This window comes from Salarias fasciatus, chromosome 18 (genome assembly GCF_902148845.1).
Source record: "Salarias fasciatus chromosome 18, fSalaFa1.1, whole genome shotgun sequence".
NCBI classification, from domain to species: Eukaryota; Metazoa; Chordata; class Actinopteri; order Blenniiformes; family Blenniidae; genus Salarias; species Salarias fasciatus.
In genome coordinates this window covers 31,028,553-31,165,296 of record NC_043762.1, presented here as the reverse complement: position 1 = coordinate 31,165,296, position 136,744 = coordinate 31,028,553, and the positions used below count along the sequence as shown (strand labels likewise).

At 48.3% G+C, this 136,744-nt stretch overlaps 2 protein-coding genes across 5 annotated transcripts; both read right to left on the bottom strand.

Moving 5' to 3' along the window:
* Window positions 1–16,937: 16,937 nt before the first annotated feature.
* On the bottom strand, window positions 16,938–52,665 carry LOC115405511 (signal transducing adapter molecule 1-like). Of its 3 annotated transcripts, none has more exons than XR_003933434.1 (15): window positions 52,441–52,665; window positions 46,767–46,851; window positions 46,610–46,685; window positions 46,047–46,142; window positions 37,161–37,307; window positions 37,004–37,094; window positions 35,481–35,676; window positions 33,499–33,593; window positions 24,589–24,677; window positions 22,846–22,933; window positions 22,717–22,771; window positions 21,748–21,901; window positions 20,789–20,919; window positions 19,184–20,640; window positions 16,938–18,661 (listed from the first exon to the last, which is right to left on the bottom strand). XR_003933434.1 is itself a non-coding variant. In XM_030115108.1 (14 exons), exons 1-14 carry the CDS (start codon window positions 52,478–52,480, stop codon window positions 20,403–20,405), a joined length of 1,581 nt encoding a protein of 526 aa, XP_029970968.1. In that variant the 5' UTR covers window positions 52,481–52,665; the 3' UTR covers window positions 19,111–20,402. The 3 variants fall into 3 exon arrangements, 1 of the variants encoding a protein (XP_029970968.1); XR_003933435.1 differs by lacking the exon at window positions 16,938–18,661 and adding an exon at window positions 19,135–19,183 and having other exon boundaries at window positions 19,224–20,640; XM_030115108.1 differs by lacking the exon at window positions 16,938–18,661 and having other exon boundaries at window positions 19,111–20,640.
* Window positions 39,222–122,774, bottom strand: colec12 (collectin sub-family member 12). 2 transcript variants are annotated; one of them, XR_003933433.1, is made up of 11 exons: window positions 122,456–122,774; window positions 119,929–119,979; window positions 79,432–79,554; window positions 68,149–68,235; window positions 65,568–66,611; window positions 64,889–65,452; window positions 64,675–64,817; window positions 64,478–64,587; window positions 64,246–64,388; window positions 53,917–54,251; window positions 39,222–39,233 (listed from the first exon to the last, which is right to left on the bottom strand). XR_003933433.1 is itself a non-coding variant. In XM_030115107.1 (10 exons), exons 1-10 carry the CDS (start codon window positions 122,460–122,462, stop codon window positions 54,235–54,237), a joined length of 2,289 nt encoding a protein of 762 aa, XP_029970967.1. In that variant the 5' UTR covers window positions 122,463–122,774; the 3' UTR covers window positions 53,720–54,234. The 2 variants fall into 2 exon arrangements, 1 of the variants encoding a protein (XP_029970967.1); XM_030115107.1 differs by lacking the exon at window positions 39,222–39,233 and having other exon boundaries at window positions 53,720–54,251.
* Window positions 122,775–136,744: the final 13,970 nt, after the last annotated feature.

The window sequence follows — 136,744 nt, the reverse complement described above, 5'->3', positions numbered from 1 at the left end:
TGCTGCTCCCCAGGGGTCCGCTGGGTGGCGGCTCGTTCCTCCGAGGAGAGGCGGCTGACCCGCCATCCTCCCACTCCAGCACTCTGTACAGAGCTGCTTCTGCAGCTCCGCCCGGCTCTAACACCAGAACGTCGTTCCGCTCAGCCGTCTGTCACGCCTCGGATTTGTTCACGCCAGCCTCCAGCAGTCATCATTCATCTCCTCTGTTGACTCGTCTGCCCCTCCCTGGTGAGGGTCCAGATCCAGAGACATCCAGGTTCTCAGTGATTCCTGCTCCTCCTCCAGAGTTCCCCTCCTCAGCCTGCATGCTGCTCTCTCCTCTTCCTGTTCACCTGAGTCACTCTCTCTCCTACTCCTGTTTAGGCTGTGAAGGCACGTGTGTGTGTGTGTGTGTGTGTGTGTGTGTGTGTGTGTGTGTGTGTGTGTGTGTGTGTTGCAGCTCCCTCTGTTGCCATGTGAGAGCAGGTAACATTCAGCTAGCGCAGGAGACACACAGCCTGAATGTAAATGCGTCTCCACTCTCCTCACACACACACACACACACACACACTGTCTCTCCACCATCTGTCCTTTTTCTCTCTCCTCTGCTGCTACTGTTGAGCTTTGTCATATTTTTTGAGTCAGTTCAAATGAAGCTTTATTGAATTCTCTTATTCTACACAAGTTATTTTTCAAGAGTTTCAGTCTCTACTACCCCTTTCCCACTGCAACTAGCGGGTCATCCCGTGTCTGCGACCTGCTAACTATCGCCTTTAGACTCCTTTCCCACTGCCTGCAGACCCGCGTCTCACCTCCTGCTGGCGAGCCGCGTCGCTGCGTTTTCCCGCACTGATGGTGTCCCACGTTGATGACATCATCAGCGCGACGGAGCAAAACGAAAGTAAACAATGCAGCGGAAAACAGTCCCTGTTACCTGTAGACAAATCTCCTCCTCCCCACGGATCAGGAGCAGCTCTCTGGTCTCGCTATCTTGCCATTTCTGGGTCGTCTGGACGAAGGAAATCTCACGCTGTGTCCAGAAACAACAACTAGCGCGCTAACTTAGCCGCGCTGCGTCGACGTCATCATGTAAGTTCCCGGATGTGTCCCTTCCACTAAAAGCAGGGAGAAAGCTGACCCGGGAATTTACCGGGTCGATTGCAGGGTGAACGACCCGGGTCGAAATCCCGGGTCAAACCTTTTCCCACTGCCACGACTTAGCGGGTTTAAACGGGTTTTTTGGCCAGTGGGAAAGGGGTATACTTGAGACCTCCACCCTCGGGAGCCTTCCTCACAGACCTCCGCCCTCAGGACTCCTCCACCCTCAGGAGCCAGGACAGCAGCAGTAGTAGATCCTCTCACCATACTTGGTACCAGTAAATATGATTTCTGTGTATTCATGTTGAATTCAAAATATTAAAAAAAAAATGAATGAAGTCCAGGATGACGGATCAGCAAAGAAATACTTTATTAAATAACAAATAAAATAATGATTAATAATATAACTTAACAGAACGCAAACTTTACACACAGTATATACACGCAACAAACACAACTGAAATGTGCAGTAATTTTGGTGATAAAATCAAGCATAAAAATAACAACAAACAAACAATTGAAGTGGAAACTGTGGTCTTATACCTGTAGTCCACTTGTAGGGCATCTTTTTTTTCTTAAAAAATTGAGTGACGTCAAAGTCATTTTGGTTTGGGGATAACATACAGCACAAAGTGACTTCAGTGAAGCCGGACCTCTGAAAAATGTATTATAACCTCTAAATCACAGATTCACAATTTCCTTCTCATTAAACAGGACCAGGGATGATCACACCACATCAACATCTTAATGTGACCAGAACCAGTATCTGAGACGACCAAAGATAAACCCAGAGGCCGAGAAAAGCCTGGATATCCAGGTATTGGCACTAACAGTTATAGACCCAGCGGAAGAGCTTTTCCAGGAGCCACACAAATAAAGAAGGGGAAGAAATGGCTCACATTTCAGTGGCCGGTGGCTCAACACGTCTGCTTTTTTCAGTGCATTATCAAGCAAACTCTGAGTTTTACTTGAATTTACAGACATTACAGTGAGATACGATCCCAGATGGACCGGTCCATTCTGGTCAAAATACTGTTGTATCATGTATTTATTCAGCAGAATTGTTGAATTTTTAGGCCCATTACCAGGAAGCCCTAAAAATACTAGGATTAAAATATTAGTGCGTCCATATCAGATGGATCCATTTCCAAAAGATGCATTTCAGGACAAATTCTGGTCAAAATATTGTTGTAATACAATTTTTATGATGCAGACATGATTAACTTCTTTTATCTTTGTTTTGCTATGAACGACATGCTTTGCTGCCACGGCCCACAGGCAGAGGACAGGAGGCTTATTTCCGTGTCTTTGTGATTTTGCAAATCTGTGGTTTACAGTTACGAGGGGGTACCCAAAAGAAACCGGAATTTGGTCAGAAAACAATAATAATAATGAGTTTGGACTTCTGGCCGTCAGATGTGCTACAGGTAAGCCTCGTGCACATCTGTGAGAAATCTGAGCTCCCAGAGTGACACTGACGCCTGTCAGGCGCTATTTATAGTAACAGAGTGCAGCGGCGGTCTGCGATTTTTTCCAAAATGGCGACATCGACCGGGAAGCCAGAGCAGCGCAAACATTAGATTCTGCTTTTTGCTGGGAAAAAACAGCAGCAGAAACACTCAGCTTGTTGCAGCAGGCCTACAAGGATGCTGCTCTGGGGAAGACTCAGGTCCATGAGTGGTCCGGGGGTTTGAGAAGGGCCAGATGTCGGCGCGTCAGGTCCGCTCAGCCGTGAAAACAATGCTGAGCTGCTTCTCGGCTGTCCAGGGTCTCGTCCACAGCGAGTCTGTCCCTCCAGGTCAGACTGTAAACCAGGACTACTACAGGAAGTCCTCAGACGCTCCGTGAGGATGTGAGGAGGAAGCAGAGCGTCGTGGCGGAGTGGAGCCGGTTGATCCACCACCACAGAGCGCCAGCGGACACGGCGCTGCGCCTCACGCAGTTTCTGGAGAAGAATGAGATGAATCTCCTCTCCCATCCGCCTGATTCTCCAGATGAAGCCTCCAGTGACTTTTTCTTGTTCCCCAAGTTGAAGAAGGAGCTGAAGGGACAGCGGTTTGCAGATGTGGAGGAGGTGACAGACAAATCACAGCCGGCCCTGAATGACACAATTACGCACAGGTCTGACGACGCATTGGTGAAGTGGGAGACACGGCTGGAGCGCTGCATTAATGCGGATGGAGATTATTTTGAAGGCGACGGTGGTGTTTTATTTTGAAATGTCAGAAATAAAAAGTTACAGTCAAATTCCGGATTCTTTTGGGTACGCCCTCTTATGTTGCTACTAAATTAAAGACTGTTTTTTTTTGGTACTGTGGAAGACCCCTCAACCGGTAACTTGCACATGTATGTGTGTATAGATTACTCATTCATTAAATATGATGTGCTGCATGCCCCCCATCCCCATCCACCCACCCACCCACCCACCCACCCACACACACACACACACACACACACACACACACACACACACACACAGACACACACACACACACACACACAGAAACGGTTCTGGACTCTCCAGGAATCATGTGAATACACTGTTTGTTCTTTCTTGTAGTGTATGTGTAATGTGTGATTACAAATAAATACTCAATAAGCAAACAAAAAAAAACTGCTGGATATAGAGGAATACACATAAGTGAACGATATAGAAAACTATGTAAAGCTATACACTATTATTTTTGTGTGTTTGGGTGGTAACACTTTAGAAAGTCCAGCAGGAGTGAGAGCAGTGAGGGAGGCCAAGATGAGCTTATCTGACGAGAACAGACATCTGCAGAAACACCGCTTTTAGAAGTTTGGGTGGGGACACAGTGGCGCTTCAAAACTAAAGGAGTCCTGTCCATGCCTGTAGCTTAATGTGACATGGAACAAGAGGAAGACAAAGGTCTTCAGTTCTTCTCCAAAGAGACTTTTGCTCGGTGAAAGAATTAAAAAAAACATTCAAACTGAAAGAACTCCTGTGGAACGGGTTCTACATTCATTTACACTGCAGAGCAGGATGCCGTCGCTTTTCCCTCATCTTTAGACAAAATCTACATTCACCCCTTCATCCGTTCTCCTCCTCCTCCTTCTCTGCTGAGTCAGCATGGGGGGCGGGGTTGAGGTGGGGGGAGGGGAGCGGGTGGGGAGTGGGGTAGGGGAGGGAGTGGGTGGGGTGGGCGGTGACCAGAAGGGGGTGGGCGGGACTGGAAGTGTGTGGGCGGGTTTAATTAGGGTCATACATCAATCCATCAAATCCATCAATTAAAAAGTGACAGATGTTATCAGATATTATGATATTATCTTCTTTCACAGGTAGGAGGGCGACAGGGCGGCAAACACCTGCTGGTAAAAAGTTATGAATTCACTAGTGCTGTCAAAATTAGTGCGATAATGAGGTGATTCAAATTCCTATTAACGCCACAAATGTATTTATTTATTTATTTATTTATTTATTTACATTTTAATTGCAAACACGAACAAACAATACAGATAGACAGAGACATGCAACACGACAAGCCACACAACAGAAAACAGAGAGGAAGCAAAACAAAACAAAACAAAAAAAGAAACTAAACAAGTAATGAGTAAGCTATTTGGTGTATATGATACGTGTGTGTGTGTGTGTGTGTGTGTGTGTGTGCATAAGTGGTATGTGTGTGTGCATAACCTGAAAAACATACACGGTCCATCCCTTTTTTTTCACCTCACCTCACTCCAGGCAGATATCTGTTTGTCACAAGAAACACACCTCTCAGAATTAGACAACACTAAACTACTATCGTCCCAATTCACCCATTCATTTTCATCTCACTACAATAAAAAACAAAGAGGAGTTTGTATTTTAATTAGCAAATCAATATCATTCATCCATAACTCCACCATCACTGACCCAGAAGGAAGATTCGTAATCATTAACATATCAATCAACAATAGCTCCCTCACAATAGGTAATCTATACGGCCCAAACACTGACGACCCATCTTTTTTTAATAACTTCTTTTCATCCTTGTGCAGCTTTTCTGACTCTCAAATAATAATCGGTGGCGACTTCAACACAGTTTTAGACCCATCAATAGACAGATCCAACACATCCGGAAATAAACGCACCTGGCAATCTCCAGAAACAATAATCCAGTTCATGAGAGATTTTGGTCTTGGTGACAGCTGGCGCCTTCAACATCCAACAGCAAAAGAATTCTCATTTTTCTCACCAGTACATCGTTCATACTCACGTATTGACTTCTTCCTCACCAGTAATTCAATGATTCAAAACATTTCTGAACACTGTATCCACTCCATTATCATCAGTGACCATGCCCCAGTATCATTCAAATGGAATCACCCAAGACCACACAAACCAACCCCCAGATGGCGCTTCAACATATCACTCCTGAAAGAGATGAATTTAACAACCTCATCGAAAAAGAGTGGGCATCCTTCCTGGAAATAAATGATTCCTCAAAGCCATCACCCACACTCTTATGGGAAACAGGTAAAGCTGTCCTACGAGGAATCATCATATCATACTCTGCCTTTATAAAAAAGAAAGAAAGACAACAAGAATCTGAGTTAGAAGAAAAAAATCAAACAACTTGAAATCATCAATCCAACTAACCCAACAGAAGAAAATGAGAGGAAATTAAGACAGTATAAATTAGAAATTAACCAAATATTGAATAAGAAAATCAGCTTTTTAATCAACAGACTCCGGCAAGAAAACTTCCACTACAATAACAAATCCGGAAAATACCTCGCAAATCAAATCGAAAGAAATAAGGAAAAATCCTCCATCCCCACCATCAAGAACTCAGCAGGGAGGCCAACTACCTCACCAGATGAAATCAATCGATTACTCAAAGAATTTTATGCAAACCTTTACTCCTCAGACAGCAACTCAAAGGATGAGGACTTAACATCATTTCTCACCAGCGTTAACTTACCCCACCTTTCCCCTGAACCAAAAAATACACTAGACTCCCCCCTAACAAATGAAGAAACACTCTCGGCTCTCAATAAAATGCCCAACAATAAAGCTCCTGGACCTGATGGCTTCCCTGCTGACTTCTACAAACACTTCTGGTCCATCTTGGCCCCACTTTTCCAGAACATGTTATCTGAAATACAGCAGAACTCTAGATTTCCTCCAAACATGAACACAGCCTCCATCTCACTCCTCCTCAAACCAAATCAGGATCCCACCCTGCCTTCAAGTTACTGTCCCATTTCACTCCTCAATGTTGACATAAAGATCATCACTAAAGCACTCTCCCACAGATTAGAAAAAATAATCCCATCCATAATTCATCCAGACCAAACAGGATTCATTAAAGGAAGACATTCAGCCAATAACACGCAGACTGTTCAATATCATGCACCACTCGGCCACACACAATCATCCAACCATCGTCACCACTTTAGATGCAGAAAAAGCCTTCGATAGAGTAAACTGGTCATTTCTCATTCATACCCTCAACAGATTTGGCTTTGGGGAATCATTTATGAACTGGGTCAGAACACTCTACACTTCACCTACAGCCACAGTTATTACTAACGGACAAACTTCACAAAAATTCACTCTTCACAGGGGGACCAGGCAAGGATGTCCACTCTCCCCCTCTCTGTTTACCACTGTCACTGAACCCCTAGCAGCAGCCATCCGTCAGAACCCCCTCATTACTGGAATCCAAACTCCCAACATGCACCATAAAATCAGCCTCTATGCAGACGATATTTTACTCTTCATTCAGAACCCACAATCGTCACTGTCAGAAGTAATAAAAGTTATCAACTCTTTTTCCTCTCTCTCTGACTACTCCATAAATTGGAACAAATCATCCATACGACCATTAAACACCAGCAGTCTGGATGTGGCAGCCCTCACCACACCCATCCCCTTCTGCACAAGTCACATCACTTACTTAGGAATCCACATTTCACCCAGGCTGTCAGAGTTGATTACTTTAAATTTCACTCCATTACTGAAAACAATAAACGATGATCTCCAACGATGGATGAACATACCACTATCACTATTAGGCAGAATAGCAACAATAAAGATGACAATCCTCCCCAAAATTAACTATCTCCTGTCAATGATCCCCACTCACCCACCTCTCATCTGGTTTAACTCTCTTGATTCATTCATCAATAAATTCTACTGGAAAAATAAACCCCCAAGAATAAAACTGACCACACTTCAGAAAACAAAACCATTAGGCGGACTCAATGCTCCAAATTTTCACCACTATTCACTAGCAAATCAACTTCAGTATATCTACAAATGAACCCACCCCACTCAGTCAGACAACACTTGGTTAGACATAGAACAGACAGTTAGTGATGAAATACATTTAGCAGATTTACCATTTCTCACTCAGTCCATCAAAACACACCCCTCAATATCATCGGCTCTGACAGCCTGGTGGAAATTCCACAGCATCACTGACTCCACTCTGGCACCCTCACTCTTCACCCCCGTCTGGCACAACCCGGACTTCACCAGCAATAAACAACCATTACACTTAAGCACCTGGGCAGATAAAGGGATCACTCACCTCAAACACATCTTCAACAATAACACCCTGGTCCCATTCCCGCTCCTGGTCCAGAAGTTTGACATCAGGAGCCAACAGTTTTTACAATACCTACAGGTTTCATCATCCATCCAATCAGCAATGAAAAACAGAAACATAAACCTAGACCTCTCCCCTTCAGCTTCGACCCTCATTGATATCTCCTCTTCAAAAAAACTCTTATCTAAAATGTCCAAGTTAATTTCACAGACCGATACAATATCATCTATACCTTCAGAAAAATGACAGATCTCACAAATGCTCCCGATGCCGACTTCTGGCCCCAGATCTGCAAGAACATTTTCTTCATGACAACAAACTTACAACCAACTTACAGCCAACTTACAACTCATCCAATACAAATCATTCATAGAGCACATCTGACTGGACAAAAAACGCAAAAAATGGGCTTCTCATCATCCGATAACTGTTCACACTGCACAGGAAACTGCACAGATACCTACATTCATGCAACCTGGCACTGCACACCTGTCCACCACTTCTGGAGAAACATTACAGACATCCTGTCACAAATCATGGGCTGCCACATCCCACTTTCCCCCACCCTCTGTTTATTAGGAGACCTATCTACATCAAAACTTGGTCATACGTCGGGGCGACAGGAGCTCAGATGGTAGAGCAGGTCGTCTTATAACCGCAAGGTTGGCGGTTTGATCCCCGCTTCCGCAGGCGTAAAACTGTCGTTGTGTCCTTGGGCAAGACACTTCACCCACGTTGCCCAGTATGAAAGTTGTGAGAGTGAATGGTTGGTGGTGGGAGGGGCCGATGGCGCAGATTGGCAGCCTCGCTTCCGTCAGTCTGCCCCAGGACAGCTGTGGCTACAGTTGTAGCTTACCACCACCCAGTATGGGGTGAATGAATAATAGTAAAGTGTCTTTGAGTGTCCTGAAAAGCGCTCTATAAAACCAATGCATTATTATTATACACAAAACTGTTTACTTCTCATGGCGCTAGCTGTCGCCAAGAAAACTATCCTCATGAATAAATCCTCACGGAACTCCATACATATTACAGACTGGAAAAACCTCCTCATCGACTACATCTCTCTAGAAAATACAAACTCCTCTGATACCCCCCACAACCCCATCTGGCAAACATTCATTAACTTTCTGCAGTCATGACCCACAGCAAACCACTCTCACATAACATACTTATTGTTGTTTTCGTTTATGTTATTGTTATTGTTGTAGTTGTCGTCATTATTACTGGGGGTGGCAGAGGGTGCAGTGGTGTCAGTGTTGTGGTGGCAGTGATGGTGATTGATTGTTGTTGTCATTATTGTTGTTATTGTTGTTCTTATTGTTATTATTGTTGTTATTGTTGTTCTTATTGTTGTTATCATTGTTGTTGTTATTGTTGTGATTATTGTTGTTATATTGTGGTTGTTCTTGGTGGCAGAGCTCTGTTGCTGTTATTATTGTTGTTTTGATTATTTGGCTGTTGTTTTCTTTACAATTGTTTGTATATGTATGTATTGTGCACATGTGTGAATGTATGTATGTATGCGGGTATGAATGTGTATGTATATCTTTATGTATATTTATATGTGAAAAAAAACGCCACAAATTTATTTGACGCTCGATTAACTCACGCACGTTTAGTGATTCAGGTCCGTGATGTGATACTGCACATTCCTGTACAGTAGGTGGCGCTATGCACCTTAAAGCTGCTTGTGATCCGCCAAAACAAAAGAAGAAGAATTAGAATCACAATAATTTTTTATTGGCCAAATACAGTTGACCATACAGGGAATTTGATGCGGTGGACAGCTTGACATCCAGACGTCTGCAGAGAGCACAGCCTGACTGATGAGGACTCAGAAACACCACTCAGCGGCAGCAAAGACACTTCTGAAGCAGGCTGATGAACAAAGTTCATCTTCTTTATTATCCGATCTTCTTTATTATTAAAGCTAGGGTCGGCGATCTTGGAAAACTAGCATGTATTCGAATGTAACATCTCCCCAAGGCTCCGCTCAGCTCCCACCCCATTGGAGGAGCTCCCGTTGGAAGCGAACGCACTGGACGCGGGAGTGCCGCAATGTTATGAACCTTTCTGACTGCCGCACACAACGCGCATAGCAGCGCAGCGCGCCGCTCCGCTTCCTTCTATTTTTTACGCGAGCCGCGAGCGCCGAGAGCGCCTTGGCAACGCGCTCTGAACCAGGGCCAGCGCACGCCATTGAAATGAACGCGCAGGGGGCTGGTAGAACGGCGAAGGGATTTGATTGGTTTCTTAAGAGCGGTCCACGCCTTACGATTGGTCGGAGTTTTTACTGTCCTGTGGCCGCTACAGTGGTCAGATTTTTTCCGCACCTTTTTCCGTCCACATAATGTATTGACTTCTCCCAGGGGGCAGGAGCATTTCACTCAGGATGACAAGAAGTGCTTTTGGACAACATCGTCTACCCGAGCTTTAAGACGGTGGTCTTAATAATAAAGATCTGTTTTGTATTAATATTATGTTTCACTTTCATTTATTTTCACTTTTTAGAGAACAGCTTGCATATCATGTTTTGCTTTTATCTGTTTACTAGTCAATAAAGCTTATTTTCCAACGTGTCTACAAATATTGCTTCCCTCCCAATACAGTGTCATTGATTGGAGGATGTGGACAGAGACATATAAAGACGCTAGTATAAGGATGTAGGTTAACTATGATACTTAATTCACATAGTACATTTTAAAATATTGTAGCGACCGCCGGGGGTCGCTAGGGGGCGCCAGAGGGCCGCTGCCCTGCAAGACTGCGCTGAGCCGAGAGGCTCATGGGTAGCGGGACTGTTTGGGCAGTTTGGGCCATTTGTGTGTGTTTTGGGGGTTTGTTTGCGTTCCATTTTGTCATGTTCATGTTGGGGTGTGTGTTGTGTGCCGTTGCCACTGTTTTATGTTCTTTTATTTTCATTTGTTTATGCACCGTGGCTCAGGGGAACCTGTGGGGGAGGGACCTGCCTGCATGCGGTGTGGGGAGGGTGCTTAATGTGCGAGGTTAGTTGTGTTCACAATAAACTCCTGTGCTTGTTTAAATTAAAGAGCAGACTGAGTCCTCCTTCGTCCTCGCCGCCGCTCGCCACAATATAAAACACTATTTAATTATTGCACATGACTGGAGGAGAGGGGAGGGGTGGGGTGGAGTGGGGGTCCTGAACCGAGGTCGACCAATAGCAATAGATCTCTCAACCAATCACGACAGTATTTTGTTGATTCTGTGGCTCCTTTTGACCAATGGGTGTGCTGAATGAAGCCAGACAGGCAGGCCAGATGCAAAACAATTTTTCACTGCCCTGCAGAGCAGGATTACCACTGCAGCAACACATCATCAGCAGGTCAAACTAACCTGTCTCACCACGGTCTGAACCAGCTCACGTTCCCTGCTACACCCCTCTCCCACTGCAACTAGCGGGTCGAACCGTGTTTTCAACCCACTAACCATCGGCTAAAAGACGCCTTTCCCACTGCCTGCAGACCCGGGTCTCACCGCCTGCTGCCGTTTTCCCGCACTGATGGTGTCCTACGTTGATGACATCATCAGCGCGACGGAGCACAACAAAAGTAAACAATGCAGCGGAACACGTCCCCGTTACCTGTAGACGAATCTCCTCTTCCCCGCGGCTCAGGGGAAGCTCTCTGGTCTCGCTATCTTGCCAATGCTGGGTCATGTTGAAGGAAATCTCACGCTGTGTCCAGAAACAACAACTAGCGCGCTAACGTAGCCGCGCTGCGTCGACATCATCATGTAAGTTCCCGGATGTGTCCCTCCTACTGAAAGGTAGCAGCGACGCATTAAAAATCCGGGTCAATTGCAGGCAGAGGCGGTTCTGGCTACAATTGCGCTCTGGGCGAGAACCGTCCAAACCCCCCCCCAACAAAAATGTACTGCCAAACCCGCCACCAAAACAACAATCTATAGCAATATATTATTATATTATATTATAATTATTATTTTTGGATTATTTTATTAAATATAATCTTAAATATAAAAAAAAAGGATAAACAAGATCAATAAGTAAAATACAGTATATAAATTAACAACATGAAATCTAAATATAGTAATGTAACTTGTGGAATTCCTCAAGGATCGGTTCTTGGAGCAATACTTTTTCTGCTCTATGTGAACAATATCATAACTCATGGTTTGGATTCGTATACACAGGCCAGAGGTTATTTTGCCTACCTTGACATGTTTGGGCTGCCAAGCTGCAGCCTTCCTCAGAAGTGTCACGTGATGTTGTCACGGCAAAATAAGGTAGGCAAAATAACCTCTGGCCTGTGTATATGAATCCAAACCATGAATACAAAAAAAGGCCTAATGAACCTTATCGGACCAATATCATAACTGTTTCCAATTTACTAAAATGTATCTTGTTTGCGGAGGACACCACTTTATTTTACTCTGGTGAAAATGTAAATGAAGTATTACACATTGTAGAGAATGAGTTTCAGAATATTATGAGATGGTTGAATGCTAACAAACTGTCTTTAAATATTAGTAAGACAAAATATATGATTTTTAGTTGCAGGAGCAAAGACATCGACACAATATTGACTGTACAGGGTACTGCAATCGAAAGGGCAAATGAAATCAAGTTCCTAGGTGTTTTGATTGATGAACATCAAACATGGAAATCTCATAAAGAACATGTTAAAACAAAGGTTTCACAAACCATTGCTGTCTTGCATAAGGCCAGAGAATCACTTAATGAGAATGCTTTGTTTCTATTGTATAACTCATTGATTGTTCCATATCTGACCTATTGTGTTGAAATATGGGGAAGCGCCTGTAAAACTTATATTAAATCACCATCCCTAATACAGAAACGAGCCATTCGTGTGGTAAATGGAAGTGGCTACAGGGACCACACAAATCCAATATTTAAACAATTGAAATCTTTAAAACTTAATGAATTGATAGAACTCAACCTCCTTAAAACTATGTATAAAGCTCAACAAAAAATATTACCAGATAACTTGCAAAACAGATTTAAAAAGAGAGAAAGTCAATATTAATTACAAGGAACCGAAATCTTTTCATTATCAGAGTCAAGAACCAAACCTAAAGAAAGATGCATCACAATCCAAGGAGTCAGTCTGTGGAACTATCTTGACTGTAAAATTAAAATGTCTCAGTCCATTTATAGTTTCAAGAAATGTTTAAAAGAACAATTATTAAAAAGATATGATGCTACTGCATAATAAGAAATTATAATATTTTGATTTTGTAAATATCTTCTTGTGAAATGGTTATGTTTATAATCAACTCTTGATGTAAACTGTTGTTTTGTCAATTATTTTATGTTGGTAGGGGCAGACTTACTTCTTTCTGCTCCTTTTCATTTTTTTCAAATAATGTAATAAACAATAAAATGAATGAAATGAAATGAATAAAGTTGCGCGCATGCACACACACACACACACACACACACACACACACACACACACACACACACACACACCTGAGGAGTCCTGCAAAGACCATGTGGCTGAGGAGCAGGGTTGGAGAGTAAGGGATTACATGTAACGGCGTTACGTAATCAGGATACAAAAAAATTGTAACTGTAATCTGTTACAGTACGCGCAAAAAATATGTAATCTCGTTACAGGTAGTTCTGATAAAAACACGGATTACTGAGCGGGACTTTTGAACTACTTTAACTACTTTTGAAAATCAGACGGAATATAGCAGCAACAACAGACATCCGTGCCGTATGCAGACACTGTGACACTTTACAGCACCTTACGGCTCAAACCGCCACATCGTACATCTATAAACAATAGACACCGTAGATATATAAATGATAGACGCCGCATCGACCGCTGTCTCGGAGCAGCCTCCCGCTCTACTGATATGTTTAACCGTGAATAAACAACCGGCGATGCCGTGAATTTTACCCCCTGCTGCTGGAGTCATGGCTGCTCCAGAGAGAAACTCTTTCTTTGGCTGGAAACCTAGACATTTAGTATTGATGAGACCAGAACTTCTCTGTACTGTAAACTCTGCCTCCAGCTGAGAAAAAGCTCTCAACATCCAGGAACTCATCAAACCTGAAGACACATCTACAGTATGAAACACACCTGGACTCACAGTGAAGCTAAAGTGTTTTTAGCCTGCTAACCTGTCAGTAACCTGCTAACCTGTCAGGAACCTGCTAACCTGTCAGTAACCTGCTAACCTGTCAGTAACCAGTCAGTAACCTGCTAACCTGTCAGTAACCTGCTAACCAGTCAGTAACCTGCTAACCAGTCAGTAACCTGTCAGTAACCTGCTAACCTGTCAGTAACCTGCTAACCTGTCAGTAACCTGCTAACCTGTCAGTAACCAGTCAGTAACCTGCTAACCTGTCAGTAACCTGTCAGTAACCTGCTAACCTGTCAGTAACCAGTCAGTAACCTGCTAACCAGTCAGTAACCAGTCAGTAACCTGCTAACCAGCCTCACCAGGCTGAACTCAGAAGAATCTGATGGAGGCAGTAATCTCTTCAGCCTGGATGGAGAATTTACTGGAGACTGCATGTTTCCTTCTGTCACTGAGGAATGAATCAACTCTGAACTCTTGAAAAAATACTCTGCATGTCCGACCTGAAGACACCCTGCTCCTCCTGCAGCAGTACAGCCACACAGCAGACTGAGGATACAGTAGAAATGTGTGTTAACACTGTCAGTGCGGCTCCTGCTGCTGCTGGACTGTAGAACTACTAGAGGAACACAGTCTGGACTGATGGAGCTGATCCTGAGTCAGAAAGAAAGAAAGTCAGATTCTCAGTAGGTTTAGAGGTTAAAGGTCACGTTGTTGGTATTAACTGGGGCTGAACAGAGTTCAGCAGAGTTCAGAACACTCAGAGCATTTATTGGTGTTTAGAGTTGTCAATACACTGTGAGGATGACACTTTGTATCTGTCTTTATTTTTTATGTTTGCTGGTGAAGTAATCTAAAACTAACTAAAAGTAATCTGGTACGTTACTTTTTAATTGAAGTAATTAGAGTAAGTTACTGATTACATTTTTTCACAAGTAACTTGTAATTGTACCGGATTACAATTTAAAAGTAACCCTCCCAGCCCTGCTGAGGAGGTAGATGGCTCCCTGCGGCTGCTGTGCTCGTCCCGGTCAGTGGCTCCAGCCCCAAAATATTTCAGAACTGCCCCTGAATTTACAATTAAGACACAATATGTATGTTAGATCCCACTGACAGCCCACATGCATCAGTGACCCAATTAAAATGACCATAATGCACATTTTATTAACATTTGTCAACATCCTATGAGCTAAGCAGGACACACTGCAAATTATTTAAAAAGCCACATCACATGTATCTTTCAACATTCTATGTCAATGTATGTTATTAGTTATTGATCTTAGCATACAGCGTATAGGAATTGAAAAGTCCACAGTCAGGATGTCTGTGTGAATTTGCACTTCATGAAACACAAACTGTACCAGGCTGCCTCTGGGTAAATCAGCTGCATGACATGATGCCTCAGTTACAATAGTTGGTAGTTCAGCAAAACTAAATAGGCTACCACATACAGTGGTCTCCTGTGGCTCAGCTACATGTTAGCAAAAGGCTAATAAATTGCCTATAATGTCATTCATATCAGTCATACCTTTATGTTTTGTCCATTTCTCCACTTCTTCTTTTCTTCTTTTTTCAAACTGGGCTCCTGATGCTTCTTTGGTCTTTTACTTGGATCCATGATCAAAACATCACCTTTCGCCATCACCTTCCGGTCACGGCTCACCCGTACATCAACCCGAGTCTGGAGTCACGTGGCGTAAATTAATTTACGTAGATTTTTTTTTTACATTTTTTTTTCACATAACCCAGTCAGTTACTGTGGGTCTGTATTAATTATGAAATACAATTAATTCTGAAGCAGTGTGTGTTGGCATCAGTCTGCCCCTCAACCCCCTCTCCCGCCCTGCGCCACTGCACACCCCCCCTCGGACAGCCCAGGACACACAAGCTGCATGGCGTGACAAAAGAGGGCGCCCCAGCGCTCACACCACTTAACTTGACATGGAAATGAGAGTCTGGAAAACTGTTGAGTTTTCTTTTTTTTTCTCAGTGCGCCCTCACATAGATTGCACCGAGTGCAGGGTTGAACGACCCGGATGTAAATGCCGATTAAACCCTTTCACACTGCATGAGGAGCCGATTATTAGCGGGTTTAAACAGGTTTTTTGCCAGTGGGAAAGAGGCTTCTGAACAGTCCACTGCTTGGTGAATTCTGCTTCACAATGACAGAAGGAGCCCGCATCCAAGGATCAAAAAGCGACGTCGCTATGAACGCTCGGTCGCCAGCCAGTTCTCCCTGTGGGAACTTTTCTGGCATCTCCTGCTTAAAACCCAAAAGTCAGAAGGATGGTGAGGCCCCGCCTCCACGGTCTGGACTCAGACTGAAGGTCAAGATGCAGTGAGCTGTTGCCCTTCTGCTGAGGTGCTCATTCTTCCCACCCCGCTTACAATCTGTCATCAGAAATCCAGAGATGTAAACATCTTCGACGTATGTCCCCCACGGACAGGAGTGCCCAGCATATGACCTCCCCCACCCACACACACACACTTGCCCTGGTGGTGGATCCACCACCCAGCATGCTGGGTCCCGTCCGGGCAGGAAGGACCCCGCTCCTGTGCTCTTTGTTGAAGTGATGTTGAGAGACCAGCTGATCAGTTCCATGGTTGATATGTTGGTTGCTTGACATCGCTGTGTGGGGGCGTGGCTAGTCTCAGGTGGGGTGGAGTCCAATCGGTGCAACGGCATAAAGATGCCCCCTTGGCTTCTGTCTGGCAAAGTCTCCCTTCCTGAGCGCATGTGGAGTGGAGCGGAGCGCCCTCCAGAGGCTGAGGTGGTGCAGAGCAGGGCTGTGAGCAGTGAAGATGGAGCCAGCTGCTTCCAGCGGCTGCTGGATGAAGAAGAGATGGGGGTTGGTTCTCCTGAGTGAGGCCTTCCTGTAGCTGACAGCGCCTCGTTTGTGTGCATTCAGGACTCATCCTGTGAAGCTCACTGCATTGCTCTGCCTCTTCGCCTCTTTGCTCCGCAGAATTTTGCCTCTGGTTGACTGATAATCCAAAAACTGCTCTGCTTCCATTTAGCTTTGGATTAGCTTTCTGCTCACTGCATTTTAGTCCTTGTGGTTTTTTTTTTTTTTGGGGGGGGGGGGGGGGGGGGGGGGGGGGGGGGGGGGTGTTGTGCTTTTGTTTAGTTGCTCTCCCTTTTATTTTTTTATTTTTTTCATTTGTGGAAATCTTCAAATATATACTGATAAGAAAAAAACCAAAACATTCCTCTGTACATTTGGCGTGGTTTTATTGTGAATACCAATTCATCATAAGTATGGTTAAAAGAATACATACAAACAGCAGGGTACAAGTTTAAGACAGAACTGTTGCAATCATGTCTATTTCTGAAACCTAAGAACAGGCAGCATGTCATCCTGTACAAACGAACTAAAAGTCCCACTGGGAACACGACCCGATGAGAGGCTGATACACTGGCTTCCTGTCCCGCCGTCCAGGTCCTTCATCCTGACACCACACACTGCTGCTGCGTCTGGAGTTTCCCTCCTGTGAGCTGACGGAGTGGATGAGTCCAGACACGCCGAGGCTCAAACTGCAGCGTCGGTCCACAGGAAACGGTTCCCTCCCAGAGATCTCCACATGCTGGAGCCTCAGAAACCGCTCACGCCTCCACCGGCACTCCAGTGTTCGTCCAGTTTATAGGAAACCTGGAAAATCCTCACGGCAGTGCAGAACAAAGTTCCTTCATCTGACTCTGCGTGTGTGCGTGCGTGTGTGTGTGTGTGTGTGTGTGTGTGTGTGTGCGCTTGCCACTCAGCTTTCACATGGCAGGAGAGGGACGATCATGGAACAGGTGAGATTTGTGTGAATTTTTTATTTAATAAAGTGTTAATTCTCTAGACTTTCAGCAGCGTGTGAAGCAGGTTGGATGTTCTCTGTAGAGAAAAGTGGAATAGGTGATTCAGATGAGGCCTTCGCAGGCTTCCTGCTAAAAAGAGGACTGAGCGCTCTCTGAGGGGGAGGACCGGGGAGACATTACCATGTGACTACAGTACAATAAGCATGTATCAAACAGACAACGGTTCACGGTTCAAACACTTTAAATATACAACTAAAACTGGTGAATTACCACATCCTCGGCTCCAGTCTGAGAATATGTACAACTTCCACTGCTCATCTGGTCAAAATATTACAACAGCATTCAATCCATAAATTAAAATTCACTGCAAAAGAAGAGGAATGGTCACTGTTCAACACTGAGGAGCTGGTGTAGTGTGGTGTGCTGCCACGGCTCCTGCCGGAAACAGCAACAACTCACTCACTTCAGGAAGGGAAGACGGCGTCGTTCCTCTTGTCTTGTTCGTTTCAGCTCCTCAAAAAAACCAGGTGCTTCGGTTTTCCATACGTATAAAGTCCACTTGTTAAACACTGTAGTAGTAGAGTCATTCCTTCAGCATCACTAAATGTAGTTTTTTTTAATGTAAAATACAGAGTTGACTGTCAGTGGACATCACGTCTGTCTGTGCATGTATCTGTTAGTGTGTGAAGAAGGTGTGTGTTCATACTAAGCCATGTGTGTGTCCATTTCACACTTGATCAAATAGTAAACAGTCAAATGAAATGGCCCAAAGCTCCAATTTTAAAATACCAGAAAAAGAAAAGAGGGACAGTAGTTTTATCAAACCCCATGCAGCTTCAGAACAGGCTTAGTGGAGGAGTCACTCGCTGCGCCACCCTGTGGTCCACACTGGTATTACAGGACTGATGAGGCTCGTTCTGTTCAGACATCTCTCAAATATTCGGAGCATTCTCATCACCATGGTTCACATGAACAGTGTTGCTTTTAAACAGGTCTGACACCTCTGGACATGTTCCGGGAAGATTCCCCAGCGCCTGCTCCTGACACTGTGGTCTGCAGGTCTGCTGCAGGTCTGCAGGTCTGCTGCAGGTCTGGACCTGTGGTCTGCAGGTCTGCTGCAGGTCTGGACCTGTGGTCTGCAGGTCTGCTGCAGGTCTGGACCTGTGGTCTGCAGGTCTGCTGCAGGTCTGGACCTGTGGTCTGCAGGTCTGCTGCAGGTCTGGACCTGTGGTCTGCAGGTCTGCTGCAGGTCTGCTGCAGGTCTGCTGCAGGTCTGGACCTGTGGTCTGCAGGTCTGCAGGTCTGCTGCAGGTCTGGACCTGTGGTCTGCAGGTCTGCAGGTCTGCTGCAGGTCTGGACCTGTGGTCTGCAGGTCTGCAGGTCTGCTGCAGGTCTGGACCTGTGGTCTGCAGGTCTGCTGCAGGTCTGCTGCAGGTCTGGACCTGTGGTCTGCAGGTCTGCTGCAGGTCTGCTGCAGGTCTGGACCTGTGGTCTGCAGGTCTGCAGGTCTGCTGCAGGTCTGCTGCAGGTCTGGACCTGTGGTCTGCAGGTCTGCTGCAGGTCTGCTGCAGGTCTGGACCTGTGGTCTGCAGGTCTGCAGGTCTGCTGCAGGTCTGGACCTGTGGTCTGCAGGTCTGCTGCAGGTCTGGACCTGTGGTCTGTAGGTCTGCAGGTCTGCTGCAGGTCTGGACCTGTGGTCTGCAGCAGGGGAAAGAGCTTCTTCCAGTTCTGTTCATTCTGAACTTTGCAGCAGTTTCCAGATGACACTGTGGTGTGGGCTGTATGGGGAGAACAGGAGCCGGATCCACGACTCAGACCAACCACCTGCACCTCAACACCACCCAGTCTGAAGACATGGTGGTGGACAACAAACCGAGTCCAGCATCAAGGGGAACTATGATGACAGATTGGACATAACTAGACTGGACTGGACTGGACTGGACTGGACTGGACTGGACTGGACTGGACAGCCAATCTGCAGGAAAGCAAAGAGCCGTTTGGACTTCCTCAGCAGAGTCTTCTCTAACAAGCAACTTCAGAAGTTCTATCATTCTGCAGATGTTCTATCCTGTACTGAAGAGCAGGAAGAGGGCTGAAGAATTTGTTTTGTGAGGGAAAACGTAATTCCTCACCATAGCTTTGGCTTTTTGCAGCAGACCCAGGATCTGCTGTGTCACGTCTACATCCCAGCTTGGTAAATTAATCAGACAGCGACTGTTCAGGGGACAGCATGCAGACTCAAATAAAAAAAAAAAAAAACATCAACAGATCACAGACGAACAAGTGCAGACTACCAGGTCCAGACCAGGAACTGGAGAGAACTTCAACAAGCTGCACCCTAAATTTCAAGTTGTATTTGAATATAGCTTAATGTGACTATAGCTTTTTTTAATTATTGATGTGAATTTGTTCCTTCCTGCTCTGACACTAATGATGGGTCTGCTGACCAGCCTACCTGTCTGGGACTGCTGAGATGTTCTGCAAACCTTCACTGTATGCAAGTGTAGGTTCAGAGCTGAGGGCAGATTCTACCACAAATCTGGGTTTGACGAAGTCACGCTTCACTTACTCTACAACGTCTAGTCAGAGGAAAGTGGAGCACATAGTAGAAAGGTAATGCCCATTTAAACTGACGTGTATCAGTTATGTCAGGCCTGTGTCTGCATGATCCGACCTGAAGGCTGATCTTCCGGTGGTGGTCGTGATGGACGGTGACAGTAGCAGTGTAGCAACACCTCTTCCACTGCTGTTCAATAGCGAACAAACACAGGAAGCAAATCAGAACCATTTGATTAAATCTGGTGTGTGTGTGTGTGTGTGTGTGTGTGTGTGTGTGTGTGTGTGTGTGTGTGTGTGTGTGTGTGTGTGTCCTATAGCAGGGCTTTCTCTGAGTAGGGGGCCTGTGGGCTCTCTGAGGGTGGAGCTATACTGGCGCCCGTTGGTGAGCTGTAGTGTGGCGTCTGGCTCATGCCTGCAGGGGCGGGGCAGGGGGCGGGGCAGGGGGCGGGGCCCCCGGCGGGGCTCTGGTAGGACTGAATGTCTGATGGGGCCATGCTGCCTGCAGCTGCTGTGTAGACTGGCGGCTGGCCGATGAACATGTGGACGTCACTGCAAACAGGTCAGGAAATGATGTCAGTACAGACAGAAGGAAGAGGCTGCCGAGGAAAACCGTCACCAACAAAGCTGTGACTGATCACAAAAACAAAACAAAACACAGAAACAAAGCAGACAGCCAGTGAGTGAAAGTGCAGGTCACCTGGGAGGCGGCTGAACAGGACCAGCAGGACCAGCAGGACCAGCAGGAAGCTGCTCTACAGGAACCGTGTAGGTCTGGACCGCAGCTCCACTCATGGGGTACGAGGGGGGCTCGGGCTGCCCGGAGTAACCCTGCAGGAAAACACCGTCACACACACCTTCACACACAGGGAGGGAACAAGTCTCACAACACCACTAACATGGGACATGATCCTAAATATCATCAGGAGGCAGTCGCTGTGTGGCTTCATCAGACGACCACCACGAAAGACATCAGGAGCAAACTAAAGAAGATTTAATTCCTCCATTTCTACTGTGGAGAGATTCTGATGTTACCTCAAAACGGAACATTTCACAGTTAAAGAAGGGAACGTAGAAGATGGTGAAATGTTTGACTGAAGACCAGCTTTTGGCCTTCATCTGAATCAAAAGTATAAAAGTTCTACAAAGATTATTTTTTATCACACTGATATTTACCTTTAAGAAACCATACAAAGAAAATAAATAAATAAAAAGTAAGTGTGAGATTGGTAAATTTAATATCCTACTTCAATGTTTACTTGTGGAGTTAACCCATTACACTGCAATCTCAGCTGTCCGAAAGATTTTCATCAAACTGGTTTTCTAATTCGGGTGTTCCTCAGTTTCTGTTTGGTGAGTTTCACATTTCCTTCCACCCCCTCTGGCCACACAGCCAGGGACCAGGTCCGGCCTGGAGCTGCAGGAGCTGCAGGAGCTGCAGGAGCTCAGGGTCCAGGTGTGGGCGGGGCGGGGCGGGGCCAGCTCAGCTGGGTTACCTGAAGCTCTGCTTCCAAGCATTCAGCAAAGGATTCACAAGACAGCTGGAAGCAAGAGGAGATAAGAAGACATCCAGGCAGGACCAGAGCTCTACTGCCGCTCACAGAAGGACAACCAAACACTGACTGGACAGTGTGAAACACTGCAGCAGGCCGACTGTACCTGTGGTGCTGGGCTGGCAGGCTGCTGCAGGTAGTACTGCTGGTTCTGCAGCTTGGCATACATGGCATACACCGGGTCTTCATTCATCAGCTTGGCGTAGAGGGACAGCGCTTCCATCACCTTCACGTTGAGCTCAGACAGCTCGGAGTGCTTCCTGCTCACACAGACAGGACCCGGTCAACACACACTCCACAACAGCTCTGAAGACAGCCTGCAGTCCCAGTCCCTTCAGCCTTCCACAGTCCTGAAGCAAGGCGCTCAACACCTCCACAACCCTCTGGTCTGGAAAGCTCCACAGCCAGAGCCGGAGAGTTCCGTCCGGCACTGTGCGGTGTCTGAGGGAAACCCCCACTGCCCCCGTTCACCTGGTTTCCACTCAGTGCTGCTCACAGGGCTCGGGGCGAAGCACCGCCTCCCAAATGGACAATGTGTGTGTGTGTGTGTGTAGCTCTGCAGCCGGCAGTCCTCACATCCTAGCAATGTGCTTTCATCTGCTCAAATGATGTTCCAGCGTCCCATGAGACGCTGCTCAGAGAGCCAGCGCCCCCAGCCAGCGGCCCCGCCCAGCGGCCCCGCCCAGCGACCCCGCCCGGCGGCCCCGCCCGGCGGCCCCACCCAACAGCCCCGCCCAGCGACCCCGCCCTGCGGCCCCGCCCAACAGCCCCGCCCAGCGACCCCGCCCAACAGCCCCGCCCAGCGGCCCCGCCCGGCGGCCCCGCCCAGCGACCCCGCCCAGCGGCCCCGCCCAGCGACCCCGCCCAACAGCCCCGCCCAGCGGCCCCGCCCGGCGGCCCCGCCCAGCGACCCCGCCCAGGAACCCCGCCCGGCGGCCCCGCCCGGCAGCCCCGCCCAGCGGCCCCGCCCGGCGGCCCCGCCCAACAGCCCCGCCCAGCGACCCCGCCCGGCGGCCCCGCCCAGCGACCCCGCCCGGCGGCCCCGCCCAGCAACCCCGCCCGGCGGCACAAAGACCTGTCTATGTCCTCCAGCTTCTGGTCAATGAGGGGTCCCATCTGATTGCAGGCACCTGAAGGAATAAAGAGAAAAAGACATCCACATCACTGCAGTGGAGCTCAGCTGCTCAGCGAGCGTCAGACTCACCCTCCAGCTGCAGTAACTCCACGCTGTCTGACTGGTTGTCTGTTGGATCTGCACTTTGGATCATCTGCAGAAGTTGGTCCATTTTGTCCTGGAAAGTTTCAGAACAATATTACAAATGGACATTAAAAAGGCAGGAAACGGGTTTGTGACTCCTGCAGCTCTCCGTGGAGGATCTCCCAAACAGCGGGACAACAATGGAACTTTCACACTAATGGTCCATTTAAAGTAAAGACAGGATCAAAATTTGAGCTGCTGAAGAAATGAGATCAAGATCAAAGTTTAGAGACTGTAAGACTGAACAGTTACTGCCGGCCCAGGCTGTGTGGAGTTTCCTCTCCTTTCTAGACTGAAGGGAACACTTAAAGAACAAAAGGTACTTTCAAGTACATCACTCTTCAGAGACAACCTGTCCAGCTCGGAAGAAACAGGAGGAAACAGACAACTACCAAGACAACCCCAAGACCAGCCTGCCCCCACCTGGCCAGGAGGACCAGGTGGGGGCAGGCTGTGCGTCAACGCTTCCTTAAAGCCGACAAATACTTTCATCAGGCGTTAACCCCCCCCCCCCCCCCCCCCCCCACACACACACACACACACACACACACACACTGCGCTTCAGCTGAGCGTCAAAACAGCGCTTTCGACTGTGGCGCTTTCGACTGTGACACACGGTCCATTCCCCCCCATTATTTGCCATATTGAACTCGGACGAATTATCAGAGAAATCAGGAGGAAAAGGCTGGTGTAAGGCACAAACTGAAATAAGTAGCAGAAATATGACAAAAATGAAAGTGAAACTTAAATTGTGTCTTTCGCCGGCACAACGTTTCGGCCCGCTGGGCTTCTTCAGGCGCTGAAAACACGTAAGATAAAGTAAATTTCCCTTCAACACACAATCTGGCTTAATGAGGCGCAATTCAGCGTCACTGAATTCATCCTGTCTTCCCTGTCTGAGGGTCGGAAATAGAATGAAGTTTGAGGAAGTGTGCGCTCTTAAACTGTTTTTCATCTGCTCTGCTCTTGTTGGCGTGCGAGTGTGTGTGTGTGTGTATGTGTGTGTGTTGGAGGTGTCGGGGGGGGGGGGGGCAATCTTGGTAAAGACCTGGTATTTTAAGTTATTATAAATCATATTCAATTAATTGTAAATTCATTATTGTAAAATTATGCTTCTTGAAAAATAAAAATAAAAAGTCCCTCCTGTCCCAGCTGGGGCAGGAGGGTCACTACAGAGTACTTTTGAATTCATTATTGTATTTTGTGCATAATGCGATTAATCGCAGAAAAATTATGCAATTAAGCGTGATTAAGAAATTTAATCATACACATATCTATTTAAGCTTGTTAGAGATCTATTTGTAACAACGACCTCAAATGTAACAACAGCCCAAATTTTAACAAAAAAAAAAAAAAAAAAAAACAATCTAAGGAAAACTCTGAATGTAATACTTGGTCAATAATGTAAGAAGATGCTGAACGCAAAACGTAGAAATGTTGTTGCCCAAACAAAATATAACAAATTGTCATATCCCGGGTTTATCATTGCATTACGGGTCAGGTCAATATTTCTCCTTAATAGTGCAATAGTTTCACTACATCACTTGAGCATGCTTAATGTTTTGAGAAAAGGTTTCAGACAGTCTGGGAAAGCTTGGTACTGTGGCATATCATCTCACAACACCGTGACCTTCGCCATGTTAACCACGCTGTGCTGCTCACACACATCTGTGTGTTCTGGCGCAGTACCTCGTCGATATACACCGGCTCCTGCTCGGGCTCGATGGTCTCCACCTGAATGTCCTCACTGAACTGGACCGTCTTCTTCTCTGTCTTCACTGAAAAAACAGAGGGAGCAGCCTAAGTAATCAATCCAAGGCCAAACGGTCCATCAAATGCACCAGGACACACACACCACCGGTCTGGGGACAGGAACAAAGCGTTAGCTACCTGGCGGTGCTGGGTATCCACATAAGTCCTTCTTAAAATCCAGAAAGCCTAATTCAACCTCCAAATGCAAACCATACACCCACACCATGCTTACAGTCCACTCCACACACACCTCCGGCAGCTGGACACTCTCCAGCACTTTGGTACCACAGAGGGTTTGAGGCAGCAGAGCGGCAGCGGGGGTCAGGGGGTCAGCGTCAGTCACACATAACACGGTGCATCACATCCAATCAGTAGGCACATGAAGGCCGAACAGTTCCTTCATGTCAGCCAATTGTTCTGACACGATCAGGGTGAGGGGATTCATTAAAATTACAACCTGTTGAAAAATGGAATCAATTTCAATTTCATTTGTACAGCGCCAACGACGAGACAGGTGTTTCAGAGCAGGTTTACACATGAGCCAGCAAGAGTGACTGGAAGAAGCCTGTAGAACATGAACGAATACAGCAATGCTGCATGAACTCATTTATTTACACGCTGACAATGAAAACCCGACCAGAGCATGCAGAATGAAAAAGACTGGACTGGTTACGTCAGAGTGCCGCTGGGCGCCACGGTCTCCTGCTCCGCCCACTGCGATGGAGGCTCCGCCCACTAATTCAGCTGAGAGCGTAGAGTCGCGGCTCTGTCTGGAGATCCACAGGCTGGAGGGTCCAGAGAGAAGCCCCCGCTGGCGGGGGGACAGCCTGACCAGAGAGGGGACAGCCTGACCAGAGAGGGGACAGTCTGACCAGAGAGGGGACAGCCTGACCAGAGAGGAGACAGCCTGACCAGAGAGGGGACAGTCTGACCAGAGAGGAGACAGCCTGACCAGAGAGGGGACAGCCTGACCAGAGAGGGGACAGCCTGACCAGAGAGGGGACAGCCTGACCAGAGAGGAGACAGTCTGACCAGAGAGGGGACAGCCTGACCAGAGAGGGGACAGCCTGACCAGAGAGGAGACAGCCTGACCAGAGAGGAGACAGCCTGACCAGAGAGGAGACAGCCTGACCAGAGAGGAGACAGCCTGACCAGAGAGGAGACAGCCTGACCAGAGAGGAGACAGCCTGACCAGAGAGGAGACAGCCTGACCAGAGAGGGACAGCCTGACCAGAGAGGAGACAGCCTGACCAGAGAGGGGACAGCCTGACCAGAGAGGAGACAGCCTGACCAGAGAGGAGACAGCCTGACCAGAGAGGAGACAGCCTGACCAGAGAGGGGACAGCCTGACCAGAGAGGAGACAGCCTGACCAGAGAGGAGACAGCCTGACCAGAGAGGAGACAGCCTGACCAGAGAGGAGACAGCCTGACCAGAGAGGAGACAGCCTGACCAGAGAGGAGACAGCCTGACCAGAGAGGGGACAGCCTGACCAGAGAGGGGACAGCCTGACCAGAGAGGAGACAGCCTGACCAGAGAGGGGACAGCCTGACCAGAGAGGAGACAGCCTGACCAGAGAGGAGACAGCCTGACCAGAGAGGAGACAGCCTGACCAGAGAGGAGACAGCCTGACCAGAGAGGAGACAGCCTGACCAGAGAGGAGACAGCCTGACCAGAGAGGAGACAGCCTGACCAGTGGACCAGCGGCTGTGGTCACAGCCTGCCACCAGCAGGGCTGAACAGCCGCAGTCCGGCCAGCGGACACTGCACTGCCACAGCCTTCAGTCTGGACCCTGAGGGACAGTCCTCCCTGGGGGACAGTCCTCCCACAGCCTTCAGTCTGGACCCAGAGGGACAGTCCTCCCAGGGGGACAGTCCTCCCAGGGGGACAGTCCTCCCTGGGGGACAGTCCTCCCACAGCCTTCAGTCTGGACCCTGGGGGACAGTCCTCCTGAAGCTGTGGTGAGCTGGGGGACCAGAGGTGGGGACGTGGGGACGTGGCTTCAAGCTAGTAGGGGGAGCTCGCTGTCAGAGACAGGGGGAGGGACATGACGTCCTCCTGGAGACGGGGGAGCGGAGCACCACAGCCCAGAGGCGGAGGGCTGAGCTCTGGTACTCTGGACAGAGGCACAGGTTTCAAACGTCCTGTTCACTACACCAGGGCCGCAGCTATTAACCGGTTTTTCCTTTCACCGCGGTTTGAAACATCACGGCTGTACAACCGCAGACGTTTGGCAACACCGGTTATTTCTGCCCACAGCAGCCGTCAGTCCAGACTCCCGTGAGGCGCAGCATGCAGCCAGAACGCCTCTTTGCCTCTCTCTCTCTCTCTCGCTTTGTTTCCACCCGGCCTGTTTAGCGGGCGCACCAGACACCTGTCTCAGGGTCGCTGCTCAGTCCATCGTAGGGGGAACCCCCGCTGCCTCCCCTCCCCGCTCGCCTTCGTCTGCAGGTGCAGACCTGCGGGGATGGGATGGCAGCCTTCCGGCGGAGCGGGCCTCCGTCAGGTTGTCCTTCCCGATCGCCCCCCCAACACTTCTCCCGACCCCCGGGTCGGCGGGTGCGGCTGCCGGTGGACTGCGACGGTCTCCACGCTGCCCGCGTGTCACCAGTGTGCGGCCGACCGAGCTCGCCTCGGGGTGGGGGGGCAGCGGGGACGGGCCACGGGGGGACTGAATGTTTTAATACACGAGGTAGCTTATATTTCATTCCAGAGATTATGCTTTTTTTAAACTTATTTTTGTGCCGTATTTGTTTGAAAAGGCAGCAACTGTTAAACAACAGATCAGAAATGATCAATGAGGCGTGTGATGAGGGAGGGTGAGGGAGTGTGTGCCCATAGATTGATTGCAGATTTGCTATGGAGATACTTGAGTTTGTACGAGGGGTGTCTTCAGATATTCGATGACGAGATGATTCGTTGGAAGGGGCCTGATTCGAAGGCCAATCATACAGTCGAAGCATCGCAAACTGTGGGTATTAAACGAGGACCATTCCATTACAGCTGTATGGGGGGGGGGGGGGGGGGGGGGGGGGGGGGGCTTGGTTTTTCCAAATAAACATGATATAAAGCCTATTTGATATACCGTATGGGCCCGAATATAAGACGACAGTTTTTCCAGGAATGGTATTCTCAAAAACGGGGTGGTGCTCTAATGGAGGACTAGCTGGAGCCAGAGTCCCGGGGAGCTGTCCTGCCTCTGCTCCATGCAGTGGCTCCGCCCCCCGTTAGGGGGAGCTAGTGAGCTGGACAGAGTGTCAGCCTGCAGCAGTGAGAGAAGAAGACTGAGCAGTGTGGCTGCTGCTGGTTTTTCTGAGCTTCATTTCAAACAGCGTCGAAAATATCTGCCTGTAAGTACTCGAGTATACTTAGTTGATGTTCAGGATGGAGGTGGAACTGATACTTGTGAGTTTGTCAGTTTGTTTTGAAGTTTCAACGCAGATGCTAATTCCGTTAGCATGTCAATGGCGTTTTCATTAATAGTTAGCATTGAGCTAGCGGCTCTGATTTTAAATACTGACTGGTTTAGTTTTCAGACAGTGATGTATGTTGTGATACAGCTTGTGTATTTGTTCACTTCTGTGTATGTCTGGTTTGTTTCAGTTTTACACATAGACAGTAAATAAATGGACAGACCTTTCGTGACGTCACCCATAGAGTTCTCAACCGCCATTCTGAAGACCACAAGCGAGTCCAGCAGGACGTCTCCACATTGAATATTTGAAACCGGATGTAAATGTGATTGGTCCAGCCCGTCACGTGACCGCATCACGTGGACAGAGGAGGCGCTGTGATAGGGCGATTTATGCAAAACTTTAACTCGTGAAATAAAATCAACACATGATTTATGTGAAAATCAGAGTCTGGTGAAGCCAACACAGTTATAGAAAGTAGTGATAGAGACCAAAATATGTTTTGAAACCGGGCGCTTTATGTTTATTTTCACTCTGAAAATCGGCATTTTTGAATGGGTTCCAATGAGACCCGGGCTCTTTTTGAAACCAGCATCATCGCCCCCTGCTGGAATCTCTCTGGAATTACAGCTTTTTTGCATTATCTTCATGATTTATGAGCGGAGGTTGGCGCCTGGTTTTACAGCCTTCAGGAGAAAGTAATAAAAGCTCAGACCAGCTGAAATCTCCTGCTTTCTTTCTGAAGAACTGTTCTCTGCAGGCCAAACTGAACCCAACATTCACGGAGGGCTGAATTATTAATGTTCATAAAGTTGAATAGAACTTGAATTTGATGGTTAAAAAGTTATTTACATCATCAATGCAGTTATTGAACCTTTGAGGTTCTTAATTGCTGCTTATTGTTGCTTATTTTGAGAAAGAGAATATCTTTTTTGTTTAATACTGCAGTGATTTTTTTTTTTTATCTTAAATCAGGTGAAATGTTATCTCTGTTGTGAGTTTTTGAGTTTTAATAATTGTACAATAAAAAGTACTCTTATGACTAACCTTATTATCTTCAACATATTTTTATTTTCACAAAATGATATTTGAAAAATAGGGGTCGTCTTATAATCAGAGTTGTCTTATATTCGGGCCGATACGGTACATGTTAGCCTATCAAATATACTGTAGAAAAATTTACTTAACTTTAATTAGGCCCGAGCCCCTGGCCAGCCAAGGGCGAAGGGCCTATTGTTTCTGCAACACAGACAACGACTAGTCGAGCGCTCGACCACAGAGAAGGGCCAGCATGTCCAGAACACACACACACCGACATTCACATACTCTAACACCTCACAGACACGTCAGGCTTGTCGAGACCTTTCCGAAATTATATAATATGTGGGTGAAATAATGGCGAGAAAAAAAAATCGCATATTGTTTTTGCAAAAAATATTATATTCTTTCTTTCTTCTTCTGCTCTTTACAGGTGCATTAAGGAGTTTGCACGTTTTATGCGAAACAGCGCCCCCTGCAGGCCTTGGGCGTAATGCAGCTTAGTGAAACACTCGTCCCTGTGGCTCGCGTGCACGGAAGAGGGGAACTCCTTCCTCGCTCGTTTAGTAGCGCTCGAGTAAGATTTAAGTGTCTTCTCCCTGGTGGAGTCTGTGTGGAGCTATGGCAGTGCGAGAAGCCAGTCTGTTCTGACTTTCTGGAAGATCCTGCTCAGCTGTTGCTCACTAAGGATCTGGCGGAGTAATGGCGGACAAAACGAAACCTAACTCCATCAGGCCAGCCGGAGAGTGCATTACGTCATTCCTTTCAAATTCTCCCCCAAAAGATTCTGGAGCCGGACCGGCACTGCGACTTTCAAGTGACAATTTAGCGCTGTTAGAGGTACTTGTAATGAATATGTCAGGGCACATTGTACACATCATTAAAAATATGTAACATATTTATGGTGGAAAATAAGTATTTTTTAAAGTTGAAAAACTCCTTAATGCACCTTTAAACTGGAATTTGACCCCCTGAACATGCTCGAAAACTCACCAAAATTTTGCACAAAATTCAGGTCCTGCGAATTTTTTTTTTTTTTTTAAAAATGTGTTTCAATATTGGGATTTAAAAATTGGCTCTACAGCGCCACCTGCAAAAATCAAAATGCATTGCGTCAATGGGAGGGGGTCCGCAATAAACTTTGTCGTACAGCCACAAAATTAGGTATATACATGCGCCTTGTCGGGACAAACAAAAAATATTATTATGACCCCACCCTCAGAACAGCAGGAAAGCAGCTATCTGGGATTGAATTTTCAAAAATGCTGAGTCAGCGTTTTCCAGGACGTCGTACAAAATGTTCATTTTGATCGCGCGCTTCTCCAAATGAGTTGAAATTTGGTGGACACCATATACACAAGTAGGCAATTAAAAGTTATCCAATTCACAAATCTTCAGTTCACGGTTTCCGTGTAGCAACGCCGCAAAGTTGATGTCAAATTTTGCCATTTTTTGAGTGTGATAAATGGCTGCCATTCGTACATAATGAATCCAATCTCAAGCAAATTTTAAGCACTTATTGACCCTTCCTATCTGGACACATTGACAGTGACATTTTGACAATCAGCATTACAGCGCCCCCTACAGAATAAAAAGAAAATCTGTATGGGGAGTAAAATTATTAGTTTGTCAGAAAGAAGGAAAGAAGGAAATTTGTGTGAGGACTCCTTCATGTGGTCCCCATCAAAAAAGCAAATGGTCACCATGTTGCAATTTTAACGGTGTTGCCGTGGCGATGGCTGAAGTTTCCCGTGTTATTCTAATGGGCCCAAGTGAAAAATCTCCCATTTTGACCATTTTCCATGACGTCATACAAAATGTTTGTTTTGATCATGCACCTCTGCCAATGAGCTGAAATTTGATGTACACCATCTATACAAGTAGACAATTAACGGTTTTTGCCGGCTGATACGGTTTTTACCGTATCGACCCTCGCGGGCCCTGAGGTCCTCTGGCAGCGGCTTATTGTGTGAACCAAGACGCATGGCGAGGCGGCCTTCAGCCACTACGGCCCCGCCTGTGGAACAGCCTGCCGGAGAACCTCAGGACTGCAGAGGCTGATGATATTTTTAAAGGGAGGTTAAAGACACACCTTTTTAATCTGGCTTTTAACGAACCTTTTATAGTTCTTATCTCCATCATTTTTATTTTTTTATTATCATTTTTATTTTAATCTATTTATCCTATTTATTCGTTGTATTTTTATTATGTACTTCTAATTCATTTTACTTTTTTACTTTATAATGTTATCTTACTATTAACTTTGTATCATGTCTTTTTATGTCTTTAGCTGTTTTAACTCCCGTGTTTCCTGAGGGGGGTCCTTCACACTGGGAGTTGGTCCTGGTCCAGTGCTGGGGTCACTGCGCTCGAGTCCTCTGGTCCTGGCTGGCCCGGGGGGCTCCACACTTCGGTGTGCGGGTTCCCCTAGGTCTGACGGGGTCGGGGGTCGAGCGCTGGGGCCCCAGTATTAATGACCTTCGCCTTCTCCTGGTGTGAACGGCCCCACTGGTAGTGTTTTCCCATGATGCTTAGTGCCATGCCATGTCTCCTCTGCTGTGTGCAAATAATCCGGAGTGCGTGTTTGTGTGCGTGTGTGCGTGTGTGCGCGGCGTATACTGATCGATGGTGCGGTTTTTATTCTTTTGTTTTTATGACTGTTTTTACTGTTCAGCACTTTACATTGTTTTATAAATATGAAAAAGTGCTCTACAAATAAAGATTGATTTGGTTTGATTTGATTAAAAGTTATCCAAATCATAATACACATAAAGTCTGACTGGACATTGTAAACCGAATTCCAAATGGCAATATTTGTAAATATTGGATGTATGCTCGCCAGAATAAAACGGGGCGGGTCAGGTAAGTAGCCGGCGAGGGCCTTTTGACGCCGCTCGCTGCTTCAATTCAATATTCTATCTATTTAGTGTTTGTGAATGAACCACCATGGTGAGTGGCACAGCAGAGCTCCGTCACAGAGCAGCATCTTGGTGATTTGGTTTAAAGGTGCTGTAGGCAGGATTTTGCTAGTCAACTGTAATTTTTCTGTGTTTTCTTTGGATTAAATGTTAGAGTATCCATTGACAATCCTTTAGGAGTGTAGCATAACTGCTCTACCGCGAGGGCGCAGCGTTTCCATCTGTCTCTGTTCTGAGCTGAAAAGGAATCTCGACAGCTCCAGGTATCTTCGACCAATGAGAAGAGCTCATGAGGCTCTCACCGTGATTGGTCAAGGGGCGTCCGTCACACGTTCTTGTGGGAGGGGCTTAACTTGCGTGAGGGCGTGATGTCAGAGAAAACAGGACAGGATTGGCTGTGCTGGGTTTCAAATCGCCATCTTAGATGGGTCAAATCGCGGAGATGCGGAATCCTGCCTACAGCACCTTTAACTTTAAAAGGTTCACAATGTCAGAAAAAAACTTCAGAACAAGTCAAAGATGATCCCAAAAAAGTCAAAAGCAAGTTGTGTCAGCAGCCCCTTTCATATCGCTCCACAACAACTAACATGCCTTTCCACCTTAACGGGTCAGTAGCCAGATAATTTGTCACTTACTTCTCAATTTTAATGCTGACTTTTATTCCATTTAATTGTAATATTTGTAGGTAATTATATATATTGTTTTTTATTCATCTGAAAGGCTTATTCTATTCAATTTAGTGTTTGTTTTTGCATGGATGTTGCGCTGCGACACACAGCACAATTTAGCCTATTTCATTTAATTTGAGCAGATAATGTGAGAAACTGTTTAGCAAAAAAGTTTGAGCTTATCTGCTGAGCTTATAGATATTAATAACTGACATGCTTCAGCCTGTTTGTTAGAAGTGGGTTTGGTTCTGGTCACTTGAACTGTACTTCATTTGTTTGATGTTTACAGTTACCGGCACTTTGTTCCAGTCTGTGTTTCAGTGTGTAGGAAAAAAATAAAAGTGTTGTTTTACCTGCCTGCGCTGTTTTTTTTTCCTTTATTGTTATTACTGTAACATTCTGCTGTAGCCTATATTCAAATGATTAAAAAAAAAAAAAAAAAAAAAGATGACAGATTCGACTATCAGTCGACGATCAGCAGGATCGGACTAATCAGATTCGACTATGTGAGTCGGGGACACCTCTAGTTTGTACAGATGGTTTTCTTTTTTTACTGTGTGTGTTTTGGAGATGTGTTAAACGGATTAAGGAATTCCAAACTGCATCAGATCACTTGAAGACACTTTCCGAATATTCTCACAAGCGTAGAAGCCTCATTGTTTCATGTTTCTGATTAAGGATCCTGACTTGTGCTGACTTCTGTCACTGCCGTCTGTGAGAGAGATTAAATACACTGCAGAGCAGGAACCCTACAAATGGACGAGCTGGCAGTCTGGAGGACGCTGTCCTTCAGGACGCAGCGAGGACTCACTCATCTCAGGCTCTGCAGTCAGGTCAGCAGTGACGAAGTTAGAGGGGAACAGTCCCACTCCCTGGTAGGTCTCTCCTTTCCACCAGTTGGGGTCACTGCAAGAGAAAAACACAACCAGTCAAAGAGAGGAGCAGGAGGACCGTCCACTGCTCCACTACTGTCCCACAGGCTAACGTTTAGCATCCACTACTGTCCCAGTGGCTAATGTTTAGCATCCACTACTGTCCCACAGGCTAACGTTTAGCATCCACTACTGTCCCACAGGCTAACGTTTAGCATCCACTACTGTCCCACAGGCTAACGTTTAGCATCCACTACTGTCCCACAGGCTAACGTTTAGCATCCACTACTGTCCCAGTGGCTAACGTTTAGCATCCACTACTGTCCCACAGGCTAACGTTTAGCATCCACTACTGTCCCACAGGCTAACGTTTAGCATCCACTACTGTCCCAGTGGCTAATGTTTAGCATCCACTACTGTCCCACAGGCTAACGTTTAGCATCCACTACTGTCCCACAGGCTAACGTTTAGCATCCACTACTGTCCCACAGGCTAACGTTTAGCATCCACTACTGTCCCAGTGGCTAACGTTTAGCATCCACTACTGTCCCAGTGGCTAACGTTTAGCATCCACTACTGTCCCAGTGGCTAATGTTTAGCATCCACTACTGTCCCACAGGCTAACGTTTAGCATCCACTACTGTCCCACAGGCTAACGTTTAGCATCCACTACTGTCCCACAGGCTAACGTTTAGCATCCACTACTGTCCCAGTGGCTAACGTTTAGCATCCACTACTGTCCCACAGGCTAACGTTTAGCATCCACTACTGTCCCAGTGGCTAACGTTTAGCATCCACTACTGTCCCAGTGGCTAACGTTTAGCATCCACTACTGTCCCACAGGCTACCATTGAGCCTCCCCGCAGTGCTCTGAAGCTAACATTTAGCATCCCCGCAGTGCTGGAGGAGACGTGGAGTCTGTGTTGAAGAGGAGTCAAACGGTCAGAGTGCAGCCTGGATTTGATCTGTCCAACCAGAACGCCACAGGAAGGACGGCTGTGTGTCATGGCGGTTTTCAGCATTGCTGTGTGGTCTGGTAAACGCTGACCACTGCGTTGACTGTTCACTGAGGCTGGAGGTTCGAGACCCCTGCCTGAAGTGGACCAGAATACCCAGCTGATCACTTGCAGCGTAGCAGTTTCTGGTCTGGCTCTGGAGCACGGTTCAACACTGACCAGACTGCTACACGGCCACATTCAGCTGTCCCTACCTGACATAACATATCCTACATATAGCGGCCATGGTGATGATGCACGTCTGAGAAACCAGGAAAACTTAAATCTTAAACCGTAAACAAAGCTTTCAGTTCAGAGGTCAACAAAACCACTACAACATGTATCTGGACCCCGGGCTGTGGTGGAGGAGAGGCTGAGTGGACCATGAAGAAATGTTGGTGAAACTCATGAGTTTTTGGACGATTAAAGCCGTTTTAGGAGCGGCGTTACCGATGCCCCGTCTGCTAGACCGATACAAATGTGCGCCGCTCCATTTTGGATCTAACTTTCTCCTGAAGCACTGTTGGGATCAGAAAAGCCTTCTGGGTGAGGATATTGTTCTACTTCATTATATAAACAACGTGGAAGCTGTTTAAACCGAACTTTTCCTTTAACCTACAAAACGCTAACGGGAAGTAGAAACAGAAGCCCCAGAGGCTTTACTATTCAAAATTTTGACACCAGTATTTTCATTTTTACTACAAATGATTATCGGCTGTCAGTGTCTGTTATTAGCCTCCTTGACTACCGATCATCGGTATTGGTGTCGGCCTATCTCTATTATTAATGCACAGTGAAAACGTGCGCGTGCCTTGCCTTGCCACATGCGCCTCAGATCTTTGGGCTTGCTTCTTAAGAGAAGTTACAAGTGGTTGGATCAGATCAAGTTCTGGAGAACAAACTGTTCTTTGTGTGTACCAACTCGCCTATCATCCAGGATGGTGATGATTTCTCCGGATTTGAACGTCAGCTCATTGTCCTCAGCAGCCTCAAAGTCGTAGATGGCTCGGACCTTCCTGCCGTCGGCTTTGTGGGACGACAGCAGGCTGGAGGTGTTGGGATAGAGACCAGAGAGGCCCGGCTGAGGCTGCTGCCGGTGCTCCTTCAGGGACAGCTCGATGGCTGGAGAGGGGGAGGGGGGGGGGGGGGGGAGAGACTTCATTCAATCAGAATGCGTTAGAGGATTAATCCTTGGTTTTTCTTAAGCAAACACCAAGCTCAGGAACATAATTCTGAATGGCCCAGCTTACATGGGTGTTTTATTGTATTAAACGGAGTGTATTCATGTACGGCATACGAAGTGATCTACGATGGTTCCTCGTCCACCAGGACCCTGGTGAAGCGGATTATAGAGTCTTGTGACATGCGCACAAAGTCTCTGGAGGATCTTCCAGGTCTTCTCTCTGCAGCAGCAGTCCTCAGCGCCCAGCAGAGAGTTTTTATCTGCTGATATCTGCTCAGATAATGTCCCAACATCTCCATGATACCTGCTGAAGGAGCGGCTGCTCCCCCGGCCGGAGCGCCGCCGCCGAGCAGCACGTCTCGGTTTAGCTCTGCTCCGCATGCCGATGTTTCAAATTAACTGGTGCCCGTGTTAACTTGTGACCAGCAGATGTTGAAATACTGACTGAAACTTGTAGTGGTTCAAGCGAACGGCAGTTTTCTACAGTTACAGTAAATTTCTAAGTTTAGAGTCTTTTGTGAGTCTTCCTTTAACATCTGCTGTTACCAGCATGTGAGCTGTCATTCGTTAACACGGGAACCAGTTAATCCATAACACCAATCGAGCGATCGCTCGTATTCTGTTACGGAGCTCTTTAAACAACTCGCTGTTGTGCCATCTGCTTCCATCTCTCCTCTCCAGGGTTTGTTCTTTCTGGATTTTTATTAAAAAGTGTTTTTCAGCCACCGTCGTTCTTCTGCTTGTTTTTGACTGTGCTGCTTCCCGTTTACTGCGCACGTCATCACGTCACTACGTACGAAGGAACACATGGAGGAACAAATAATGCCCTGTTTTTTCCCGCTCCGCTGTCAGGCGGCGTTTATATGAGACACGGAGCGGATTGTCGATCGGTGTAGACCACCTCGTGTTTACATGACGCCTTTACAATCCGCTCACCCTACAAGCCGATCATACGGGCTCATGTAAACGTGGCTCGTGTCTCAGAGACTGCCTGGAGTCACGTGCACCAGTCAGAAGCACATGGAGAAGAAACCCTCAGTGTTTCATTCCACCGCTTCCCGTCACATTACTGTTTCCATCATTTCTGGAGTTTGCTAAATGATTCCAGTTTAAAGCTTGAAACAGTCTTTTCTATGTCGTGCAAATGCTTTTTAGGAGCGTTTTAAAACTCTCATTCATCTCTGACACAAAAGTGACTGTAGTAATGTGCAGCTGGATTTCTACTCAGCGAGTCATGCCGACCCTCAGGTTTCTCTCACTGTTTACCTTTGGCCAGGTCTTCTTCTTCTTTCTTGTTGGTGGAGGTGGATGGATCTTTAGCCACGAGGGCCGGGCTGGCTTTGGCCTGCTCTGCAGCCTAGAGGGAGACGTTCTCATCAGATCAACACTTGACTGAGGTTCATCCTGTCAGCGGAGCACTGACCTGGGAGCCCACGGCAGGAAACGTGACGCCCTGCTCTCGCAGGTTCTTGATCATGGCTGAGATGAGGCTGAGCTGTGGGTCGTTCCGGAAGTCCTCGGCCCACTCCACCATCAGAGCCTTCAGCTTCTCACACACTTTAGGGTGGCCCTGCACACAACAGGAAACAACCAGCCACCTCACCACCTCTCCTTACTCACACCAGAGGACTGCCACGTTTCAACACTTTCCAGAAAGTTCACCTGACGACACAAAGCACTGTTCAGCTTCAACACGAAGACATGGCAGCTCAAAGAATATCATCCTTTCACCATATAAACTAAATCAGGTCTCATGTTGCATTACAAAGTTTCAAAAGAACACAGTAGTCAACGTTTCATTTGGGAAGTTTCATCTTTCTCCAGCTGTCTCCATAGATCAGTCTCAGCTCCAGACACAGCATCCAGCAGGTCAGAGGAAACCAGTCAAACTGTCTGACACTTGTCCTTATTTGGATTTAATCCTGGTTATTTTACCAACAGATTACTTTCAAAACTCTAGTTTCTCAGCTGAAGTGAAAGGACAGATATCATGCAATATGTTTCAGAAACGCACGGACTCATAACCCTTATTTCACTGTTACTCCACTCACTCTAGTGTTCTACTGGGAGCTTTAAGGCCCACATGGGACCACACCGAATCCTGGGGGGGGGGGCTGAACCCGAGGGGTGTTTTGTTACTTGAGTTCTGTGCTAGTCACAGCCTGTCCATGTTTGATAGGGCCGGGGGTAAACGATTAAAGGGATACTTCAACATTTTGGCAAATTGGCCCATTTAGCGCAATTCCTCAGTCATTTCGAACAGCATACTTACTTTTTTGTGTGGACGAGCTGTTGTTTATTCAGAGGTGAGTCGGGGAAGGTTTTCGGGACGGACACAATGGAAGTGGATGGTATTTTTGTTCCCCCTCGTCAAACTCATCAAATACACAATCCAACAACCCCAAAACACTTTGGTGGACACTTTATAATCCACACATTCACTACGCTGTGAAATATTAATGCAAATTACCAGATTGAGTTGTTTATGCGAAGACTGCTCAGACGGAACTACTTACTAAACATGGCGTCTGGGCGTAGTGACTTGAAAAGAAAAAGTAGTTCCCAGTATTTGCTTCAGTGTCGTAACGTTACAATATTATTTGTTGGTGTTCCACAGCGTAGTGAATGTGTGGATTATAACGTGTCCACCAAAGTGTTTTGGGGTTGTTGGATTGTGTATTTGATGAGTTTGACGAGGGGAAGCAAAAATACCATCCACTTCCATTGTGTCCGTCCTGAAAACCTTCCCCGATTCGCCTCTGAACAAACAACAGCTCGCCTCACAGAAACAGTACGTATGATGTTCCAAATGACTAAGGAATTGCGCTAAATGGGCCAATTTGCCAAAATGTTGAAGTATTCCTTTAACCGGGTGATTATTTTATCAATTAGTAGACGAATCAACAATTAACTGGACTAACCAACAATTAACTGGACAATAGAGTCTGCTCCAGCCCGGGTCCAGCTCCTGCTCCATTCATTACAGACGGCAGGGAGAATCCATTTTTAAAGTAGAATGTGGCACGAGAGTGCAGACCTCCGCCACAGCTCAAATCAGTCACCAACAACAATAAGAACACCATATACGAGGGGATACTCAAAAGTTCCCGGAATTTGACTGTAACTTTTTATTTCTGACATTTCAAAATAAAACACCAACGTCGCCTTCAAAATAATCTCCATCCGCATTAATGCAGCGCTCCAGCCGTGTCTCCCACTTCACCAATGCGTCGTCAGACTCGTGCGTAATTGTGCCATTCTGGGCCGGCTGTGATTTGTCTGTCACCTCCTCCACATCTGCAAACCGCTGTCCCTTCAGCTGCTTCTTCAACTTAGGGAACAAGAAAAAGTCACTCGGGGCTACATCTGGAGAATCAGGCGGATGGGAGAGGAGATTCATCTCATTCTTCTCCAGAAACTGCGTGAGGCGCAGCGCCGTGTCCGCTGGCGCTCTGTGGTGGTGGATCAACCGGCTCCACTCCGCCACGACGCTCTGCTTCCTCCTCACATCCTCACGGAGCGTCTGAGGACTTCCTGTAGTAGTCCTGGTTTACAGTCTGACCTGGAGGGACAGACTCGCTGTGGACGAGACCCTGGACAGCCGAGAAGCAGCTCAGCATTGTTTTCACGCTGAGCGGACCTGACGCGCCGACATCTGGCCCTTCTCAGACCCCCGGACCACTCCTGGACCTGAGTCTTCCCAGAGCAGCATCCTTGTAGGCTTGCTGCAACAAGCTGAGTGTTTCTGCTGCTGTTTTTCCAGCAAAAAGCAGAATTTAATGTTTGCGCTGCTCTGGCTTCACAGTCAATGTCGCCATTTTGGAAAAAATCGCAGACCGCCGCTGCACTCTGTTACTATAAATAGCGCCTGACAGGCGTCAGTGTCACTCTGGGAGCTCAGATTTCTCACAGATGTGCACGAGGCTTACCTGCAGCACATCTGACGGCCAGAAGTCGAAACTCATTGTTATTAGTATTTTATGACTAAATTCCGGTTATTTTTGGGTACCCCCTCGTATACAGGGGTGCACATAAGCGGTGCGCTGGTGCGCATACGCTGCCAAATTAAAAAATGCGTACCTGATGAAACATTGTAATGCTCATTTGAGGACCAAGATTTGGGGAGAGCAAGGTGCACGTTAGTGCTGTGGCGTTCAATGAAGTGCTGAGAGCCGTTCCTTTGTGCAAATAGTCCACGCTTCCTTCACGTGTCTCCTGAGTGTCTCCTGAGTCCAGCTGTCTCCGCTGCCTTCATGTGAACGACCGAGTTTCAGTTTTCTGCAGCAGCTCCAGTCACCTGAATGCAGCAGCTAGCTAGCGGAGGAGAAGTGTCCAGAACCCGGAGAGGAGCCGGTGTTTTGGAAGAACTGGTTTCCCTATTAACTGGCGACTGGGTTTCTTTCACGTCCCTTGTTGCTGATAGATGTTGAAAACCAGACAAAAAGCCGTGTCTGACCTTTAATGAGTCTAATTTCAACATCCACTGCTACTAGCAGCAGCAGCAGGAAGTGCTAAAGGAAGTCAGTCACCAGTTAACAAGGAAACCAGTTCATTTGAAACACCGTATGGACCGCTTTATCAGAGGTAATCTCACACACACACACAGTCTCGTATTTCTATCCTTGTGGGGACCTTCCATTGACTCCCATTCATGTCTAGCCCCTAACCCTGACCCTTACCCTAACCCTAACCCACACCACAACAAAGCCTAACCCTAAAGAAATGTTTTTGCACTTTTACTTTTTTCAGTAACAACAACATGGTCAAGAAAACACTGTTTCTCCTACTTAGGACCGGAAAAAGGTCCCACAAGGCACGTCGTTCCACGTTTTGCTATCCTTGTGGGGACATTTGGCCCCAACAAGGATAGAAATACGAGAACACACACACACACACACACACACACACACACACACACACACACACACACACCATAAAATGCTAGGTTAAAGGACATGTAGCAGCATTTTGAAGCTCTTTTCTGGGGACAACATGCAAGGTAAGCCAATGTAATGTGTTTCAGAAAAACATCTCTTAAATCTGTGTCATTAAAGCAGCAGGTAACAACTGACAGTAACTGTGTCAGTAGTCAGAAAACAACGGATTGACTCCACTAATGAGGCTGATGTCTCTAATAGAGTCACGTGACGCTCGTCAGGGAGCCAGGCTCTTTCAAATGAACGGCTCCCTTCAAAGAGCCAGAATTCCCAGCTCCAGTGCACATCTGTGTGTCAGATAGACCAGTGTTTCACCCGTACTGTCGGATCGGGTGTGTGTGTGTGTGTGTGTGTGTGTGTGTGTGTGTGTGTGTGCTCACTCAGAGCTTTCTTTTCAGGTGTAATGTTCTGCTGTTGTGAGTAAAATGACGTGCGTAATACTTCAGACTGCCCTGTTTAGTCCCGTGCATGGAGTACGGCAGCCGCACAGGGACAAAAAGCTGGCTGTGCTTCCCCTGAAGCCCTCTGGCACCCCCCAGGGGAGGTGCACCTCAGACATTGAAAACTGCTGGTTTAAAAGCTCGTGTCTGGAGTTTTGAAAGAGAGAGTTTTTTTTAATCCAACGTCTCGAGGTTCCCCCTCCCTCTGCTTTCATGAGCGACCAAGCCACGCCCCTTTAACTGTGCACGCTATTATCTGTCGAGTGAAAATGAGAGCCTCTGAGTCCTGCAGCATCCTCCATGTTCAGCTGTTTACGGTGGATGTTCAGCAGACGGTGGATATATCTGCTGCAGAGCTAACTCTCCTCTGCTGGGCGAGCGGCCGTGCTCTCTGGCTGCTCCACACTTTGATTGACAGCAGGACAAGGCGGAAGCTCGAAGTCTATTGGCTGAAGCTGACCGGCGCTTTTTCGGATAACATGGGGGTCTATGAGACGAAGGCGGGGCTCATAAATAATTTTTTATATTGCTTTATGCTGATATTATATTATAGTATCGAACCAGACTGACACATTGAAGCTCTGTTGAAAAATGATTCATACATTGGAAACGAACGGAAACTCCAGACACAAGCTTTAAGTGATAAAATGCAGATACTGTACGAGCACTTTTATTTTTCAGAACTTTGAACACCGTTATATTTTGTGAAAGTTATAAGGTTTCAGACATTCTGTTGCACTGCTTCTCTTCATTTTCAGTTGAAGTTAAAGCAGGCTATGCAACACTATCCACGCATCCCTCTATTTTGTTCTTCCTGTTGGTAGGCGTGGGAAAAAAAATGTATTTAAAAATGTGAGGACCAAGCAACAACCCAAGGTTCTCCCCTGAGAACCAGACAAAAATATTGTGTGCACCCCTGCATATATAATAAAAAACATTGTATTTCTCCCCAAAACAATGTCTGGGAGAAAGCTGTTTGCTGCATGTTCATATCTCAGTGTTTCCTCACAGTGACCGACACTCCAGAATCCCCCTATTTTTGTCTGTTCTGGATCCTGGTATCCGGAATACTTCCGGATCTGGATCAGCAGCTGATATCTCTTAGAGTCCTTTAAGAACTTGCACTGTAATGTTTTGCTGAGCCCCCTTGTCATTTATTGTTGAGTTATGCCCAACCATGTGAAAGACTCCCTATCTCTCAAGGATAAAGAATCTTTTAAAAAATTCCTGGATCCAGACAGTGATCCGGATCATCACCACAATTTTATGGATTCTAAGTTAGCCCAAGACCCACCTTTCTACAAAGTTTCATTGCAATTTGTCCTTTACTTTTTCTGTGATCTTGCTAACAGACCAACAAACCAACGTGATTCCATAACCTCCTTGCCGAAGGTAATGATGTAATGATAACAAATGGAATAATAATGTGAGTACACATATCAAGAGCAACAAACTTTAATTTCTTCAGAGTAAATAACAGCTGTGACCATATTCAATGCAACTTAACGCCTCTGAGCGCTGCCTGTGGGGCTGGAGGCTGCGCTGCTCCTCCAGCGCCACTTTTTTTTTTTTTTTTTTAACAAGTTGTGAAAACTAGACCGGGCCGTGATGTTTCGGGTGAGCATGCATGTTGGTCGGTTCCCCTCCTTCGTCGCCACGACCTTGGAGCAAAGGCCACATTCTGGCTGGTCTGTATTGATGGGCTCACCTTGTCCATTGAGTTTGAACCTGAATGTTGCCCCTGGTTCTGTGGCGTTCTCTTTAGGACCTGAATGTTGCCCCTGGTTCTGTGGCGTTCTCTTTAGGACCTGAATGTTGCCCCTGGTTCTGTGGCGTTCTCTTTAGGACCTGAATGTTGCCCCTGGTTCTGTGGCGTTCTCTTTAGGACCTGAATGTTGCCCCTGGTTCTGTGGCGTTCTCTTTAGGACCTGAATGTTGCCCCTGGTTCTGTGGCGTTCTCTTTAGGACCTGAATGTTGCCCCTGGTTCTGTGGCGTTCTCTTTAGGACCTGAATGTTGCCCCTGGTTCTGTGGCGTTCTCTTTAGGACCTGAATGTTGCCCCTGGTTCTGTGGCGTTCTCTTTAGGACCTGAATGTTCCCCCTGGTTCTGTGGCGTTCTCTTTAGGACCTGAATGTTGCCCCTGGTTCTGTGGCGTTCTCTTTAGGACCTGAATGTTCCCCCTGGTTCTGTGGCGTTCTCTTTAGGACCCTCTCTGCTGTCCCTTCATCCATATCTGCTCCCGTTGCTGCTCACGGCGTCACTCGCAGCGCTGTGTGAGCTATAAGCTACAAGCTATCAACTAGCATAGCAGCAGCAGCCTCCGCGGTCCTTACAGTGAGACAAAGATAGGATGAGTGACAGGAGGGCTCACTCTGTTGAATCCGCTACCGGACTAATGCTCCCAGGTGTGAACACAAACATCCAGACAGAGCGAACCTCTTCTCATTCAGCCTGTGTTGTAGAGAGATGGGAGGAAAACAAAACCACGACCACGGGGACTTATGGAGGCCGGCAGACTTACCAACTTGTTTTTTATTATTGTGCGATTAACTGATTCATTGATTATGGTGACAGGCCCAGCAGTGGTGACACTCGTCTGAAGAGAGCAGTTCATATTTAAAACAGTTCCTCAAAGAATCCTAAAAATGATTTAAAAGTGGTGGAAATGGGATCTAAAAGGCAGGTTGTTGGTTTAACTTGGAGAAAACTGGACCAAGAGTCCTTCATCAACCAGGTCCAGACTGTCCAGTGTGTCCTCAGGCATGAACAACAGTTCAGCTCAGGGCCGGTCCGGGCCTCTCCGGCGCCCTAGGCGAGCCCGACACGAACGCCTCGTGCCAACAGTTGTCGGGGGGGGGGGGGGGGGGGGGGGCGTGCTCACACGGACCATCACAGCGGCACAGAGCGGTGCTCACACAGACCGTCGAGGCGCCCCATGTACGGCTACATTTCCAGAATATTGGTTTGATTGGGTGCTAAAAGTGTTACCATCCATGCAAAAACAATACATACAAAATATTGAAATGATATGAGGTGATTTAGAGGTGGAACGGTGCGTCTGATTTTATGGCATAAGGGGGTAACAGGAACTGTGTCCCTTCACTCTGCTGGCACATGGCCTGCTGTTTAGTGTGTGTGTGTGTGTTCTCGTATTTCTATCCTTGTCGGGGCCAAATGTCCCCACAAGGATAGCAAAACGTGGAACGACGTGCCTTGTGGGACCTTTTTCCGGTCCTAAGTAGGAGAAACAGTGTTTTCTTGACCATGTTGTTGTTACTGAAAAAAGTAAAAGTGCAAAAACATTTCTTTAGGGTTAGGCTTTGTTGTGGTGTGGGTTAGGGTTAGGGTAAGGGTCAGGGTTAGGGGCTAGACATGAATGGGAGTCAATGGACGGTCCCCACGAGGATAGAAATACAAGACTGAGCGTGTGCGTGTGTGTGTGTGTGTGTGTGTGTGTGTGTGTGTGTGTGTGCGTGCGCGTTGTTGCAACATTGTTACATTTCAAGCCTGGAGACCTGTATATTCTAATATTCCCGCACATTTTACCCTCTGTTTTGCGAGAACTATTCTATTTTCCCGCACCTGCATAAAAAAAAAGGGGGGGTCGCTGAGTCAATTCCCTCAACGCCACCATCAAACACCACAGGATCCCGCTCTCACAAGATGGCTTGGAGGTGGCCTGGTTTTGGTCTGGGCGCCAGCATCACCGGTGCAGATGCCATCATTACTGGCGCCAAGCTGCCAAGTGATCGCCAGATCTTGCTGTATCACTGCACACAACTGCATGTAAATGGACTGCACTTATACAGCGCTTTTTACCCTGCATGACAGAGCCCAAAGCGCTTTACACTGCAATATCAGATTCACCCATTCACACACCATACTGGGTGGTGGTAAGCTGCTGCTGTAGCCACAGCTGCCCTGGGAGACTGACGGAGGCCAGGCTGCCATTCTGCACCATCTGCCCCTCCGACCACCAACCATTCACTCTCACACTACCTTCATACTTGCCCAAGGACACAACGACAGTTTTACGCCTGCGGGAGCGGGGATCGAACCGCCAGCCTTCCGGTTATGAGAGGACCCGCTCTACCATCTGAGCTACTGTCGCTGTTGATAAGAGTAAAATCCTTTCACTAGTTCTGGTTCCTTGGTATTTTTTATGTTTTTATACATGTGTCTACATGCTTTATCAAGAATATTTCTAGAAGCAAGCACATCATTACATGCAGTGCAGGTTGTTTCAGAGAGTGACTTCTATGTTCTATTCAAAATAAATGTTCTAAAAATCGATTTCTTGTCGTTTTTGCCTTGACATGTTATGCAAGAAATCAACCAAAAACGCCCATTTGGTATTTTTCACATGCTGTGTTCCACCTCTAAATCTCAAGTAATTTCCCCCAAACTTTACACAAATCATTTTTATGTGTGTCCGAACAAAATGCAACCCCAATCAGATTGATATGTTGAGATTTCATTTTTGCGTTGCAATGTGATGCACCCTACCCTCCCTGTACGTGGAGCCCCAGGCAAGGTATTGTTTCGCCTGTAGGATGGACCGGCCCTGGTTCAGCTGTTTAGCATTCAAATCCTGGAGTTACAACCATCCAAATTTCCAGAAATAATAGCTTGAAATATTCTTTATTATGTGTAGTGAATCCATATAATATTTGGGTTTCACTCTGAGATTAGTGGCAAAAAATACTGAACTTTTTCACAAAAGTCTAACTAAATGTGGTGAAGGAGACAGATGTTTACGTAAATCTCTCACTTGCCCCATTCAACTGAGAAATAGGAGTCCTTCAGAAACATCGCTCGGGTCCCAAACTAATATAAAAATAACAAACAGGTTTGCATCATTTAATGACAGTTTGACGGTTCAGACTAATAACTAACATAAGAAGAAGAAGTACAAAAACAAAGCCACAAACCTTGTTCAAGACGTTACTAACTTCACTGGCAAACTCCCTGGAGCAAACCTCCAAATGGAAAATCTTCCCACAGTTTGAGACGCAGGCTCCCAGCAGCTGTTGGCACAGGGTGCACGGACGAAGGTCAATCATTAACAAGATCATCAATGCTGATGTGAAAACCCTATTCAAATATCAGTCAGTGAGCAGCACATATTGGTGTCTCAGTGAAAACAGGCTGCTCTCAGCTGTGATCATGGAGTGGCAGCCGTTAGCAGTTAGCCACAGCTGTGTGGCAGCTATTAGTACCTGCTACTTCATACTTTCTTCACTGTTTCTGTCTATAAAAATATTAAATGGTCAAATCTGCAGGAAGAAACATATTTGAGCTTAAACTTAGACATGGCTCCATAGCAGTGCCAGTGTTGGAGATTTCATTCAGAGAACTCAAAGCAACTTCTCAGTCGCCTCACCCGCACAGGCACTGAGAGTGTGTGTGTGTGTGTGTGTGTGTGTGTGTGTGTGTGTGTGTGTGTGTGTGTGTGTGTGTGTGTGTGTGTGTGTGTGTGTGTGCGCGCGCTTACTGTCAGTGCCTGCATGGCTACGTGAGGATCTTTGTGGTTGACTCTCCTCATGATGGAGCGAAGACATTCTTTGGGCCTGAAACAAGCAGCAGTGAGAGCAGAGTGGGGACTCTTCCATGTCCGCCCCGGTCTTCATGTGGGCTCTGGAGGGACTCACCCAGTGCGGGACTGTCCAATCTTATCACAGATGTCCAGGATGAGACCCCAGTCCTCAGCCGTGTTCATCTCACTGGTGGCTTTCTCTGAAGCAGGAGCACAGACATACAATCAAATACAAAAGAATGGAAAGCCTTCCTTCATCCCAGAGGGAACTCCTTATCGCACATCTCCAAACAGAAAAGAACACAAAATAAAACAACACAGAAGTTACAATATCAATGAAAGCATAAAATCAAAAACGCTGAGCGGTGACTCTTACAAGCACAGAAGGATGAAAAACGCAAGGAAACACCTGAACAGACGAGTGGTGCTCTTAAGGTGCGTTCACACCGGACGCGTTGCAAGCATCAGGGGCGTCACTGACGCCTCAAAGTTGACGCGTGTGAAGTGTGGAATTCGACGCGTGTTCAAATTACACACGAAGCTTGCAACGCTCGCGACGCGCGGCAGCTCACTGGCGGGAGTGGGAGGAGCTTGTGTCCTGTCTTCATGTTGACAATGGCGGGATCGGTGCAGAAATCACTTTAGCTCTAAACTCTTCAAATGTATAACTATCGATTTTTTTCTTTTAAATTAGGCGACAAAGTGGTGGTTTAGAGCCCGAGTGTGTCGTTTGTTTGTCTGAATACCAGCTGTTTATGATTTTGTTCGGACGAATTCGGCGAAATGTGAGCCAGCCGCGGTGAGCGGCTCCAGCAGGAGGAGGCAGAGGAGCAGGAGAGAAGCAGAGCACACAGGAACCCTGGACCCGCCACGGGGCCCCCCGCCCGGCACAGCGCCCAGCGCTTGGCGGGCTGTTCCCCCGACCCGGCGGCCCAGCCTCCAGGCCCGGTCGGGCTTTGGCGGCGGGCGACGCGGATCACACCGTCGGCCGCCCCCGCCTCTCCGACCGGCTCCCCGGCGACCCGCAGCAGGACCGAGACGCGCGGTGTCACCCAGCGGTCCTACGGAGCGGGCCGCTCCGGGCGTCGCACCGAGTCGGCCCCCCGGTGCGGCGCGCCACCCCAGCGGCGGGCCCGCTGGCGAGCCTCCGCCTCTCCCGGGCCCAGTTTGACGAGCTTCTGGCCCGCGTCAGCGCTCAGAGTGCTCGTCTGTGATTGGATGACGCGCGCGTTGACGCTTCCAAAGCTCAATTTTCCCAACTTCAGGCGTTGACGCCTGCAACGCGTGACGCGCGTCGCCAACACTCGAAACGCTCGGAAAGCGACGCTCGAAAAGCGCCTGACGCGCGTTAGGTGCGTTGAAGCTCGTCCACCATAGACTTCGAATGTAAAAGCGACGCCCGTGACGCTTGCAACGCGTCCGGTGTGAACGCACCATTACAGACCTCCTGTGGTGTTGCACTGGTGGTTTGATGCCCAAGGAGCTAAAACTTCTTGAACAGTACAAGTTTCTGTTTCAAAACCGCTGTACATATGAAACTCTGGAAGCTGTCTGCCTCGTCTTCAAGGTTGAACGTGTTTTATGGCTCCAGGTTAATCTGAGTTGGGAGAAACATCCAGGAAGTGGCTCCTCTACAGGTCCTCCACAGTAACTCCAGAGGTGAACGGAGGACGGCAGGGGACTGCTGTGAATCGCTGAAGACCACATCAAGGCTATCTGTGCTCACTCGGAGCCATGACAGCAGTACTGGCTGCTCCAGCTCCAGCTCCACTCATCAGGGGAGGTGGAGCTGGTGGAGCTCCGTTCTGCATGGTGGAGCCTCTCACCTCATGATGGGATGACTTCTACTGTTTTGAGAGACTTCTGTTTGACAGACGACAGAGGGACAGTGATGGACTGACTGCAAATGACCATCAGAACTGATGCTGGCAGAGGAGCTCGTGTTGCGTTCAGCCATTGTCATGTAAAAAAGCCGACACTTCAAAAGGCCATAACTAGGGCTGGGTATCGTTAGACATGTTTTGGGTACAAGCACTTTTTCGATACCTCACAAACAGTACCGGTTCCTGAACGGTACTTTTTTCGGTACCTGCCTTCACGGCACACAGACGACGCCATGACTGCATTTGCACTTCATGCCACTAGGTGTGCTGTTTGCATATTCAACCTTATTTTACACAGACACCACAGAGGAAGAAAGGCTGCAGGCTCTCTAAGTTGTTAGAAAAAAAAGAGTGTGAGCAGCAAGACGTGGTCACATGTTCAATGATGCGATGCAGCGTTTTTCAGTAAGAGACAAGAACTGAACCATTGTTCATTTTATTCACTTAGTAACAGTTAAACTGTATCACAAGTAGTTTCTGTACTCAAAAGACTAAGGATCGACCGATATGGCTTTTTTAGGGCCGATGCCGATTATTGGTACTTATGGAAACCGATAACCGATATGTCGAACCGATATTCATTTGCAGTGAAAATGAACATTTTGGCATCAAATGTAGCTGTGGGTGGGACACTGTTCCACAGCCCAGAGGAGTGACTTCGTAGTGAAGTGACTAGTGAAGAGAGATGTGATGTGCTGAGTGGAAAACACTTCTTCTACATTTATTATGCTCAGGCCTTTTGTTTTTGTTCAGTTTGTAATTTTGTGATTACTTTATTATTATTATTATTATTGTTATTACTATCTGATACATGTAATTATATTTATCACGCGCGCACACACACACACACACACACACACACACACACACACTCACAATAATAGTCATATCTCATCCATAACTTCCCCAAAACTCCAATGTTCAGCTATCTGTTGCTGCTGATAACAACTCTGTCCTTCATTTTCTTGTATTTTGTCCCCTGTATGTCCGTGTACTGTCGGAATAAAAAAAGAATAAAATAAACAATGGAGAATCCTGGCTGAACTACACTTACAGGCTACTGTAACGCAAAAAATACGTTCAAATGAATGTTATCATTAATCGATGCGCCGGCTCCAGGAGGGGCGGGCTGGCAGCGGCTCTGGGGGGGGGGGGGGGGGGGGGGGGGCTGCTGGCGGCTCCAGGTGGGGCGGGCTGCGGCGGCTCCAGGTGGGGCGGGCTGCCGGCGGCTCCAGGGGAGGCAGGCTGCCGGCGGCTCTGGGGGGGGCGGGCTGCCGGCGGATCTGGGGGGCTTCGGGGGGGGCAGGCTGCCGGCGGATCTGGGGGGCTTCGGGGGGGCGCTGCTGGCGGCTCCGGGGGGGGGCGGGCTACCGGCGTCCGACCGCTCATCGCGTCGGACGGCTGTGCAGCCGCGCACTGTGCTCTCCGGTTGGGAGACTGGATGGTGACTGACGGGTCAGAGGTGGAGAATCTGCTTGAAGCTTCATGTTTGCCATTCTGTTTGAACTGGCTAGCTTCGCCACAAACAAGCAGAAGTTGTTTGCTCATGTGATCACGTCGCAATGCATTATGGGAACCGTAGTCAAGACAACGGACTGACAACCGGGTGGTTTTTATTACCGTATTTTCTGCATAAAAGGCGCACCGAAATATAAGGCAGACTGTTTGGCTTTCAGAAAATGAGAGGCTTTTAGGTGTGCCTTGTTGTGCAGATAATACGGTAAATTTCCTTCTACTACCTTCTACTGCTCCATCCAGAGCCCACTGACCTTCTACTGCTCCATCCAGAGCCCGCTGACCTTCTACTCTCCATTCAGAGCCCGCTGACCTTCTACTCTCCATTCAGAGCCCGCTGACCTTCTACTGCTCCATCCAGAGCCCGCTGACCTTCTACTGCTCCATCCAGAGCCCGCTGACCTTCTACTCTCCATCCAGAGCCCGCTGACCTTCTACTCTCCATTCAGAGCCCGCTGACCTTCTACTCTCCATCCAGAGCCCGCTGACCTTCTACTCTCCATCCAGAGCCCGCTGACCTTCTACTGCTCCATCCAGAGCCCACTGACCTTCTACTGCTCCATCCAGAGCCCGCTGACCTTCTACTCTCCATCCAGAGCCCGCTGACCTTCTACTCTCCATTCAGAGCCCGCTGACCTTCTACTGCTCCATCCAGAGCCCGCTGACCTTCTACTCTCCATCCAGAGCCCGCTGACCTTCTACTCTCCATTCAGAGCCCGCTGACCTTCTACTCTCCATCCAGAGCCCGCTGACCTTCTACTCTCCATCCAGAGCCCGCTGACCTTCTACTGCTCCATCCAGAGCCCACTGACCTTCTACTGCTCCATCCAGAGCCCGCTGACCTTCTACTCTCCATCCAGAGCCCGCTGACCTTCTACTCTCCATCCAGAGCCCGCTGACCTTCTACTCTCCATCCAGAGCCCGCTGACCTTCTACTGCTCCATCCAGAGCCCGCTGACCTTCTACTCTCCATTCAGAGCCCGCTGACCTTCTACTGCTCCATCCAGAGCCCGCTGACCTTCTACTGCTCCATCCAGAGCCCGCTGACCTTCTACTGCTCCATCCAGAGCCCGCTGACCTTCTACTGCTCCATCCAGAGCCCGCTGACCTTCTACTGCTCCATCCAGAGCCCGCTGACCTTCTACTCTCCATTCAGAGCCCGCTGACCTTCTACTGCTCCATCCAGAGCCCGCTGACCTTCTACTGCTCCATCCAGAGCCCGCTGACCTTCTACTGCTCCATCCAGAGCCCGCTGACCTTCTACTCTCCATCCAGAGCCCGCTGACCTTCTACTGCTCCATCCAGAGCCCGCTGACCTTCTACTCTCCATTCAGAGCCCGCTGACCTTCTACTGCTCCATCCAGAGCTTGGGGCGACAGTAGCTCAGATGGTAGAGTGGGTCGTCTTATAACCAGAAGGTTGGTGGTTCGATCCCAGCTCCTGCAGGCGTAAAACTGTCGTTGTGTCCTTGGGCAAGACACTTTACCCACCTTGCCCAAGTATGAAAGTTGTGAGAGTGAATGGTTGGTGGCTGTGGCTACAGCAGTAGCTTACCACCACCCAGTATGGAGTGAATGAATAATGCAATGTAAAGTGTCTTCGAGTGTCCAGAAAAGCGCTATATAAAACCAATCCATCCAGAGCCCGTTGACCTTTGACCCCTCCACCCAGAGCCCATAGAAGCCGGTTGCTGCCCTCTCCCCTCTCTCAGCAGAGCACCAAGCATCAGGCTGACTTCCATGTGTTTGACCTGTTGCCCTCCGGAGGGCGCTAGAGGTGCAATAAAACAAAGGCGGACTCCGCACCAGGCTGTTTGCCAAAGACACAACTAGCCTGAAAGAAGCATTCACTGATTCACAGTTTCTGAATATCCCAAGATCTCAACCGCAGACCATGAACCACCTCGAGACCCACTGCACCGTTCTTTCCCATATCTCGCTTGTTTGGCTGTTTCAGCGTGTTTCAGTCGTTGCTCTGCGCGGACACAGCAGCAGCTGCTGGTCATCACTGAGGCTGCCCCGGGCTGTTTGCTGCTGATGGCAGGCTGTGAAGCTGCTGGCTAGCGAGGCTGCGCTACGGAGCTCAACAAAGACAGGACACACAACAGCGGTGCAGCACACACGGCCGCCTGTCGTCAGGATGTGGGGGGCACGAGATGCTCCACGGTGCGTGTGTCCTCAGCCCAGGGCTCCACAGAGGCTGTCCTCAGCCGGGGACACGGGCGGAGCGAGCCCCGCGAGCCCCGCTAGCCCCGCTAGCTAGCCCCATAGCCCGGCTAGCCCCGCTAGCTAGCCCGGCTAGCCCCACTAGCCCGGCTAGCCCCACTAGCCCGGCTAGCCCCACTAGCCCGGCTAGCCCCGCTAGCATGCTACAGCCGTCCTGATTACTCACCAACATCCTGGTCGAACGGGTTGGACGTGAAGAGAGGCATCGCGACGCGCTGACAGCCGCTGGACTCTCCTTCCCCGCTGCTCTCGGTCCCTCTCGTCCTTATTTCGCGCACTGCAGACGCATAGTAGAGACAAATATTAACCGATATCAGCGAAGCTAGCTGGTTTGTGTTCAACACAGTCACTCCTTCCTGCAGCAGACAGCAGCACGCGATGCACTGTGGGTAATGCAGTTTAAAACAGGCGATTGGGCTTCAGCTGGACAGATCTTTATTTACAATCTATGGGACAGACAGAGAGAGATAGATAGATAGACAAGACTAATGTCTACTTATTTGCATATTTGCAGATTCAGTTTGTGTATGAGTAGCAAAACTACCCACTTCATGGTCTGTTTCATCAACATTTTGAAAGTTTAACAACTTTACTGTTTACAGATTGTTTTAAAGAAACAAACCCCTATTTTGTTAAAAAAAAAAAAAAAGGTTTGACACCTTTGGAGTATCTCATGGAATACCAGCATCACAATTTATCTTCATGAGTAGTAACTAAGGAACAAAAAGCAAAAACGGTAACAGTGACTGAGGATAAATGTCTTTGATGTCTGTGGCTGTGTTAAAAATGCTCACCTGCTGTGTTATTGCAGTGGAGCTGAGCTGTCAGGCCTGCGGGCTGGTCTGAGTCACCCACTTCAGTCGTCTGGGACGAAGATGCTCTGTAATCTGGATGTTAGCTGAAGATGTATCAGTGGAGGGAAGATGCTCTATGATCTGGATGGTTGCTGGATATTTAATAGTGGGAGGAAGATGCTCTATAATCTGGATGTTTGCTGAAGTTACAAACTATTTTCTGGACTAATAAAGAATAATAAAGAAGAAGCAGTAGCTACTCAGCAGACACGAAGTGTCCACATGCAGACAGACAGACAGACAGATCCAGACTAATGCTGGTATTATTTCCAGTGTTCATGTTGCAGCTGAGCTGCTGTTTTTGTTTTTCAAAAATCCAGGAAGACATTTGTCTGCCTCGAGACTGCACACGCTGCTTTGATACATTTATTTTTTCTTGTTAAACTTTTAGTATTTGTAATTCAACAATATTTTTAATAGAAACAGAAAGAAATAACTTATCTTTTTTGGAAAATAATGTCATAGAACCATAAGTAAATCTTTGGAACCTTTGTGATAATGGAGGAAAGCAAATATCAGGAGGAAGCATGTTTCTTAGACATTAAAAAAGCATGGACTCCACAGTTTCATTCACATTTTATTGTGGTCCAATCCATCAGAGCATGATGATTTATAATCAGATTACAAGCTACTTTTCAGTCATCAAGCATCACATCACTTTACAAAGATCAACAACTACTGATTATACAAATCATATTCATGTTTCACTCACTGCTCTTACAATGCTACGTGACAAAAACATGTAGATGTTGTTCAGGTCACAGCAGCTCAGGGTCGTCTCCTCTGACCTGAGCTCTTCCTCTTCCTCTTCCACTCACTTCTTCCTCTGCATCTACAAAGTCCATCCTCAACACAACTCTGACATCTCTGATATTTGATATTGGAATGCAGTGAAGTTAAACTGGATGATACCTTGTTTAAACCCATTTTTTACGGATCCTCACGTGCGCAGCGGCCACAGCAGCAGCTCTGCCTGGCTGATGGTGCATGCTCTGTTCTTCCAGGACAGAGGGAGGGTGGATGCAGTAACAGGGACAAACTCCAGTCCTCCGGTCATGTTTGGTTTGACCCTGCAGCTCCTCCTCAGCTCCACCCCTCTGATGTTACTAGACTGGAGCCTCCACTGCAACACACACCAACAGCATGGTTTAGACTCCTGAGACACTGGCAGGACAGTAGACACACCTGGAGGACTGCAGACAGGAAACACTTTTATTTACACCCATGGTCAGTGTCACGGTGCTTCAGTGAGGGTCACACTGGTGCAAAAAGAAGCTCATCATTTTCCATACAGCACATAATATTCTTAAAACACCTCTTTAAAGCATTAAGATCTTTTTTTTGTTTGTTTAAAAAAAAACAGTGTTCAAGCCAGAGTCTGGACTTAAAGCTGGTGTCTGGAGTTTCCATTCGTTTCCAACATATGTATCATTTTTCAACAGAGCTTCAATGTGTCAGTCTGGTTCATACTACAATATAATATCAGCATAAAGCAATATAAACATTCATTTATGAGCCCCGCCTTCGTCTCATAGACCCCCATGTTATCCGAAAAAGCGCCGGTCAGCATCAGCCAATAGACTTCGAGCTTCCACATTCTCGTGTTGTCAATCAAAGTGTGGAGCAGCCAGAGAGCACGTCGCTCGCCCAGCAGGGGAGAGTTAGCTCTGCAGCAGATATATCCACTGTCTGCTGAACATCCACCGGAAACAGCTCAACATGGAGGATGCTGCAGGACTCAGAGGCTCTCATTTTCACCCGACGGATAATAGTGTGCACAATTAAAGGGGCGTGGCTTGGTCGCTCATGAAAGCAGAGGGAGGGCAGAACCTCAAGACATTGGATTAAAAAAAACTTCTCCCTTTCAAAATTCCGGACACGAGCTTTAAGGTTGACCTGCCACACTTCTCTGACGTCCTGTCCTCCTCTGTCCTCCATCCTCCTGCTCATGTCAATCGCCATCTTGGCTTCTCTTGAGATAAAATTCAGGAGCTGCTGCTTGTTTTTTTTTTGTTTGTAGCCTGCTCCAATGATAAAAGCTCTTAGTAAAAACAACCTTAAAAAGACTAAAGACTGCCGTTCAAAGAGTGAAGAAGCCTGTGAGCGGGTGAGAAATGAAGATGAGTGGAACTGCTTCATGAGTGAGTTTTCTCCTTCAAAGGACAAGCCCTGAGTTACTATCAACAAACAGGAAAACATTTTAATCAAGTTTAACAATTAAATACATTATTATTAGCCATCGCCGTAACACGTAGTGTAACGGCGAAGTGTATTGTTCTTGCTTAGTTTCTTCTGTATTATTATTATTCTTTGTCCCACGAGAATGCATTTTTGACCCCCTGAACATAGCTGAATGTGGGTTTTTTTTGGTATCGACGCAACCGGCCCGGCGAAAAATTCACAAAAATGTATGTCTCCACAGTGACAGATCAACACTGGCTCAACAGCGCCACCTACAATCAGACCCCTATGGCCCACAGAGAGGGCATATTTTGACCTAGGAACACAAAATTCACAGCAGTGACAGAGCATGAGGGGACAAACAGAAAACTCTCTGGGCTCAAATCTGTGGGACCAACAGGAAGGCGGCCATCTTGGATACAAAATTCACCGCCGTTTCACTTTGCATTTATCAAATGAACTGAACTCTTACTTCCTTTCTTCCAAATGAGCCCCAACTCAGCACACTGCATCTGGACACATTGACTTTCAATAATCAGCCAGCTTTTTTTGATACGTCACTCGGTCTCCTCACGGCACGCCGTCGAAAAACGCCTTCATTTCCTGTTATTTGGACAGCCCCTCAGGAGCTCAGGCATTGTCCCAGAACACTCAGATTACAGTCAGTTCTGTGCCATAACGGTCCTCATGTAATGCATTATAAAGTTTGATACAACTCAACTCTATAGCGCCCCCTACCATAGACCTGAAACATTAACATTCTTCCACAGTAACCAAACTGTGCAGTAAAATTCGATGCCTGAAGACAAGCAGAAAATGATATTACCATTTTGATGCATTTATAACCGTTGGCCAGCGGGGGGCGCCAAGACCCCCCCGAAAAATACATAAACATTTCTTACGAGCACATACTTTGTCCGACTGTCTTGAAATTTTGATCAATTATACACAACATGGTGCTGATTATGTTGATGTATGAATGACTGTGATAGATGCTACAGCGCCACCTGTGGGAGTGTGCAAAGATTACACTGCAATTTAAAACATTACTTTTACCAATCTTTTTCATATTTGACAGAAAATTCTTTTGTGGCCTCCTGATCAGAAAAGTCAATCAGCTCGTTCCTGTACTTTCCATGGTTTTGACTCTAGAGCCTTCTCTAAAACCCAGTCATTGTCTATGTGGAAATGTCGTTTGGCTTCCAATTATTCAAATGAACTGAACTCCTCGGTGTTTGGACCAAATGAGCCCAAACTCAGCAGGCTGCATCTACACACACTGACCTTCAATAATCAGCCAGCTTTTTTTGATCTGTCACTCAGTCTCCCCATAACAAGCCCTCAAAATGCCTTCTTTCCTGCCACACCAGTCCACTCTGGGCTGCCTGAAACTGCCCCCCCTCCTCCTCTTGCCCCCCCCCCCCCCCCCCCCCCCCCCCCCCATTTCCCCCCCCCCCCCCCCCCACCCCCCTCCCCCTCCCTTACCCCCATCCTCAATCTCTGACGCTTGACCATACACACTTCAAACTCTGTACGAAATTCTGGCAGAGGACACTGATCAAAATGTCTAGAATATCTTTGACCAATTCCAGTTCATCTCCATCAGGGGCGCAAAGACCCCAACAGAACATACATGAACATCCCTACACCCACACACTTTGTCCGACTGACTTGACTTTTTGATCACTTATATAATGCATGATGCTGGTTGCATATGAATGACTGTGATAGGTGCTACAGCGCCACCTACAGGAGCACACAGACAGACATAATAGATTATGACTCCATAAATTCATGTGATTTTGTGCATGACTGACTGACAGCAAATAAAGTCGGTGGTAATGTTTTGGAGGCCGCAGTGTGTGGTGTTAATGTCAATTTAGCGCGAGACTTCGATGCAATAGCAGGGAGTGAAGCACTAACCGCGATGACTTTCATCGCCGCGCGCGGCTTTAATTATTATTATATTTTCAATTAATACAAATCCACACTATGATCACAGTTGTTGTTATATAAGACTGTCCTGATTAATACAATGACAGATTAATTTCCTCTTTCATCTGAGCTTGAGTTAATGAAACAGCATCTGAAGGAATCTTTTTTGTACTTTTCATGCTATTGGTGCATTGCATTTGATCTGAATCCCTCAATCTGTCTGTTCTCTCCTGCATTGCCTCACATCAACCAGAGTAGCAAAAACTCTCCTCTGACAACCAGGGTTCTGCAGAAAGTCTCCTCTGGGTCTGGTTCTGCAGAAAGTCTCCTCTGGGTCTGGTTCTGCAGAAAGTCTCCTCTGGGCCTGGTTCTGTTGAAAGTCTCCTCTGGATCTGGTTCTGCAGAAAGTCTCCTCTGGGTCTGGTTCTGCAGCTTTCTTCCTGTTTTTCCTTTTACAGTTGCCTTTGCATGCTCATGTGAAATTGTTGGATTTTCACTAAAAATGTCTTGAAATGACTGTGCTGCACCCAACCCAGTATAAATAAAGCTGAATTGAGCGGTTAGTCCCATATCGCCCCAGGAGGGACTGGGTTCTCAGAGTGCTGGTCTGCTGGAGGCTCCTAGAGAGGCAGAGCTTTCAGCTCTCAGGCTCCTGTCAGGTGGAACCAGATCCCAGTTTGTCAGGGAGGCTGACTCAGTCTCTGCTCTAAGACCTTTCTCTTCAGTAAAACTTACAGGTAGAGCTGCTTCAGGACTCTGGAACATTTCCTAGAGAGGCTGCTGTCGGTTAGACTGCTGGAGGAGCTCCTGAACTCCTCTGCTCTCCTTCTTCACTGCTGTGTCATTAGAGAGTGCTGTCTCTCTTCTCGTCTATCAACTCACTCTCTCACTAACTCTCTCTCTCTCTCTCTCTCTCTCTCTCTCTCTCTCTCTCTCTCTCTCTCTCTCTCTCACTCTCTCAGGCTGGTATTGAACAGTTGAGCCAAAAGAAGAGGTACAGGTTATCCAAGTTGTTAAAGCTGCTGTAGGCAGGATTTTGCTAGTCAGTGCTAATTTTTCTGTGTTTTCTTTGGATTAAATGTTAGAGTATCCATTGACAATCCTTTAGGAGTGTAGCATAACTGCTCTACCGCGAGGGCGCAGCGTTTCCATCTGTCTCTGTTCTGAGCTGAAAAGGAATCTCGACAGCTCCAGGTATCTTTGACCAATCAGAAGAGCCCATGAGGCTCTAACCTTGATTGGTCGAGGGGCGTTCGTCACACTTTCTTGTGGGAGGGGCTTAACTTGCGTGAGGACGTGATGTCAGAGAAAACAGGACAGGATTGGCTGTGTTGGGTTTCAAATCGTCTTCTTAGATGGGTCAAATCGCCATCTTGCTTAGGTAAGCCTAAGCAAGATGGCGGAGATGCGGAATCCTGCCTACAGCACCTTTAAGTAAAGTTAAAAAGGACAGAGGGGCGAAGGAGAGTTCAGATTTTCCTCTTTATTTCTTTGTTTCTTTTACTGTCTTCTGCCTCCCTTCTCCATATTCCATGGATAGCCTAAGAATAGGAACATTAAGGAACATTAAACATTAATGGGGGTAGGGATTGCATCAAACAAGCAGCCGTGGCCGACCTTATGAGGCTGAAGTGCATAGATGTGTTACACCTACAGGAGACACACAGTACTGCAGATAATGAGGCTGCTGACTCTTTTCCAGCCGAGTCACTTCAAATAATGCGACTCATGTCGAAGTGGAAAAGGGCAGGTTACATGAAGTGCATGGAACAATTAGAGACATACGCTTTGTTTTTATTAACATCTACGCACCAAATATACCAACTACCTGTATACAGCTGTTTCAGATTTTGGATATATATTTGAGGAACCGCACCTGTAGTGCAGCTGGGCGGTGACTGGAACTGTACAACACATCCACAAGGCAGAAACTCGGAGGAACCCCACCCACCCCCAGCCTCATTACTGGCTAATATTATTCAGCAGAATGATTTGGTGGACACATGGAGGCAGTGTCACCCCGCACTACGTCAGTACACGTGGGTTCGTGTCAGTGGGGGGAGGGTGAGTGCAGCACGTTTGGACAGAATATATATAAACCAAACTCGCAATAATCACGTTAAGGGCACCAAAATCCATTCTGTGGCTTTTTCAGACCATCACTTAGTAACGTTAGACTGTGCAGTGCCACCTCGTGCAGCACGCTGTCCTTACTGGTGCCTCAACATAAAACTATTGCAGGATGCTTCCTTTCGCCAGGCTTTTGGACTGTTCTGGGAGCAGTGGAGGTCTAAAAAGATGGAGTTTGAGAACGTCCTGAAGTGGTGGGAGGTGGGAAAAGCACAAATTAAGGAGTTTGTTCAGCAGTACACTGTACACACCCATCATTCAGGGAGGGAACAGCTGGAGCAGTTAGAAAGGGAGGTGTCTATCCTGGAAGAAGGGGTAATCAGTGGGACAGGAGCCACCACCACATGGCGAAGCAAGAGAGGCGCGTTGAGAGCATTTATGAATGAAAGAGCCAAGGGGGCTCCAGTGATGTCACGCCCTGTGCCCCTGCGACCTCGTGGAGGTGCTGGGGTCCTGTTCTGTTTGTCTGCCCTCATGTTCTCCTGCCTGGTCACCTGCCTGCTGCTTTTGTTCTCCTGTCAAGTCACCTGCCCTCATGTTCTCCCGCCTCGTTACTCCCTAATGTGCCTCACCTGCCCTGCCCTGTATTTAAGTCCCGTGCTCCAGGTGCGTCCTGTCAGCTCCTTGTGGGTCTGTCTGTGTCCCTCCATGTCCCTCCATGTCCCTCCATGTCCCTGCCTGCACCTCCGCTCCATTTGCATTTTTGTTCCTGAGTTCCCGGTTTTCCTTGAGTTCTGGATTCCCTTATTTTGGACAATAAACACTTTTGTACCCCGCCTGGCTGCCTGCGCCTGGGTCCTTCCACCCCGCACCCATGACAAGTGAAGGGCAGAGTGACCTCTCTGACTGACATAGATGCACCAACGCGTTACTTCTTCAACGTAGAGAGAAAGCCCAGGACCAGTACAGAGCTCATGCGCCTTACGCAGGGGAACGGGGAAGTAACATCAGACCCCAAGCTTATGAGGGACGAGGCAATAGGCTTCTACACAGAACTGTTTAGTGCTGACAACTGCGATGAGTCACGTCGGAGGCAGATGTTTGATGGCCTACCGCAACTGGATGCATCGCAGGCAGAGGCTCTTGATGCCCCTTTTCACTTTGAAGAAATGACAGCGGCGGTGCAGCAGCTTAACACTGGCCGGGCCCCGGGGATTGACGGGCTGCCCCCTGAGTTCTATAAGTACTTCTGGGCACAAATTGGGGAGGATGTTTACCAGGTTTTCAGAACTTCCCTAGAGTTGGAGAGCTTCCCTCTGAGCTGCACAAGAGCCGTTCTAACCCTTTTGCCAAAAAAGGGGGACTTAACTCTACTGCTGAACTGGAGGCCGGTGTCCTTGCTTTGCTCAGATTATAAGATTATGGCGAAGGTCTTAGCCAACAGGTTAAAATATTGTTTAGATTCAGTAATTCATCACACCCAGTCGTACTGCATTCCGGGTTGTACAATTATGGACAACCTCTTTCTGCTTAGAGACCTCATTGACATCGCAAGGCTTAAAAGCTTAGACCGAGGGTTGATCTCCATCGATCAGGAGAAGGCCTTCGACCGGGTGGATCACTCCTATCTGTTTAACGTTCTGGCAGCATTTGGTTTTCCCAAGAGGTTTGTGTCCTGCATTAGTCTGCTGTACTCAAGAGCAGCAGTACTGTTGAAAGTGGGGGGAGGACTAAGTCGTCCGATTGAAGTCCAGAGGGGGATTCATTCAGCAGGGCTGCCCACTGTCTGGCATGTTGTACATTTTGGCCATCGAACCGCTACTCCACCAGCTGAGGAGAGGTCTCACAGGTTTTACACTGGCGGATGACATCTTCTATCTGTCTGCCTACGCTGATGACATGACAGTGTTCATCACGGATCCCGCAGATGTTCAAACTCTGCAGCAACAGCTGGATTATTATGAACACGCCTCCTCTGCCAAAGTCCACTGGCGTGAATGTGAAGGGCTGCTTCTTGAACGGTGGACTCAGCACACAGCGCTGCACTCCCAGCTAGACTACAGTGGCGTACTGAGGGAAGGAAGTGCCTTGGGGTGTACCTGGGGAGCGAGATCTTCCAGGGCAAGAACTGGGACGGTCTCGGGGAAAAAGTGAGCGCCCGATTGTCTCGGTGGACATGGGTCCAGCCCCAGCTGTCTTACAGGGGGAGGGCTCTGGTGATCAACAACCTGGCTGCCTCCACCTTGTGGCACTGCTCCACTGCTCCACCCTCCACCACGGAGCTGCTGGACATTCAGAGACAGCTGGTGAATTTCTTCTGGGGGGATTCCACTGCCTGAGGGTGGAAGTGCTGTAACTCCCTACCGAAGAAGGGGGCCAAGGTCTGGTGGACATCGCTAGTTGGGTGGCAGCCCTTCATCTACAAACAGTGAGACGCTTCCTGTACGGTCAGAATCCGCTGTGGGAGAGGACCGCCTCGGTACTGCTGCGTGGAGTCGGAAGGCTCTGTTTTGATAAACACCTGTTCTTATTAGACCTTCAGAGCATGGACATAACTGGGACCTCTGCCTTCTACCTGTCAGTACTGAGGGGTGGAGGTCGGTCCTGACTGTGTCCAGAGACCAGCTATATGGACGGGGCGCAGAGGAGCCACTGTTTCACAACCCACTGGTCAGGAGCAGCCTGTTGGGCTCTGCAGCAGTGAGGCGACTTTCTTGGAGTCGAACTTGACCAAACTGGCTGATTTGAGGTCTGGCAGATGCTGGAAGAGCATGGAGCAGCTTAGCCAAGAGACTGGCATCAGATCTCAGCGGGTCCTGGAGAGACTTCTGGAGGAAGTGAAGCAGGGGCTTCCGTCGAGGTTCAGAGAGCTGCTGGGTCTGAGCTCTGCTGGACCAGCTCCTCCGGGCTTTCCCTCGCTGAACATCCGGCCTGCTGGTGGCGATGGGGAGGCAGCTGGCGGACTCCTGTCCTTCTCTACACCTGTCCTGCCAGAGTTCAGTACTGTCTCGAAAAAAGCCTTCTATATTGTCGCCATGAAGGTGAGGAACAGAACCACGCCTGAAGGTCTCCCTGGTCCAGGTGGTCGGGTGTGTTGGCGCCGGGGTCGTCCCCCAGAGGCAGCTGGAAGTCCCTGTATCGCCCCCGAATTAAGAAACGCTGTGTGGCTCTCCAGTGGAGGGCGGGGCATGGGGCAGGGCTACAAACAGACATGTGGCCCATTTTGACCCTGGGACAGACACCAACTGTCCCTTCTGCCCTGAGGAAGAGACACTGGAACACCTGTGGCCGTCCTGCCCACGACTCGTTCCAATGTTCAGACTGCTGGGACGCTGGGTTGGAGGTTTGCGCCTGGTTCTCACCAGAGAGCTGTTTGTTTTCGACCCAGAGTCTACTGCTGCCCAAAAACATGAAGCAGCCCTCATAAACTTTCTTCTGGGCCAAACGGAGCTGAGCCTCTGGCTGTGGAGGCGGAACCAGACTCGTGGGACAGGATGCACAGACCCAGAACTCCTCCTGAAAGCCTGGTGGGAGCACGGCTCCGAGTGGAGCATGTTTATAGCTCCCTGGTGGGGGCGCTGGAGGACTCTGAGAAGATGTGGACTGTGAGAGGGGTCTTGGGAGTGATGGAGGAAGGACGCTTCAACATGAACGTTTAGTCACCTGTTTTTGTGGCTTTTAGGGTTTTTTAGGCGCCGTGACTTGTGGTCTTTTGTATTGTTGAACATGTCTAAATAGATCTTAATAAATGATGTGGTAAAGTCAAGTCTCTCTCTCTCTCTCTCTCTCTCTCTCCTCTCTCTCTCTCTCTCTCTCTCTCTCTCTCTCTCTCTCTCTCCCTCTCTCTCTCTCCCCCCCCTCCCTCTCTCTCTCTCCCACTCCCCATCGACTGGAGCAACACTGAGCTGATTCAGAGAATCAGTCCGTATCTCTGTCCCCTCACCCCAACCGGAACAGCAGGAAGCCTCCTCTGAGCCTGGTTCTGCAGGGTTCTCCTCCTCTGAGCCTGGTTGTGCAGGGTTCTCCTCCTCTGAGCCTGGTTCTGCAGGGTTCTCCTCCTCTGAGCCTGGTTCTGCAGGGTTTTCCTCCTCTGAGCCTGGTTCTGCAGGGTCCTCCTCCTCTGAGCCTGGTTCTGCAGGGTTCTCCTCCTCTGAGCCTGGTTCTGCAGGGTTCTCCTCCTCTGAGCCTGGTTCTGCAGGGTCCTCCTCCTCTGAGCCTGGTTCTGCAGGGTTCTCCTCCTCTGAGCCTGGTTCTGCAGGGTTCTCCTCCTCTGAGCCTGGTTCTGCAGGGTTCTTCCTTTTCCAAGGTATTTTTTTCTTTCCAGAGACTCTTCTTGCTCTCTTCTCTGTGAAAGCAGCCTGGACATGTGTTGTATTCGGTGCTTTATACATAAAGTTGAATTGAATTGAATGGAATCAGGTTTGTAATAACTCTTCGCCTCACATTAACAGATTCATTGTTGTATCTTTTTGTCATATTTGATGTTTTTGTCTTTGTGATTTGCCCTTTTTAAAGACAATGACTGTTCTCTCATTTAACCAAATGATTCCAGCTTATTGTCTTTTTTTAATCACCCTTGAGTGTGTGAAGTTTGCTCCAGCACTGTTTCAGTTGACATAGTTTGTGTTTTCTAATCTTTTTTCTTGATTTTTGTGCTTCTGACTTACTGTATGTCCTGGTTCACCGGTCTGTAATGTAGCGTTGAAATAATAAAGTGAACATATGAATGTGAAGTAAACATCATTGCAGTTTGTCGGTTTGTCTTTATCAAAATGCATGTTGTGAATGTTGCTTTCCCATGATGAATATTTGCAAAATAGCCCTGGAGAACGATGCCTGGCTTGATATGAAATGATCAGGAGTCACACACTGCACTGGACAGGTCTGACACACTGCTGGAGTCGGTGTCTGAATGTAGTGAAGGTACTGACGTTCAGATGATCGTTCGCAGATGAAGCCGATGCGGTCAGTGCAGTAGAAGTCATTCCAGTTGGCGTCGTGGATGAGGCCGGCGCAGTCCTCGCCATCCTCATGACCGTGGGTCCAGTTATCAGGCTGCCCCGGCTTCCACTTCCTGGTGATAATCAGGAGGAGAACGACTCAGACCTGGAGAGGACAGCGTCACGTCAAACATCAAGATACACTGGGAAATGCTCCACTCACTTAAAGATGGGTAAAGTCCCATCCACCCACTTCCAGACGTTTTCTTCCTCCCTGTCCGTGAGTCCCAGCCAGAAGTAGCCTTTACCCGCGATCGCTTTTCTGATGAATTGCTAATGATAGAAGAACAGACATGACAAAACCAGCTTGTGCATTTTCTAAAAAACAGGTCAGACATTACAGTGTTGACTGGAACGTACCTGCTCCTCGTCGTCATTGATGATGAGCAGATGAGCCGACCTGTTGGAGCAGAACTGGAGGGCCTCGTCGAAGTTGAGTCTCTGAGCGCCGGAGGAGAAGAAGTAGCAGCTGCTTCCAGACTTCCTGAAGTCGCCGAGGCAGCCTGGAAGAGTTCAGCTCATTACAGGAGGAGTGCTGGACGGCAGCAGGCGGCGTGGTGGACAGGAGCCTCACCGGGGTCCGGGGTGGGACCGGCGGGGGTCTGGACCTGCCGGGACCCCGGGCCCTGCGGCTCCTTGGTGGCATCCGGCGGTCTGGGCTCCTCAGACACCGTGGTGGGCTGGGTGGGCTGACGGGGCCTCAGAACGACTGGAGGGACCGGTGCCGGCAGCCCTGGCAGACCTGGAGGACCAGGGGGCCCAATGGGGCCCACAGGCCCCCGAGGCCCCTCTGACCCTACAGGGCCCAGCGCTCCCCTGGGGCCCTGAGGTCCTGTTGGTCCTGGCGTCCCTGGCTGTCCATCGAGACCTGGAAGCCCCGGCGCGCCGGGCTCTCCCTTCTCTCCAGGGGTTCCAGATCGACCTCCAGGCCCTCTGGATCCTTTAGCTCCTGGAAGGCCTCGGGGTCCAGCTGTGCCTTTTGGCCCAGCGACACCCGGAGGTCCAGCAGCACCTCTCTCTCCCTTGGGTCCCACCAGTCCCAGTAAGCCTTTCTCTCCTTTATCTCCTTTAGGTCCAGACTGGCCCACTGGTCCCTGTGGACCCTTGTCTCCTTTGGGGCCTTTGGGACCTGGTGGACCTGGGCCATAGTGACAGTGGGTGAGAGGACGGCCGGGGACAGAGTGAGCCAGAGGACAGAGGACAGGAGTGAGAGGACGGCCGGGGACAGAGTGAAGCGAGCCGGGCGGTCTTACCTCGCAGGATGGTGAAGTTGGTGATGAGCTGGGAGTGCCTGCTGTCCACCAGCTTCAGCTCCTCCATCATGGCCGCCAGGCTGCCGACCTCCTGGTCCAGCCGGGCCTCCAGCCGGTCCTGCTGGGCGCTCAGCCGGCCGCCGTCCTCCCGGGCCTCCAGCACCGTGGCGTTCAGAACCAGCAGCAGGTCCGAGTGGCGCAGGACCGTCTCGGCGCAGGACCGCAGGCCGTTCAGGTCCGAGCTGATGACGCCCAGGATCTGAGCGGCAACGCTCACGTTTCCCGTCACCTGGTCCAGGTCGCTCTCCTGGCTGTCCAGGCGGGCTTCCATCTCGTCGAACCGGAGAGAGGTGGCGTTATCGTGGTCTCTCTGCCGGTCCATCAGCTCTCGTAAGCTCTGGTCGTGACCCTCGCTGACGGCTGAGGCGTTCTGGATCTGGCTGGCCAGAGTACTGAGCTGGACTCCCAGGTCATCCAGAGCGTCCCCGTTGGTCTTTGCCAGGGCAGAGTTGTTAGCTGCCAACACCTGGAGGTTCTGGACCTTCTCTTTCAGCCACTCGGTGTCGGTTCGCATCTGACGGGCGGTTTGCTGCAGAACCTGATAGTCGTTCTTCAGCCTCTGAACCGCCTGACCCACATCCTCCACAGTCTGATGCAGAGCACTGAGCAGACCTCGCTGCTGGGTCTGCGTGATGTTCAGGGTGTCCACCCTGACCTGGGTCTGGCTCTGCTCTGTGGCCTGGCCCTGGATCTCTGACTGCAACCGAGCGGTGTCGGTCTGGAGGTCATCGATCATTCCACTGTAAGACGCCAGAGTCCGGTTGACCCCTTGAAGGCAGGCAGTGTTGCTTTCCAGAAAACTCTGCAAGGACACGTGGCCGTTCTGCATGTCGTCTCCTGAGACCCGGAGTTCTTCAAGTACGTCACTGTTGCTGGTTGTTCTCAGGACAACGTCATTCAGCTGGTTCCGCAGTGCCTCCAGGTCTGTCTTGAACATTTTGATTTCACTTGAGGCATGAACAGATTTTTCTCCTGTCTGGTTATCTGAAGAGGTCAAATACAAAGAAAACTGAGTTGAAATGACAGTAATGTGACTGGGTGCAGTCACAGTGTCAGGTTTCCTGAAGCCTCGGCATGAAAATGCTGATCAACACGTCAATTTAGAGAGCCACAGTGGTGCAGTGAGTATTCTTCGGTTTCCTGCCACATGGGAATATGTGTTCGTCTGCGGACAGGAGAACCGGTCCATCTGGTCTCAGGTACCCAGAAGCACAAAGCCCCCCAGCCCACACCTCTCCAAGATCAAGGCAAAGACATCAGCTGGACCCGACAGCATCAGCTCCAGACTCCTGGACCGGACCATCGGCTCCAGACTCCCTGAGCCCTGTGCAGATAAACTGTGTGGAGTTATGGAGCATGTCTCCAACCTGAGCCTGAATCAATCGAGAGCAGTACCACATCTCTGGAAGACCTGCTGTGTGGAACCAGTGGCAAAAACAACACATGCCAGAGGTCTCAGCAGCTTGGGGTCAGTGGTTCTGACTGATCCTGGGACAGCTCCGGTCCATGGACCCACTGTAGCTCATCTCCTGGCATTGGTGTGGAGGATGTGGTCATCTCCTGCTACATGCTGCTCTAGCTTATCTGAGAAACCCGTCAGCGTGGCGACAATCGTGTTTAACACCATCCAGCTGGTGCTCCTGAAAAACAAACCGGAGAGGGCCGGGCTGGACCTTCATCTGGCTAAGTGGGTTCTGGACTGGAGCTGGGACTGCGTCTGACGTTCTGACCTACAGTGTGGGTTCCCCCCCCCCTCCAGGGGAACATCTTGGATCCTTCCTCTTCACTCTCTACATTGCAAATTTCAGTGTAGAGAGTGTTCAGCAGAAGTTCTCAGACAGCTCTAGATCACTGGCCTGGTCACTGAGCACTAACGAGGAGTACAGAGGACTGACACAGTACTGTCAGTCTAACCATTTCAACATGGTATCTGGTGGCTGTATATGTCCTGGGGGTGTGAATGTGACTGACCACCAGCTGATATTTGTGCTGCTTTGAACAAAAGAAAGATCACAGAATGGACGAATGGTGGCAGAAATGTGTGTGCGGAATCAGTGGAGCCCATGTTTGATGGTGTTGGTGTCAAGGTAGGATACAGAAAGTCACTCCTGACTCATTGAATCAGGCGTTGGTCTTCCACTAACTGAAGTCCATGTGATGCCTCTTGGTTATCAAAGACACCCCCCCCCCCCCCCCCCCCCCCCCCCCCCCCCGCGACGATCAATGATGAATTTGAACCAACATTAAATTTGTGTACAACTGTGTGCAACCAAACGCTTCCATTCATTGTGATGATGGAACTGGAGTTTCTGTGGTGTCTTTAGGTGATGCTTGTTGATTTTACCAGTCTTCTCTGTGGCAGGAAGAGTCGATGGTAGAAAACTGCTTTTTCATGCATGTATAGTGATATTGAGCAGAACTGAGTAAAGCTTTTGGCTCCCCCCTCATCAGCCATCCTTGCTGTTAGCCCCTCTGGTTGAACGGTGTTTCAGGCGGTCGCTGTGTGGCTGAACATACAGACCTAGTTTCCTCAAATCTGTCTCCACAGCGTTGATCTTGCCTCCATAGTTCTGCATGCCCTCGGTGACATTGTCCATTCTCTGGACCACTGGAAAAGAGAGATCTGAAGTGAGACGGTGAGCCACCAGAGCAGGGACAGCAGGATCTGCTCACAGCACTTCAACCCGGGGCTGATGGGACCATAAAGGCTGTGAGAGACCAGCAGCAGGGCAGGCTGAGCCGGCTCCCGCTCGCGTCAACCTGCGGTTCACGAGACAACAAACTTTCACCAAGCCGTAAAATGTGGTGTGGGTTGTTCAGTCAGGGCTCATCTGGAAGACATTAGAGCCAAACTATCCACATCACATCACTTCATCGCACCACACACCCCAAAGCTGAAAAAGCTGTCAGCAGCACTCAGAAGGCCTTATCCAGATCAGAGCTGAACTCATAGATGTGTTAGTAGATAAGGCATCCATGCATGGATAAATGCTTTGTGCTTTAAAGCGACACTAAGGAACTTTTCAACCTTAATAAAACATTTTAATATCTTTTGTGATGATACATCGACTTACAGCTAGTTGAATGACCCTCTGTCACGGCCTGAGGGCGTCAGTATTGTGTGGGACACATGAACAGATAATGGGAGCCCCCCCCAAAAAAACTGTTTGAGTTCATGCATTTAATTACATTTTTCAGTTTATTTAATTTAATAACAGTTACACTATATGTTGTTTAAACTGTCTTGTTGATGATGTTTATTTTCAGAAGTTGATTACAGCTAAGGATAATGCAGGCACTGTAAACACGGGACTAACTACAGATGATACAGAAAACAGTAACACATTAAACAGACAATAGTCAGCATAGCTATGTGTAATGTGCGGCACAGAAGCGGGCAGCTACCTTGGGGTCCTGTGTAGTTGAGGACCAGCACGAATAGCATTGGAAGCTGTGTTAGCGAGCTGTCTGCGTGATGCTGTGTTTCTGTGCTTTGCAGAATAAAAATGGATCCTCATGCCACCACACACTGAAGACTTCTTGTTGCCTTTGTCTAAGTGTGTAACATAATTTGGCGAGCTAGCCCAGGAGAAGCGGGCGTGTATTGACGTGGACTAAGGAGGGATACTTGGAGAGGATGGCGCAGGCAGAATTGCAGGATCAGTTGGGCGAGAAGCTTCTCAACTTGAATGGACAGCAATTAATGCAAGTGTGCCAGATAATTAAAGTGTCACCCAAACCGAATGCCAAGAGACACGCTTTGCTTCACCTTATCAACAACCATCTTGACAATGTGATTGAGACCGAAGACAGTGCAGCTCAACATCTGGTGGAACTGATACAATTCACGGAGGGGTTGGAGCAAGATCGGGGCTTGGAGCCAGAGAGTGCATCAGGTGCAGACTCAGCAGCTGATGAACTTGCAACCCTTCGCAGACAGTATGCAGAGTTACAACTGAATTTACAGGCATCTGCGCAAGCAATGAATGAGCAAATCAAGCGTCTTAGTGCACAAGTGGAAAAAAATAAACCCAGTCAGTCAACAGATCAGCAGGTTGGGATACAGCCACCACCCGGCAGACCTCCTGAGGTAACAATTAAGAGAGAATTCAGGATTCATGGACAAATTGGGGAAAGGGGTCAACGAGATAAGCTGTCATTCACAAACTTGATGCATCAGATCGACATGGGACTGAACAAGGGACACAGTGAAGGGGAAATTACGGAGGCGGTCATCAAAGCTATTAGTCCAGGTCTTAGCATCAGGGACATGCTTGAAATTAAACGTGACCTCACCCTTCCCCAACTAAAAACGATCCTCAAAGGACACTTCAAGGAAGAGAGTTCTACTGACCTGTATCACCGGCTCGTGAATATCACGCAGGACAGCCGTGAATCTCCGCAGAATTTCCTCTTCAGAGCAATTGAGTTGAAGGAGAGACTGTTGCTAGCTGTCAAGGAGCCAGGGTCTGATGAACGCTACAGTCCGGAATTCATCCAGCGCAGATTCCTGAGATCAGTGAGCACAGGTCTTCTCAGTGACGACATCAAATTCCAACTGAAGACTTTTCTGGACGACTCAACAATCACCCATGAAACCCTGATAGACCGAATGAATGAAGCTGCCAGTGCTGACTGGGAACGACAGAACAAGCTGAAAAAGAACACCAGCACAAAAATAACACCAAAAGTGCATGAGATACAGACTGAGGCCAGAATAAAGCAAGATGACACCACTGGAGCTCTGTCTACGACACTGGATCAGACACGTAGCACAAAGGGCAACAAGGGGAGCAGAACAGCAACAGCAGCAGCAAGCCAAAGAGACACTGAACTGTATGAAGTGGTCAGGCAGCTGAAACAAGAAGTTGAGGAAATGAGGAAAAGCATGTATAACTCACCAGGAATCCCCCGTACACCCAAGTGGAGTGTGAGAAGAGGATGCAGAGACTGTCAAGAGAGCGGGAAAAGTGATCAATGTGAGCACTGCTTTAAGTGTGGCCAATCGGGACATGTCTCAAGAGGTTGCAGAGGTCAACGCAAGCCAACCACCAATCCTGAGGGAGCAAACGTCTCAGGTAACACAATTATGCAACCACATTCCACCTCTCCAAGTCGTGAAATGCTGAGAATGGATATCCATAAGAAGTTGTGTGACCGTATCAAACAACCAGAGGAAATGGATGCACCACAGCTAAGTGGGCCCACAGAGGAACTGGTTGATGCCCCACGTGTAGGCAACCTGTCAGCTCGCCAGCGTGCCAAGCTGGTGGATCTCATTGGTGAGCGGTGTGTGGTCGACTGCACGTTCAATGGAGTGTCAACACAAGCTGTCTGGGACACAGGATCACAGGTAACAATGATAAGTGAAAAATGGCGCAAGACCCATTTGCCAAAGGCGAGAGTACACAGCATTGAAGAACTGCTGGAATCAAATAAGCTCCTTGGAAAGGCAGTAAACAAGACGGCAATACCTTTCAGAGGATGGGTCGAAGTGGAGTTTCAGCTCAGAGCAGAGGATACGGCAAAACACGAACTACTGGTGCCTGTGATCACTCGTGACCCAGAGGTGCCAGAAGAGCCGATCATTGGCTTTAATGTCATTGGAGAGTTGGTCAGACTTGGTATGGCGCAGCATCCAACAGAGGTCATTACAAAGGCCTTGAGTGAAGCTCTCTCGATTGACTGTAACAGAATACAAGTGTTGACACAGCTATTACAGACCGGAAACACTGACAACAGAGAGGGAGTGGTTAAAGTGGGACGACGCTATGTAACCATACCAGCTGGAAGAACAGAGGTGATCAAATGCTGTGTTCGAACGAGTCCCCTCCTGGCTGTGGAGGACGCCCTGTTCGAACCTGAGGACAATCGAGGGTGGTCAAATGGATTGAACATCCCCAGTGCCATTATTACCCTGCAAAGAGGAACATGGTCCCGAGTCAACATCCCGGTCACAAATCACACTGGCCACAACATCACGCTGAACCCACGTACACTGCTGGGGCATGTGCAGGGAATCAAAGCAAACTATCCTGCAGATGTGAGACCAGTTAGTACAAGACCAAGTGAGGCTGGAAGTCCGGTGGTTGGGTTGATGGAAGAAAAGACAAAGACCAGAGCAGACGTTCAGGGGGGCAAAGAAGCTGCATCACAACAAGATGGAGGAGAGTGGGACCCTCCAGTGCCGATCGACCACCTGTCACCAGAAAAACAGTTAAAGGTAAAGCAGTTGTTGAGAGATGAATGTGGAGCATTCGCGAGGAACGAAGATGATGTGGGCAGTATTCCATCACTCAAGCTCAAAATCAGACTCAGCGACACGACTCCTGTCAAACGCACCTACACATCATTGCCCAAGCCGCTGCACAAAGAGGTTAAGGAATACCTGGAAGATTTATTGAATAAGGGTTGGATAAAGAAATCAAGATCCCCCTACTCCTCACCCATCGTCTGCGTGCGCAAAAAGGACGGCAGCCTTCGCCTCTGCTGTGACTATCGTGAGCTGAACAGGAAGTCAATTCCTGACCGTCATCCAATCCCACGAGTGCAAGACATGCTCAACAATTTAACGGGGAGCACATGGTTTTCGGTGCTTGATCAAGGGAAGGCCTACCACCAGGGTTGCCTGGATGAAAGTAGCCAGCCCCTCACCGCTTTCATTACACCCTGGGGATTATATGAATGGGTGAGGATCCCTTTTGGGTTGTCTTCGGCTCCGGCCGAATTCCAAAGTAGCATGGAGGAATGTCTAGTTGGGCTCCGAGATGAGACGTGCCAGCCATACCTCGACGACAACCTCGTACACAGCCGCACGTTCGAAGACCATCTGCAAGATCTGCGTGCAGTTCTACGCCGCTACCAGGAACATGGTGTCAAGCTGACGCCACGGAAGTGCAGTGTGTTCAAAGATCGTGTGAAGTTTTTGGGAAAGATTGTCACAAAAAACGGATATACAATGGACCCAGCCGAACTAGCACCTGTGCAGGCCCTGAAAGAGCGGAAGCCAGCAACAGTGGGAGACCTAAGAAAGGTACTGGGATTTCTGTCCTACTACCATCAGTACGTCCCCAATTTCTCCCGCATCGCTAAACCATTATATAGCTTACTAGCGGTCGAGAAAACAAAAGAGGAAAAACATAAGGGGAAAGGAAAAAGTAAAACAGTTGGATGGAAGAAGTCTGATCAGCTGCCCTCCAGCAAGCCCATCATCTGGACTACAGAACACCAAGAGGTCCTGTGTCAGCTGATAGAGTTCCTCCTACACCCACCTGTTCTTGGCTATCCTCAGTTTGAAGACCCATTCATACTGCACACTGACGCCTCACAAGATGGACTGGGTGCTGTTTTATATCAGAGACAGAAGGGGAAACTTGTTGTCATTGCATATGGGTCTCGAACTCTGACTGAGCCGGAGAAAAATTATCACCTCCATTCAGGAAAGCTCGAGTTCTTGGCCATGAAGTGGGCGATCTGTGAGCGGTTTCGAGAATATTTATACTACGCACCGACCTTCGTCGTATACACTGACAACAATCCGTTGACTTACGTCTTGACAACGGCAAAGTTGAATGCCACGACACACCGGTGGGTAGCAGAACTCGCTGACTTCAACTTCTCCATATATTATCGGCCAGGGAAACACAACGGCGACGCCGATGGACTGTCACGCATGCCATTGGATATGGACCAATACATGCAGGAGTGTTCACAGGAGGTGCAGCCTGAAGTCATCACCAGTATGACCCAAGCCCTGTCTCTGCAAAGCCAAGAACACCAACCATGGTTGTGTCCATTGACCATTGCCACGGCTTGCACTGCAGAAAGTGACCAAGTACCTACTTCAGTCGCTGAGATCTCCCGTGAGGACCTAGAAAGGGCCCAAGAGGAAGATTTGGTCATCGGTAACATAAGAGAATGTGTCATTACCGAACGGTGGCCCAGTGTGAAGTGTAAGGAACAAACGGATGACTTTGCAGCACTACTGAGGGAAAAGGGTCGTCTGTTTATTGACGAAGATGGTATCCTGTTTAGGAGAACAGCTACTCGGTCACAACTGGTCCTCCCCAAGAAATTCCACTCTCTGATCTATCGTGAACTGCATGAGGAGATGGGCCACCTTGGAGTGGAACGGACATTGCATTTGATTCGTGACCGCTTCTATTGGCCCCACATGCAGCGAGAGGTCGAACACTACATCACAAAGGTGTGCAGCTGCCTAAAACGCAAACGACCACAGAAGCCGACCAGAGCGCCACTGCAGAATATAGTGACAACTTACCCTTTTGAGCTGGTGGCAATCGACTATTTGCACCTGGAAGGATGCAAAGGCAGTTATGAATACATCCTCGTGGTCATGGACCACTATACCCGCTTTGCCCAAGCCTATGCCTGTAACAACAAATCAGCGAAGACGGCAGCGGAAAAGGTTTTCGGGGATTTTGTGCTGAAATTCGGTTTTCCCACCAGATTGCATCATGACCAGGGCAGAGAGTTCCAGAACAAGCTGTTTGCCAGCATGGAGACATACTGTGGAATTCAAGGCTCGCGTACCACCCCGTACCACCCACAAGGGAACGGTCAGGTGGAGCGATTCAACAGGACATTGCTCTCCATGCTGCGGAACCTGACTGAAGAGGCGAAAGCCGACTGGAAGAGTTCCCTATCAAAGGTTGTGCATGCGTATAATTGTACGCGGAGTGAAGCCACTGGTTATGCGCCATACTACCTGCTTTTTGGCCGCAATCTGAGGCTCCCGGTGGACATCATGTTCGGCTTTCAGCCCCAGGAGCAAAGTGAATCGCACAGTGAATATGCTGCAAAGTGGAAAAGACGAATGGAGGAGGCCTACCGTCTGGCTTCAAAAACAGCAGCAGGAGAGAGGAGCAAGGCCCAAGAGCACTATGACCGAAAGAGCCAAGGGGCAGAATTACAGCCAGGATGCAGAGTTCTCATTCGCAACTTCGCTGAGAAAGGAGGCCCTGGAAAACTGAGGTTGTTCTGGGAGAACGAGGTTTACGTTGTGACTGAGAGAAAGCATCCTGACAGTCCAGTATATGAGGTGAGGCCAGAGAGAGGCGCAGGCCGGACCCCAATCCTCCACAGAAATCTGCTGCTCCCCTGTGATTTCCTGCCTCTGGAGCCGATCCACAAGGGGATGACAAAACCAGCAAAAAGACACCCAAAAAACACATACAGAGGCCAACGCCAAGAACGAGAACGACAGCAGACAGACTCACAAGACAGCTCTGAGGAAGAGGACAGCTGGAGGGCCATGAACGCTCCATGTGCGTGGAGAAGAGGTCAGCACAACAGTCAGTTGAGAGCTGAAGTGGAGGACTTCGTGCCGCGGGCCGGGCCTCAAGAGATGCTAGATGAGGAGGTGCAACCGCTGGACATGGAGGAGAGCTTGTTCGATCCAAGGGCTGAGCCAGAGGCAGTGATGGACACAGAGCCAGTTCAACTGGAGACAGAGTGGAGTGATCCAGAGACAGCTGAGCCCAGCAGAGCCGAACCGTGGGAAGCAGCAGGGTCGAGCAGAGCAGAGGACCAGGTTGCAGCAGAACCTTCGTCTTCCAGAGAAAGAAAGTATCCTTTGAGAAGCAGACACCCTGCTAGAATATTCACATATGAGTCACTGGGACAGCCCAGTGTTGTGACTAGACAGTAATGTAGTTCAGACAAGGCTAAGAACTGCCAGTTTCAGGTTTAGTTTGTAGTGATAAAGTGAAAGCGAGTTTAACAGGTTTATTGAGCGATTGAGTGATGATAGTTCATTTTATTGTGTTTTAGATGTATGCCAGTAGTGTTAATTAAGCGATTTGATGTGTATTTCTCATGTACAATCAGAAAAAATAAGATGTTGGTCGCTGCGAAGTAGTAATGCAGTTCAGAGGTGATTACCTATCAGTGAGGATACATATTTCCCACTGTGTAGCGGAGAATAACCACAGATATCCATAGTGCACGATGGGATCTGCTGTGCCCCCATTGCATGGAATTGGGAGATACATGTGATGGTGATAAACTGACTTGATGCAGAACGGTATCCTGAGAGAGAGACACTGACTCCTGAGAGCTGCAACCACTACTCACCGGTTGAAGACCACAAATACTCTGGGACATGCAGAATGTCGGGACGACATTTGTTTAGGAGGGGAGAGTGTGGGACACATGAACAGATAATGGGAGCCCCCCCCAAAAAAACTGTTTGAGTTCATGCATTTAATTACATTTTTCAGTTTATTTAATTTAATAACAGTTACACTATATGTTGTTTAAACTGTCTTGTTGATGATGTTTATTTTCAGAAGTTGATTACAGCTAAGGATAATGCAGGCACTGTAAACACGGGACTAACTACAGATGATACAGAAAACAGTAACACATTAAACAGACAATAGTCAGCATAGCTATGTGTAATGTGCGGCACAGAAGCGGGCAGCTACCTTGGGGTCCTGTGTAGTTGAGGACCAGCACGAATAGCATTGGAAGCTGTGTTAGCGAGCTGTCTGCGTGATGCTGTGTTTCTGTGCTTTGCAGAATAAAAATAGATCCTCATGCCACCACACACTGAAGACTTCTTGTTGCCTTTGTCTAAGTGTGTAACAGTTGTTTTCATTTGGACTAAGCAACTGTGAGGAGGGTGGTAGGAACCCTGCACACTAACAAACTCCACATGTGCGGACTGCTTTACAGCATGCGTCACATCATGATATAACATTGTTTAGCCACCATTAGATTCATGACCTCGTCGCTATCCGTCCTTCACACAGCCGCCGGAAACAAATGAAGGCGAGTTCAGTCCGACAGCACGCCACCGGGAGCAGCATTGAATTATGAAAAAGTTCACAATAGCATGTGGCTGCTGTCTCTAATCACCAACTTTTTACACAAACTGTAAAAACTGTCTTTCCATGTCAAATGCAGAGAGCAAATTATAAACAGATAAAATCTCTCAAAGCATATTCTCCGTTTCCATACTGTCAACAGCTTGGTACCAATTAAATTTTACAAAGATTGTTTCTCTTTTAAGGCGAACAAACTGAAGCTCCGAATGTGCAGATTTAGTGAATATTTAGTGAGACTCCTGATATGAAATGAGTGTGATTTTTATTTTGGGACATGAACGCACCACCAGCAGAGCGAGAGCCGTCCTTCACTGTCCTGTTGTCTCACAGTTCACTGAAATAACTGGACTGTTCGTCTCTGACACCCTGTCCCTTTCTCAGGCCCACAGCCTGAGGTCGCGTCTCGCCCAGTGATGTTGGGTCAAAACTAAATATCACGCCGGTAGCTAACAGTGAAGCTAACAGCTGACTGATGCCAGTAACTAAGCTAAGCTAGCTAGCTAAACATGCTGCTTTTACAGAGTGTGTCTCTGAAACGGCACTGCATGTTGCGTGTCTCCTGGCTAATGCAACGCCATGGTTTTTATAGTCATGCCGACTATTATTATTGGTTTTTTAAGTCCTTACGATGGCCGAGTGATCTGTTTGGTTGAGAAATGTCAGGTGTGGCGTAGCCGTGGCGTGGGGCATGGGCGTGGCATGGGGCGTGGCGTTGTGGTGTCACGTGGGGCGTGGTGTGGGGCGTGGTGTGTGGCGTGGGGTGTGGGGCGTGGTGTGGGGCGTGGTGTGGGGTGTGTGGCGTGGCGTGGGGCGTGGCGTGGGGCGAGGTGCGGCATGGGGTGGTGTGGGGTGTGGCACAGGGCGTAGCGTGTGACGTGGCTTGTGGCGTGATGTGTGGCATGGTGTGGGGCGTGGTGTGTGGTGTGGTGTGGGGTGTGCTGTGGCATGGGGCGTGGCGTGTGGCGTGATGTTGGGCGTGGCATGGGGTGTGGTGTGGGGCGTGGGGTGTGCTGTGGGGCGTGGCGTGGTGTGTGGGGCGTGGTGTGGGGTGTGGCATGGGGTGTGCTGTGGCATGGGGCGTGGCGTGTGGCGTGGTGTTGGGCATGGCATGGGGCGTGGCGTGTGGCGTGGTGTTGGGCATGGCGTGGGGTGTGGGGTGGGGCGTGGCATGGGGCGTGGCGTGTGGCGTGGTGTTGGGCATGGCATGGGGCGTGGCGTGTGGCGTGGTGTTGGGCATGGCATGGGGTGTGGGGTGGGGCGTGGCGTGGGGCGAGGTGTTTGGCGTGGCGTGGGGTGGCGTGTGGCATGGGGCATGGCATGGGGCGTGGTGTGTGGCGTGATGTTGGGCGTGGCATAGGGCATGGGGTGGGGCGTGGCGTGGGGTGTGCTGTGGGGCGAGGTGTGGGGCGTGGTGTGGGGTGGGGCGTGGCATGGTGTTGGGCATGTGGTGTGGTGTTGGGCGTGGCATGGGACGTGGCGTGGGGTGTGGTGTGGGGTGGTGTGGGGTGTGGCACAGGGCGTGGCGTGGGGTGTGGTGTGTGTCGTGGTGTGGGCCGTGGCATGTGGTGTGGCATGGGGCGAGGTGTGGGGCGTGACGTCGTGGTGTGGGGTGTGGCATGGCGTGGGACGTGGTGTTGTGGTGTGGGGCGTGGTGTTGTGGCATGGGGCGTGGCGTTGTAGTAGAGCATGGTGTGGGGCGTGGTGTGGCGTGGCGTGGGGTGGGGCGTGGCGTTGTAGTGTGGCGTGGGACATGGTGTGGGACGTGGCGTTGTGGTGGGGCGTGGTGTGGGGCGTGGCGTTGTAATGTGGCGTGGGGCGTGGTGTGGGGCGTGGGGTGGGGCATAGATGGCGTGGGGTGTGGCGTGGGGCAAGGTGTGGGGCAAGGTGTGCGGTGTGGCATGGGGAAAGATGTGGGGCGTGGCGTGGGGTGAGGTGTGGGGCATGGCGTTATGGTGTGGCGTGGGGCGTGGTGTGGGGCATGGTGTGGAGCCTGGTGTGTGGCGTGGGGTGTGGGGCGCGGTGTGGGGTGTGTGGCGTGGCGTGGTGTGTGGCATGGCGTGGGGCATGGCGTGGGGCATGGCGTGGGGTGTGGTGTGGGGCGAGGTGTGGTGTGGGGTGGGGTGGGGTGTGGCACAGGGCGTGACGTGGAATGTGGCGTGGTGTGTGGCATGGCGTTGGGCGTGGCGTGGTGTTGCGCATGGCATGGGGCGTGGCGTGTGGTGTGGTGTTGGGCGTGGGGTGGGGCATGGGGTGGAGCGTGGGGCATGGGGTGGGGCGTGGGGCGTGGGGTGGGGCGTGGGGTGGGGCATGGGGCGTGGGGTGTGGCATGGGGCGTCGGGTGGGGCATGGGGTGTGGCATGGGGCGTGGGGTGGGGCATGGGGCGTGGGGTGTGGCATGGGGCGTCGGGTGGGGCATGGGGTGGGGCGTGGGGTGTGGCATGGGGCGTGGGGTGTGGCATGGGGCGTCGGGTGGGGCATGGGGTGGGGCGTGGGGTGTGGCATGGGGCGTGGGGTGGGGCGTGGGGTGGGGCATGGGGCGTGGGGTGTGGCATGGGGCGTCGGGTGGGGCATGGGGTGGGGCGTGGGGTGTGGCATGGGGCGTGGGGTGGGGCGTGGGGTGGGGCATGGGGCGTGGGGTGTGGCATGGGGCGTGGGGTGGGGCATGGGGCGTGGGGTGGGGCATGGGGCGTGGGGTGGGGCGTGGGGTGTGGCATGGGGCGTGGGGTGTGGCATGGGGCGTGGGGTGTGGCATGGGGCGTGGGGTGGGGCATGGCGTAGGGCATGGCGTGGGGTGTTGCATGGGCGTGGGCTGAAGTGCTTGTGTGCTCAGTGTGTGAGCTGAGATCCCGGTTCACATTTTGATTTTTTGATGGATTTTTCTTTGTATTCTGATGGAGTGCTGTTGTTCACACCACTGAACACAGAACAGGTATTCAGGGTCACTGCTGACTCACCTTTGAACCCGAGCACGGCCACGGCGATGGTCAACAGTGCACAGAGCACGTAGAGCAGAGCGATGGCTGCTCTCAAAGCCCAGTCATTTTTACACTTGGTGCACTCAGTTCCCTCCTGAATTCCTGCAACATAAAATAAGATCTGTGTCACAAATCAGTGCAGACATGAAGCCTCCTTGATTCTTCAGCAGTTGTTGAACTTTGGAAAACAGTTCTTATTCTCATATTCTGCAGCTGAAGAAGAGAATGATTCAAAATGGACCAAGTCTTTTCCATCAGAAGTGAGATCTCACTGGATGTTTGTCTCTCCAGAACTGAGAGAGGACATGCCGTGCTTTTCTTCTGCCAACTATGAAGACAAAACATTTGGTCCCATGACGCGGGGAGATGGCCTACTGCAGCTCACATGTGTTCTCCATACGACAGGAACCCAAACAGAAGCGAGTCAGAACGCTGGCCGTCCCTCCTGAAGCAGCAGCTCGTCAGTGTCATTCAGCTCCGGCTCACCAGGATCTCTTACAACACAACACAGGAAAAAGCTTGCAGCTTTTGAAAACCAAGGACGACAGATAGAACACACGACATGTTAGATACTGAAGAATATCTGCACACTCTAAATTACAAGCCTAAAGCAAGTTTTCAAAGACATGGTACAGGGCAACACAGACTAGAAGACGTGTCTCATGTCCAACAGGTATGAGTACCAAACACGAGGCCTGTGAGCCAAAACAACGTCACATTACTAAAGACTCCTGATTCTGTGAAAATCCACAGTTTTAGAAAGCAGACCTGAAAAGCTACCAGCAGAGGGCAGCACTGATCACAGCTGCTACAGTGTCAGTGAAGACTTATTTATTGACGATGCGCCACGGCACACCTATTTTTCATTAGTTGGAACGCTGATGTTAGTGTTGCATGCTGGGAGAAAATTAGAGCGGTGAGATGCCAGACCCCAGACCGGTCTTTCAGAGTGGCCACACGTCACATCATCATCACTCAGAGGTCAGGCTGCCTCAGATGGTGTCAGTGGAGGAGGCAGCGCCCCTCAGCTGCCGCCGGTCTGAAGAACTCAGATCCGGTTCATATGAACTCAGGTAATCCCAGTCTGATCAGCCACTCTCATCCTGTTCTGCTGAATTCAGTCTGACGGTCATATTTTTATGGATGAACATGGCGAACCCACTCCCCATTTGTCAGGATCCTCTGCGATCCCCCACCCCGCCGTGTCTCCCTCTTTCCAGGTCCTCCAGTTGTCCATGTCCGTCCCTGCTCCCGGTCTCCCTGTCTTTCAATCAGCACAGGCCTGGTGTCCTCCACTCGCCTGAGGACCTGGTCCTCCTCTGTCTGTCTGCACCCCGATGCCCACATGTCGTGTTCTTTGTGTTCTGTCTCACTCGTTCTGGACTTCCTGCCCGCCTCACTGATTCTGGGGCCTCCTTCATAAAACATGGCGTAGGATACATTCTAACTGTGAACCAACGCCCAAAAGCCAAAAACGGCCTCTGGCAAAAAAGAGTCAGATTGATAAAACTGGCGCACACTCACATGAACGCCATTTACCTTTAGAAATCACAGTTGCCTTGGAAAGCTGCTCAGGTGGATTGTCCTCATGTCCCGCCCTGGACACGCCCACTTTCTACCATATATGCCCACGCAAAGTAGCTCCTGAATATTCTTCCTGCAGATCAATGGACTTTATGATCCGTCATGGCAGAGAAGACACGGGACATTTAATAGAGAGAGAAAAAGTAGGTGGAGGAGGTGGAGGCAGGAAAGTGACAGAGGTGGAAAGAGTACAAAAATATTATACTCAAGTACAAGTACTGTTACTCTGATGTGATTTTACTTAAGTACAAGTAAAGTTACCTGTCAAAAAATCTACTCGAGTAAAAGTAAATGATTTAAAATGTACTTGAGTAAAAGTAAAAAGTTACTTTTTAACAACAGGTGTTTTCTGCCTCTACTGTGTTGTGCAAAAAGGAAACGAGGACATGCGTACACATATCAATTAAACTGTTTTATTTACAGGTAGTGAAGCAAATTCAGTTACATACATGAACTGTCTGAAGAGATACTCGCTCTGCCACTGAAGCTGGATGAGCCCAACACACATGAAGCTCATGACAAGTGTGTCCACTGCTGCCTGCGGTCCACGTCCGCCGTCCTGCCGTCATGCCGTCCTGCCGTCCAGTTCAGGTTGTTCGGCAGCATTCCTGGAGGCCCCAGTGTTGGTTCCGTGTTGCCACACCGTCACCAAAGGCCTTCAGCTCTGATGGATGTCTCCTCTGAAAACATACATATACTAATATTTTCATTACTATGTAAATCACTACCTTTATTAAATACTCAGCATTTTATTTATTATACTCATAGATATGTTTCTACAGCTAATGCATTTGTGCATCAGAATGCAAAATTTGGTCACAAAAACATATGAAGTATGAGGTACATAATAAACAAGAGAAACTGTGATCTTAAATGATGGATGTATTCACACAGTGTGTCTTGGTTTGGTTCAAATAACGATCTAATGAAAGAACAGATAAAACAAACAATTGTGATTTGTTAATCTGTTTTGAGGATGCTAATGGAAAAGATTTAGGGCTCCCACTCTGACATTAAAAGTGGAGGCTTGAAAAGAAAAACCCTGTGGTTTGGCGTTTGCATGTCAGCAGAGAAAAATGGAGACTGGCTTCAGAATCAGTGCCTCCATCCACACTGTCTGCTGGAGTGTGAGCAGTTATTTTGGAAAACGGAGGGAAGAAAGTGTCCGTTTATGAAAAGATGGCATCATGAATGACTCTGCTTTCTCAGCTGTAGGATTACTAGGTTAAGACAGACGCTAAATAACTAGCTTACACATTTGCATTTATCAGGAGGCGATAAAAGAGTTAAAAAGCTGCCGAATCCTGCCTGGACTGTCCAGACCACGGGGGGAAGCAGCTGTAGGATGTTTGCTGTGGGACCTGGAACACTGATCACGTCAGGTTGGCAAAGCGAACTTGGTTAGCCAGCCGAATAACAGCATTAGTTAGCTTGATGGAAAGAAAACGAGAAACACGACTTACCTCAACATGCCTGCGCACAGGAGCCAGGGGTGCACTGTGTTTGTTGTATCTGTGTCCTGGACCTCTCCACGGTCGTCCACCACCACGCCTTCGCCTGTCTCCATGTTCGCCATGTCTGTCTCTGCTGCACCGATCAACTCTCCCTCCCGATTCAGTACCAGAACGGTTTTCTCTTCTCTGTTTCAGCCTTTTTTCAGTTTCTTTTTTACTCAGTAACATTTGTGATGTAAAATGTACCGGAGTACATTACTTAAAAGAAACTGTACTTAAGTAAAAGTAAAATTACACTTTTTAAAAAGTACTTGAAAAAGTATAAGTACACAAAAAAGCTACTCAATTACAGGAACGCAAGTAAAGTAATTCGTTACTTTCCACCCCTGGAAAGTGATGTGTCCTTACTGGACTGATGTGTCCTTACTGGACTGATGTGTGTTTATAGAGCTGCTCCGGTAGAGCCAGAGGATCAAACTGATCAGTCTCTATAGAGCCGCTATGGTAGAGCCAGAGGGTCAAACTGATCAGTCTCTATAGAGCCGCTATGGTAGAGCCAGAGGATCAAACTGATCAGTCTCTATAGAGCCGCTATGGTAGAGCCAGAGGATCAAACTGATCAGTCTCTATAGAGCTGCTCTAGTAGAGCCAGAGGATCAAACTGATCAGTCTCTATAGAGCTGCTCTAGTAGAGCCAGAGGATCAAACTGATCAGTCTCTATAGAGCTGCTCTAGTAGAGCCAGAGGATCAAACTGATCAGTCTCTATAGAGCTGCTCTAGTAGAGCCAGAGGATCAAACTGATCAGTCTCTATAGAGCCGCTATGGTAGAGCCAGAGGGTCAAACTGATCAGTCTCTATAGAGCTGCTCTGGTAGAGCCAGAGGGTCAAACTGATCAGTCTCTATAGAGCCGCTATGGTAGAGCCAGAGGGTCAAATCTTCTCGAAGCTTTTTCATTTCATGCATCTTTTAATTTGACCTTGTTGTGTTTTCATTCCGCACTACACCCCTAATGGGTAGGTCAACATTTTCCACCGCGGGGAAAAATTGCACAGCGAGACCGGCTTCTCCACCTGACTTCTACCAACAAACATTCCTGGAGGCTTTGCTCTGCTGTGTGGCGGCGTCCTCCACTACGGAACGGCACATCTGTGTAAACAAGAGGTCCGGCCGCCTCAAAGAGTTCAGAACACAGACATGGAGGCCGTCTTCCTCACATGCTCTGAAGACCCTCCACTGCACAGCGCCACCTGCAGGCAGAGGAGCAGCCTCAGGGACAGACTGCTGGAGGTGGCTCCTCCCCCTCGCCACGTCGCTCTTCAACACCTCTCTGGGGGGTGGGGGGTAAGGTTAAACAATCACCGAGCCTGGTCCCACACACACCACACACCTTCAGACACACACACACTTCATTACACACACTGACATCTGTATGTCGGCTGTTCTAGTGTGTATAACTGCATGTTGAGCCACCACACCTCCCTCCACCTGAAGGTGCTGCAGAGCCTCCACCTTCCTCTCGACCTGCCACTTCCTGTCCTCTGTTGTGGGAAACTAGAAATATGAGGAATCTGTCCAGAGATGTGAAGAAGTGTCCGACTCCTCATGAAATACATCCAATAGTGATCATTAATCATTCATTAAAAACAACAAAAAAAAGAAACAGTCGTTAGGCTGCAGTGACTGATCAGTTATAAAAATGATCAGTCACTGCAGTCTAGTCTGGATTTTTCTCCAGAGCAGAGGCACTTTACACAAGAAATAAAAATTCATTTCAACCAAAATACGGTCAAGTTAGTGTTTTCACCAGCAATCAGCTGTTACAACATGTGGAATAATGCAAAGGGAGCTAACACTCTGTCCTGAGGAACGAATCTGGACGCAGAGCGGAGGGGTTCAGTCGCTCCTGTCTGGGTTTATTTCACTACCAGTTCTCTGCACTGAATTCACAGGATCTGCTTTTCATGTTCTCCTCATTAGAACATCTTTAGGTAGGACAAAAGTCTGACACCATTCCTCTGAAAACAGGAAGTAGAGTTTGTGTTTGGGTGGTCGACATCCCAGCATCCTGTGATGGTTTTTATAACATCAAATGTTTGAATCTGAAATTCAGAGACTGGTTCTGCTTTAAGATGGAGTACCTGTGACCTCCATACATGTACATGCACTACTGCCTCCCCGAGCACCGTCCCAAGATGGGGGTTCTATAGGCTGGTTCCTCCACAGTCAGATCGTCCACATATATCATGTCATGGTGACGCCCCCCCCCACGGGGCGAGCAGGTGTTGGCAGCTCGTGGTGTGTGGCCCCTGGCCGGGACATGGTTCTGAGGCCATGTGCTCTGGGTTGGTCTGCAGCCATACGGACAACAGTCCATGTCTCTCAGTGATCTGTACTGGAATCACACTTAAAAGAAGTGTTAAATGTCACTTTCATAAGACTCCATCACCAAGAGAGCAAGACTGCAGAATGTGGAGTGTTGTGCAGACAGGGGAAAGTTCAGTGTGGTGTCTGTATACAGCTGAGCTTCATTTGGAGTCTGACTCGGTCAAAAATGGTAAAATTCAACACTTCTTTTCCTCCATGTACCTGCCGTCCGCCTCCCCTCCAGCTTCACTCCTGCCAGGGGAAGTTTCCACAGCTTCAGACTTCCTGTCTGAGAGGAGGCTCTGTGCACCGTGTTAGCACCACAGTGCTGTCCTCCTTTCTGTCTTGTGTCTCCGCGGTTTGTTTGTCCACTTCCCTCATGGTCCGTCCAGCTCCCAGGCTTCCCTTGCATTGGTCCAATCCAGATTCATCAAGAGGAGCTTTATAAAGTATTGTGGCGGTCGCACAAGGAGGAGACGGACGAGAGAGTGGAGCTGGGTGCGTTTATTGGCAGCACACGGGTGGCAGCAGCCATTCCAGGAAGCAACGCACTGACAGATCATTCCTGCCCTTTTATCCCCACCACAGTGAACCACACCTAATCAGGTGACTAAACCCCGGCCCTTCTAATGTGAGGAAACACCCTCTCCCAGCAGACACCACACAGCCCCCCCCCCTCCCCCCCCCCCGCCCCCGAACATTCAGAAGGGACCAAGCACCCCAAAGGAAAATGAAACAAACAACTCCCACAAAAACATCAGTCTAAGGCCCAATCCCAATTCTCTGCTTAATCCTCACTCCTCAACCTTGATCCTCAATCTCATATTAAGTGCTTCCTAAAAACAAGTGTTAAGGAATGTAAAGTCACTTGGAAATGGGACAACCCTTAAAGACAGTTACGACCTTGGACCACAGGGGGCAGCACTGCGCAAGAGGGTAGAAGAAAGCCAGAAGTGCAGCGTTTCCTGCAGGAAAAAAGTTTGGCCAGGGGGGAGCGCGCGCGGCGGGGAGTTTTTGGACCGTCGGGAGGGGGCTAGCAGCTAGCGACGCTTCTTTGGACCGTCCGAAGGAGAGAGAGAGCGCACATGCGTGGAACGCTGTTTTTTTTTTTTTTTTTTTCCTCTCCGTTGTCAAGGCGCAGCAGAATTTAGCGCGGTGGTGGTGGTGGTGGTGGTGGTGGTTGGGGGGGGGGGGGGGGGGGGGTGGGGTGGGGGGGGGCTGGCAGCAGTAATAATTTTGGTCAATGATCAATAACAACGCCCTTTATAACTGTAAGTAATGCACCCTGCATTAGAAATGTTTAACATTTTGCTGTGTGACCTTGTTAATAAATGCATTCAAATGAATTTTCTTGATTTCTTTCGAATAGCCTTTGTAAATATTATCTGTGATAGAAAGTTAATACAGTTACTCCCAAAGTAATATACACAATTTTTTATTAATAAAATAACAGCAAAATGAACTATTTAACAAGCATTCTGGGTTATTCTTACCTCCAAGGTAGGTCTGGTAGAATCTCAAAATTAAGGGAGATAACGCTCCTTAGTCTCGCTCCTTTCCTCTACTTGTTTAGGAATGGGACAGCACTTAACTTCACGGGAGCGCACATTTTGAGGAATGAGGAGTAAGATTAAGATTAAGCAGAGAATTGGGATTCGCCCTAAGTCTCTTGAGGGAGGCCTAATCACACGGCCATACTGACTGCGCACCTCCACAGCGGCAGGAGCAGGACCTGACGGCGGGGTAACAGGGCCAGAGCTCCCATGGCAGCAGTCGACTTGGGGGGACATCCCCATCTCGGGGGCTGCGCCACCTCCACTGGCTCCTCCGGCAGAACAGGCGATCCACCGAAACCCGGACTGGCCTCCCGCCCACGTCCAACACAAACGCCTTGGGCTCCGCCTCCAGAACGCAGAACGGGCCATCATAAGGAGGCTGCAGCAGGGCCCGGTGGGCGTCATGGCGAACAAACACCTACCTAGCCGCCATCAAAGTCCTGGGAACATAGGAGCGGGGGAGGCAGTGGTGAGCAGGAACCGGGGCCAAACCCCGACCTGGCTCTACATAACCGGGCTGCTGGGGGGCCGCCAACAACCAGGGCGCTGAAGGATCCGGGAGGAATTCACCGTGGACCCGCAGTGGCTGACCCAGGACCAGCTCAGCCCTTCGGGGCTGAACGCAGGCCCAGCATGACCCACGGCAGGCGGTCCAACCAGTTGCAGTCTGTGAGGGTGGCACAGAGGGCAGCCTTCATAGAGCAGTGGAAGCGCTCGCACAGCCCATTAGCCTGGGGGTTGAATGCCGTGGTGCGGTGGAGCTTCACCCCGAGGCTCCTCGCTACCGCAGTCCAGAGCTCGGAGGTGAACTGGGGGCCTCTGTCAGACGCAACATCCAGCGGCGTGCCAAAACAGGCCACCCAGGTGGAAACGAAGGCCCGTGCCACCTCCACCGCCATCGTGGAAGCCAATGGAACCACCTCCAACCCCTTGTGGTCCAGTCCACCATAGTCAGGAGGTGAGTAAAACCGTGGGAGGGGGGCAGCGGACCCACCAAGTCCAGGTGGACGTAGTCGAATCTCCTCTCCGGCACAGAGAACGGCTCCAGCGGGGCCCTGGTGTGGCGGTGAACTTTGGACCGCTGACATGCCACGCAGGAAGCTGCCCAGCTTCTGACATCCTTCCTGAGGCCTGGCCAGACAAACTTCGCCCCCACCAGCTTCACTGACGCCCTTACTCCAGGATGTGACAGTGCGTGGATGGGGTCAAACACCTGGCGACGCCAGCTGGCAGGTACCATAGGGCGGGGCTGACCTGTGGAGACATCGCAGAGGAGCAACACGATGCAGCCCTGAAACGCCACGTCCTGCAGCTGCAACCCTGTCGCGGCCGTCCTACACGCCTGGACCTCCGCATCAGCTGGCTGGTCAGCGGCCATCGCAGCATAATCTACCCCCAGCTACACCGAGTTCACATGCGCCCGGGAGAGACAGTCAGCGACAGCGTTGCTCTTACCAGCAACATGGCGAATGTCCATGGTGAACTCCGAGATGGCCGAGAGGTGGCGCTGCTGCCTGGCAGACCATGGCTCTGTGGTCTTAGCCATGGCAAAAGTGAGGGGCTTGTGGTCCACAAAAGCGGTGAACCACCGTCCCTCCAGCAGGAACCGAAAATGGCGTGTGGCGAGGAAAAGAGCCAACAGCTCCTGGTCAACTGCGCTATGTTTCCTCTCGCTGTCTCGCAGCTGCTTGCTGAAAAACGCGAGAGGCTGCCAGGCACCATCCACCCACTGCTCACAGACCGCCCCCACTACATAATCCGAGGCCTCGCGCCACCGGTGCTGTTAGGGAGGGATTAGTTTAGTTTAGTTTAGTCTTTATTTGAAGGGACAATGTACAGAGACATTAAGTTCAAGACAGAGATGTTCTGCACCAGATTATAGCTACACAGCTAGTTTCCATCTGCAGTACCTGGTTACAAGTATAAAATTTACTTACAATACATCAATACAAGCACTTAAAATTCACTCTCTCAGTTACCTAGCACTCACACATGCAACATTTGTCCACACAATCTCATCACAACCCAGACACACAATCAAATCCATGTTCTGTTTACATACACATATCATTTACAATGTCACAATAAAAGTTAGAAACACCCATATTTACATATAAAATATTACACATTTACACCATCTCAGTTCTGTTCATACGTGCTTGGGCTCACAGCCTAGATCTTAAGAACCCAGTGAGCCAGCATGGCAGCGTTGGAGCCTTGACCCTCTCAAATGCCAGGATTCTCTCGGGTGTCCAGTCCACGTCGTCCTTGGAGTTCGCGCCCCTCAGAGCCTCATACAGGGGGCGCATCAGGTGAGCCGCGTGTACGATGAAGCGGTTGTAGAAGTTCAGCATGCCAAGGAACTCCTGCAGGGACTTGATGGTGCGAGGACACGGAAAAAGTGCAATTGCTTCCACTTTAGCGGGTAATGGAACCACCCCACGTGAGGAGACATGATGACCCAGGAACTCGACCTCTGAGAGTCCGAACCAGCATTTGGCCGGATTAATGATCAGTCCATGCTCCATAAGCCTCCCGAAGAGCTGTCGCAAGTGTAACAGGTGCTCCTCGGCCGAGGCGCTGGTCACCAGGATGTCATCCAGGTACACAAACAGGAACGGCAACCCCCGTAACACAGAGTCCATCGGCCGCTGGAAAGTCTGCGCTGCACCCTTGAGTCCAAATGGCATCCGCAGGAACTCAAACAGCCCAAACGGAGTGATCACCACAGTCTTTGGTACGTCTTGGGGGTGGACCGGGACCTGGTGGTAGCCTTTCACCAAATCCACCTTGGAAAAGATAACTTTCCCCGCCAGGTGGACCGAGAAATCCTGGATGTGTGGAATAGGGTACCGATCATGCTTGGTGATGTTATTCAGTCGATGAAAATCACCACACGGCCTCCAGCTGCCATCTGATTTTGGGACCATGTGTAGGGGTGAGGCCCACGGGCTGTCCGAGCGCTGCACAATTCCCAGACGCTCCATAGTGGCAAACTCCTCTTTGGCAATCCCCAGTTTAGCTGCATTCAGCCAGCGAGAACGCGCATAAACCGGCGGCACGACCGTGGGGATGTGATGTTCCACTCCGTGTTTGACAAGGGAGGAAGGTGGGGACCGTGAGATCTGGGAACTCGACCAGGAGCTGCTGGTACACATCCCCGGTGGGCAGACAATTAGTCAGAGACAGCAATCCCCCCGCTCCCCAAAGTGCATGAATAGGAGGAGAAGGAGAGCGTGTCCACCAAGCGGCGGTTTGTAATGTCCACTAATAATCCATGTGCACATAGGAAATTAGCCCCGAGGATCGGAACAGCTACATCAGCCATCACAAAGTCCCAGCCGAACTGCCGACCGTCAAAACACACGGTCACATACCTGGTGCCGAATGTGCGGATAGCAGTCCCGTTCGCGGCATCCAGCTGCGGACCGTGTTCACCGCTGGCTCTATCAGAGCTGGAAGCCGGTAGAATGCTCCGCTGTGCGCCAGTGTCCACTAGAAAACGCCTCCCAGACACAGTGTCTTTAATAAACAGCAGCTTGTTGGTATCCTCAGTGCTCACAGCTGCCACCGAGCGCTGAGGCAGCCGTTTCCCTGCACGGGAATGTACACGGCGGTGTGCAGCGCTTCGCCCGGGACCCGAAACGGTGGTGAAAAAAACACAGAGCACCGTCGTCCTTACGCTGCTTCCTGGCTGCAGCGACTGCAGCATGTATGTCCCCCTCCGGCTGGCGTCGCGGCTCCGGCGGGCAGGTAGCATGGACTCCAAGCAGTCGTGACGCGAGCCAGATCCTGTCGGCCTCCTCCGCCAGACCCCGGTAGTCCGTAGTCCGCAACAGCGATGAGGTAGCCAAGGCCGTGCGGACCGGAGACGGCAGCTGGTGCATGAACAGCTGTGTGAAGAGGAAGGAGGCATCCCCGGATCCCAGCAGCGCCAGCATGTTCTCCATCAGCTCTGTGGGCGTGCTATCTCCCAGGCCGTGAAGGGACAGCAGCTGCTCTGCACGCTCCATGTCCGACAACTGAAAGAGCCGGAGGAGCTGCGCCTTCATGGCTGCGTACCTGTCCTGCGCCGGCGGGTCGCGCAGGAAACCCATGACACGGCGGGTGGTCGCTGAATCCAGAGCTGCCACATAGTAATACCGTGTCTCGTCCGCCATGATGCCTCTCAGCCGAAACTGCGCCTCGACGTGCTGGAACCACGGCTCCGGATCCTTCCGCCAAAAGTCTGGCAGCTTGATCGCCGCGGCATAAACAGCGGCAGCGCCCTGCGCTCCTACACCGTTGCTTGACTCCACCGACATGTCCAGAGTCAGGGTCACCAATGTGGCGGTCGCACAAGGAGAAGACGGACGAGAGAGTGGAGCTGGGTGCGTTTATTGGCAGCACACGGGTGGCAGCAGCCATTCCAGGAAGCAACACACTGACAGATCATTCCTGCCCTTCTAACCCCACCCACAGTGAACCACACCTCCTCAGGTGACTAAAGCCCGCCCCTTCTAATGTGGGGAAACACCCTCTCCCAGCAGACACCACAGTATAATGCTTTTTCTGTTCGGGGGGATGGAGGTATTTCAAGATGGCGTTCAAGATGCCGCTCAAGATGGCGCTGGGTGACCGGCGGGTGGCTGCAGAGGCTCTCCACATAGCTTTCCCACTACACCTGCTTCTCTTTGTATGTAGGCATGCTTCTTTATTTAGTCCCAAAGTGGATGGCTCATTGTGCAACCACGCATGTGGGAAGCCCTTTTTCACTGAATTTTTATTTGTTTTTGCACTTTTATTTTCAAGTTTTGGATCCATGTTGAGGGACTCCTCCGGATTCAGAGGCAGCTCCGAGGGGCCCACCGGTGAGAAATACCTTGGTCAGCGAGGCCCTGAGGTCTACGAGGACAAACCCGTCGTCCCCGTGGAGATCCAGAGGAAAAGGAGAGGCTGCAGAGGTGGACGAAAGAAGCGGAGGACTTAAATCCCCTCTGCGATTAAGGGGAATGTCTGCTCGATCGTCAACCAGACAGAGGAGCTGGCTGCACAGCCCAGTCTCACGGCAGTTCGTGCTATTCACCTTATTCACGAAGTGCTGCTGGGCGGCGCCATTTTTGAGAGCAACTTCCGGTTGATCGTCTTTGCGCTGCAAAAACATCGAGTCCTCTCGCTACTTTAGCTGCTTTTAACTGTTCTTTTTAAATTGGTTTGAATGTCAGGCACTGCGACTTTTTTTCTGATTTTCAGGATGATTGATAACATTTTATATTACCTGGATCAGTGATAGTACTTATGACTATCACATACTTTTTTGTTCACCTTTTACTTAAAGTAAATAAATAAACCTATACTTTAATCAGATATGCAAAGGTGGGACAATTCAGTTACATGTTTCAGACAGTAGTATGGAATACACATTAATTAAATTTTTATGGAGTACCTAGTAAAATATGACACATTACAATTTTGAAGTAACTCGCCCAACACTGCAGCATAATAATTTGGCACACCAGATTTAGATTGTGGATTGTGTTCAGCCACCGTTTCTTTATTTAGCAGTAACTCGTCAACTCAAACACACATAAGACATTCAATTTTACACTGTGTGGATTGTAAAAGAAAGGAATAGAGCACATTTAAATCAATAGCTTAGCTTTAAATTTCAGAAAAATAAGTAGACTCATAGAAAGGCCTTCATTTGAAGAACTATTTTTATCACATTTCATTAAACTAAAAACAATTTCAAGGAACATTCTGGAAACAACGTGAAAACTGTTGAAACAGAACGTATCCTTTAATTCTACTCTGAGTAATGTCAGATGCCGTACACTTGCCTCCCAGTGTACAAAGAGTTGGTGTCAAAACAGAAAATCAAAGGAAAGAGACTTCAAATCAAACCTATCAGTATCACTGTGGTAACATCAGCTCTGAACCATCCAGCAACACCTGCCTCTTCAGGTGTTCACCAACGGCCCCGCCCCCAGCTCCTCCTGCCTCTTCAGGTGCTCCCCAACGGCCCCGCCCCCAGCTCCTCCTGCCTCTTCAGGTGCCCCCCAACGGCCCCGCCCCCAGCTCCTCCTGCCTCTTCAGGTGCTCCCCAACGGCCCCGCCCCCAGCTCCTCCTGCCTCTTCAGGTGCTCCCCAACGGCCCCGCCCCCAGCTCCTCCTGCCTCTTCAGGTGCTCCCCAACGGCCCCGCCCCCAGCTCCTCCTGCCTCTTCAGGTGTTCACCAATGGCCCCGCCCCCAGCTCCTCCTGCCTCTTCAGGTGCTCCCCAACGGCCCCGCCCCCAGCTCCTCCTGCCTCTTCAGGTGTTCACCAACGGCCCCGCCCCCAGCTCCTCCTGCCTCTTCAGGTGTTCACCAATGGCCCCGCCCCCAGCTCCTCCTGCCTCTTCAGGTGCTCCCCAACGGCCCCGCCCCCAGCTCCTCCTGCCTCTTCAGGTGTTCACCAACGGCCCCGCCCCCAGCTCCTCCTGCCTCTTCAGGTGTTCACCAATGGCCCCGCCCCCAGCTGCTCCAGCGGTCAGACAGGATGAAGAGGTACGGGAAGCCTGCATGGTTTTACGTCGACATTGTTCAGTGAGTAAAACGATGTACTTTCTGTTAACGTTCCATTTTAAAGTCAGTCTCCTCTCTGGCACCTGGGCTGTTTTCAGGGCAGAGCCGCTGTTACTCCGTCCTGTCATGTGACATTTCCACATTAGCCTTTCCCGTTCACTAAAGCTTTATATTTGTTGGTAAAGACTGCATCTGCTCAGGTCAAGGTGTGGATTTTGGCCGCAGACTCAGGGAACGCTCAGTATGCTGGACGCCTTGAGTTTCTTTATGAATAAATCAGTGGACAGAGACACGGGACAGATCTGCTGGTCAACACTGTTAATGCTGATAGCATCATGCTAGCATCATGCTCCTAACCGCGCAGACACAGCGCTCTCCGTTTGATGGGTCAGACATTATTGACTTTATTTCATATGATTAACAATTAATTACCAGACTATAAACACAGAGGACTCACCTGCAGACTTACTCAAGCATTTGGTTAACAAATTTATATCTCCACAGTTTTTTTCTGTGGACTTTTGATTAAGATGCAGCTCTCTTCAGAGACCACCTGTTGTTCATGAAGTTCGAGGCACAATGTATCTTAAAGCGTAAGACATTTCTTCAATGTTGATTGTTTTCTTTAATTTATTTGCATTTGTTCCATATAGATTTATGTTCATGATTTCATTGAAAAATGCTTAAATCAAAATATCAAAATTTAAAAAAATGAAATGGATGCATTTATCTTAATAGTCATTTTAATATTGACTGCAGCTTCAGGTTTACTAAGAAATTAAAGAATTTACCACAGGCCCATTAAACTAAGTAGCAGCTATATAAAGAAAGACTTGATCATTTTTTGCCAGGACAGTGATATGCCAGCTCTCCTGGTGCACCTCCTGCCCCTGCAGCCAAGATCAGCCCCACACAGGCAGCCAAATATCTTTTAAGATTTGCTGAGGTATGTAGCATCAGGCTTCTGTACATCCAAGGTCACAGCTTTTGTGTGTGAAGAAGTGTGAGCTGCAGGTTGCTGAAGGACTAAGAGGAACTCTGTTATCTGGCATGCTAAGCTAACTGTACTGCATTTATCTGTTTGTGTCACTCTACCTGCAGCAAGGAGCCAAGCTCACTACATTCCTGGAGAAAGTTGAAGCCATACAGGATTACTATTGCACCAACACATCATCAGCAGGGCCAAACTAACCTGTCTCACCACGGTCTAGACCAGCTCACCCTCCCTGTTTATGGGAGAACAGTCCACCACTTGGTGAATTCTGCTTCACAATGATAGAAAGAGCCCACATCCAAGGATCAAAAAGCAACGTCGCTATGAACGCTGGGCCCCCAGCCAGTTCTCCCTGTGGGAACTTTTCTGGCATCTCCTGCTTAAAACCCAAACAGTCAGAAGGATGGTGAGGTGTCGCTTTCACGGTCTGTACTCATACTGAAGATCAAGATCAAGTGAGCTTTTGTGTCCTCTGCAAAATCCAAAGATTCTTCGTCACTGTGGAACAGAAAGTACTGGCAGTGCGAGTGGCAGTGACTGTTCCTGTGGTGAGTTAGGAGTGCTCCAGCCCAGTCCTCTCAGAAGGGGAGTGGTACAGGTCATGAACAGTGTGTGGAGCTCTGAGAGGAGCTGATCACTCAGTCCCAGTCTGACTACGCCCTGGAAATAAAGCTCCCATCACCCTCTGATTGGCTAGACGGCTCCGGCTCACCAAGCTGTCGGTGGAGCCGGCTTTGAAAATCCTGTCTCAGCTGTCAGTGCGTGATGGAGCCAGTGGTGGCGCCAGAGAGCTCTTTGGGCAGGTGAGTTGTATCTTTCAGTGGCAGTGCTGGGGAGTTCAGGGATCCATACTTCACTTTCCACTGGAACACCAACAATATGTGTGCACCGCATCGTGCACATAGCAATCGCACAAATACAGCATTGATCCAAAGTGATAGAGATGGAAGGTTTGCCAGCCTGACATGAACACACCGTTGAACGACTACTTCAACACAGCTGTGCCAATGACAGGATGAACAAAATCCAGCAAAACACACAGCAGGTGTTCATTTGGGCCTCGTGCACAAAGACCATAAACTCAGGTGCTGGTTACCAAGACCTCCACTGAAAGACGGATTCGGTTCAGTCGCTCTCATGACAGATCAATCAGCCTTGCACAGAGATGACCAGAGGCAGTCAGAATCTGGACCTCAACCACCAGGCAGTAACTATGCTCTCACCACTGGATGTCAAAATAAACCATACATTGGTTGTTGTGGTTGAGAAGCTGGGGTTCCATCCCATTCCCACTGACGCTGCTTCCACTGCGTGGATGTTTGAGCAAAAAGCGCTTTGTGTTTCATTCCTGAGAAGTTACAGTCCCCAGAAGAGAGAGGCGCTCCCAGTGACAGGAAGGCCAGTTTGACTGACTGGCTGATCCAGACCAAAAGGTGGTTTCAGGATATAAAGTAAGTTATTCATTTCTTGTTTCTGTTTTGAATTTCCTTGTAAAATGACTGGAATATCTTCAAAAAGCACTAAATAAAATTTTTTTACTATTATTATTTTATTGACTAACTAACCAGACAGCAAATGTCAGTATTTAGACAGTGAAAATCTAAATATGGTAAATGGACTACACTTGTATAGCGCTTTTTACCCTGCATGACAGAGCCCAAAGCACTTCACACTGCAATATCACATCACCCTTTCACCCCATACTGGGTGGTGGTAAGCTGCTGCTGTAGTCACAGCTGTCCTGGGGCAGACTGACGGAAGCGAGGCTGCCAATCTGCGCCATCGGCCCCTCCGACTACCACCAACCATTCACTCTCACAACTTTCATACTAGGCAAGGTGGGTGAAGTGTCTTGCCCAAGGACACAACGCCAGTTTTACGCCTGCGGGAGCGGGGATCGAACCGCCAACCTTCCGGTTATAAGACGACCCGCTCTACCAACTGAGCTACCACATTTCTATATAAAACACATGTAAATACCCAATGCAGAGGAATGTGAATATGAATGAATGAATGGAGAGAATGAGCTCCTTGCTCACTGCTAATAGTGGAGATAAATGAAAACACTGGTCTACCTGGAAGTAGGACGAAGGAAAGCCCTTCGGGTCCCACGGCTCAGGGCAAGCTCTCTGGTCTTGCTGTCTTGAAGGAAATCTCACGCTGTGTCCAGAAACAACAACTAGCGCGCTAACGTAGCCGCGCTGCGTCGACGTCATCATGTAAGTTCCTGGATGTGTCCCTCCCACTAAAAGATGCTACAAACTGACCCAGTAAATTACCCGGGATTTCGACCCAGTAAAACCCTTTCCCACTGCCATGAGGAGCCGATACTTAAAACGGGTTTAAACAGGTTTTTTGGCCAGTGGGAAAGGGGTAAAAGTTCCGTTTGGGTCACACAGTCACACCACTGTGCAGCATTTAGCTTCCACTGAAGTAACAAAGAGACATACTCAAAGACAATGAGCAGCATTATGTCCATAAAAGAACTGTACAAGTTCAGAAGAATCATGGACTCTCCAGAGTGTTTGGTGGACAGTTCTGATAGATACTGAGTCTCACTGTGATGGCACACTAACACAGAGGTTTTACTGACTGACACAGTGAGATGGAATGCTGCTGCCATCTGCTCCTAGTTAGGAAAAGACAGGTGGTGACAAATGGGACCTATACTGTAATCCAGGAAAAAAAGACTCCAAATGCCCCTTCATAAACAAAACTGGGTTTCTGCCTTGGGAATACTCTGTGAAGCAGGATTGGATTTCAAATAGTTGGTTTTTAAGTTCTTGTCAGCAGTTTCCCAGAAAACAGGAGCTCAGCTCCTCTGACAGAGTGTGATGTTTAGTGGAGCCTTCAGCATTTAATGGTCCATCAGCAGCCAGATGGAAGGGGTCGAAACAAGCCATTTCTACGAGGGGTGAGCCGAATACTCGTTTTAAACGAGTACTCGTTATGGATAATGCATTTTTTTCAAATCCGAGTATAACCCGAGCATTGTCCGTCATTATTGGTCCTCGTGCTGATGGGAGATCCTCACTGGTCCTTCATTCTGCTCCATGCTGGACTGAGACGACAGGATCCTTGTCAGAGAAGCCAATCAGTGCTGGTAAATTAAAAATTAGGTTTTTTATTTCGTTGTAGCTGCATTGTGCCTGAGGAAAACCTTTAAAAGTCGAAATGTCGCGCGACTGTGCACGCTCGGGGTTTTTTTTTTCAGGGGGTTTTAACTTTCGTTTATCCTCGCAGTTTTGTTTTTCCTTTTTTCTCTTATTCTTCATATTAATCTGGGCTTGTGCTCCAGCGGGAGGCTGTGATCTGTGGGACAGAGATGATAACTGGACCGAGGTCCACTACGATCGGCGCTGCAGCCGGACAGGACCAGGAAGCTCAGCAGGGGGGATCAGAGGCTTCCCGGGACACCGGGGAGGTTCTGGTGGGGACCGTGGGGGGAGGCAGTCCCAACCCAGGAGGACTTCTTTCTTTCCTTGGACTCCAGCTGGAGTCCGGACAACAATTATAGAGAAGCTGTTATGTCAATTCATTCATACACTTAAAAATATTCATGTTCTGCCTCAATAAAAATACTTGTTCTGTAAATAGTTCTTTTACTATTGTGACAAAAAAAAAAAAATCAAATCTTCATTCTGAGGCTGTTGTGTGAATAAATAATCATTTATATAACTTTAAAAATGTTCATGTTCTGACTAAAATAAAAAACAACTTGTACATTGTATAATTGAAACAGTTCTGTAAATAGTTTTCAAATAAAGAACAAATATAGCAACTTCTGAGCAATCCATATCAATTTCAGACTTAAAATAGTGCGCCAATTTCTGCCCCACCCCATTTCCGGTTAAACCACGCCCACTTCCGGTTTAGGCCACGCCCCCTCCGAGTACAGATACGGATACAGATAATTTGGATGGGTAAACAGATACAGATACAGATAGTGGTGCACTCGCTCATCCCTAATTTCTACAGTGTTTGGAAAGAAGTTTTCTGTTAAAATACTCTAAAATAAAACTCAAATAGCAGTTCTATCTCAGCAGTGTTTGTTGAATTTCATTCTAATCTCTTCCAAGCTGAAAAATGTAATTGTCTCTGATTGAGATCTTCTTACGCAGATAAAACTGTAACATTGTGCCGTTAGTATAACGCGTTAACTCATACAGTTGAACTCATACACTCACAAGGAGAACATGCAAGCTTCACACAGAAGGGGCTTGCCAGAGCCTGAAGCCATGACCTTCTGTGTAAACTATTGCTGGGCTGCTGACGGCAGTAACGTGCTGCGTTACCACCAGAGTCTTACCGCACAAGAAAAAAAATGTGGCCGTTAAAGGGCAACTCCGGTTTTTTGACACCTGGACCTTATTTCTAGGTGTGTCACGCTCATATACTCACTCAGACAAATATGGTGCAGCTCGGAGTCCTTCAGAAGTTATTTAGATCCAACCGATTTAGCGGGGGCCACGGCAAGGGAGCTTCAGCGCAGAACATCATTTCTGCAAAATCGCTCATTTCGGCTATATTTAGTTTAGTTTAGTTTAGTTTATTTGTTTCTTTTGTTTAAAACAACACACAGACAAAAAACAAAAAAGATGAAAATACATCAATGTCATCAGTCTAGACACCAAACAAACGAAAGAAAAGGAGCAGAAAGAAGAACAATCTTATTATATCTGCCCCTTTACATACAGTATTTGAACTAATACAAATTAACAATACTCAAAAACTCATATTCATTGAATCAAAACATTTTTTCACCCGCAACAACTTAGTTTTCATTTTCATATTTTTCCAGTGTGGAATTTTTTATATGTTTCTTAAATGTCATAATTGTTTTACACTCTTTGATTTCCTGTTTCAGAGCATTCCATAAGTTCACTCCTTTTACCACGATGTTTCTTTCTTTGATTTTGGTTCTGAATCTGGGTTTTTTGAACACGTCTATTCCTTTAAGATTATATATACTGGTTCTTATTTTGAATATATTCTGAAGGTTTACAGGCAATAGATTCCACTTTGCCTTATACATTATTTTTAGGATGCTTAAATCAACAATATCAGGAAATTTCAAAACTTTCACTTTAATAAATAATGGGTTAGACGGCTCTCGATAATGACTATTTGTTATTATCCTTATAGCCCTTTTTTGTAGTAGGACAATTGTCTGTAAATAAGTTTTGCATGCCGTACCCCACACTTCAACACAGTACATGAGATGAGGTAAAATCATAGTGTTATGCAATGTTAACAAAGCACAACTGTTCAGAAAAAACTTGACTCTATGTAACACAGAAATGGCTTTCCCAACTTTCCCTTTGGTGTAATTAATGTGAGATTTCCACTTTAGATCGTCATCAATCATCACTCCTAAGAATTTTGTTTCTGTTACACGATGAATTTCAACTCCATCTATTTCGAGTTTTACTTTCACTTTTTCCTTTTTATTATTAAACAACATAAAATTTGTTTTTTTGGCATTTAGGATGAATCCGTTTAGATCAAACCAGTGTTTTATTACTTTCAATTCTTCATTCACTACATTTGTGACTTCTTGTATGCTTTTACTTGAATGAAATAATGTGGTATCGTCTGCGAATAGAATTTTCCCAAGGTTGGACACTTTAGCAAAATCATTCATGTACAAATGAATAACTTTGGCCCAAGTATCGAACCTTGGGGCACACCACATTTAATTTGCCATAGTTCAGATTTAGTGTCATTTTTATGGTTTCTGTTTTCCAAATAACTTGAGAGCCAATGGTGAGCTACTCCTCGGATGCCATACATACTCATTTGTTTTTTAGGAATTTTGAATGATCGATGACGTCAAAAGCTTTTTGTAAATCAATGAAAATATTTAAAAAATAATAATTGTTATCGATCTCTGTTGCAATTTTTTCTGTGAATTCCGTTATTTCCAGTGCTGTGGAACGATTAGCCCGAAAACCAGATTGACTATTGTCCAAAATATTTTGTTTCTGTAAGAAATTGTCAAGTCTTGTTGAAAATACCTTCTCCAATATTTTTGAAAACTGTGGAAGTAACGAGATTGGACGATAGTCCAAGTTGTTTATCGCCACTTTTATACAAGGGTATGACTTTGGCCAATTTCATTCTATCAGGGAAAACTCCCGTGGTTAATGATAGATTACAAATGTGAGTGAATGACTCAATGACAAATTCGATTATACTTTTCACAATGATCATATCCAACCCCTCACCATCAGTCCACCTCTTATTTCCAAAGTTTTGTACAATTTTGAAGATTTCCTCCTTTTCCACCTTTTCAAGATAAATACTGTTTATGTGATTATTTATTAAATTTTCATCTATATTAGAATTTTTTGAAATATTTGCTGTGAGATTTGGTCCCACATTAGCAAAGTATTCACAAAATTCATTTGTAATTTCTTTTTCATCATATATTTCAATATTTTCCTTCACAAAGTACTTTGGGTAGAATTTTTTTTTCTTTTGTGTTTATTGTGTCTTTAAGAGTTTGTGCCTCATGTAGCATGATCACCACTCTGTTACTCTGTTATTTATTACTCTTGCATCTTGTGGATGCCCTTATGCAAATTATACTTGCCCTTGTATTTTTTCTGTTGTTACCTAATGCCTGTGTTGTTTTCTGTTTTGTCCCTGATGTTTCTCCTAAGTTTTCTTGTCCTTGACTTTTTAATCGAGGTGAAGTGTAGCTTTATATGAGCTCCCATGTAATTTCGTTGTACCCCCCCCCCCCCCCCCCCCCCCCCGTGCAATGACAATAAAGTCTATTCTATTCTATTCTATTACCTTGTTTAATACTCCCCAAGTTGACTTTATTTTCTATTTTCATTCAGTTGTCCACTGTAGTAATCTTTCCTCCTCTTTCTAATTATCCATACTAGTTTGTTTTTATATTTCTTATACTTGTTTTCAGCTTCTTTTGTTTGTTCTTTCAAAAAACGTCTGTATAAGTAATTTTTCTTTTTGCAAGCATTTTTATTCCCTTTGTGATCCATGGTTTATCATTTCTAAAACAAAGGTTCTTTTCGGCAGGCCTCTTCAGAGAGTCACGTGATGTGACATCACGTGACTCTCTGAAGAAGACAGCTGACAGCTGCCGAAACCATCAGGTAAATAACAAAATACCTCCCTGGTCTTTGGAAAAGAACCTTTGTTTTGGATTATAACTTGGAAGACCAATGAACCTTTTTGGACTGTTTATCATCTCTGTTCTTTCTGTTTGTTATTAATGCAGAATTTTTGTTATACAAATCAATAACTGTATTAATAAAAGCGTTGTAGGCTTCATTAACATCATCAACATAGACGGCATCCCAGTTTTGTTTCATAAGATCTTCATTTAATGCTCTTATGCTACGTTCACACCGAAAGCGTCGCGGGCGTCGTGAGCGTCGCTTTTCTATGCAAAGTCGATGGTGGACGAGCGTCGTGGAGCGGCGGGCGGCGGGGCGGCGCATCAGGAGCGTCATGAGCGTCGCTTTTCCAGCGTTTCGAGCGTCGACGCCCACGACGCTCGTCCCCGGCGTCAGTCCCCTTTAATCTCTGCTTTTCAGAGTTGGGTCTGGGAGCTGGGTCTAACATGCAAGCTATGAAATTCACTTTGATATATTTCAGTGTGGATGTCTGCCTGGCCAGCCTGGCTGAATAACGCTGTTGGGGGGGTGAACCTGTCCTGCCCCAGTCCCACACCGCTCCAGCTGAGCGTCAAAAAACACACACATGCGCCTTTAGCGGTGAAACACGCTCCGTTCCTCATTTGCCATATTGAACTCGACTGAAGGATCAGAAAAATCAGGAGGAAAAGGCTGGTATGAGGCACAAATTGAAATAAGCAGCACAAATATGACAAAATGAAACTTAAAGGGGCTGTATCATGCAAAATTCACTTTTTGTATGTTTTAACCTTGTGATATAGTTATGTTCTCACCGAAAACACCCCAAAGCGTTTTTTTCCTTCGTGCCTGCGTGTTTAAGCTTTCCCAGTGTTTATGCTGCTCAGAGAGGCAGCCCCTCCCACCGTGAAAACGCTCTGTTTCCCATATTGAAGTGAAGTGAGGAGAAGATGGCTCCCCTGAGCCCCCCCCCACAGGCCCTCGGCAATCAGCGTTGCTGATTTTGCAACTCCGATTTCGAGGATAAACTTTGACCATCGTCTGAAAGCAACAGTCAAGCAAGAGCAAGAGTCTGAAGGGTCTGAAGGGTCTGAAGGGTCTGGAGGGTCTGGAGGGTCTGAAGGGTCTGGAGGGTCTGGAGGGTCTGGAGGGTCTGAAGGGTCTGGAGGGTCTGAAGGGTCTGAAGGGTCTGAAGGGTCTGGAGGGTCTGGAGGGTCTGAAGGGTCTGGAGGGTCTGAAGGGTCTGGAGGGTCTGGAGGGTCTGAAGGGTCTGGAGGGTCTGGAGGGTCTGAAGGGTCTGGAGGGTCTGAAGGGTCTGGAGGGTCTGGAGGGTCTGGAGGGTCTGGAGGGTCTGGAGGGTCTGAAGGGTCTGGAGGGTCTGAAGGGTCTGGAGGGTCTGGAGGGTCTGAAGGGTCTGGAGGGTCTGGAGGGTCTGAAGGGTCTGGAGGGTCTGGAGGGTCTGAAGGGTCTGGAGGGTCTGAAGGGTCTGCGCTTGGTGAGTTTCTCACAGGAAAAGACGTTTTTGTGTGTAGAGAAGCTAGAGCTAAAGAGCTAAAGCTAGCTAGAGTATTTGTTTTGAAGCTCTGATTGGTTGAAGTAGCTGCCAGTCAAAGTCCACAGGGGGAGAGGCGGGGTTTCAGTGAAACAGAGAGTTTTCTCTTCCGGGTTTCAGAATTAGCCCCAGAAAATCTTTTATTTCACACAAAATGACTTTTCCTTAGCGCCAAAAATAAACTATTACCATGTTAATGCCATTTCTAGGGTTTGGACTAGCTAAAAAAGCAGGATACAGCCCCTTTAAATCGTGTGTTTTCCCGGCGCAATGTTTCAGTCCGCTGAGCCTTCTTCAGGCACTGAGAACACACAAGATAAAGTAAATTTAAATTCAACACACAATCTGGCTTACAGTTTTTCACAATTGCTAAAACACATTTCTTGAAACCTCCATCCATTTTCTCAAAACCTTAAACACAAATCCAAAAATCCACACTACATTCACAAAAAACTCAGACATTTCTGTCAAAATCGAATTATCGCCTCAAAACCAGTTCTCTTGTGATCAAAACCACACTATGCGTTCAGATCTCACACACAGCAGGTAAAAACATCTTCACCTCAGATCGTTCATTAGACACTACATGAAATAACTGAGGACACAGCAGCAGTCCTCACTTTTTAAACCTGCTGGGTTCTTTTCCCATTAACACATTTCCTGGGTAGCCCTAGATTTTGTGCAGATTGGGTCACTTTTACCCCAAATTAGATGAATTGTGTCGACCCAGCAGAGTGAGTTGATGATTTTAACAAAATCACCATTTTGAACAGTCCTGCAGCTCCTTCTCCTTCTTGCATCTGGAGACTTCTGGCAACAAACGCAACAGAAAACTGGAGTCCTGTGTTCTCACAGAAGATGATTGCAATGGCTAAGAAGGAAAAGACATATGACATCCCTCTCCCTATACTGATGTGTGGCTGTGGCTCAGTTGGTAGAGTGGTTGTCTCACAGTTGTGAGGTTGTTAGTTCAAATCTTTTCCTCTACATGTCAATGAACTGCACTGAACCCCAGCTGGCTTCCAGTGGAGGGTTTGACAGCCTTGCATGGCAGAGGGTATGTGTTTCTGAATTCTGAGGGTTTACATGTTTACTGTAAAGTAACCTTCCCAGACCGGCTGATCAATCCTGACCCAGCATCAGGGTCAACTCTTCAACCCAAACGGCTGCTGGGTAGAAATAACCCCGCTTTGGCTCGGTCCCTTTTGGGCCCAGCGCTGGGTCAGCAATTCCACCCAATGTGGGTTATTTTTACAGTAACCAGCAGTTTTCAGAGTGTGTAGTGCACAGAAAATTTTTATTTTACGTATTTGAAATGCATTTAGAAAAAAACCCCCCATCTAAGTCAAAGTGATTTCTAAATTGACCGTCATAACAAAAAATAAATACAAAACAGACAAAACCAAAGCACACTACTGCATGGTCACGGTCCTGGAGGTTCAGTCTCCAGCATCTTGTCTCTGTGCACACTTGGTCTGATCACATCATTAGAAATATGTGTGTTCAGTTTTGAGCTGTTGTGTGTAAAAGATGACAGCTGTGTTGGAGTTGTGTTCACATTTTGCTGCCAGTGATTACAATTTTGCAAAAATGTTGTGAAATGTGTTTAGTGACTGAGAATGTGTCTGAGGTTTTGCAAAAAAGAGCAGATCGGTTTTGAAAATTGAGGACAGCACCTGAACAGTGTTTAAGTTTTTGCCAAAAGAGTGTTTGATTCGAAAAATGAGTTTAGGCCCCTGAGAGTTTGGTTCAGGCAGTGGGGTTTAGTGTTTTAGCAATTGTGAAAAACTGTAATAAAGGTCAGTATGAGGCTCAGCTCGGCGTGACGGAATTTATCCTGTCTTCTCTCTCTGAGGGTCGGAGATAGAATGAAGTTTGAGGAAGTGAGCCCCATAAGAAACTTCCATTTTTCATCTACTCTGCTCTTTTGGTCTACTCTTGGTAAAGACCTGGTATTTTAAGTTATTATAAATCATATTTGATGAATTGTACAAATATTATTGGAAAATTATGCTTGTTGCAAAATTCTTGCAAAAAAAAAAAAAAAAAAAAAAGGCTGTCCCCGGCGGGGGCAGGATGATCATTACAGAGTACTTTTGAATTCATTATTGTATAATGCGATTAATCAGAATTATCAAAGAAAAATTATGCGATTAATCACGATTAAGAAATGTAATCAGCACCAGTGAAAACATTGTCAGAACGTACATTGTTTTCAACATTGTCTTGTTGAAACAAAGTTGAGCATTTAAAAGTGATCATACTGAAGATATTGGTGGACTGAACGATTCAATCCAATTCATTTCCAGACACTTTTACAGAGCAAACCCAACTGATCCACATGAGCAGGCAGATGATAAGATATGATCTCCAGCTTTAGCCCCCAACCTGATGAGGGGAGGTCACATAGAACAAAACACAGTGCATTGTATACAGTCCATCTAAAACACATATCATGCATACAATTACTGCATTTCATTTCTATTCTTATTCTGTTGTACTTGATATTACATAACTCAGACTCAGTGAAGCCCTGAGCATGTTTCCATCTAGGTCTGAAAGAGAAACCCGAAGCGTGTTCTTTACGTCCAGACTACAAGCTCCTCAGCGTCCTCTGCTATTGACAAATTCATCTAGAACAAGGCAGAAGCTCAAATTCTTCATGGCAGCCTCTCCCCAAGGTTAGAATTGGCTCTTCAGGACGTCGGAGCGTTAACAATGCAGGTAGCCACACGACCGGAGGCTCTCAGTGCAGACACACCTGATGAAGTGGGGGCCTGTCCTCTTCTCAGTGTGGTGAAGCAGTGTGAGGGTGTCCTGGTTAGACCGCCAGCACCACATATCACACCCTGCAGAGTGGGAGCATGGGAGAGCCTGCTGATGCCATAACTAAAGTAGGAGTTCCGGAACTCTCTTTCAGTGCAGATTTCTTTTCGGAGGCATGTTGGGAGTCTTCAGCGGTCTCATTCTTTGCTGTATACTAACTTTAAATAGAAGCTCTTCATCAATGTTTGTTTTATGTTACTTTGAGGGCTTACCATGCATAAAAATAACCCTGAACGAGTCAAGAGACGCACGGACAGAAGTCATTGTTTTTCACAGTAAAACTCAAAGCAGACCAGCAGACATTTAATTCTCCTCTGTGTCTGGTTCTGGTTCTACAGGAAGTCTCTTCTGAGTCTGGTTCTGGTTCTACAGGAAGTCTCCTCTGTGTCTGGTTCTGGTTCTACAGGAAGTCTCCTCTGAGTCTGGTTCTGGTTCTACAGGAAGTCTCCTCTGTGTCTGGTTCTGGTTCTACAGGAAGTCTCCTCTGGGTCTGGTTCTGGTTCTACAGGAAGTCTCCTCTGTGTCTGGTTCTGGTTCTACAGGAAGTCTCCTCTGAGTCTGGTTCTGGTTCTACAGGAAGTCTCCTCTGTGTCTGGTTCTGGTTCTACAGGAAGTCTCCTCTGAGTCTGGTTCTGGTTCTACAGGAAGTCTCCTCTGAGTCTGGTTCTGGTTCTACAGGAAGTCTCCTCTGGGTCTGGTTCTGGTTCTACAGGAAGTCTCCTCTGAGTCTGGTTCTGGTTCTACAGGAAGTCTCCTCTGTGTCTGGTTCTGGTTCTACAGGAAGTCTCCTCTGAGTCTGGTTCTGGTTCTACAGGAAGTCTCCTCTGGGTCTGGTTCTGGTTCTACAGGAAGTCTCCTCTGAGTCTGGTTCTGGTTCTACAGGAAGTCTCCTCTGTGTCTGGTTCTGGTTCTACAGGAAGTCTCCTCTGAGTCTGGTTCTGGTTCTACAGGAAGTCTCCTCTGTGTCTGGTTCTGGTTCTACAGGAAGTCTCCTCTGAGTCTGGTTCTGGTTCTACAGGAAGTCTCCTCTGAGTCTGGTTCTGGTTCTACAGGAAGTCTCCTCTGGGTCTGGTTCTGGTTCTACAGGAAGTCTCCTCTGTGTCTGGTTCTGGTTCTACAGGAAGTCTCTTCTGAGTCTGGTTCTGGTTCTACAGGAAGTCTCCTCTGTGTCTGGTTCTGCAGAAAGTCTCCCACTCTGAAGGCACTTTCACACACTGAAAGTCCTGTGTTATCCGAAGCTGAGGTCAGTTCAGAAGTTTCTGGGAATGCATTAGTGAAAGCTCCCCTGAACTCCGATCTGGATATTCCAGGTGAACTCTGGTCCTTCTGAAAGCAGGAGTCTCTGAGCGGACTTTCTGGCAGCTGTCGAGACAGGTCGTGACGTGGGGAACAGCGATCTGGTCGGAGTGGTGAGGAAGAGCAGATGCTCATGATAAATGGTCAGAAAATCATATATCGCGGTTGTTTGTGGTTAGCCGCTAGCTGCTAGCCGGCTGCTATAGGGCGGGACTTCTGGTTTAGTCCACACCAATTAAAAGAGTTGGATTCCTTCTTCTGCCTGTTTGGTCAAACAATCCCATAGAGCTGGTCTGGGAGTTCGCTTCATGGATGGTCACAACACAAACCTTCAGAACGCTGAGAAGTTATGATGGACCAAATTCTGAAGGAGGCTTCAGAACTTCCTGAAACCAAGAAAGAAGAAGGAGATGGAATGTGCTATAGGACGGTGGCCAATGACTTTACCTTTTAGCTGTAAGCTGCATCACAAAACATGGTCTCCATCTGACCCTCTGAGTCTTGGAGACATCAGCACGAATCCAAAATGACCTCCTGTTCATGCCTCGCCACCACAGAATGTCAGGGTCAGAGGTCACGTGCTGGACAAACACTCACCAACCACACTGAGCAGCAATCAGAAGCAGACCTGCTCGGTCCGACCGCATGCTTCAGTGCCCCACACTCATTTAGAAACCCCAGAGCTGAGGAAAATGGAAAAACCTTGTGTGATGACTTCCTGAAGCAATATGCAGAGAACTCGCTGTCCCTCTTGAAAAATGAGTCTGAGAGCGTAAACAAGAAAAGCATAGAGACATGCTGGATTCAGGCCAGTGTAAGCACAGTTGAAGCAACAATCCGCTCAACAGCCGAGTCTGAGGGTCAGATCGCACTGAATCACAGCCAAACAAAGAAAAATGGACATTTTTCTTTTCAACTTTCAAATGTTTTTTCCAAAAAAAGGAAGCAGGGAGGTTGGTGTTGGCCCTGTGTGGAGCCACAAGACTGCCATTAGCTGGAACACACATGGAGAACACCTGGGCCTGGTCTGCGCGAGGCTGCTGGCTGGAAATGGAGACAGACACCTCCAAAGTCACGGTATTCAAGTGATGCAGCCAAAACCAGAAAGTAGGTTGCCTATTGTCGACTGGCCCGTGACTGCAGCTGGAAATTAGCTGTGAAGGCTGAAGCTGCCTCTCTCACTGTACGGGACTGTCTGCAGAATCACCAGTCACTACGCTAAACACTGATCACATGAGAAAGAACAGCTGCTGCAGGACTCAGTGAGAGCAGCTCCACAAAGCTGCTGCTGGCGCTCAAAACAGGGCCGGAAAGAGGCCAGCGCCACTTCTTACACCATCGGGAGTAAAACAATGAACTTGATGTGAGAATGAGGCACTGCTGCACCCACTTTAACCCTGGAGGACGGAGAGCCTGGCTGAGGGGTGCAGGACTGACGCCAGGTTCTTCTCAGACAGTGAATTTAATCCTTTATCAGACTTTAATCCTGAGGAAGACTGGCAGGGTCAGTCAGTCTGATCTGGGCTGTCTTTGTGTGGAATGGGATCCGACGCGTTTCACGCTGCCTCAGATCAGAGCTGGAGAGTGACTGATGCTGAGGGATTCATCTGGCCACAACATGAAACAATTTACAGTATGTTATAAGCGTTACAAGCAGGACACTGACTGCTGATGTGGTCTGTTATGTGTTCGCATGCATGCAGGAACCAACACACTCATATGCAGACGATGGTGGCAGTAAGTGTGAGGGAATGGTCACTGTTTGAGAAGAGCTGTAGAAATGTGAAGGGTGAGCAGCACAGACACTCTGAAGCCTCAGGTACTGACCGTCCCCACATGTGCAGAACAACATGTTCACAAGTTGTGTTTTCTGTGTCCAGCTTCAGATGGGGGTGTTTGCGAAACCCCGCGCTCTGGAAGCCGTCTTCATGGACGTCTTCACTTGACATCATGCTGTAAACAGGGCTTCAGTTTTTTCCAGCTGTGTTAGATAAAACTTTAAATGTGAGAGTCATGAGTGACTGCTCTGTGTCTGAACTGCAGCTGACCTGTACCCCCCCCCCCCCCCCCCCCCCCCCCCCCCACCCCCCGTCAGTGGTCCATCCGTCCACAGGCCAGTCACAGACTATCTGTTTATTTCCATTGGCTCTACTTTTCCTCATTCTGCTTTGCATGACCTGCTGTCTCCCTCACTTCTCTGATGACTGCCTTCTTCTCTGGTGAAACGAATCGTCTTTCGTGAGGACGGCAGGACGGGGTCTGCATGCCACCAGCCTGGAGGGGGCTGTAAGCTACAGGCTGAACACATTCTTCTCTGGTAATAAAGTCAGCTTAAATTGAAACCACTTGCTGTTTTGCTCCCAAAAATAAGTCAGGACAGGAATGTGACTCCTCAGCTCAAAATAAAACTGCTAAAAATGTACAAACTTGATTCAGACGACAACAGAAAAGAAGCAGCAATAAAACTGTGAAATGAGTAGTAGTGTTTTTTTTTTCCATTTTGACTCATATTTACCTTTCTTTCCATGTGCCTCTTTGTCTTTGGCACATTGCTGACATAGCAGAGCTCAGACCTGGACGGCGGAGGCCCACTGCCCCCCCACCCCTCCAGTCTGAAGAGGTCTTCACTCACTAAACTTCCAGTGTGAGTGCAGGAAGCACATCAGCAGTTTCCAGGTTTGTGTACACTCTCAGTGGAATAAAAGAGTTCTTGTGAAATGCACAAGTCAAAAATGAGTCAAGGGTCTTATTTCTGTCTCGCCCGAAGATGAAGAACAGAAAATACTTTTCTGCTTCTCCACAAGTAGGTTTGGAGAAGAATTCAGAAAGACAATAAACACATTTTAACAGTCATCATATTACACCCAGATCAATGGCCTGTGGTCCGAGCTGTGTGTCTGCCTCCCCTGAACTGCATCTGGGTGATACTACGGGGGTGTGGGACATGAGATTATCATATAAACAGGAGACTGTTTTCTTTGGGGGATTTATTTTTCATCAGTGGTGTTAAAGGGCGAGTCCTCAACTCAGCCCCCCAAGGAACCTTAAGAGAGTTAAGCGCTCTAGAATAGAGGAATGCTAGTGTCTTCCAGGGGGAAGGGAGGGACATCTGTATCAAACCAGTGTGTCAAGGAACGCAGCAGAAATGCTCAATGGTATAATTCAAAGTTTAGGGAAAAGGAGTGAAATTAATGCCAAAACCTCACCAACACAAAAAATGTGTTTCATTCACAGCCAATGATTCACAAACAAACTCAGTGTGTTTTGCAAAAGCAAAATGTCATTCACAACTAATGCACTTAGGTTTGTTCATCAAAAAAACATTCCACAAATTAAAAATATATATAACTGCACTTACGTTAAAATATCTTTCAAGATTAATTATTTTTTCCGAGTACAAAAAACATTTCTGCGGGTTGGAGAAACAATTCTGCAAATGAAGTGAAATGTCCATCAAAGCGTCGCAGCAGCACGGCGCTACAGGCTGTCAGGGCACCAACTTTTGTCTGGATTCAGTGACGGCATTTTGTCTTGAAGAAGACAGTAACACTACAGCCAGACACAGAAACACTACAGCCAGACACAGAAACACTACAGCCAGACACAGAAACACTACAGCCAGACACAGAAACACTACAGCCAGACACAGAAACACTACAGCCAGACACAGAAACACTACAGCCAGACACAGAAACACTACAGCCAGACACAGAAACACTACAGCCAGACACAGTAACACTACAGCCAGACACAGAAACACTACAGCCAGACACAGAAACACTACAGCCAGACACAGAAACACTACAGCCAGACACAGAAACACTACAGCCAGACAGAAACACTACAGCCAGACACAGAAACACTACAGCCAGACACAGAAACACTACAGCCAGACACAGTAACACTACAGCCAGACACAGAAACACTACAGCCAGACACAGTAACACTACAGCCAGACACAGAAACACTACAGCCAGACACAGAAACACTACAGCCAGACACAGAAACACTACAGCCAGACACAGAAACACTACAGCCAGACACAGAAACACTACAGCCAGACACAGAAACACTACAGCCAGACAGACTCACATCTTTGTGAGGCTGCTAAGTTCTGTGACTTAGTTGTGTGGACCCGGTGGACTGCAAGGTGCACAATGTTTTCCTCAAGTTTGTTTGCAGTGTTACTTGTTTATGCACAATCTAATCGTACTTTATATAGTTGCAGTGATATTTGTTTGCACAAAGACTTTTGCATCTTATTTGAACTGTAACTGTAACTTTAACAGTGTCGCTGCTGCACAAGAAGGTTGGTAATAAAAAGAAAAGACTTTGAAACCAGAAATGGTGACATTATTGCAGCATGGGTAAATGGTTCAGTCCCACAGAGGATTTCCCATTAAAATGAAGTTTCATAAATAGCTACTGAGCTACAATATTTATTTTCACAGAGTCTTATTAACTTATTAAAGTAGAAGGCTGGGTTTTGTCACCATATGAGCAGTAACAGCTGAGGAGATTTACCTGTCCTGGACATTATGAAATGTTAGGGATAAACATTAGAATGAAGCAGAGGAAGACTGTTAGCCATCAGTTTTATTTACAGAAAAACAGAAGTTGGTCACATATAATCAAGATAAACAAAACAAGCGGTTCATCTCAGCACATGGACTTAATGTCACCATTCATACGTTCACAACGGACACACTGCTCATTCTCCACCATGTCGTTCTGTTGTGGAGCTTGATACACACCAGGTGTGTGAGGTTCAGGTGCAGCAGCTGCAGTAACTGCCGTCACGACCTCCCGTCTCCTTTTTCTCTGTTGGATTCTGTGTTATCCGCAGCTTTCTCCTCCGTGTGTCGAGATGTAACGACAGCTTCAGTCTGGATGAGTTTCATTCATCAGCAGCTCTCCTGAAAAACACACACAAACATTATGACTTTTAACATGAGGTCAGTTACAGTGTGCTCTCAAAGCCAATCGCCTATGAGTGAGGACAATTATGATATAAATTCAAAAGTTAGTGGAGGAAAGAGAGAGTGCGAGCTAGCGTGGCTAACGCTAGCAACCAGCTAACACAACTGACACCGCTACACGGGTTAGCTCCGGCAGTGACAAAAATTACATGTAGACACGAAAGATAATTTAATTTTTCATCAACAATGACCACAAACTCACCTGTTGGCTGCTCAGGGCGCGTTGCACTGGGGCGACTGACTGACTCGGTTCTGGTCCTGGCGACGGTGTTGCCAACTCCCCAGTAAGAGAAGTTGCTATTGGCAGTCCTAAAAGTCGCTAGAAGTCGCTAGATGACGTCATCACCTGGGGCTGGGAGGGGGGTGGGAGGGGGGGGGAGGGGGCTGGGAGGGGGGTGGGAGGGGGGTGGGAGGGGGTGGGAGCGTGGAATTGGGCTTACAATAGAGGTAGAGCTGAGTGTTGTCCGTGAAGCAGTGGAATTGAATGTTGAGTTTGCGAAAAATATGGCCAAGGGGGAGGAGGTAGATGATGAAGGGGAGGGGCCCCAGGACTGAGCCCTGGGGGACACCTGTGGTGACTGGGGAGAGGTCTGATTTAAATGACTGAAGCTGAATGAACTGAGTGCAGCCTTTGAGATATGAGTGAAACCAGCTGAGGGGTGTGTGGGTGATGCCGATGGAGGAGGACGGGGTGAGATGGTGTCGAAGGCCGCACTCAGATCAAGGAGGATGAGGATGGAGAGTGAACCAGAATCAGCTGCCATGAGGAGGTCATGGGTGATTTTGAGGAGTGCGGGTTCTGTGCTGTGGCGGGGCGAAATCCAGACTGAAGGGGCTCGTAGAGATTATTGAGGGAAAGGTGAGAATGGAGTTGGCTGGCAACTGCTTTTTCCAGAATTTTAGAAATGAAAGGTCAATGAGAAATGGGGCGGAGCTTATTAAAGCTGTTGGGATCTGAACCGGGTTTCTTTAGTGTGGGGGTCAGAGATGCTGTTTTAAATGAAGAAGGAACAATACCAGAGGAGTGGATGATGGTGCATATGAGAGGGAGGAGAGGGGGGAGGCAGGATCTGACCAGGGAGGCGGGGGGGGGGGGGGGGGGGGGGGGGGGGTCCCAGCTGGCAGGTAGAGGGCTTTGATTTTAGGATGAAATCAGCAATTTCAGGAGGACTGGGGAGATGAAAACTGGAAAAATAGTGAGAGTGGAGAAGAGGGGGTGATGGGGAGGGAGATGGTCCGATCGAGCAAAGATTCTGATGGATATTGCTGATTTTGCGATTGAAAAACTGCATTATGGAGTTACAGGAGTCAGTGGAACACAGATGGGGTGGGAGGGAGTTTGATGGTTGGGTAATTTTGTTAAACAGAGAGAAGAGTGTCTTTGAGTTTCCATCGTTGGCGATGATGAGGCTGGAGTAATAGCTGCTTTTGGCTTGAGTTATGGAGTCCTTGTAAAGAAGAAGATGGTTATTGTACATGTCCTTGTGGATAGTAAAACCAGATTTTTTTATGGAGACGTTCGAGTTGACAACCCCTCGCTTTCATCTCTCGGAGCTCAGGGGTGAACCGGGGGCAGAGGAGGAGAAAGGTTTTGACCGGGGCGAGAGAGTCGAGAATGTCCTGAAGGCTGTTGTTGTAGAGGGAGACCAGTTCTTCAGGGCTGGAGAGGGAGTCTGGGATAGAGACAGAACGAAGGCTGGTGGAAAGAGTGTCGCAGTTGACGTCCTTTATATTCCGGAAAGAGATGAGACGGGGGGCTTGATGATGGAGAGGGAGAGTGTGGCGCTGAAGGTGAGGAGGAAGTGGTCAGTGACAGGGAGCTCATCGGAGCGAGGCCAGAACAGCAGATTAAGTCCAGAAAATGTCCTTTTTTGTGGGTTGGGAAGTCGGTGAATTGAGAAAAATCAAAGCTCTCCAGACATGACAGAAGGTCTTTGGTGAGGGGGAGATTAGTATTGTCTATATGTATACTGAAGTCACCCAGCAGGATGACGTTAGGGGACAAGGTGGACAGGTGGGTGAGGAGGGGGGAAAGTTCATCTAAGAAGTTACAGTTTGGCTTGGGGGGGCGGTAGACGGTGGCGATTAAAATGGGAGCGGCACCAGGCAACTTAAAAGCCAGACATTCAAATGAGGTGAGTTGGGGCACGGACACGGGGAGAACTTTCCACTTCTCGCGGTGAAGTATCGCGATACCACCCCCGCGCCCGTTGCCACGGGGACGGCAGACATAAACAAATTCGTTAAGTTGAGTGTAGACATTGGGCTGCTGCCAAGTTTCAGTTAAGGAGAGAAAGTCCAGCTTACGGTGGGTGAGGATGTCCTGGATGAGATGTCCCTTGCTCGTGAGAGAGCGGATGTTTAGCAGACCGATGTCGGCTGTAGTGTCGTGCCTGACAGCCGAGTTAGCCAACCAATTGTAATGGAGGCTGTAGGAGAGAGGAATAACGTCGTGGGAGAAAAGTGAGCTAAAAACACCCTAAATATGTTTAGAACTACAAATGAACTGACAAAAGTGTGACAGTGAAGAAACATTCAACATGTCCATCCCGCTCTGTGACCCAGGAAGTGAGCAGCGGCGGATTTGCGCACGCTCAGTTCATTTGAAGTGTGGAGGAGTGGTGTGGGTCTCCTCTCTGCTCTGACTGCAGGGGGCGCTGCAGACGGACTGACTGTGAGTGCTTTGGGACGGGGAGGGGCTCACGCAGCACCCGCTGCTCATTGAGGACAGCAACGAGACGTCCTGTCACGTCTCCAGAGCACCAGAAAAAGTCGCTAAATTTGTCGCTAGTCGCTTTTTTAAAAGAAAGTCGCTAGAGGGCTCTGAAAACTCGCTAAATATAGCGATAAAGTCGCTAAGTTGGCAACACTGCCTGGCTATGGTGTATGGTGCTACGCATTAAACGGTATCAACAGCGCCACCTCCTGTTGTGGCTTGCAAATTACGCACTGGCAGCTGTGAATAAATCCTAAGTCCTGCGGATGTGAATCAGGAAGGTGCAAAATTACTGCCAGAAGTCACGTGACAGCAGGGAGCCAATTGTTTCTCCAACCTGCAGAATTGTTTTTTGTACTCGGGAAAAAAATAATTAATCTTGAAAGACATTTTAATGTAAGTTTAATTTGTGGAATGTTTTTTTAAGTGCATTCGTTGTGAATGACATTTTGCTTTTGCAAAACACACTGAGTTTTTTTGTGAATCATTGGCTGTGAATGAAACACATTTTTTTGTGTTGGTGAGATTTTGGTATTAATTTCACTCCATAAGGGAAGCCCATCCACCCAGGAGTTTGTCCCGTTGTAATGACGACCATTAAAATTTCTTTCCATTTCTTATGAGTGGACTCAAAGCTTTAAAAAAACGTTGAGTTGAGTTTCTGCCAATACTTCTCTGGGGTTGGTAAAAGAAGCAGGCAGCTCACAAAGTTGAAGCACACTCATTTTTATGGCAGTGACACAGGCAGGCATCGACAAAGGAAGGGCTGCCCGTCTCTCAAGGCCATCCTCAGCGTTCTTCACCATGGACAGGTGGTTATTCTTCACCATTACCTGTATACAGGGACTGAGTTCTATACCAAAATAGACCCCCTTCTGTGCCACTGGAATGCAGGATTGGGAATTCAACAGAAGTAGAATCAACTTGGAGTAGTTGGTCTTGTAACCAGACAGAGTACCAAGGTGTTCTATCATCTTGGGATCATAGAACACCGTGGGAGGGACCGTTGTAAGCAGAGAGGTAAACAAGCGCATCGTCAGTGAACATCCAGATGGAGTGTGATGTGGACCCTCTTTTAATTGGAGCAACTGAACGTGCTTTGTCACGTGTATTGGGCTGATGGTTCAAGCCTCAAATTGAAAATGGAAAGGGATGCTGGGCACCCCTGTCAAACGGTAACACAGGTGTCCTGAGGACAGAAACCTCCCGGAGAGCAGAAGGACAAAAGCTGGCTGGATCTTGATCTTCAGTATGAGTACAGACCGTGAAAGCGGGGCCTCACCATCCTTCTGACTGTCTGGGTTTCAGCAGGAGGTGTCAGAAAAGTTCCCACAGGGAGAACCGGCTTGTGGCGGCCAAGCGTTCATAGTGACGTCGCTTTTTGATCCTTGGATGTCGGCTCTTCCTCTCATTGTGAAGCAGAATTCACCAGGCGTTGGATTGTTCTCCACTAATGGGGAACGTGAGCAGGTCTGGACCGTGGTGAGACAGGTTAGTTTGACCCTGCTGATGATGAGTTGCAGTAGTAATCCTAATGCCGAACTGTGACAACCCCAGCAGAGGATTTAGAATATAATGTCAGTATCATTTTAATGACATTTGGGTGAAATCTGAACTTTTCCAGGACTTTCCACCAGTACCCACATTCCAGGCGATCAAACACCGTTTCCATATTGAGAAACAGGAGTCCACCGGGTGAGCTTGTTTGATTAGTATCAGCGGTTCACACAAAAGCCAGCGGACACCGATGATCAGCGGATTGATACCAATCCTCCTGAAACCAGTTTGATCCAGGCCAATAAACTTCCCAGTGACGCATGGCATTGATTTTGGAATACATTTTGATATCTGAATTATATCAATGGCACACAACAGCAGCCACCACTGTGTGCATCGCTCGCCATCCGCCGTTGGGTTTTATTGGTCACCAGCCTCTTCTTTTCCCTTTTTTCTGACATCTCGAGTGCAATTTTAACTTCATAACGTCAGTGGTGCAAGCTTGCGTTCACTTCATAGATATGAACATCAAATAAATCAGATATGCTCTCCTCCTCACATCCGCTCAATAAACCATCAACCCAGAAGTCCTTCAGGCTCCAGGTTGATGCACTTTCTAAAAAAAAAAAAAAAAAAAAAAAAAACAGTGCTGGAGAGTGAAAAGCTGCTGCACTGCTCCACTTAACAACTTCAGTGATTTACACCAGACAAGAATGTAGGAAATCACTCACACAACTCTGACCAACAGCTGCCAACTTGGGTTTGGATTCCTTCCATCATAGAGAACATCATAGCTCTCATATAGAGGTACAACTGTTCTCCAACAGCAAACCCTGGGTGACCTCTGGCCTGAGGGCTCTGCTGACTGACAGGGGTCTTCAGACCAGGGCCACAGCAGAGGGAACTGCAACAAGTCTTGAAATGGAGATGAGGAGAAAAAGAATTTAACCATGAGAAGCCAGAGCAGCGTCTGCACCATCAGCATCTGGACCAGGGCCGGAGCCGGGGCCGGGGCCGGGGCCGGGGCCGGGGCCGGGGCCGGGGCCGGGGCCGGGGCCGGGGCCGGGTCCGGGGCCGGGGCCGGGGCCGGGGCCGGAGCCGGAGCCGGAGCCGGGGCCGGAGCCGGGGCCGGGGCCGGGGCCGGGGCCGGGGCCGGGGCCGGAGCCGGAGCCGGGGCCGGGGCCGGGGCCGGAGTCGGGGCCGGAGCTGGCACATGGCCATCCTTCTCCTGCCCCCCTGACCTGCTGATGATTCAGCCTCCATCCTCCAGTTAGTCACCCCTACACAACCAGGCAGCGGTCCCTAACCTCCTCCAGCTGGAGGGACAGGGTGTCCACAGTGCCTGGACCTCCTGGACTGTCTCCCCAACACACAGCAATAGTTGAAGCTTCTGGGGTGAGGTGGTCATCCTCCCTCGCTACAGACTGCCACCCCAACCCAGACAGCTGCCTCCTCCAGTTCTCTCATCGTACTGCCACTGTTGGAAGAGCCTGGAGTTTAGAGAAATCATCACCTCCTTTGTTGACTGGCGTGATCACAACCCTGTACAGATCAGTGGCGGAGAGACTGATGAGCTGGAGACAGACTTCTGCAGGAAACTGGACTTCTTCACAAGGGTGAAAATCCAGGGTTTGGACATGGAGACAGTGGGCGTTCATGTCAGTAACAAATACAAACGGTTGTCTGTGTTCAAGGATAAAGAGGAGTTCAGCTGCTGAGGAGGGTGAGGAACCTGTAAGGACATTTCATGACACCGCGATAGATTCAGCTGTCTCCTGTCTGCCGGAGCTTCTTCTCTGGGATGCAGTGAGACAGGACCAGGCTGGACAGACTGGTTCAGAGGGACAGCTCTACCCTGGAGGGGAGGGTGAGAGGAGGACCTCTGCTACAGCCATTCACTGCAGGCCATTCACACGCTCCACAATGAAGCTGTCAAACAGCAGGTTCAGCATAATGCACTGGACACCACAGGAAATATTCCCCTCTTTCACTGGGGTTTACTGACAAACTTCCTGGAAACATTTCTCAGCTCATCACTTTAGACATAGATGGGATGAAGAAGCCGGAGAGGAGCTGTGTGACAGATGGTAGAGCTCTGTCCTCAGCCAGGTATCGATCCAACGCTCAAAACAAATCCACTCAACCCTGAAAACGACTGATATAACGAATGAGGAAACTGCAGGGCTGCTGCTTCTGGTGCTGTGGTTCATCTGTGGAACAGTCAGACTGGTTGGACTGCAGGAGTAACTGGGAAAAGTTCCACTTTCAACTTGGACAATAACATGAACTCTGTCAAACTGTTGTTGAGATATTTCTGAGCTTGCAGAAGCTGAAGTGATTGCCGGATGTGAGGGTTGAAGGCGGTGGTTGCTTCGTTCTGTCTCGTTACTGTAAATATTGACATATTACCATTATGCTTATTCACTGTTTTTACTTTTACCGACAAATGTAACATCTTGAAGCCCTCTGAGGCAACTGTGGTTGTGATACTGGGCTATACAAAAATAAATTGATTGATTGATTGATTGATTGAAGTAACGTCTTTCCACACAACCGCTTCTCTTCACCAAAACAAGACATTTTGACAAAGTGAAAATCTGGAGATTTCAGAAGTCATCAGGCTCCGGAGATTCCAAACCAATGAATAATGGCAACATCTGCCAACAAACAGGGCTGGAAACCAGGAGACACAACACTTGTGTAATCACCTTTAATGCTTCTCACTGCAGTCACACGTCTACATGACTGACACACTGCCACTCCTCACTGCGTAGCAAAACTCTGCAAAGAACCTCCAACTGCACAGCTTTGCTCACAGGAGCAGCTGCACACCACTCAATCACCACGGTGTTGGAACTTAGCAGTAAATCTTCAAACAGCAGTGTAAGCACTGGAGTCTGAGTTATGAGCACGAGCTTCATCAGTCTTATATTTGATATTCAGACATCTTTAATATTTTTCACCACATTAGCAATGTGTGGGTTGTTTGAAAATGTGTAATTGTCAGATACTGTAAATGTTCAATCATTAACAGAAGATCATCCACTGATGATTGAGGCTGCAGAAATACAACAATCCAGTCAAACTCCAACAATGTACACTGTTGGCATATGACGTGAAAGGAGGTTGTTTGTTTCTCAACAAATGAAATCATGTTTTCCATCATCAGCGCTGATATCCCAGAGAGGGGAAGTGTCAGGTCAGAAGAACAGCTCAGTCATCACTGAATGTGCACTGCTGGGGCGTAATGGTGCATGAGAAGAAGACAGAAATGAGAAATACGAGTTCAGGACCTCAAGACGAACACCACAAACAGGATGTTTCTCTCATGTGCTTTCTAACAGAGAACAAACTTTTACTGGTTTAAATAAAAACAGAATCAGGAAGGCATTCCCTAGTGTAGAATTTCACAGTAGTTAGCATACTCAGGCCTGAAAAGACAGCTAATTTTTAAATTAGCTACCGAATATTGAAACAATCAGCATTATTTTTATGTACTTCAAAGAAGCAACACTCAGTTACAACTATTGGAGCAGATTAACTAATCGTAGCCATCAAAACTTCCAAAGTAAAAATCCATATAAAATCTGGGAAACACGTAAAACCTTTGTTCCTCACAGCTTCCTGTCCAAAGTATGTTCCTGTGCAACAACCACAGTTTTTTGAATATTTCTTGAGCTTCACAAGCAGACGTCCACACCTTGTGGGTCAGTCACCGGCATCCTGCCAGCAGAGGCTCAAACAGGGATTGAGGTTATGGTGGTAAAAGAACCTCTGTTCTGCAGGTCTGTGTGGATGAAACAGACTGATGCTGACGGTGCTGACTGTAGGCTCCCCTCCTAATGCACCGCACCACCACCACCAGGCTGGTTTCTGGGAGGTGAGCTGTGGCTTCCTTCTGGCTCCAGGATAAGTGTGAACTGGCTTCAGCCAAGTAAAACAGTGTATAGAAGAAGAAGGTCACAGCAGGAAACAGATACTTACCAAACCTTTTATAGCCAAAGGACTGCACCTCCTCTTCATCTGTGAAGTCGTCTGGAGAAAGAACACAGACAGAAAGCCTTAATCTAGATGCTGATATTTAGAAAATAACAACCTAACATGTCCCTGCACAGAGCATAGAAAGAGACATTACCTCGAAATGATGCAGGTACGAGGGAGAACCGAAAACAACCGGACACTGGTCATAACGTTTCATTTGTTTCATTTTAACAATTATTCAAAGCTGTCTCCTTCACAGTAATCCCCGCTGGTTTGAATTCACCGCTGCATCCGTGTCTTCCAGCTTTCTAAGGCGTTTGAAAACTCGTGCGTATTGATGCCGTTCAGTGCGTCTTTCGATTTTTTTTTTTACCTCCTCAGCGTCCTCAAATCTCCGCCCCTTCAGCTCTTTTTTCATTCTTGGGAAAAGGAAAAAGTCACACGGTGCTAAGTCCGGCGAATAGGGCGGATGAGGCAGCAGGGTCATCCCGTTTTTCTCCAGGAGCTGCATTCCGTGCAGGGCCCGGTGCGCCGGCGCGTTATCGTGGTGCAGCCACCACTCGCCATCCCGCCAAAGCTCCGGAGCTTCTGCCTCACTGCTTCTCGGAGCCCCTCAGGACCTGGATGTAGTGGTCCTGGTGAACAGACTGCCAGGCGGCTCAGACTCGCTGTGGACGACCCCTTTCACATCCAAACAGCAGATCAGCATGGCTTTTACCGCCGACCAGGACTGGCGCGCTGTTTCCAGCCAAGGGGAGTCCGGGTGTCGCCGCTGGCTCGACCGCTGCTTTGTCTCGGGATCGTAGGCGTGACGCCAGGTCTCATCCGCCGAGATGACTCTGCCCAGCAGCCCAGGATCCTCTTCAATGTGCTGGAGGATTTCCTGGCACACATCCACGCCGGCCGCCCTCTGCTCCGGAGCGAGGACGCGCTGCGACCCGCCCAAGCCCAAATCCTGGGACAGGATCTCCTGACAGGAACTCCACGGAACCCCCGTCAAGGTGGACACCTCCCCGATCGTCCTTCGCCCGTCAGCCAGGACCACGGCTTCCACCTCGCGGATCTTCTCCTGCGTGCCTGAGGATGCGGGTCGTCCGGAGCGGGGCTGGTCTTCAGTGGACATTTCTCCCCTTTTAAAGCCCCATACCATTCAGAAACCTGCGTTCTCCCAGGGCACCGTCTTTATACGCCTCCTGGACCATGCTGAGTGTTTCTGACACTGGTTTCCCAGCAGAAAACAGAATCTGATGCTTGCGCGCTGATCGCTTTTAGTGATATTTCCGCCATTTTGTGCTTTTCCAAAGGGGGTCCCGCTGTGTTGACGTCGGCGCTGTGTGTACTTTCCCTGTGGAACTTTGTGAGACGATACTTTGCAGAGATCTGCACAAGAACATGCTGTAGCGAGATCGAACAACCAAGAATCTGAAACCATTCTTGTTTTAGTTTTATAAACACAGTCTGGTTTCTTTCCGGTACCCCCCTCGTATCTGACAATGATCCTGAACAAGTTTTCATATGAACAACTCCAAGAAACTCTACTGTACTTATGGTGCAAGTTTGCTTGGAGTTTGTGAGACACCAGAATTGTATTCATGCATGTTAAATATAAAATCCCCATACCAGACATACTGGTATAATGTAAAGCCTGGATATTCCCACTTAGAATCACAACTCAGCACCACTGGTTCTCAAATGGGAGTAGCGAGCAGGCTTCGGCTGGACGGTCATGAGAGTCCTGAAAGAAAAGTCTATGCAAACATTTCTCCTAAAGTCGTGAGCTTTAAGCAACTTGCTGACATGAGTCATAACTTTCAAGGACTTTCTACTTGGTGTGCTGTGAGCTGGAGGCGCCAAACGGCTGGATTTATGGTTTGGGCACCATGTGGGTGGAGCTCTACCACAATAAAGCTTTTCATTGAGTGCAGATTGAGTGTGACTCAGTGCTTCCTCAGCTGGATGTCTCAATGCCGGACCGACCGGGATCCTTCACTACAGAGTGCATGAATGACAAGAGGGAAGTTTAAAAAGAGCAAATTAATTTACTGAAAGTGACTAAAATCGCCCTCAGCGGACTGTGGGAAGCAGAAGTGTTAAGAGTGCTGCAGCCCCACCTGTTGGACAGCAGAGGAGCTGCACTTCATCAAATTAAAACATTTCAAATCAATGCAGCTGCTAGTTAAGTTAGTGTTCTCAATGATAAAACAATATTTCATTTTTTTTAGATCTGATACTCCCCACCAAAACAAACAAACAAACAAACTAAAGAGAACAATAGAGATCATGATGTTAGTCATGTTCTTTAAGTACGTTGCGCTAGTGGAACGGTCAAATAGCAGAGACTTGTATTAGATGAGCAGCAGAGGACAAATGCAAAACATTCCCAAACAGACGTCTTAATTGAAACCAGATGTAAGACCTGAGCTCACATTCCTCCTGTTCAGACACGGAGCAGAGAAGTGGCAGAGACAAAGCCCGAGGAAGGCTGCTGACTGCAAACAGGGGAATACATCACGTCTGTGACGGACCGTACCTTTCATTTTGCTTTAGTGGTCTGGACCGTTGAGATCACACTCACAACATCGCTTTAGCATCTGTAAGAAAGCTCCTGCTGTGCACTCCAAAGGATCCTCCGCTTTGTTGTGAAAGGTTACTGAAATAACATCAAAGTGAGAACTCCATCCAAGCAGCCCACCTCCTCCGGCGCAGTTTTAAAGAAAAGAATCTTTGGTGAAAACGAGCAGCTCCAATAACATGAGGAAGAAAACACACTTCTTGAGAAATTTGGCAGGTTGTAGAGAAGCTGCGCGTGAGAGTCCAGCTTCAGCTCTGCACCCTAACTGCATGCACTCTGCATGTACTCTGCAGGATTCGGAGAAACACAATGACTGAAGGAATTCCAACGTGAGAGGAAGTGGCGCACCCGGAGGGCAGCTTCAGCAAACCACATGCACCTCACATCTGCCTGCTCACAGTGAGCAACAGTGTGCAGAGCGAAGGTGTACATTCTTGTTACAGTCCAGGGGCCTCATTCATAAAAAAAATAAGTGTTGGCACACCCAAAAGCTGAACTTGGTTTGTGCCAAAAAACAGTCTAAATTACTGTTCCCTTTAAAAATTGCCGCCCAGCTGGAAGGTTACTGGTCAATCAATCAATCAATCAATCAATCAATTTATTTTTGTATAGCCCAGTATCACAACAACAGTTGCCTCAGAGGGCTTCAAGATGTTACATTTGTCGGTAAAAGTAAAAACAGTGAATAAGCATAATGGTAATATGTCAATATTTACAGTAACGAGACAGAACGAAGCAACCACCGCCTTCGACCCTCACATCCGGCAAGAAAAAACTCCAGAAACCCAGTGGGAAAAGAAGAAATCTTGGGGAGAACCACAGTATGGAGGGATCCCTCTCCCAGGGACGGACAGCTTTGGCAACAGCTAGCATGAGACAATAAGAAGTAAAGCCTAGGACTATGTTGAGGACAGTCCGTTGGACGGTCCAGCACAAGAACCACGGATCCCAGCAGTAGAACCGAAGCCAGTCCACAGGCAGGACCGACAGGGGTGTCCTCCCGGTCCGGACGGAGCTTGTTCATAGGCCTTCGTAATAGTGGAGTCAGCAACTGAAACTGGAGAAGACTCCCCCTCGAAGGGGGGGACAGCAGGTGAAAAGCAATGAACGGACTAAAGGGAATAACATTCAGACATTAGAGGACAGGGCTCAGTGCACCGTACTTCCCACAGCATTCTAGCTCCTGGGGCAGCTTTGTGGATACTTAACCTGTTTAAACTAGTATTTAGTTAGTATAGTTTAGTTTAGTTTAATTTAGTTTGGTTTAGTTTAATTTTGTTTAGTGTAATTTGGTTTGGTTTGGTTTAGTTTAATTTAATTTAATTTAGTTTAGTTTAGTTTAGTTTAGTTTAGTTTGGTTTACTGTAGTTTGGTTTACTTTAGTTTGGTTTGGTTTGTTTTAGTTTAGTTTAGTTTAGTTTAGTTTAGTTTGGTTTACTGTAGTTTGGTTTGGTTTGTTTTAGTTTAGTTTAGTTTAGTTTGGTTTACTTTAGTTTGGTTTGGTTTGTTTTAGTTTAGTTTAGTTTAGTTTAGTTTAGTTTAGTTTAGAATCCCTAGCTGACCTGATCATAGGCTGCATCGAAGAGAAACGTCTTGAGCCTAACCTTAAATGTGGAGACTGTGTCTGCCTCTTTGACACCACTTGGAAGCTGGTTCCATAAAAATGGTGCCTGATAGCTAAAGGCTCTTCCACCTAGTGTCCATTTAGAGACTCTAGGAGTCACCAGTAACCCTGCATTTTGAGAGCGAAGTGCTCTGATTGGTTGATAAGGCGTTAAAGCATCTTGGAGATAGGTTGGAGCCATCCCATTTAGGATTTTGTAAGTGAGGAGAAGGATTTTAAATCTAACTCTAAACTCGACTGGAAGCCAGTGAAGAGATTTTAGAACGGGAGTAATGTGTTCACGTCTTCTAGTTCCAGTTAATAATCTGGCGGCTGCATTTTGAACCAACTGAAAGTTTTTTAATACACTTTTTGGGCAGGCTGCGAGAAGGGAGTTGCAGTAGTCCAATCTCGCAGAAACAAATGCATGGATGAGTTTTTCTGCATCGCTTCTAGGTAAAATGTTTCTTATTTTAGCTATGTTGCGCAAGTGGAAATATGCTGTTTTACAAGCCAGGTTGATGTGTGCTTTAAATGAGATATCCTGATCAAATAAGACCCCGAGGTTCCTCACAGTAGAGGAGGAGGATACACTGACGTTATCTAAGGTAATAATCTGTTTGGATAGACACTCTCTCAGTTTATGGGGTCCTAGTATAATGACCTCTGTTTTGCCAGGATTCAGACGGAGATAGTTCGTAGTCATCCAGGTTTTAATTTCTCTGATACAGTCACTGAGTCTGTCTATTTGATTAGTTTGATCAGGTTTCATAGATAAATACAGTTGTGTGTCATCTGCATAGCAATGAAAATTGATATCGTGACTTCTAATTATGTTCCCTAAAGGAAGCATATATAACAGAAATAAAATTGGCCCGAGCACGGACCCTTGAGGAACCCCATAACTGACCTGGGAGCACGGTGAGGACTGTTGGTTAACGTGAACAAATTGGTACCTATTAGATAAATAGGATTTGAACCAGCAGAGGGCTTTTCCTCTGATGCCAACCTCACATTCTAACCTCTGCAGGAGAATATTGTGGTCGATTGTATCAAAAGCTGCACTGAGGTCTTGGAGAACCAGGATTGAGACTAGACCTGCGTCAGCCGCCAATAGCAAGTCATTAGTGACTTTAACTAACGCAGTCTCAGTGCTGTGATAAGCTCTATATCCTGACTGAAATTTCTCAAATAAACTATTGTCCTGTAGGTGGCGGTAAAGCTGTTTAACCACAACTTTTTCCAGGACTTTTGAAATAAAAGGCAGATTTGATATCGGTCTGTAGTTAGCTAGAATATCAGGATCGAGATTAGGTTTTTTCAGCAGTGGTTTGATTACTGCGAATTTAAATGACTGTGGCACATAGCCATTTTCTAGAGAGGTATTTATTATAGTTATGATCGTATTTAAGATAACTGGAAGAATATCTTAGAAAAGCTTAGTTGGAATTGGATCTAGGAGACAGGTTGAGGTTTTAGAAGACATTACAATTGAAGTAATCTCAGCCCCATTTACTAATGAGAAACTATCTAGTATTTCAGGTATTTCAGGTGGAGGCAGTGGCTGGATTCCCTGAGCTTGATCTGAGGAAAGCGCTTCACTGATTTTACCTCTAATGGTTATGATTTTATCATTAAAGAATTTAAGAAAGTCATGGCAGTTTAAAGATTCTGGGATTACTGGTTCCACTACAGTATGACTGGTTGTCAGTCTGGCTACAGTGTTGAATAGAAACCGAGGGTTATTTTTGTTTATTTCTATTAAACGAGAGAAATATAATGTCTTGGCTTTAAAGAGAATTTGTTTATAGCTTAGCAAGCTACATTTCCAGGCCTTCAGAGATTGTTCTGATTTAGATTTACGCCACAGTCTTTCTAATTGCCGAGTTTTTTGTTTGAGAACACGGGTTTCAGAATTAAACCATGGAGCAACGCGCCTGGGTCGATTGGTTTTCAGCTGCAACGGGGCCACTACGTCAAGGGCAGATTTTAGTGAGTGCATAGCACTGTCAACAAACTGATCACTATTATCACCACTGGCCAATAAGCTCATTTCTGTGAGTTCACAAGATAATGCAGCAAATGCAGGCTGGATCAATTCTTTGTACCGAGCCACAGATTTTTCAGATAATGTCCGTATCAGCTTAATTTTATCTTTTTGAGCACAGTAGTCTTCAATCAAAACCTGAAAAGTAATTAAAAAATGGTCTGAGAGAATAGGGTTCTGAGGGAGAACATTTAGGTCACTGACCTCTATCCCATATGTTAAGACCAGATCCAGGGTGTGCTTGTGACTATGAGTGGATTCATCAACATTTTGAGTGAAACCGATACTATCTAATACTGCAATAAACGCATTACTCAAACTATCACCAGAATCATCCACATGGATGTTAAAGTCACCTATTATAAGGATCTTGTTATGAGTCAATACTATATTGCTTAAAAACTCTGAGAACTCAGTTAAAAAGTCAGAGTAAGGACCAGGAGGTCGATACACAATAATTAATAGCACAGCTTTTTGATTCTTCCAATTTGGACAAGTAAGCGTTAGTATTAAGCTTTCAAAAGAGTTGAATTTAACATTAGTTTTGGGTTTAAGAAGAAGACTGGAGTGGGAAATCACTGCCACACCTCCACCTCCACCTGTTGATCTAGCTGTTTGGAAATTAACATAGGTTGGAGGGGTACATTCATTGAGCCTCACATAATCATCTTGCTGGAGCCAAGTTTCTGTTAGAGCAAGGAGATCAATGTTATTGTCACCGATAAGGTCATTAACTAACAGAGATTTAGTGGAGATTGCTCTAATGTTTAGTAGACCACATTTTATGTATTTCCTACTGGAAAAGTTATTTTGTCTTGTACAGATGTTAAGCTTTTTACCCATTGACTTTTTTTTAATGCTTTGAGCACTTTGGACAGACTCAGTCTCTGTTAGCCTAGGTAAACCTCCATGCTTGACTTGTAAAAATCCGGGAGCAGGATTAGTGACGGGATCAACAAGATCAACAGAGGAGTGTTCTACACGACTGCTCTGCGCCCGGGGCTCATAGCTGGATTGTCAATTTAGAGTTCGAAGCCGATCAGCCATATTGTGAGCTAAAAGGGCTGCACCATCCAAAGTTGGGTGGATGCCGTCCCTGCGGATGAGCCCAGGCTTTCCCCAGAAGGTGCACCAGTTGTTTAGAAAAATAACTCCGTTTTCCTCACTCCATCTAGACAACCAGCGATTGAATGATGAAAGTCGGCTATACATTTCATCATTGACCAAATTGGGCAGGGGACCAGAGAATATTACGGCATCAGACATCGACTTAGCCAATTCACACACCGAGGCTACTTGTAATTTGAGCACCTCTGATTGTCTCCGCCGGGCATCATTACCGCCTGCGTGAATCACGACTCGACGGAATCTCCTACCTTCCTGTTTTAAAAGCCTAAGGTTCCCCTCGATGTCCCCCACTCTGGCCCCCGGGTAACACCTAACCTTCACCGCTGGCAGCTTCACGTCTCTAACTATAGAGCTGCCAATCACCAGCGTGTCCAGTTCAGCCGGCGTGTCGTCGCTGAGGGGAGAGAACCTATTGCAGACGTGAAGCGGTTCTTGGAGTGCTACGTGGCGGTGCTTAGCACTAGCCTTCCTCCGGACTGTCACAAACCGGTCCTGGTCTTGTCCCGGCTGCTCGGGACACGCTGCGGGGCTAGGCTTGCTAACACTCCTCTCACTGCGGGAACGGGCTGCGAGCCCTGCCGCTACCTCGCTATAGCTAGCGCTGCCCTGCCCCTCACATCTGCGCAGCCGCTCCTCTAACTCGGTTACCCTGGCCTCCAGCGCTGTCAATACACTGCACTTTACGCAAATACCCCTATCGTCAAGGGAGGCAGGATTCTGACTCAACATACGGCACACTGAGCAGGAAAGAAAAGAAGACAGAGGGGAGGACGCCATAGCGGTCCCGGCGGACCAAGCTAGTTAGCACGCTAAGCTAGTTAGCACGCCGGTGGCGCTAACGGCGGAGAAGAAATGTAATTCACGAGAGATCGCTTGGTCAATCGGGGGCGAAGTAACCCCGGGGGCGTAAATAACCCCGATTTTTGATTGCTTCGTGAATTAACAGTAATAGCAAGAGAGAGACAGCAAGCACTTCAGTCGCTCGCAGGCTTCAGCAAGCTTCACCAACACGGAAAACACTCACCGGAGTGACGTCAGACGCTCAGGCTGCGCAGAATCCTCCGCTGTTCTCAGAGCAGTGAGCAAGTGGTCAAGTCAGCTCATGTCCTGCCCTTCACACACCCACTTTCTAACATGAATGATCAACAAACGAACCTGCTGCTTGGTGGCACTTGACACTAAATCAGGACAGAAGATGCTCAGTGCCTGTGGGAGAGGGGAGGAGACTCCTATTTAGAGGAGACCACACAGACCACGAAAGTCCAGTTCAATCTGTTTATTAAATGTGAAATATTTGAAGAGGCACGGGTGAAAAGGTTTAGTGGACTGACGTGTTGCGTCTTCAGTGACTTTGGAGTTGGAAGCTGTGGGAGACGAGGAGTCTTCCGTCCTGGAGTGTCCTGGCGCTGTGGCTGCAGGCCTGGCTGTCTCCAGAACAGAGCACTCATCAGAGGGTGTTTCTTGGCACCCCCGGAAGAGTCTGGGTCCTGACTGACACTGTCTTTCCTGAGTCCGGGACCTTACAGTCACTGTTTTTAAGAGTCTGTCTACTGAACAACACCTTCCTAGAAGAGTCCGGGTCCTCACAGAAATTGTTCTGGAAGAATCTACAGGACTGTCTCAGAAAATTAGAATATTGTGATAAAGTTCTTTATTTTCTGAAATGCAATTAAAAAAACAAAAATGTCATACATTCTGGATTCATTACAAATCAACTGAGATATTTCAAGCCTTTTTATTATTTTAATATTGCTGATTATGGCTTACAGCTTAAGAAAACTCAAAAATCCTATCTCAAAATATTAGAATATCATGAAAAAGTATACTAGTAGGCTATTTAACTAATCACTTGAATCGTCTAAATGACTCGAAACACCTGCAAGTGTTTCCTGAGCCTTGAAAAACACTCAGCTTGGTTCAGTAAACTAAATCACAAGTATGGGGAAGACTGCTGATCTGACTGCTGTCCAGAGGACCATCATTGACACCCTCCATCAGGAGGGTAAGACACAAAAAGACATTTCTCAAAGAGCAGGCTGTTCACAGAGTGCAGTTTCAAAGCACATTCACAAAAAGTATGTTGGAAGGGAGAAATGTGGCAGGAAACGCTGCACAACCAAGAGAGATGACCGCAGGCTGAACAGCGTTGTGAAGAAGAGCCGCTTCCAGAATTTGGGGGAGCTTCAGAGACAGTGGACTGAAGCTGGAGTCCAGGTATCAAAAGCCACTGTTCACAGACGTGTCCGGGAAATGGGCTACAATAGCCGTATTCCCATGGTCAAGCCACTTCTGAACTCAAGACAACGGAGAAAGCGTCTGACTTGGGCTGTGGAAAAGAAGCACTGGACAGTTGAAGAGTGGTCCAAAGTCCTCTTTTCAGACCAAAGCAAGTTTTGTATTTTATTTGGAAGTCAAGGCGCCAGAGTCTGGAGAAAGGCTGGAGAGGAGCAAAATCCAAGTTGCTTGAAATCCAGTGTGAAGTTCCCACAGTCAGCGATGGTTTGGAGCCATGTCAGCTGCTGGTGTTGGTCCACTGTGTCTCATCAAGTCCAGAGTAAATGCAGCTGTGTACCAAGAGATTTTAGAGCACTACATGCTTCCTTCTGCTGAAAAGCTCTATGGAGATGATGATTTCATTTCCCAGCATGATCTGGCACCTGCCCACAGTGCCAAAACCAGCAGTAACTGGTGTACTGACCATGGCATTACTGTCCTCCATTGGCCTGCCAATTCCCCTGACCTGAACCCCATTGAGAATTTGTGGGGTATTGTCAAGAAGAAGCTGAAAGACACCAGACCCAACAATGCAAATGAGCTAAAGGCCGCTATTGAAGCATCCTGGGCATCCATAACACCTCAGCAATGCCACAGGCTGACTGCCTCCATGCCACGCCGATTTGATGCAGTAATTTGTGCAAAAGGATTCCCAACCAAGTACTGAGTGCATTAATGGACATTTTCAAATGTTTGATTTTGTTTTGCTGTTATAATTTTGTTTTTTTTTACTTGGTCTGAGGAAATATTGTAATATTTTGAGATAGGATTTTTGAGTTTTCTTAAGCTGTAAGCCATAATCAGCAATATTAAAATAATAAAAGGCTTGAAATATCTCAGTTGATTTGTAATGAATCCAGAATGTATGACATTTTTGTTTTTTTAATTGCATTTCAGAAAATAAAGAACTTTATCACAATATTCTAATTTTCTGAGACAGTCCTGTATGTCCTGACTGACACCATCCTGGAAGGGTTTTGGTGCTGACGGAAACTTTCCTAGAAGAATCTGGGTCTTGACGGAGACTGTCCCAGAAGAGTCCAGATACTGACTGGCACCATCCTGGGAGAATCCAGGTAGTGACCAAGACTGTCCTAGAAGATTCCAGGTCCTGACAGACACCGTCCTGGAAGAGTCCTGACAGACATTATCTTTGAAGACTTCAGGTCTTGACTGACACCATTGGTTATGGGTTAAAAGCTAAACAAAAACAAGGGGCCCCTCGGAGTGGAGGGCGGGGAGGGCTACTCTCATCATCATTCAGAGACCCCTTGGATGAGCAGTGCTCAAGATGCGGTTGAGAAGTAGCGGACAGGCGCCTTGGAGGCAAAAGCAGAAGCGGCGACAGCTCCACAGATGCAGCTGACGGAGGCCGACGTGGCTGTGGTGGAGATGGCCCCAATGCCCCTGACGGAGGCCGACGTAGCTGTGGTGGAGACGGCCCTAATGCCCTGACGGAGGCCGACGTGGCTGTGGTGGAGACGGCCCTAATGCCCTTATGGAGGCCGACGTGGCTGTGGTGGAGACGGCCCTAATGCCCCTGACGGAGGCCGACGTGGCTGTGGTGGAGACGGCCCTAATGCCCTGACGGAGGCCGACGTGGCTATGGTGGAGATGGCCCTAATGCCCTGATGGAGGCCGACGTGGCTGTGGTGGAGATGGCCCTAATGCCCTGACGGAGGCCGACGTGGCTGTGGTGGAGATGGCCCTAATGCCCCTGACGGAGGCCGACGTGGCTGTGGTGGAGACGGCCCTAATGCCCTGACGGAGGCCGACGTGGCTGTGGTGGAGACGGCCCTAATGCCCCTGACGGAGGCCGACGTGGCTGTGGTGGAGATGGCCCTAATGCCCTTATGGAGGCCGACGTGGCTGTGGTGGAGATGGCCCTAATGCCCTGACGGAGGCCGACGTGGCTGTGGTGGAGACGGCCCTAATGCCCTTATGGAGGCCGACGTGGCTGTGGTGGAGACGGCCCTAATGCCCCTGACGGAGGCCGACGTGGCTGTGGTGGAGACGGCCCTAATGCCCTGACGGAGGCCGACGTGGCTGTGGTGGAGACGGCCCTAATGCCCTGACGGAGGCCGACGTGGCTGTGGTGGAGATGGCCCTAATGCCCCTGACGGAGGCCGACGTGGCTGTGGTGGAGACGGCCCTAATGCCCCTGATGGAGGCCGACGTGGCTGTGGTGGAGATGGCCCCAATGCCCTGATGGAGGCCGACGTGGCTGTGGTGGAGATGGCCCCAATGCCCTGATGGAGGCCGACGTGGCTGTGGTGGAGACGGCCCTAATGCCCCTGACGGAGGCCGACGTGGCTGTGGTGGAGACGGCCCTAATGCCCTGATGGAGGCCGACGTGGCTGTGGTGGAGACGGCCCTAATGCCCTGTCGGAGGCCGACGTGGCTGTGGTGGAGATGGCCCTAATGCCCTGATGGAGGCCGACGTGGCTGTGGTGGAGATGGCCCCAATGCCCTGACGGAGGCCGACGTGGCTGTGGTGGAGATGGCCCCAATGCCCTGATGGAGGCCGACGTGGCTGTGGTGGAGATGGCCCCAATGCCCTGATGGAGGCCGACGTGGCTGTGGTGGAGATGGCCCCAATGCCCTGACGGAGGCCGACGTGGCTGTGGTGGAGATGGCCCCAATGCCCTGATGGAGGCCGACGTGGCTGTGGTGGAGATGGCCCCAATGCCCTGATGGAGGCCGACGTGGCTGTGGTGGAGACGGCCCTAATGCCCTGACGGAGGCCGACGTGGCTGTGGTGGAGACGGCCCTAATGCCCCTGACGGAGGCCGACGTGGCTGTGGTGGAGACGGCCCTAATGCCCTGACGGAGGCCGACGTGGCTGTGGTGGAGATGGCCCCAATGCCCTGATGGAGGCCGACGTGGCTGTGGTGGAGATGGCCCTAATGCCCTGATGGAGGCCGACGTGGCTGTGGTGGAGATGGCCCCAATGCCCTGACGGAGGCCGACGTGGCTGTGGTGGAGATGGCCCCAATGCCCTGATGGAGGCCGACGTGGCTGTGGTGGAGATGGCCCCAATGCCCTGATGGAGGCCGACGTGGCTGTGGTGGAGACGGCCCTAATGCCCTGACGGAGGCCGACGTGGCTGTGGTGGAGACGGCCCTAATGCCCTGACGGAGGCCGACGTGGCTGTGGTGGAGACGGCCCTAATGCCCTGACGGAGGCCGATGTGGCTGTTGTGGAGACGGCCCTAATGCCCTGACGGAGGCCGACGTGGCTGTGGTGGAGACGGCCCTAATGCCCTGACGGAGGCCGACGTGGCTGTGGTGGAGACGGCCCTAATGCCCCTGACGGAGGCCGACGTGGCTGTGGTGGAGACGGCCCTAATGCCCTGACGGAGGCCGACGTGGCTGTGGTGGAGATGGCCCCAATGCCCTGATGGAGGCCGACGTGGCTGTGGTGGAGATGGCCCTAATGCCCTGATGGAGGCCGACGTGGCTGTGGTGGAGATGGCCCCAATGCCCTGATGGAGGCCGACGTGGCTGTGGTGGAGACGGCCCTAATGCCCTGACGGAGGCCGACGTGGCTGTGGTGGAGACGGCCCTAATGCCCTGACGGAGGCCGACGTGGCTGTGGTGGAGACGGCCCTAATGCCCTGACGGAGGCCGACGTGGCTGTGGTGGAGACGGCCCTAATGCCCTGACGGAGGCCGACGTGGCTGTGGTGGAGACGGCCCTAATGCCCTGACGGAGGCCGATGTGGCTGTTGTGGAGACGGCCCTAATGCCCTGACGGAGGCCGACGTGGCTGTGGTGGCGGCAGCCCAGACACCGCTGATGGAGGCCTGCATGGCTGAGGTGGCAGCTCATCAGATGCTGATGGAGTGAATTCTTCGACCAGAGGAGATGCCACAGCGGTGCCTACCCACCTTAGAACAAAGGCGATCAACGGGGGTAACTGCCATCACTGCCTTTGGAGGGTGAACCTGCGCTTCTTCAAACAACATGGTCGCAAGGCTTCCAGCAACACAGTTTGATACTGGATCGGCTACTTCAGTCATCTTCAAGCTGTACTTGGCTGTATGTGAAATGCAAGCAGCACTGCCATCTGACAGTCAGGAGGGTTGAAGTAGAACTCCTCTAGTTAGTGTTGTAGTCGAGACCACCTAAACCGAGACCAAGACATGGCCGAGACCACAGTGTGTCGGGACCGAGACAAGACCAAGACTTTGAGGGGTCGAGACCGTGTCAAGACCGAGACCAGACAGATTGAGACCGAGACAATGCTAAATTTTACCTAACCATTTTATTCAATGTTAAAGGTATAATACAACATTTTCTCGAAAAGACGAAGCCCCACGTCTGTTACTCACTTTTTGAACAACGCCATGCTCCAGACCATCCGCCCGGCTCTCCTGCTTCTCCCAGGAAACGCGGAAGTGTACGAGCGCGATCTCCTCTTCTCCGCCGTGCACGGCTCTGTACAGTTTCTGCGATCCGCCTCGCTCATAAATAAAGCTTTTTTTTTCCGAAACAGTTCCAGTTTCATTATGTCAGACTCGCCATCGGTAAGTACTAGCTCAGAAGCTCACCGGCTACATAAACACTCTGAATGCGCAAAAGGGAGAAGCTGATTGGGCGCAAGCACGGAGAACCGCCTTACGAAAGCAGCTCGTCAGAATGATTGACAAACAGACCCACCAGTTATTTAGGTGATCCACCCGGAAATCAAAATGTTGTATTACACCTTTAAGTTTAAATTAACAATAAGCCATGTACAATTTACTACTAGGAAATCATATCAGTCATATCAGTACATACAGTATGCAGCACAGGACAGTGGAGAATAAAAGTCCCACAAACTGAAAATGTTGCCAGGTTGATAATATAGGAATGGCTTTAGCATCACCAGCATTTTACCATAGAGCTTCAGATCTCAACAATAAATGAGTACATAAACCTCTGTATCCAACTCCAAGATGAACGCAGCTGCAGTAGAACACACACAACGAAGCCTTAAGTACACAGTGCTTTGCAGGGGCACTGCATCAAATATGCACAAAGAAAAGACCTCCTGTCAATTAAAGAGTTCAATTTGATCTGATTGACAGTGTGTTGGAGTCAAAGCAATACCCTGCTTTGATTTAATTTCCTTCATGTCAACAGTCGCGTTTGGTAAAAAGTTGTTTATTGAGCGCAGACATCCATGAAGACGTGCCAGTCAATCCTGCCTCCGTGGGAAAACAGGAAGAAGCACACGTCTCTGTTCATACGTCAGCAGGTGGATCGGCGATGATCAGGCCAGGAGACAGCTCATTTCAACACACACACTGTTTATGTAATCATGTTGTATAGAAATACAAAATAAAAGTAATACTTCTGCTTCTTCTGTAACCTTTACTTTCAGACCGTTTTCAGAGGTTTTTTGTATCCATGGAACAGTCTGACTGGTGTCAAACGTGGCCTCAAACTTGTCCTTGAACTGTGAGCTGCTGTGTAACAGAGTGGTAAATCGTGATCTCTCCTGGCAGGTATGTTGCAAAAAGGCATAATTGCTGAAAGTTCCAGCCCCTGGGCAGCACCTATTGTGATGGTGAAGAAGAAAGACGGCAGCTGGAGGATTTGTGTTGATTATAGGAAGCTGAACGCTGTTACTCATAAAGATGCTTTCCCACTTCCTAGGATTGAGGAGACCCTGACCTCGATGACCCAGGCAGAGTGGTTCTCCACACTGGACCTCGCAAGCGGCTACTGGCAAATGGAGGTGGACCCAAAGGACCGTGAGAAAACTGCCTTTATAACCCCAATAGGTCTACTTGAGTTTCAGCGCATGTCCTTTGGCCTTTGCAACGCACCCGCCACGTTTCAGCATTTGATGCAGCAGTGCCTCAGTGGTCAGATTACAGACTCTCTGCTTGTCTACTTGGATGACATTATTGTGTATTCTCCTGATTTTACCACCCACCTTAAACATCTGGAGGAAGTGTTTGAGTGTTAGTGGAGGCATGGCCTGAAGCTTCGGCCTGAGAAGTGTAAGTTACTCCACCAACAAGTGAAGTTTTTGGGGCATGTGGTAGACCAGAGGGGAGTGATTCCAGATCCGGAGAAAGTGTCCGCTGTGGTTGACTGGCCAGTCCCCACCACAGCCAAAGAACTGAAGGCCTTTTTAGGATTGGCCGGGTATTATAGACGTTTTGTCCCTGGGTTTGCCAAACTTGCACGGCCTCTGAACTCTCTCTTGGTTGGTATTCCGAATGATAAACGCCTCAGTTCCCGCCCCTTACGTTGGTCTCCCGAGGCCCAAGTTGCCTTTGACAGCCTGAAGAATGTGTTGACAGACGCCCCTGTTTTGGCCTATGCCGACTTCTCCAAGCCCTTTGTCCTGTACACAGATGCCAGCCATCAAGGGTTGGGAGCAGTGTTGGCTCAGGTCCAGGAAGGTAAGGAGCGAGTGATTCCTAATGCCAGCCGGAGCCTGAGAATTGCAGAGAAGTTTAAAGATTACCTGACGGGAGCGGAATTCATTGTATATACGGACAACAACCCTGTTTCCCACTTACAGTCTGCAAAGTTGGGTGCAGTGGAACAGCGCTGGGTGGCCCAGTTAGCCCCGTTTAACTTCAAGGTCAAGTACCGTGCTGGGAGGGAGAACACCAACGCAGACGCCCTCTCCCGGTTCCCTGTGACTTGCCCTTCATCGGAGTGGCCGTCCACCAGCACTGCAGGAGTGGTTGTGTCGGCTGCGGTGGGGCAGGAGGAAGACCGTCACAGGACTGATGCACCTGTTACCGCACAGGTAACACTGCCATCTAGTGGCGCAGCGGTTGTTGTGTCAGCTGCACAGAGGACGACGACGCCATTGTGGTAAGACGTCTTTTAGCATGGTCCGGGATAATTATAAAGTTTTAAAGTGTTTCGGACTGTATGATGTTATGCTCTGCTGTGTATTGGGTTCCTGACTGTTTTGTGCTGACACTTTGCCATGTTGTGGGTTGTTCTGTTGTAGAACGTTTTCTAGAGATTGTTATTAAATGCTAAACTAGCTCAGATGCTAACTCGTGTTTCATATGTTGATCAGATTGTCCCGAGACTGCGTGCTGCTAATCACAAACCATTGCTGTGCCATGTGCTGTGTAGGTAATGTGTTTATGTATGTCATGTACTTTGAAAGTTGGTATTATGTTGTGTTACTTTGCAGAAGTTTTACTGTGTATATGATCTGAGTTCTATTTCTTC

Bases quoted from the DNA above. Each gene is read 5' to 3' on its own strand.
- LOC115405511 (XM_030115108.1), bottom strand. From the start codon at position 52,480: ATGCCTCTCTTCACGTCCAACCCGTTCGACCAGGATGTTG. The intron at 46,686-46,766 runs GTGAGTCCCTCC...TGCTTGTTTCAG, and splicing joins ATTGGACAGTCCCGCACTGG to GCCCAAAGAATGTCTTCGCT. The intron at 21,902-22,716 runs GTCTTTGTGCCG...CTGTGTGAGCAG, and splicing joins AAGCTGGAGGACATAGACAG to GAAGCACTCCGAGCTGTCTG.
- colec12 (XM_030115107.1), bottom strand. The intron at 79,555-119,928 runs GTAAGTATCTGT...TTTATGTTGCAG, and splicing joins CTTTGGCTATAAAAGGTTTG to GAATTCAGGAGGGAACTGAG. The intron at 66,612-68,148 runs GTCTGTATGTTC...TGACCTCTTCAG, and splicing joins GACAGATTTGAGGAAACTAG to ATAACCAGACAGGAGAAAAA.